Source organism: Giraffa tippelskirchi, chromosome 8 (assembly GCF_054371585.1).
Source record: "Giraffa tippelskirchi isolate mGirTip1 chromosome 8, T2T-mGirTip1v1.2.pri, whole genome shotgun sequence".
NCBI classification, from domain to species: domain Eukaryota; kingdom Metazoa; phylum Chordata; class Mammalia; order Artiodactyla; family Giraffidae; genus Giraffa; species Giraffa tippelskirchi.
In genome coordinates, this window is record NC_137282.1 from 117,455,090 (window position 1) to 117,598,644 (window position 143,555).

Here is a 143,555-nt window from a genome sequence, read left to right on the forward strand (position 1 = left end):
TGCCCTTTTTCTAGATTCAAATAAGTTCATCTTCACCCTTTTTCTAGATTCCATATATACACATTAATATAGAATATTTGTTTTTTTCCTTCTACGTCACTCTTTATGACAGACTCTAGGTCCATTCACATATCTCCAAATGACCCAATTTCATTCCTTTTTATGGCTGAGTAACATTTCATTGTATGTATGTACCACATCTTCTTTATCTATCCCACTTCTTGCATCAGCCTGAATCTCTGGGGGAAAAAATGAATAAACAATAGAGAAGAATCAAAGGAAGTGCCAATAGCATCATTTCTTCACCATCCTTATCAGCTCCTTCTGCATGTCACACTGCGTATTCAGTGTGGATCCAGTGCCCTGCACAGAGTGGATCGCTGACTCTCTTAAACCACCATAAGAGGTGAAGGTGTTGATCGTCAGCCACACTGAAGGATGGAGAAGCTGAACCACAGAGAGGCAATGAGTAGCAGATACGTGGAGAGCAGCATCTGACGCACATAAGCGTAAACGCAATAGCGTTACCCTGTGGGGGCCTCGGGGAAGTCAAGTCCGCTCTCCCAGAGCCCAGGTCTCCTCCTGATACTGGAGGGGGACAGACCCTCCCTCACTGGGTGCTGAGGGACCTCAGCAAGGTGCTCTGTGAAAGGCGCACGAAGGAGGGCTAAGCTGAGTATTAGTTCTGTGTAGACGGTGGTAGATCCGAGCCAAAACCTGTCTGACCACAACGCGAGCCCCTCAGCCAGCTCCTGACAAGGTTTTGACTTGGATCTACCGCTATCTTCATAGAACTAGTTTATAAGGTGCCCCGTGTAAACCAGGCAGACACCGACTTGCGGGGACTAGAGGCTGTGGGCCGGGCTTTGGGGAGCTCGCAGGTGCTGAGGGGCCTTGAGAACAAGGGAGATACAGGAGAGGCTGCCTGGGAGCTGGCCGGGCCCCAGAGCAGCCTCGCCCTGCCGCGTTGCAGGTGCGAATGTCTTCCTGGCTACAGCGGGAAGCTCTGCGAGGTGGACGACGATGACTGCGCCGCCCACCGCTGCCGCCACGGGGCCCAGTGTGTGGATGCGGTCAACGGCTACACGTGCGTCTGCCCCCAGGGCTTCAGGTAGGGCTGAGGGGCTGCCGGGCAGGCGGCAGAGGGTGGGGGGCTGGGGGGCCCAGGCGACCCTAGCCCTGCATCTCCATGGTGTCTTTATTTCCCAAACCTTCCTCATGCCCTCCAAGTCCCAGAGCAGACGTTGTCAACCCCGTGCTGTAGATGGAAAAAGGAGGTACCCAGGGCAACCCCGTGGCAGCTGGCCGTAGGGTCAAACTTGGGCATGATTCCATGTAATGAAAGATGATACCATTTTGGAGCCCAGCTTGCAGGGTGGAGGTAGCCACATGGCCACACTGGCAGGATCTTCTTTCTAGGCTGGAGAATAAAACATTATGGATTCCCTAGTGGCAGGAAAATGGAGGTGGATGGGCGGATTTGGGGGAGTCACTGAAGCCGGGAGAGAAAAGGGAGACAGGAGGCGCTGGCCATGCGGTCAGATGTCTGTGGGGTGTATGGACGGAGTACCTGGGCGTCAGCTGTAGCTCCCACACTGACTGGAAGGGAAGGGCACAGGAGGTCCCGCAGGGTAGGCCAGGGACCACAGTCAAGGGGATCAGACTGGGGGACATGCTCTGTGTACACGTCAGGTCTCACGGAAGCATAGATCCAACTGTGCAGACGAGCCCTGGCCATGGACTGAGAACATGAGCCTGGAAGGAACCAAGAGTTCTCAAGGCAGTTGGTTCTAAAGACTGATTGAGGCCCGTTGCATGCGAGGCTTATGAAAATATAAGTTTCAGGGCCCCACCTCAGGGCTATGAAATTAGAATCAGGGGTGGGGAGAAGGAGCTGGAAACCCACACTTTGAAAAAAATGTTTTTAATTGTGGCAAAATGCACATAACACAAAATTTACCATCTTAAGCATTTTTAAGTGTACAGTAAGTACATTCATATTGTTGTGTGACTATCACCACCATCCGTCTGCAGAAATCTTTTTATTTCACAGACTGAAACTGCACCTCCCAATTCCCCCTTCTCTAGCCCCAGCAGTCACCACTCTACTTTCTGTCTCCATGACTTTAACCAGTCTGAGTGCCTCATATGAGCGGAATCAGACAGCAGTCTTGTAACTGCTTCTTTGGCTCAGTGTCATCTCAAGGTCCACCCGTATTGTCACATATGTCAGAATGCCCTTCCTTTTCAAGGCTGAATAGTGTTCCATAGTGTGTACATCCCATGCTGCTTATCCACTCATTCATGGCTAGAAGAGAATCTGCACCTTTAGCAAATGTATCGCAGGTGATTCTGATGACACTGAAATTGAGGACCTGCACTCTAGTCCAACCGCATTATTTTAAAAGTGGGAAATCTATGGCTTAGAGAAGGAACCGGCCTTCCCCTGGTCACTGGCAGGGCTGGAACCAGTCCCCATTCCCTTTCATGCCACCCTCTCCCCAGGCAGCTCCTTGGCCTCAATGACCTGGTGTCTCCTCTCACCTTCCGCTGTCCTCTCTCCCCACCCTCCTCTCTGCCCTCCCAGCGGGCAACACTGTGAGCACCCCCCGCCCATGGTCCTGCTGCAGACCAGCCCCTGTGACCAGTACGAGTGCCAGAATGGAGCCCAGTGCATTGTGGTGCAGCAGGAGCCCACCTGCCGCTGCCCCCCGGGCTTCGCCGGCCCGAGGTGCGAGAAGCTCATCACCGTCAACTTCGTGGGCAAGGACTCCTACGTGGAGCTGGCCTCAGCCAAGGTCCGGCCCCAGGCCAACATCTCTCTGCAGGTGAGCCCCACCCACTCAGCCCTCGGAAGGACCCCGACATGCCCCCAAGCTCTGACTGTTCTGCAAACAGCTGGGGTGGGCAGGCCTGGGCCAACTCCATGCAGAGGCTTCTACAGACAGCTCCTGACTCCTCTAGGGAACAGTCATTCAACTATTACATGCCAAGCAGGCAGTGGAGATTCAGTGGTGGGCAAGACAGCCAAGCCCCTTGCCCAGGGCAGGAGAACAAGAAAATGGTCAATGACAACCCTTGGTGATGTGGGAGCATGCAGGTGGGACTATGATCCCAGCCTGCCAGGAAGAATCAGGAAGGGCTCCCCAGAGGCAGTGATAACTAAGCTGAGGTCTGAAGGATGAATAGGAGTTGGCCTGGAGAAGGGTGGAAGGGTTGATAATGCAGGGTGAAGAGGGGTTGCATTCGAGCCTGGGAAATCAGCGTGTGCAAAAGCCCAGAGGCAGGAGGGAGCAGGGCATCTTTCAAGGAGCAGAAAACTGTTTAGTGTGAACCAGATTCTTTTCCAACTAACTTCTATCAGGCTCCCTACCTGTGGATCTGAGTAGTTCTTCCAAACCACATTTCTAAATGACCTCAGTGCTGTTGGGGAGAGGGGAAGGCAAGGGATATGATATAGAGAGACCCAGATGGCACTCGTGGTAAAGAACTCACCTGCCAATGCAGGAAATGTAAGAGACATGGGTTTGATCCCTGGGTTGGGAAGATCCCCTGGAGCAGAGAGGGCATGATAACCCACTCCAGTATTCTTGCCTGGGGAATCCAATGGACAGAGGAGCCTGGCGGGCTACAGTCCACGGGGTCACAGAGAGTTGGACACAACTGACTGAGCGTGCACACACGTGACATAGAGCAGGACCCTACCTGTAGAGCAGGCTTGGTGTGCAGTGAGTAACCCAGAGGCACGGCTAGCGGGTGCAAGCCAGTTAGCAGCCCTGTGGCATCCACTGAGGCCCCTTCTTCCTTCTGGTTATGGCTATACTAGCCTGGGTTTAAGCTTATGGAGATAAACATTCATTCAACAAATCCACTGGCTGTCTATACCTGCCATTCTAGAGACTGGGGCAGCAGAGATGCACAGATGTTCCCATGGCCTCAGCTCGTGGAGCCTCCAGTCCCTAAGCAGGCCTCTGAGATGGCGGTGGGCCACTGGCACACACAGGAAAGAAGCTCTGGCTGCCATCGTCCCGTGTCCCGGGGCACTTCATTGCCCTCCTGCCTTCCTCCCTTAGTCCTCCTCACCCAGAGACCCAAGGGTTACAACGCAACTAGCCGGGCCCGGGCCCCAGACACCCCAGTGTTCTATGCAGCCACCTGCTCCACACGCCCCTTTTTCCGCTGCTCCTGTGCCAGGTGGTGGGCACTGACAGGCTGGTCAGAGAGCCCAGCCCTGCGCCCAGTGCCTGGAGAACATACCCTCTGAGCAGCAGCTTCTGAAACCAGTGCTTCTCAGCCTTGGCAGCACATGAGAATCTCCCAGGGCACCTTATCTTTGCCTGGGTCTCACCTCTAGAGATTTGTATGTAATTGGTCTGGGATGAAGCCCAGACACTGGTGTTTTAAAAAATTCCCGAGGTCATAGTCAACACTGAATTAAATAGTAGTGGTTAGTCTTTTGTCTATAATTATTACTATAGACAAAGAGATAAAGGCCCCGAGAGGCTAGATCAGAGCTCATGGTTCCTGGCATTTTTATATATGTGTTCACTTACACACACACACACACACACACACACACACACACACACACAACATAAAAACATAGCCACACATATTGAATACTCCATAAGTATTTGGAATTGCTCGATCACCATTTGCTTGAGTATTAAGCACAGGCCTTCCTTATGGAAATATACAGACTAGACGGAAGAGGAAACAAGGACGTGAAATCAGACCCAGGGCTCGTTCAGGAAATGCCCCCCGGAAGAGGGCTCCAGGAGGTGGGGAGGTGGAGGGGCCTCGGGGCAGCCCTGACTCTCTGGCCTCCGTCCAGGTGGCCACGGACAAGGACAACGGCATCCTCCTCTACAAGGGAGACAACGACCCCCTGGCATTGGAGCTGTACCAGGGCCACGTGAGGCTCGTCTACGACAGCCTGAGCTCCCCGCCGACCACGGTGTACAGGTGAGGAGCTCGGTCCCGCCCATGCAGCACAGCGCCCCCCACCCCAGCACCTTCCCGCCTGCATCCAGCTCTGCGAGATGATGCCGGCAGCTGGCAGCTCGGGTTCTGCTTCGCCCCCTGCCTGCCCCCAACACACGCTTTCCGCTGTCGCAGAGAGGCGGTCTTGGAGGAAGGGAGGAAGGCAGACCCATGGGCAGATGACACCTCATTACCATAAGATAAATGGCCAGCTGGCTCCTGGGCAGGAGCCTCTGCTCCAATGGAGACGAGGCTGCTTAATGAGATGCCCTTTTAAAAATGTCATCCTAATGTTTGATTAGTTCGAGAAAGAAAACAGTGGGAGATGAGCTTGGAACTCAAGGGGAAGAAATTCCAGAGCATGGAGAAAGCAGGACTCTTCCTTAAGTGACTTTCAAACTGTTTTAAAGGACAGTATTTCCTAAACTTCGGTCTTTCCAACCATCCCTGATTTTTACATTATCTGTATGTTAGCTGGGCTGTTACTTAATGCCCTCCCTTACATCAGCTTTAAATCTGCTCACTTTTTAAATTTAGCTTCATCCTGAGTAACATCATCTGTGAAATTACAGCTCTGCTAGTTCGCTATGCTTGTATTTTTGTTCCTCAGTCAAATGAATTCTCAACTAGGAACAGTGAAAAATTATTTTAGTTATAAATATTTTTATAATACGTATAAAAGGAACTACTCAAATGAGACACGTTTGTCTGTGTTACACTTAAAATCACGTAAAACCTCCGTGTGGAAGGAGAGCCGTTCCTTGGGGAAAGCACAGGATGTAGGAGCGAAGCCCCGTCCAGAGGCCGGCCCTGCCCCTCTGGAAGCAAGAGCACGTACAATCGCGATGAGTGAAGGGCAACATTTTTCCCAGTAACTAAATCCTTTCTCCAATCAAAACTTTACATGGAATTCAGTCATGTTAATCGCACAGGAGCAGGGCCACCCTGCAGAGCTGGAGGGGGCAGTGCCCTCCTTCACACACACCCTCACGGAGCCCCCGGCACGCCTCCCATGAGTCCCAGTTGAAAACCATTGCACAAACCCGTGGCTCTTTTTTAAAGCCTCACTTATTTGTTTGGCTGTGCAGGCCTCGGTCGTGGCGTGTGGGTCTCCGCTGTGTCAGGCGGGCCATTGCGTCCCAGCGCCCGCACTCAGCAGTTGCAGAGCTGGGGCTTCGTTGCCCCACGACCTGTGGGATCTTAGCCCCTCACCAGGGATCGAACCTGAGTCCCTCGCATTGCAAGGCGGATTTTTTTTTTTTTAAGATTTGATTATTTGCTTTTATTGTTGGTTGTGCTGCATCTTTGTTGCTGCGCACAGGCTCTCCCTGTGGCGACGAGCGGGGACTTCTCTTGTTGTGGGGCACAGGCTCTCGGCCTGTGGGCCTCAGTAGTCGGGCCCGTGGGCTCTGCAGTGTGGCCTTGATGGTCGTGAAGTGCCGGATTAGTCGTTCTGCGGCATGTGGGATCTTCCTGGACCCATGATTGAACCCGTGTCCCTGCATTGGTAGGCAGATTCTTAACCACTGGACCACCACCAGGGAACTCCCAAAGCAGTCATTCTTGAGGTGAAGTCCCAGAGCAGCTGCAGAGCTGGAAGCTTGTTAGAAATGCATGTTTTCAGACCCCACCCTGGGCCTGCTGACCCAAGCCTGAAGCTCTTTGGGGTCCGACCCAGCCACCAGTTTTAAGGAACCTGTAGGAGATTCTGAGATGTGCTTGCTTACCCACAAAGGCTTCCTGGAGGAGGAGCCATTTGCAGTGGGTCCTGAAGAATGTGTGTGAGCAGGGAAAGCAGCGGGCCAGCAGGCTGGGAGAACAGCAGCCAGCAGCCTGAGGGACCGTGAAGAGGCAGTGGCCATGAAGAGTCACAGCAGAGAGGGTGGCTGGAGAGAAGACCAGCCAGGTTTGGCTAGCAGGTTCAGCCTCAGGTTCTGAGGCTCCAGGCCTCAGAGTTCCCTGGAGCCAGGGACTGCTACCATCTGTGTTCTGGGGCCGCTGGTTGTGGGTGAAGTCCAGGGGGCAGAGACCAGGTCCAGAGCTGCCTGGCCAAAGCCTGAAGCGTCAGACATATCTAGGTTTGGCTGAGTTCTCCCGTGTCTTGCCACGGCATTCTCCCATGGACAGTGCATGACAGCACCGTGTCCCTCCAGGTGTGTTTCTGGGAGCTGCGGGCTGAGAACGCTCTTGGCAAATTGAGCCTGTACATGGACAGGGCAAGGACAGAAGGCAACAGCCAGACTGGAGCGGCTGGGTTCTGTCCTCAGCGTAGGAACATCCCCTGCCCTTCCCACACTGACGTCAGCGGCTGGTTTGGTCAAGGCGTATGCTGTTGATACAAATGTTGGGACACTCTGCTGGTGTCTTAATCAGGGCGGCAGGAATGAGTCAGGAACCCGTAGAATGGCTACTCCTTTCTCAGGGAGTCAGCTGAGAGTTAGCAGGTGGCCCTTGGGAGACCCCAGGCCCCTTTTCTTACCTCTGGGAGGAACCAAGTAAAGGATGTCCCTGCCAGGATCCTCATGCCAAGTCTGGTGATATATTTTGTGCCCTTCAACCCCCAATCCTAAAGGCCCAAGTCTCTAAGAATCTCATATTAAAAATGGTTTTGCTGGAACTTCCCCGTCAGTCCAGTGGTCAAGACTCCATGCTTCCCGTGCAAGAGACATAGGCTTGACCCCTGGTTGGGAATCTAAGATCCCATATGCCATGAGGTGTGGCCAAGACATGAGTGGTTTTGCTTCCAGATACTTTTCTCTAGGTAGCCCTGGTTTTGCCCCAGGAGTGCATGCTTTCATTCACGCAGGACATCTCTCAGGCACTGTTACTGAATCAGGTCTGACTGATTCAACTCAAGAGAAAGGCAAATGTTGATAGAAAGGGAAGTTGCTTTTAATCAGATTGCTGGCAATCTGGGGAGATGGTGGACTCAATGTCCCCCAGAAACCACCTCTGAAGATTCTCTACTGCCATGAAAGCTTTTAAAGAGGAAAGAGAAGTAATCTGAATTAATCATTGAGACAGGCAGCCAGAGTCATCTGGCTCCCACTCTGTGCAGACCTTTCAACTTCTTGTGATTCTTCTTTAGATGCTGTCTTGCTCACAGAGTTTGTCTGTGAGATGACTGAAGGGGAAGCTGGGGAACAGATCTGGGCATCTGTTAATTACTTATTCATTTGTTCTACTTTGATCTTAGAAAGAACTAACAGATCAGGCAAAGTATTGTCCAATCCAAAGATCTGAGTAGAGATGAGTAGAGCGTGGGGGTGCCTGATATAAGGTTAGTGAAAAGACACAAGAGCCTCCTGCAGGGAGCTCTTTCCTGCCAAAAACTGCTTACAGCACCTCGCCTTGGTCCTGTGCTAAGGGTTGGAGCCACAGTGTTCAGAAGAACACAGTCCAGGGAGGAAGGCAAATGTGTAAATAAGCAAGTGTTGCAGGAGCAGGGTAAAAGAGGTCTCACAGGAGACACCAGTGGCTGCTGTAGGGACAATGAAAAAGGAACAGACAGTTGATTCTGCTTAGAGAACCAGGGAAGGCTCCCTGGAGGAGGAGGTGATGTCTGAGCTGAGACATGAGCTACGGCTAATGAGTGTCTCCACAGGCTGAGAAATGAGGAGACTCTGGGGAAGCGGAGACCCCATCTGTATGCATGGAAGCCAGGCTGGGAGGAGCTGAACAGCAGCTGACGGAACCGGGAAGCCATCCCGGCCTCAGAAAGATCTCCTCCCCCGAGTCACAGCAGTAATCTCTGACCTCCTCAGCCTCAGAGCCAGGGCTCACTAAGTTGCTTCAATCGTGTCCCGACTCTTTGCAACCCCATGGACTGCAGCCCACCAGGCTCCTCTGTCCACGGTGATTCTCCAGGCAAGAATGCAGGAGTGGGTTGCCGTGGCTCCTCCGGCCTCCTCCCAGGAAGGCAAACCAAAGCTGATCTGACTGGGGAGAGGGCAGCCTGCAGACCCCATTAGGGAAGTACAGGCCTGGAACAGCTGGGTTCCATGCAGGTTCCCAGCTGAAGTTGCAAGTAGTGAGATTCTGTTCCAGGCCCAGATACACAATACCCAATCCACAAAAACCCACCCAAGTCCTCCCTGCCCCAGAATGGAGACAGACTGCACTATTCCTCTGTTCTAAGACTTGTCTGAGGAGCAAACTCACCTGCATGCAAGGTCCAAGGGACCTAGTAAGGTGACAGACTTGGGGAAAGTGGGTCCCAGCAGGGAGTGTTGGAGGCTGTGGTAGCCTGGAGGGTACAGTGCCAACAGATGCAGCTGTGTGGGGAGGCAGAGTCTCAAAAGAAGCTAGCAATTCAGAGTTTCCCCGGGAATTCAGTTTAAAGGGTGGCCATTTTAAAACTGCCCCTGAGATCCCCCTTTGGTGACCAGTGCATGCTCCCTCTGGTCTTAATTACCACAAACCCATCCACTGCTAAGTCTTTGTCTCATCCAGTCCTCACTGCAGGCCCCAGGTGAGAGTCATCACTCCCGTTTTAGAGATGAGAACCCTGATGCTCAGATGAGGCCTTGGCCCACAGGCCAGTAAGTGGCAGAGCTGGGATTTGAAACCAGACCAGCCTCCTATCAGGACCCCCTCTCCAACATGCTAGGGAGAAAGGTGGGCCAAGAGACAGCGTGTGGTCCTGCTCTGATGGTCTGCTAGCCGAGGGCCGCTACAGCGCAGGCTGGGGCCTCAGGCCGCTGCCTAGCTGGAGTCCCAGGAACTCTTTGTGAGGCTCTGTCGCCACCTAGTGGTCACGCCACAGCATCCCGATGTGTGCTTCCAGCACAGAAGAGGGATGACCGTTCGTTCACCCACTGTGCCTTGGGAACTTGGATTTGAGTCCTGCTTCCACCGCCCACACTTTAACATTTCAGCCTGGGCACCATCAATCTCTGAGCCTTAGGTCTCACTTCTAAAATGGAGAAAAATTGAACAACCCGTGTACAACTGTTGGGGTTAAATGAGACAATGGAAGTGCTTTAGCATAGTTACCGCTCAACACAAGCTTTCTCCTCTTCCACCCCTCTCCCCCGCAACAGCTGTTATTAAAAGGAGAGAGCTCTATGGGCCATCTTTGCCAACACAAGTTCTCATGCCCGTGCCAGACAGGAACCCCCCTGCCTGGCTCTGACGCGGCCAGTGCTTCCCACCTCCCACTCGGAGCTGTCTCACTGGGCTTCGCAGATAATGAGGAAGACTGTCAGAGCCCCTTTCTGCTCCGAAATTCCTAAATATACCACCAGGAAACTACTTACTGGGCCTTGAAACCATAGTAGGATTATCTCTTTTAGAGTTCACAGCAGGTTGTTTGGGGGTTGGTTTTGTTTTTTCCAATTTTTTTCTCTTCTTTTGTAACAGCAGAGCCATTTTTCCCATCTGTGTTTTACTTCAAAGTCCATGATTTAAAAAAAAGAAGTAGAAATGGACCCATTGTGATTCACGAGGTGGTGCCAAAAAATCCGAACCTGCAGCACTGCCAGTCCCAAACCTTCAGGGACCCACTGTTTGAAAACCCCCAGCTTCAGGCATTATTTCCAGGAGACCATGGTTAGGATGTGCAGGAAGAAGGTTGTTTATTAACCAATGAGCACCTACTGGCATAGACAAGCTTATGGGAGGTTTCGGTTTGGAGTGAATCCTTACTTGTTTTTTAATTGAGATATTAACATCACATATGTGTTATATGTAACATAACATTATATTGTTTCAGGTGTACAACATAATGATTTGATATTTGTATATATTGTAAAATGATCAAGACAATATGTCTAGTTAGGATTCATCACCATCCCTAGTTATATTCTTTTAACTTTATGATGAGAAATTTTAAGACTTACTCTCTCAGCGACTTTCAAAAATAGAATATTATTAACCATCATCGAAATCAGTGAAATCAGATTGATTATATTCTTTGCAGCCAAAGATGGAGAAGCTCTATACAGTCAGCAAAAACAAGACCAGGAGCAGACTGTGGCTCAGATCATGAACTGCTTATTGCCAAATTCAGACTTAAATTGAAGAAAGTAGGGAAAACCACTACACCATTCAGGTATGACCTAGATCAAATCCCTTATGACTATACAGTAGAAGTGACAAATAGATTTAAGGGACTAGACCTGATAGACAGAGTGCCTGACGAACTATGGACAGAGGTTCGTGACATTGTACAGGAGACAGGGATCAAGAAAATCTCCATGGAAAAGAAATGCAAAAAAGCAAAATGGCTGTCTGAGGAGGCCTTACAGATAGCTGGGAAGATAAGAGAAGCAAAAAGCAAAGGAGAAAAGGAAAGATATTCCCATCTGAATGCAGAGTTCCAAAGAATAGCAAGAAGAGATAAGAAAGCCTTCCTCAGCGATCAGTGCAAAGAAATAGAGGAAAACAACAGATTGGGAAAGACTAGAGATCTCTTCAAGAAAATTAGAGATACCAAAGGAACATTTCATGCAAAGATAGGCTCAATACAGGACAGAAATGGTATGGACCTAACAGAAGCAGAAGATATTAAGAAGACATGGCAAGAATACACAGAAGAACTGTACAAAAAAGATCTTCACGACCCAGATAATCACGATGGCGTGATGACTCACCTAGAGCCAAACATCCTGGAATGTGAAGTCAAGTGGGCCTTGGAAAGCATCACTACGAACAAAGCTAGTGGAGGTGATGGAATTCCAGTTGAGCTATTTCAAATCCTCAAAGGTGATGCTGTGAAAGTGCTGCACTCGATATGCCAGCACATTTGGAAAACTCAGCCGTGGCCACAGGATTGGAAAAGGTCAGTTTTCGTTCCAATCTCAAAGAAAGGCAATGCCAAAGAATGCTCAAACTACCGCACAATTGCACTCATCTCACACGCTAGTAAAGTAATGCTCAAAATTCTCCAAGCCAGGCTTCAGCAATACGTGAACCGTGAACTTCCAGATGTTCAAGCTGGTTTTAGAAAAGGCAGAGGAACCAGAGATCAAGTTGCCAACATCCGCTGGATCATCGAAAAAGCAAGAGAGTTCCAGAAAACCATCTATTTTTGCATTATTGACTATGCCAAAGCCTTTGACTATGTGGATCACAATAAACTGTGGAAAATTCTGAAAGAGATGGGAATACCAGACCATCTGACCTGTCTCTTGAGAAACCTGTGTGCAGGTCAGGAAGCAACAGTTAGAACTGGACATGGGACAACAGACTGGTTCCAAATAGGAAAAGGAGTACGTCAAGGCTGTATATTGTCACCCTGCTTATTTAACTTCTATGCAGAGTACATCATGAGAAACGCTGGGTTGGAAGAAACACAAGCTGGAATCAAGATTGCCGGGAGAAATATCAATAACCTCAGATATGCGGATGACACCACCCTTATGGCAGAGAGTGAAGAAGAACTAAAGAGCCTCTTGATGAAGGTGAAGGAGGAGAGTAAAAAAGTTGGCTTAAAGCTCAACATTCAGAAAACTAAGATCATGGCATCTGGTCCCATCACTCCATGGGAAATAGATGGGGAAACAGTGGAAACAGTGTCAGATTTTATTTTTTTGGGCTCCAGAATCACTGCTGATGGTGACTGCAGCCATGAAATTAAAAGACGCTTACTCCTTGGAAGGAAGGTTATGGCCAACCTAGATAGCATATTTAAAAGCAGAGACATTACTTTGCCAACAAAAGTCCGTCTAGTCAAGGCTATGGTTTTTCCAGTGGTCACGTATGGATGTGAGAGTTGGACGGTGAAGAAAGATGAGCACCGCAGAATTGATGCTTTTGAGCTGTGGTGTTGGAGAAGACTCTTGAGAGTCCCTTGGACTGCAAGGAGATCTAATCAATCCATCCTAAAAGAGATCAGTCCTGGGTGTTCATTGGAAGGTCTGATGTTGAAGCTGAAACTCCAATACTTTGGCCACCTCATGCGAAGGGTTGACTCATTGGAAAAGACCCTAATGCTGGGTGGGATTGGGGGCGGGAGGAGAAGGGGACGACAGAGGATGGGATGGTTGGATGGCATCACCAACTCGATGAACATGGGTTTGGGTAGACTCTGGGAGTTGGTGATGGACAGAGAGGCCTGGCGTGCTGCAATTCATGGGGTCGCAAAGAGTCGGACATGACTGAGCAACTGAACTGAACTGAACCATCATCACCATGCTGTACAGAGCACCCCCAGGACTTACTTAGCTTGTAACTGGAAGTTTCTACCTCCTGACCCACTTCTGTAGGTCACCCACCCATCCCCTACCCCTGGTAACAACCAGACTTCTCTCTGTATCTGCAAGCTCAGATTTTTTTCATTTTGCTTTGTTTTAGATTCCACGTATAAGTTAGGTCATATTGTATGACCTTCTTTTTTTTAACTTTTTATTTTGTATTGGGAAGTGAAAGTGAAAGTTGGTCAGGCATGTCCGACTCTTTGCGACCCCATAGACTATACAGTCCATGGAATTCTCCAAGCCAGAATACTGGAGTGGATAGCCTTTCCCTTCTCCAGGGTATCTTCCCAACCCAGGGATCGAACCCAGGTCTCCCACATTGCAGGCAGATTCTTTACCATCTGAGCCACAAGGGAGGCCCTTTGTATTGGGGGTATAGACAATTAACAATGCTGTGATAATTTCAGGTGAATAGCGAAGGAGCTCAGCCATACATATACATGTAGCCACTTTCCCCCAAACTCCCCTCCCATCCAGGCTGCCACATAGCATTGGGCAGAGTTCCCTGTGCTGTGCAGTAGGTGTGTGACCTTCTCTCTCATGGCTGAGTAATATTACACTGTACATATACACCACACTCATCCATTCATCCATCCATAGACATCTAGGTTGCTCCCATGTCTTGGCTACTGTAAGTAAGGTTGCAGTGGACATGAGAGCATAAATATTTCACAAGAATTTTTGTTTCTTTCAGATAAATATCTCAAAGTAAACCTGCTGGATCATATGGTAGTTGTAATTATTTGAGGAACCTTTATGCTGTTTTCCATAGTGGCTGCACCAATTTATATTCTAATAATGTGCAAGAGTTCCCTTTACTCCACATGAACACTTGTTATCTGTTTTTTATACTAGCCATTCTAACAAGTGTGAGGCAACATATTGTTTACATTTCCCCAACAATTAGTGATGCAGAACACCTTTTCATGTACCTGTTGGACATCTGTATGAATTCTTTGGGAAACTGTTTATTCAAATTTCCTGCCGCTTTTAAATCAGATTGTTTGGGTTTTTGCTATTGAGATGTATGCGTTCTTTATATATTTTAGATATTAACCCCTTATCAGATATATGATTTACAAATATTTTCTCCCATTTCAGTAGGTTCCTTTGCTGCCCAGAAGTTTTTCAGCTTGATGTAGTCTCATTTACTTTTTGTTTCTTGTGCTCTTGGTGTCAAATCCAAAGAATCATCACCAAGATGATGTCAAGGAGATCACCGCCTTTGTGCTCTTCTAGGAGTTTTACGTTTCAGGTTTTATGGTCAAGTCTTTAATCCATTTTGAGTTAATTTTTGTGTATGGTGTAAGATAGTAGTGCAGTTTCGTACCTTTGTATGTGACTGCCCACTTTTCTTAGCACCATTTGTCAAAGAGACTGTCCTTTCCCCATTTTATATTCTTGGTTCCTCTTTTGGAAATTCATTGACCACATGTGCATGAGTTTATTTATGGACTTTCCATTTAGTTCTGAAAGGTTGTTGCTGAACCACGAAAAGAAGCCAGGATTCTTGGCCTCCGGAGGAAAAGAATTCAATCCAGGACCAGAGACGAGGCTTGATCGCTCAGAGCTTTTGTGTAATAAAGTTTTATTAAAGTATAAAGGAGATAGAGAAAGCTTCTGACATAGACATCAGAAGGGCGCAGAAAGAATACCCGCCTGCTGTTTTTTAGCTGGATGTTATATAGTTACTAGCAGTCTGTTAATGAAAGGAAGGAATGTCTTAAAACTCAGAGAATGGCACCAGGCCCCTCATCCATAAGATGTATTTTGGGATAATCTTGGCACCAGACGAGTCATCCGGGGCCATAAAACGATTGACTTGAATCTTGTAGAAAGGCAGATTACCATACAAATAGTTTCGTTTACATAGATTAGGGGAACAGTGTTTGAGTATAACATACTGGTTTGTCCAGACGGTTCTGAGCCATTAGGCAAACCGACTTGAAGACAGAGACTGGGGTAAATGCGTAGTACATTAACACAGCTTAAGACAAACATTTCCATATGAAAAATGCATTGGTTAACTCCAGATTTGAGAAAAGTTAAGTTCAGGTGGAACCAGGTGTCATTATGGCAACACAGTATTTTAAGAGAAACCTCTTCTTAAATTTGTATAGAGAAGGGGGAAAAAAATATCCGTAGTTTGTTCCCTCCTGCCGCTTAAGAGAGAGAAAAACCGTCTGACACCTGCAGCCTATTTCCTGGCCTTCCTGCCTGCTACCCTCTTGGTCTCATTTATTGACGTGTCTGTTTATGCCAATATCTTCCTATTTGATTACTATGGTTTTGTAACACAGTTTCAAATCAGGAAGAGTGACGGCTCCAGCTTTCTCTTTCTCAAGATTGCTTTGGCTATTCACAGGCCTTTATGGTAGCACATAAACTCGATGACTATTCTATTTCTGTGAAAAATGCCGTTGGAATTTTGGTAGAGATTGCATTGTATCTGTAGATCACTTTGGGTAGTATGGACATTTTAACAATGTTAATTCTTCCGGCCCCTGAGCACTGAATATCTTTCTATTCATGTTTGTCCTCTTCTGTCTCTTTCATCAGTGTCTTACAGCGTTGAGTGTACAGGTGTTTTACCTCCTGAATTATTTTTTTCCTAGCAGTGTAAATGGGATTGTTTTCTTATTTCTCTTTCTTTTTTAAATTAATTTTTATTGGCATATAGTTGACTTACAATGTTATGTTAGTTTCTGCTATACAACAGCATGAGTCAGTTATAGGTATGTCCACTCTTTTTTGGGTTCTATTCCCATACAGGTCATTACAGAGTATTGTGTAGAATCCCCCATGGTGTACAGCAGATTCTTATTAGTTATCTATTTCAGGTATAGTAGTGTTTATATGTCAGTCCCAACCTCTCATCTTATTCCTCCCCTTCTTAATTTCTCTGATAGAAATTATTAGTGTATAGAAATGAAACTTTTTTTTTTGCTTTTTTATTGAAGTATAGTTGAATATAGTTTACAGTGTTATGGAACTACCATACTGTTCTCCATAACAGCTATACCAAGTTACATTCCCACTGGCCGTGTGCGAGGGCTCCCTTTTCTCCAAATCCTCTCCAGCATTTATTATTTGTAGACTCTTTGATGGTGGCCATTCTGACCAGTGTGACATGATACCTCATTGTAGTTTTGATTTGCACTTCTCTAATAGTTAGTAATGTTGGGCATCTTTTCATGTGCCTGTTGGCCATTTGTATATCTTTTATGAAGAAATATCTGTTTAGATCTTATTTTTGGCGTGTAATTGCTTTACAATGTTGTGTTGGTTTCTGCTGTACGATGAAGTGAATCATCTAGACACACACATATATCCCCTCCCTCTTGAGCCTCTCTCCCGCCCACCCCCAGCCACCCGCTGAGTCAGCCCAGATCTCCGCGCTGAGCTGCTCCTGCTGCATGGTACCTTCCCACCAGCTCTATTTCACACGTGGTGTGTACATATGTCAGCACTGCTCTCCCGTTCATCCTACCCTCCTCAAATCCCCATGTCCACCCATCTCTTTCCACATCTGCATCTCTATTCCTGCCCTGCATATAGGTTCATCTGTACCATTTTGCTAGATTCTATATATATGCGTTAATATATGATATTTTTCTCTTTCTGACTTATTCTCTCTGTATGACAGACTCTGGGTCCATCTACATCACTACAAATGACCCGATTTTGTTCCTTTATATGGCTGAGTTCATTGTATATATGTACAACATATTCTTTACCCATTCATCTGTCAATGGACATCTAGGTTGCTCCATGTCCTGGCTACTGTAAATAGTGCTGCAATGAATATTGGGGTACATGCATTAATCTCAAACTCTTAATTTATCCCCACCCCCCTTTCCCCTTTGGTAACCATAAGTTTGTTTCCTGTGTCTGCAGATCTGTTTCTATTATATATATATATTTGTTTCATATATATGTTTTGTAATCATAATTCAAAAAGACACATTCAGTTTCTTGTTCTTCTCTGATTGCTGTGACTAGGACTTCCAGAAGTATGTTAAATGAAAGTGGTGAGAGTGGACTTCCCTTATCTTGTTCCTGATCTTAGAGGAAATGCTTTCAGCTTTTCACTGTTGAATATGATATTAGCTGTGGGTTTGTGACACATGCCTTTGTAACATTGAGGTTGGTCCCCTCTATGCCCACTTTCTAGAAAGCTTTTATCATAAATGGGTACTGAATTTTGTCAGAAGCTTTGACTCTATTGGGATGACCATATGGTTTTTTTCCTCAATTTGTTAATATAGTCTATCAACTGAGTTGCAGGTATTAAAAAATCCTTGCTTCCCTAGAATAAATCCCACTTGATCATAGTATATGATCCTTTTAAGGTATTGTTGGATTTGGTTTGCTAATATTTTCTTAAAAATTTTTTGTGTCTATCCTCATCAGTGATGTGGTCTGCAATTTTCTTTTTTGATCTCTCTGTCTGGTTTTGGCGTTGCGGTGATAGTGGCTTCACAAAACGAGTCTGCAAGTGCTCCTTCCTCCGCAAGTTTTTAGAATCGTTTCAGAAGGATAGGTGTTAGCTCTTCTCCAAATGTTTGATGGAATTCTCCTGTGAAGCCATCTGCTCCTGGACTTTTGTTTTGTTGGGAGTTTTAAAACAAAAACTTGTTTCTAGCTGCACGGGTTTTCTCTGGTTGTAGAGAGTGGGGGCTACTCTTCACTGCAATGTGCAAGCTTCTCATTGCAGTGGCTTCCCTTGCTGCAGAGCACAGGTTCTAGGCATGTGGACTTCAGTAGTTGCGGTACATGGGTTTAGTCAACAGAATGTGGGATCTTAGTTCCCTGATCAGGGATCGAACCCATGTCACCTGCATTGGGAGGCAGATTCTTAACCACTGGATCACCAGGCAGGTCCCTATTGGGAGTCTTTTAATCACAGATACAATTTAAGTATTTATAATTGGTATGCTCACATCTTCTATTCCTTCCTTATTCAGTCTTGGAAGATTGTCCTTTCTAAGCTTTCGTCCATTTCTTCTAGGTTGTCCATTTATTGGCATATAGTTGCCTGTAGTAGTCTCTATGGTGTTTTGCATTTCTGCAGTGTTGGTTTTAAGTTCTTCTTTTACATTTCTGATTTTATTGATTTAGGCCCTCTCCCTTTTTTTCTTGATGAGTTTTCCTCAAGGTTTATCAATTTTGTTTATCTTGTCAAAGACCAGCTTTTAGCTTCATTGATCTTTTGTATTTTATTTTCTTTCTTTTTTATTTTGTTCTGCTCTTTGATTTTTTCCCTTCTATTAAGCTTGGATTTTGTTTGTTCTTCTTTCTCTAGTTGCTTTAGGTATAAGGTTAGGTTGTTTGAGGTTTTTCTCATTTCCTGAGGTAGGCTTGTATTGCTGTAAACATCCCTATAAAAGCAAAATTGCTTTTGCTGCATCTCAGCGGTTTTGGGTAGTCATGCTTCCATTTTCATTTGTCTTTAAGCATTTTTTATTTCCTCTTTGATTTCTTCAGTGATCCATTGGTTGTTTAGTAGCATATTTTTAGCCTTCGTGTATTTGTGGGGTTTTTGCTGTTTCTCCTTACAGCTGATTTCTAATCTCACTGTGTTGTGGTCAGAAAAGATTCCTGATATGACTTCAGTTTTCTTAAATTTACCAATGCTTGCTTTGTGGCCCAGCACATGATCTGTCCTGGAGAAGGTTCCACGTGCGCTTGGGAAGAATGTATGTCGTTCTGCTTTTGGATGGAACTCCCTACAGGCATGAATTAAGTCTATCCAGTCTAATGTGTCATTTAAGGCCTGAGTTTCCCTATTTGCTGTCTGGATGATCTGTCCATTGATGTAAGTGGAGTAATGCGACTGCTGTTTATAATTTTATGTCTAGCAACTTCACTGAATTTGTTAGTTCTGACAGTTTTTCAGTGGAAAGTTTAGATTTTTCTGTATATATCATGTCCTCTGCAAGTAGTGACAGTTCTACTTCTTACTTTGTGATATGTATACCTTTTGGGGCTTCCCTAGTGCTTCAGTTGGTAAAGAATCTCCTGCAATGCAGGAGACCTGGGTTTGATCCCTGGGTCAGGAAGATCCCCTGAAGAAGGAAATGGCAACCCACTCCAGGACTCTTGCCTGGAGAATTCCATGGACAGAGGCGCTGGGCAGGCTACAGTCCATGGGATTGCCAAGAGTTGTACAGACTATGTGACTTTCACTTTCACTTTTTTTTTTATAACTTTTTTATTTCTTTCTTAGTTGTTCAGGCTGGGACTTCCAATACTATGTTGAATATAAGTGGCGAGAGTGGACATCCTTGTTTTGTTTCCAATTTTAAAGGAAAAGCTTTCCACTTTTCACCACTGAGTATAATGTTAGTTGTGGGTTTGCCGTATGTGGCCTTTGTTATGTTGAGGAATGTTCCCTCTACACCCACTTTGTTGAGGGTTTTTATCATAAATAGATGGTTGAGTTTTGTCAAATTCTTTTTCTGCATTTATTGAGATGATTATATGATTTTGATCCTTTGTTAATGTGGTATATCACACTGATTGATCCACTTGACCGTGATGTCTGATCCTTTTAATGTACTGTTGAATTAGGTTTGCTAATATTCTATTAAGAATGTTTGCATCTGTTTCCATCAGAGATATTGGCCTGTAATTTTCATTTTTTATGGTATTCCTATTTTTGAGTATCAGGGTGGTGCAGGCCTGGTAAAAAGAGTTTGGCAGTGTTCGTTCCTATTCTATTTTTGGAAGAGTTTGAGAAGGATTGTTATTATGTCTTCTTTAAATGTTTGGTAGAAAAAAAGTAAAAATAATTGGTCGAATTCATTTATGAAGCCATCTAGTCCTAGACTTCTGTTTGTTGGGAAGTTTTTGATAACTAATTCAATACCCTTAAAGGCATCCCTTGTTTTGTTGCACTTTGCTTGGTTGTGCTTCACAGATACTATATGGTTTGCAAACTGAAGGTTTGTGGCAGCCCTGTGTTGAGCGAGTCTATCGATGCCGTTTTTCCAGCAGTTGCTCACTTCATGCCTGTGTGTCATATTTTGGTGATTCTAACAATATGCAAACTTTTTCACTTTTGTATTTGTTATGGAGATCAGTGATGTTTGATGTTATTACTGCAAAAGTTGACTCCCTGAAGGCTCTAGTGACAGCATTTTCTTGGCAATAAAGTATTTTTAGGGTAAGCACATTGCTTTTTAGACAAAATGCTATTGACACTTAATAGAGTATTTAATAAACATAACTTTTATATGCACTGGGAAACTAGAAAAGTGACTCACTTTACTGAGGTGATTTGGAACTGAACCTGCATTATCCCTGAGGTATATCTATGTAGCTAGATAAGACAGATGAAATGAATAACTGGAGAAGCTATAGGTGTAACAGGTAATAAGAATTCTATGAACTGTTTTTATTTTTGTGATTTATGTTGTTTGGAATTACTCCCAGATAAAACGCAAGGAATACCAGTCAAGTTCACACATGATACAGGCTGTGGAAGGCATTCAGCAAACCTTCTGTCTCTCCCCCTTCTCTCCTGCCCAGCGTGGAGACTGTGAATGATGGGCAGTTTCACAGCGTGGAGCTCGTGATGCTAAACCAGACCCTGAACCTGGTGGTGGACAAAGGAGCCCCCAAAAGCCTGGGAAAGCTCCAGAAGCAGCCAGCAGTGAGCATCAACAGCCCCCTCTACCTTGGAGGTAAACCCCATCTCCTCTCACCTGTCCCTTGTACTCTGGTACCCACACCCAGGCCCACTGGTGGGGCTCACAGCTCTCATCTCAGCACCCACTCCCAAAGCTAATCAAGGGAGGCTTCCTGGAGGAAGTGATGGCCAAGCTGCTTCTTAAAGGGTGAACAGTTAGCCAGGTCATGGGGAAAAGAAGAGAAAAGGAGAGAGGGCAGGGCTCCTTCTGAGAAACTACAAGTTGTTCAGGGGGCTGGGAGAAGGTAAAGATGAAATGGGGAGGGAGGAGATGCAGACAGGGTACAGGCCCTCCAATATGCAGGCTCGCCTCAGCTCTGCCACCTCCTCTGATGCTTTGAGGCTCAGCTGATGTGTATGGAGGAGCATGTTTAAGATTAAGGACATTCAAAGGCCAAAGAGAGAAGGAGCGACCAGCCTGGCAGAGCCTGGGACTGAAGCACAGCCTTGGGCTCGTAGTTCTCAAAGGGTTTGTACCAAAAAAGAAAAGGACCAGAGTAGGCTGTTGAACACTGAGATTCCCAAGACTTCTCCCCAGGAGTCCACCTCTGAGGGCTGGGATGTGGGCAAGCAGGGTGGGCAGGGGCGGGTCTTCAGGTTGCGGTCTGGTCCCCCTCCCACAGGCATCCCCACCTCCACCGGCCTCTCAGCCTTGCGCCAGGGCACGGACCGGCCACTGGGCGGTTTCCACGGCTGCATCCACGAGGTGCGCATCAACAATGAGCTCCAGGACTTCAAGGCCCTCCCCCCACAGGCCCTGGGTGTCTCGCCGGGCTGCAAGTCCTGCAGCGTGTGCAGGCACGGCCTGTGCCGCGCTGTGGAGAAGGACAGCGTGGTATGTGAGTGCCATCCGGGCTGGACCGGCCCGCTGTGCGACCAGGAGGCCCGCGACCCCTGCCTTGGCCACAGGTCTGTGTTCTGCGCCCTCCCCGCGCCCCCATCACCCCCGCTCCAGCAGGAAGTGAGCACAGATGGAAGCTGGAAGGACGGCAGTCAGACTGTAGGCAGGACCTGTGGGGGGGCTGCTTAGAAGGTCAGGCATTTAAACAAACAGCAGGTGTTGCTCAGAAGGGACGTCAGTGTGCAAGGGCCTGGCTGAAAAGTACTTGTCAAATGACCATCAGAGCCTGCCTAGAGTTGCAGCAGCCCCCGCGTGCCTCCGAGCCAAGTGGAATGGGGCGCCAGCGCACACGTGCCATGGCAGGTGGGTGCATTTCAGCCCCAACTCTGCTCCTCACTCAGCAGTGCCCCCCGTGCAGGCACCAGGGGTGTGTAGCCACACACAGATGAGTCTTGAATGCCATGAATCATGGCATCGCTCTGGCATTCATTAGGCATTCAGATACATACCGAGGGCCTACAACATGTCGGACCTTGTACTAAAAATAAGACACCCAGCGTCCTCAGTGTTCAGAGATCTGAATCAACTGAAAACAACACTGGAGCCGTGCCTGGGAACTGGCTTGGCTGAGCAAGCTGGGACATGATATTGTGAATCGGAAATGAAGGACAGCTGGAAAGGGGCAGAGTCTCCTGGGTCACTCTGAAGTGTGTGTGCATGTCTGACTCTACGATGAATATGTCCACAATGAACCTTGGCTCTGAATGTCATCCCAGTGGGGAGAATGCTGCAGCAGGATGAAGAATCCAGGCTGTGGCATCACTTTGTCCCTGTGAGATGTAGAGAAGACTGTCTACTGCGCAGGACTGCAGAGGAGAGGGGGTGGTAGAAAATAAGACTGATGTGGGGCATAATGCACTTACTCTAATGCCTGACGCAGAGCAGGTGGTAGCTGGCGGTAGTGATAGTAATAGTCATGTTAACAATTAAGATGGTAGAACAGTTAAACTGGTTGGAGACTCCTTAGGTTTCTCTGAGCAGTGAATTGCCACTAAGATTGGTGGGCTCTGATGTCTGGGTATAAAACAGCCAATAAGCCAGCCTTGTTGCACTCACAGCTGACAGTGGTCTTTGGGCCACTGGGCTGGCAGAGGGCGGACCATATGCTGGAGCAGGCCTAGGATCCCACAGCCCCAAGTCCCCTGGTCCGAGCCTGGGAGTGGCTGGGGTGGACAGGAAGCCTGCAGCCGCTGTGCCTGCCTGGTTCCCCTCTCACCCTCACCTCTGCCCCCAGCTGCATCCAGGGGAAGTGTGTGGCATCTGGAACGTCCTACGAGTGCAGGTGTACCGAGGGCTATGCAGGGGCCTTGTGCGACCAAAAGAATGACTCCAACAGCGCCTGCTCAACCTTCAAATGTCACCAGGGACAGTGCCGCATCTCAGATCGAGGGGAGCCCTACTGCCTGTGCCAGCCTGGCTTTAGTGGGGAGCACTGTGAACAAGGTGGGTCCACTGTGTGCATGGGAGGGGGGCCCTCAAAAGGACGCGGGGGTCAGAGTCAGACTCCACATTCATCCCATGGTCTGAGTTCCAGGTCCAGCTGTGCCACTTAGAGGCTGTGCAACCTTCATTGAGTCACCTACTGAGCCTCAAATTCCTTCACCTTGAATATGGGAGCAACACTCTACCTTCCTGTATGAGCTATCCATTGCTGCATAACAAATTAGCACCAAAACATAGCCGTTCAGAACTGCACAAACATACTCTGTCCCACATGGGTCCTGTAGGTCAAAGATTCAGAAATAGCTTTGCAACCTTGAGGGACCCAAACTGAAACCATCTAGCAAACAGCCAGGACTAGGTGAGCTGTCTGGTTATTCTTTCTCCCCTCTCCCCTCCCTTTATCCTGTTCTAGTTGCCAGTCCTTGAGCTGCCAGTGTGGCCCTCTAAGCAGCACCACTGGCTCACCGGGGAACTTATTAGAAATGCAGACGCCCAGGTCCTGCCCAGACCCTTCCAGTCAGAACCTGCATTTTAGCAAGAGCCCCCAGTGATTCTTATGCACACTAACGTTTCAGCTGTTGCTCTGCAGTCACCTGCCATTAATCCTCCTGCCATTATTGGGTCAACAGAAGACAGCTCCTTGGTCTGATCCCATTGTGAAAACATCAAATTACTTACCTCCCTTAGTGGCCCCTTTAGTGCATTAACCAAAAAAGGAAAGTTGAAGTTATGTTACAGTTGAAATGGTTCTGTCTCATCTTGGAGGTTTTTCTCTGGCACAGAACCTGAGTCTTTGTTTCCCTCCCTGTCACCAGAATCCCAGGCAGGTCACCCCCCATCACTAAAGGACTCTTTCACATTTTATACCTTGGTAAAATACCATTCTTAACCAACTTCGTTAAATAATGTATTTTGAAATAATTTCAGATCTACCAGAAAAGTTGCCAGAACAATACAAACAGTACTTCTGTTCCCTTCAACTCGACAGCCGGCAACACTGGGGCCCCGTGCGGAGTTTGCATTCCACCCCTTCCCACATCACATACACCTGTGATCATGAGTCTCTTTTCTATCCTTTTAACAATCTCATAATTTTGAAAAACTACATCAAGCTTAACAAAATTCACATTACATCACATTAACCACCTAAAGCTTTAAAATGCATTCACAATCCCTCTGATGCTCATAAGAGCCCATGAAGAAGTGGGAAGGACCAGGAAATGTGTCACCATTTTCCAGACAAGGAGACTGAGGCTCAGGGATGACAGGGGCTGGTCCAAGGCTGAGAGGCCGAAGATCCCATGTGGCCAAGGTCCATTACTCTCTTTTTCACTGCCTTGCTCCCAGTGGACTGAGGACAGTAGCAGGGTTAAGGTGAGAAGCTGGGTCAGGAACCAGAGGATGAAGCAGATCCAGGGGGTTCCCTCCTCTCATTGGTACAGCTTGTACAAAAGCTCACACACATGCCCTTTGGCTCGTTGACCCCTACTCCTCTTTCACACCTCAACTCCAGCATCACTTCCCAGAGAGACAATATCTGGCCCCTAGGCTTGTCAGGCTCCTTTACTGTGTATTTTGTGTAAACCTGTCCTTTTTCTTCACCTCAGTTTATCATTACAAATATATGATTTAAATGACTATATAATTAGTGTCTAGACTCACACCAATGGAGACAGGCTACTGTGAATAGTGAGGACTGGGGCAAACTGGATATCTCCTATCCGGTCTAAAGCTCTCAGCTTCAGCCCATGCCTGCCATGCAGGGATTCAGGCTTGGCTTCCCAGACCCCCTGGTTTTCAAAGAAACCAGATATCCCCAACGTTTAGATGAAATATTCAGGGCTTTTTTTATGTTGGCATTTAATTTGGTTGTTAAGCACCTGTGGCACAATCAACATATGTGTGGCATGGGGTTTAGCCCTCGGTCCACCAACTTACCACATCTACTTTGGTCTTTAAGTTCCCTGAAGGAAGGGACCAAGCCTAATGTTGTCACTTTTATATCCTCAGGGCTTAGTTTTACGTTGGGCTCTAGTGGTAAAGAATCTGCCTGCCACTGCAGGAAGCATTTGATCCCTGGATCAGAAAGATCCCTTGAAGGAGGGTAGGGCAACCCACTCCATATTCCTGCCTGGAGAATCCTATGGACAGAGGAGCCTGGAAGGCTACAGTCCATGGGGTCGCAAAGAGTTGGACAGGACTGAAGCAACTGAGCCCGCACGCACACATAGATCCTGGCACAGAAAAGGCACTAAGCTTTCGTGAAATAAATGGGTTAATGGAGAGGTTCCTAACCCCTGGGCCATGGACAGGATGGTTTGTGGCGTGTTAGGAACCAGGCACAGCAGGAGGTGCACAGCGGGCAAAACCAAAAGCATCTCCCCACCTACCCCCAGCCATAGAAAAATTGTCCTCCATGAAACTGGTCCCTAGTGCCAAAAAGGGTGGGGTGGACAAATGGGTGGATGGGTGGGCAGGGAGATGGAAGGATGAGAGAATGTATAAGTACATATGGTCCTCAGACCACAGGTGTTTTGGAGCAGCCTACCCTGGACCACCAATGCCCTGTCCTTACCTCTTCCGCCCTCTGCAGAAACTCCTTGCCTGGGAGAGGTGGTCCGAGAGGTGGTCCGCCGCCAGAAGGGTTATGCATCATGTGCCACGGCCTCCAAGATACCGGTCATGGAGTGTCGTGGGGGCTGTGGGCCCCAGTGCTGCCGGCCCACCCGCAGCAAGCGGCGGAAGTACGTCTTCCAGTGCACGGATGGCTCCTCGTTCGCGGAGGAGCTGGAGAGACACTTGGAGTGCGGCTGCCGCCCGTGCTCCTAAGGCCCCGCGCCCGCGCCGCCGCCTGGGCTCCAGCCGGGTCGGGTGGGGATGGCCTCCGGGGGACCCGCCCGCAGGACCTGGAGTGAAGAAGTGGGAGCTGGAGAGGAAGCAAAAGAAGAAAAGAATATTAAGTATATTGTAAAATAAACAAAAAATAGAACTTATTTTTATTATGGAAAGTGACTATTTTCATCTTTTATTATATAAATATATCACACCGTCTGAGTATATGTACCATATAGTGAGTTATTTTTACCAGATTTTTTGTTCCATGTTGTGTAATTGCCATGTTTTTATAAACAGCTGTTAAAAGTTTTAAGGGAAAAAAAGAACTAATAAAAATGTTTTAAAACAAAAGGATGAACATAAAGAAGTCAAGCCTGACTGAGGCAGAGGAGGAGGCTTAGATGTTTAGGTGACACTATGGTGTTGGCAGAAAGGAAGACCTGCTTACTGAGCTCAGGAAACACAGTGAGAAGGGGAAGAGAGGGAAGGAAAAGATTTTTCTCTATTTCTTCTGATCTTTACTGACTTTTCTTCCTTCCCTGAAAGCACCCAGCTTTTCAGCCCCGGTGGCTGAGGCTCAGGGCATCAACTTCTTCCAGGAAAAGCCACTGAGCCCTGGGGTCTGGCCCTCCCTGGGGCCCAAAGCGCTGGCCGCCCCTGAGTGCTCAGGGTCCTGCAGGGCCAGAGCCTACAGCCCCCGCCCCTTCCTGGCTGCCCTTGACTCCATTCGGGGACTGTCTGAATCTGCACAGGCTTAGTCTGAGCCTGTTTGGCCAAATCTGAAAATAGTGCCCCTTATCCTGCCTGTCCCCAGGAAGGCAGTCCCCCTGCGGCTCCTCCAGGAGCACGGTGCTCACCCGCCTCCCCAGGCCCTAGCCCCGGCCCTTCCTCTGGAAGTCCTGAGTCACTCTCCTCCCTCGGTCCACCTCATGTTGGAAGGTGAAATCAGGAGAACAGGCAGCCAGGGCTCCTGGGAGAGGAGGGTCAGAGGCCAAGCCTGCTCACAGCTCTGGGAAGTTCTGGAAGGCTCCTGCCATGGGACAGATAGGCCCCTGAGACCTCATCCTCCAGACCGCCATCTTTATGACAAAGACACCATGCCCATCTGCAACACTTTTCCACGCAGAGCCATAATGCACCCTACTCTGTCCACATGTCCCCTGCCCCTGAGAACGTAATCCTGTTTCATAGATGAGGAAACCGAGGCCTCTTTTAACCCAGGAACTCACCTTATGCCTCATCTCTGATAAGTGGAAGACCAAAGCCTTGGCCCAAACTCTAAACTCTAGGTTCCGTCTGCAGAGTAGCATAAATGCAAGAGGTTCAGACAGCTAAAGTCCATCAGAGAGGCCCTGCCAGGAAAGGAAAGTCAGTTTCTTCTGGTATTTTTCCTGTTCTCGTTTTGCTTCCTTAATATCCAGAAAGACTCTAGACTGAGAGACTTAGGTATCAGGGAACATGAGCAAGGCCAGCCCACTCAGCCCAGACTCCTGAAGGAGACTTGCCCCTGCCCCTTCCCCATCCCTGTCTGCCCCCTTCCACCCCCATCGGGCCAGGTTCGAAGGCCCAGGGGCCAGCCGCTCACACCAACCTCTGGGCCCACAGTCATCGCTCCCTCCCCCAGGAGCCTCCCCTGCAGAAGCATCAGGGAAGAGAGAGCGGGGTGCAGTGGACCATCCAGCACTGAGCATCCCCAGAAGAGCCTCGAGGTTCTTGCGAGCCAAAGGCTCAAAGAGTCAAGATGGGAGAAAGAAAAGAAAGGAAGATGGAAGAAAAAAATAAGGAGGGAGGAGGAGTAGGAAGGAAGGAAAAAAGAGAAGGAAGGGGAATGAGGGAGAAAGAACAAAGAGATGATGAAGAGGAGAGAGGGATAAGATGGGAGCATTTTCTTTAAAGTATGTATATATAATATACATCATGTTCCAGGTACTTACTGTACCTTATGATGACTGTTTTACATATCAATGGCTAGGTTGGCTTAGTGCTTACATTATACATCAGGTACAACTCTAATTTATATATACTAATATATAATAGACAGTCATTTAATTCTCTGAACAACTCTGTAGTAAAAACACTGCTAACCCATTTTACAGTTCAGCAAATTGAAGCATGGAAAAGTTAAAGAACTTACGCAAGAACAGATGCCTAATAAATTACAGAGCCAGGATTTAGGCCCAGCCTGACTCCAGGACTTTCTCTTCATGGGAAGGAGACAGGCCCTGCTTCTAAGGATTCTACAGTTTGAGGCAGAAACAATCATGGAAATAGATAATTGCTTTATTATATGTAAGTAGCTGTCCAGAGTAAGGAATTTCCAAATCTTGAGTCTTCAAAAATGAGTAGGAGTTTGCCAGGACATAGGGAAGGGAGTTGAAATTTCCATGATTCTGTATTAAAAAGCAGGGAAATGTGAAAAGATCTGGCATGTTTGGGGAGCAGTCAGAGGTCTGGAGTGGCAGGAGTGTGGCTGCAGGGATAAATGGGGAAGACATGAAGGCAGGGGTGTGACCACAAAAAGCCATGTGTAGCAGGCTAGACCACAGGGCTCCAGCAGGTTTTTGAGCAGGGGAAGTAGAAAAAGCTCTGTTTTAGGAAAAGAGCTGGTGGCACAGTAGAGAAAGGTCTAGGAGAAGAAGACAGGGCTTTGCCACCCAAAATGGCCCTGGGGTTCCCCCTAGTTGTTGACTTTGGCTTATTGAGGCTAAACAACACTCATTTCCCAATGGGTCGCAAAGTCCCTGTGGTGGTTCCGCAGCTCTGCCCTGGAAGGGGTCTCCCTGGTACCCCTCCCACTCCCCACACACTCCCTGCCTTCCTCATGCAACAGGCAGTCCTGAGCCTTATTCTCCACCAACGTTCCTACCTAGCTCTCCCCACGCAGCACAAAGCCCACTCAGCCTGCCATCTTGAGAGCCCCACTCAGGGTCCCTGACTTTCTCAGAGGACTCGCCAAGCTCACAGCTTTCCCTCTATCTGCCCCAAGCATTCTGAGGCCTTTCTCTGCCAGCCACCCCCTGGGACCAACCCCTAATCCAGTCACAGTCCGCCAAGACAGCCGGAAGGACAAGATTCTTTCAGTGTGGCTGGTGGGGTGGGGGGTGATTTTGAGCCTTCCCCCTCAATTTTGGAAGCCCTGACTTTATGAAATGCCACACACAGTACCATTAAGAAAATTCTCCCCAAGTGAGGTTTCTCTAACAAATGGAGATTAAAACTCCCTTGCTGGAGCAGGCAAATTCTAGAAAGTCCCATGGGGCAGAAACAGTTCAGCCGGTTAATCTGCACACTCAGTGGTTCAGTGCTTGTGTGTGAGGATGTACACATGTGCAGAAGCAGCAGCTCAGGCTGTTTCCCCCCTGAGCAGGGCTCAGGGGGAGTGGAAGGGAAGGTCCCTTTTTAATTCAACCGAGGGACCCTAAAATGGTAATGAGAGAATGTACTTAAAAGTTCTTTGTAAAGTGTAAACTAAAAACCTTAAATGTAAGATGCTACTGTTCTTATTACTGTTGTTGTTGCTATTAATGACATGCCAAAAGGCCCTTTATACAAGATGGCGTTGCCTTTTCAATTTCATTGATAAGAAACTGAGTCTGAAGCTTCAGAAAGATGACAGAGAGAAGGAGAAGCGGGAGAGAGGCAAGGCGAGGGAGGGAGTCCCGGAGGGCCAGAGAGAGAGGCGAAAACCCCCAGGACAACCCTCAGGAACACAGAGGCGGCCAGGCTGGGAACTGGGCCAGTCTTGCCCTTCACCAGATACAAAGCTATCAACAGACTGAGCCCCTCGGCTGAGCAGCCAGCCACCGCCTGGGCTAGGAGCAGAAGCCCCTGGCGTAAATGGACCCGCCCCCAAAGACAGCAGAGTGGGCCCTTGGTGGCTAGAACACTGATAACCAGAGAAATGGCACTTCTAGACCAGAGACCAAGGTCAGGGCAGGTACAGACTACCCAGGCTCAAGTTCTTCCTGCGACTCCCCAGGGGCATCCAGGCAGCGCAAAGCCTGAAACAGACTCTCCAATACCATCTTAGTGGCCAGGGAAGTATCTGCACTTTCCCTCACAGCCATCTCCAGGTGTCCTCAGGTGGTCCGGTTTGGTAACGCTTAACCACACCTCCCAGTCTGGGTTAGACAGTGCCGTAGGAAACACTTGGGGAAAGCTGACAAGAGATGCCAGCTAGCAGGGCCAGCAAAGACAGAATGGGGCATTTGGCAAAGCTTATCTCTCTAACTCAATAAGTTTCTAAAAAGAAAAATTTTTAAATTTTTTTTAAAAAACAATGTAATAGTGCCACTTCACCAGTACGGGATAAATGATGTGTTGTTTTTTTTTTCAACAGATTGTCATATGCTGACTGTCATATGCTGACATATCATTAAAATAAATGGATGAGAGCCATCAGATGCTCTTGTGAATACCAGAAGCTTAGCCCTCCTCTGTGATGTGTGTTTTATTTTTACTCCTGACCTTCACACTCCCTGGGGCAAAGATTACTGCATTCATGGTTGGGGCAAGTCTGGTGTGGAATAAGTGAAAAAAATTGGCTTCTTGCACCATGACTTGGGAAAAATGGATCCAGAGATCCCCAGAGATATGGAAGAGAAGACTGAACGCAGGGCATGTGGTTTATACGCTCACATACTGGGTGCCAAGGGTCACAGAAGAGGAAGCCACTCCAGCACAGAGAACATGATATGAAGGAAGATTTCCTCCTGGGCACTCCAGTGCTTAATTAAATCCCTCCTTTCATCATTTCTTCCATAAGCATTTACTGAAGATCTGCTTTGTGCCAGATTCTGATCTAGGCAGTAAGGACTACAAAGATGACCAAGACAAATTCCTTGCTCTCCTGGAGCTTAACTTTTAACTGAGTGTCAATCAACAGTCAAAAAGGGACTTCCCTGGTGGTCCAGTGGCTAAGATGCTGAGCTCACGATGCATGGGGCCCAGGTCCAATCCCTGGTTAGGGAACTAGATCCCACATGCCGCAACTAAAAGTTTGCATGCCGCAACTAAAGATCAAAGATCCCACATGCCACAACTAAGACTCAGTGCAAGCAAACAAGTAAATAAATAAATATATAAAACAAACAATCAACCAAAGAAAACATCAGATAATATTTAAAAAGTAGAGATGACCTGGCACATTAGCTGGTGAGTACTGTACACAGTGAATTTGAGGAAGATCTCTCTGAAGAATGTGAACCCAGGGTGGGGTAAAGAAGAAATGGAAGAAGCCTGGCCCTGCAGCCCTCGCTACCTCTCTGCCCTCACACAGGTCGCATTTGAGGGAGGTGGGTAGCTCAAGATTCTTAGGAGGCCAGAGTGATGCCTTGAGCAAGAGAGCACCAGGAGAGGAGCACCGAGTGAGGGGAGGGGGCAGACCCCACCCTCGGCTTCCAGCCAGGAGGCATCCTTGGGGGCCCAGGGCCTCTCTGAATGGGAAATGCCAAGGGTCTGGAGGCCACCACTGGCTGGATGCCGGTCACCTTCACTTCCCTGGAGGATGGCTTTTATCTCCCCTGTGAAGAACCCCACCGGGAAAAAGAGTCTGGTGGGCAGCAGATTCACCAAGCATCAGCAAAGAACCCAGGCGCTCCTTTGCCCGCAATTTCCTGAGCAAGAGAGAGCTGCACAGGCCAGGTGCCCTGAGCCCCCATCAACACGCCTTTGACATGAGCGTCCCACCTTTCAGCACAAAAGGATGAAATTGGGCGTGGGGGTGGAGGGGTGGGGGTGGAGGTAGGTTTTGTGTGGCACACACTGTCACACAGCCCGAAACACACAAGTCATGTCACACAGCCAGACACACACATACACACTGTGTCACACAGCTTGGCACACACATACTGTGTCACACAGCCTCACACACACACACACATACACACACACACACACAGACTGTGTCACACAGCCACACACACACACAGACTGTGTCACACAGCCTCACACACACACACACACACAGACAGACTGTGTCACACACACACACACACAGACTGTCACACAGCCTCACATACACACTCACACATACACACACACACAGACTGTGTCACACAGCCTCACACACACACACACACACACACACACAGACTGTGTCACATAGCCTCACACATACACACACACACACACAGAGACAGACTGTGTCACACACACACACACACACACAGACTGTCACACAGCCTCACATACACACTCACACATACACACACACACACAGACTGTGTCACACAGCCTCACACATACACACACACATGCAGAGACAGACTGTCACACAGCCTCACACACACACACACACACACACACACACACACTGACAGACTGTGTCACACACAGACTGTGTCACACAGCCTCACACACACACACAGACAGACTGTGTCACACAGCCTCACACACACACACACACACAGACTGTGTCATACAGCCTGACACAGCCTCACACACACACACACTGTGTCACACAGCTTGGCACACATACACTGTGTCACACAGCCTCACACATACACAAACACACACAGACTGTGTCACACAGCCTCACACACATACACACACACAGAGACTGTGTCACACAGCTTCACACACACAGACTGTGTCACACAGCCTCACACACACACACACACTGTGTCACATATCCTGGGCATCCTCGCCAGGAGGAGCTGCTGGCCAGGAGCCCACAGCCTCCATTTTCCATGCTTAAAACAAAGAGCCCCTCCTTCCAGGTTTGGAACTGATAGATCATTCCCTCTCAAGTTCCCTTTTGTATCTGTTCATTGCAGATCTTCTCGGCTGGGAGAGACTGTGCCCCACCCTCCCCCAGGAGACACTGGTGATGTCTAGACACACTTAGATCATGTGACCAGGGCAGGGGTGCCGCTGGTGCATAGTGGGTGGAGGTCGGAAATGCTGTTCAACATCCTAGAATGCCCAGCACAGCCTCTGCAACCGAGAATATCCTGCCCACATATCAGTAGTCCTAAGACTGAGAAACCCTCGCTGGGACTCATTGGATCCTTCACTGAACAGTTGGCTGGAATCATAGAGAAAGGAAGAAGGATGTAGGAGCTAAATAGATACAAATAGTGGCCTCTTCAGGGGAGGATGGTCCCTCCATCGGAACACATAGCAGGTTGATGGTCATACTTGCATTTAGAACACCATTATTGATGGAGAATGGGGAATTCCAGCTGAGCTATTTCAAATCCTAAAAGATGATATTGTCAAAGTGCTGCACTCAATATGCCAGTAAATTTGGAAAACTCAGCAGTGGCCAAAGGACTGGAAATGTTCAGTTTCTTTCCAATCCCAAAGAAGGGCATGCCAAAGAATGCTCAATCCACCACACAACTGCACTCATCTCACATGCTAGCAAAGTAATGCTCAAAATTTTCCAAGCCAGGGTTCAATGGTACGTGAACCAAGAACTTCCAGATGTTCAAGCTGGATTCAGAAAAGGTGGATTCTTTACCAACTGAGCTATGAGGGAAGCCCTTTGACTGTGTGGATCACAACAAACTGTGGAAAATGAAAATTCTTAAAGAGATGGGAATACCAGACCACCTTACCTGCCTCCTGTGAAACCTGTATGCAGGTCAAGAAGCAACAGTTAAAACTGGACATGGAACAAGAAACTGGTTAAAAATTGGGAAAGGAGTACATCAAGGCTGTATATTGTCACCCTGCTTATTTAACTTATATGTAGAATACACCATGCAAAACGCTGAGCTGGATGAAGTACAAGCTGGAATTAAGATTGCAGGAAGAAATATCAACAAACTCAGACATGCAGATGACACCACCTTAATGGCAAAAAGCAAAGAGGAACTAGAGAGCTTCTAGATGAAAAAGGAGGGGTGAAAAATCTGGCTTAAAACGCAACATTTGAAGGTGGAAGAAGATGGTGGATGAGTAAGACAGGGAGATGGTCAGCCTTCCCACAAAAACTCATCAAGATATGGAACAACTCCTTCAAAGCAACCTCTAGAAGACAGCAGAAGACCCTAGGCCTCCAGGAGGGCAGGCTAAGCTCCATGGAATGAGGTTGGAGGGAGGATGGAGACACAAAAAGGGAAGAGATGGAGAACTTCAGCTCGGAGTCTGTGCCCCCAGGGGGTGGGGGAGCTGTGCAGAAGGAAGAGGCCCGGGAAGCTCCCTCACAGGTGGGACTAAGGGGGAGCTGCGGAATCCTAGCTGTTGTGGCAGAGCGGGGACCCAGAGGGCAGAAAGCAGAGAAAGATACACTTCTCAGCCCATAAGCAGCTCACAGACCATGGCCCCAACAAGACAGCCGGCTTGGAGAACCCAGAAAAGCACACAGAAGCCCCACGGCGCAGAGGGTGGGCATGGGGTGCCGAGAGGAGAGCGCACGAGCCCCACGACACAGAGGACGAGCTCAGGGTGCTGAGGGAGACCCACACAAGTCTCCGCGACATGGGGGCAGGGCTGGGGAGCTGAGGAAAGTTCCACACAAAGCCCCTGCCTAGCAAGCTTCGGCCTGCAGCACAGGGCGGGACCAGGGAGCAGAAGCAGCAGCAAAGACCCCAGGGACAAGGGGGCTGGCAGCAGGGAGGGTGTGCGAGAGGGCCGCCCGGGATGGCTACAGAAATAGACATGTCTGACACCGCCAACGCCAGAAGGACTGCCCACAGAATGCTGAACCCATAGACCAGCCCAAAACCTACTACTGGACACTGTGCTGCCCCTCAGAGATGAGATCCAGCTCCACCAACCAGAACACAGGCACAAGCTCCACCAACAGGAAAACCTCACAGGACATTAATCCAACCCCATCCCGGGACAGACTCCACAGCCAAGAAGAACTACAATCTTGAGAACTTTCTTTTTTTTTCTCTTTTAAATCACACTGTTTATACCCACTACATATTTCTACCTTTGCATTAGCCTTTTGTAGTGCTGTGGCATTTTCCTTTTTATAAGAATTTTTTTTTTCCTTTGTGATTTCTTTTATTTTGTTTTTGTTGTATTTTACTGCTTTTATAGTTCTTTACCGGCTGTAGCTATTTCTGAATATATATAAATCTTTTTTACATACATCTATTTATTTTTGCTTTTCTATTTTTTCTTTTCTCTTTTTTTTACCTTCTCTTCCACCCCTTCCTTTTCTCCCCCTTCCTTTTCTCTCCCTTCTCTTTTTTTCTTTTTTCCTTCCTTCTTTCTTCGCCATGTAAGTTAAATTGTGGTGCTCTCTTTGCTATATTCTCCAGTTGGCACTGTGCTCAGTCTCTCTTTTCCATATCGAGCATTAGTTAGCTCTGCTTTTAATTGATTGACATCACTTTTGGTTTCCTTTGCTCACCAAGTCAATCTCCTGCACTCTGTTCTTTAGAATACTTTGGTTATATCTGTGTGTGTGGAAGTGTGTGCATATGTCCCATTATTTCTATAATTACCTGTCTGATCTTGTATTTATCATCTATCTGGTTTCATCTTTTATTTCATGTCATGTTTTGCTTTTTGTCTTGGTGTGTTTGCTTTAACCCTCTTTAATGCCAAAACAAGTGACTTATGGAGCCCCGATCTCCTGACCAAGGGTCACACCTGAACCATTGAGGTGGGAACATTAAGTCCAAGATCCCAGACTGCCAAATAACTCCTAACCCCAGGGGATATTGATTACTGAGAACTTTGACACTTGTACACAAAGCCTAGTATCACCCAGCTGTTGACAGCATCCATTCCAGGACACTTTACGCAAACAACAAGCTAGACAAAAACACAAAAAAAATCATCAACAGATGGGAGTTCCACAGACTCCAAAATATACAGCCTCACACAGCCCTGCCCATCAGATGAAAAAGAGAAAAAAATACCTCATCTCCTTCCTACTACAATGCAGGCACAGCTTACCCCTAACAAGAAGTCAATACAAACCAATGAACCAACCTTACCCTCCAAGGGCAAAAAACCAAAAGGAAGAAGGAATACAACCCTAAAGCCTGGGAAAAGGAGACCTCAAACGGAGTAAGTTTGGGGTGGGGGGGGAATGAAAAGACAGAGAAATACAGCACACATGAAAGAACAAGGTGGAAACCAAGACCAAATAAATGAAGAGGAAATAAGCAATCTCCCTGAAAAACAATTCAGAATAATGATAGTGAAGATGTTCAGAAGCCTTGAAAATAGAATGCAGAAAATGCAAGAAACACAGTTAACACACTTACCAAGGACATAGAAGAAATAAAGACAAAGCAAACAGAGATGAGAGATGAATAGCACAAATACTGAAATTAAAAATACCCTGTGCTGTGCTAAGTCGCTCAGTCATGTCTGACTCTTTGCGACCCCATGGACGGTAGCCTGCGAGGCTCCTCTGTCTACGGGGATTCTCCAGGCAAGAATATTGGAGTGGGTTGTCATGCCCTCCTCCAGAGGATCTTCCTAACCCAGGGATCGAACCCAAGTCTCCCACATTGCAGGCAGATTCTTTACCATCTGAGCCACCAGTGAAGCTTTTTCTAAGCAGGCCTTCTTAACAAGTTAGATGTTTTTAATTGCTTATGCAAAAAGAGCTGGTTTTACAGTTTCAAAGGAAAAAAAAAATTCATTTAACCAGTTTTCTGTGGAGTCTAAAGAATATCATGGCCATCCTATGTCAAAAAAGTCATTTTATGTCAAATCTCACCATAAACCCCACACCCCATGTGGTGATCCACAATCAGGAGGGAACTTACAACCCTGAGCTTCTCCGTCAAAAGCAAAGGGCTTGAAGCCTACATCTGGCACTCCAGCTTTTAAGATCTGCACCTGACATACAAGACCCCAAAATATCTAGCTTTGAAAAGCCAATGAGGTTTGTGTCCTCAAGACCAATGAGGCTGTGGCAAAATGAGAAAATCAGTGGTACAAAGGCAGCAGGGTTCAAAGTGCTATCTTTCTGTGAAAGAGGTCTGTTTGTTTATTTTTAAAAGTTGGGGATTTCCCTGGTGCTGTAATGAATAACAGTCCATCTGCCAGAGCAGGGGACATGTGTTTGATCCCTGGTCTGGGAAGACTCCACATGCCATGGGCAATGAAAGTCCAAGTGCCACAAGTACTGAGCCCGCATGCTGTAACTGCTGAAGCCCATGCACCTAGAGCCTGTGCTCTGAAACAAAAGAAGCCACCACCCTAACCAGAGAAATCTCTCACACAGCAATGAAGACCCAGCACAACCAAAAATAAAAATTTAATTTAAAGAAGAATTTTAATTAAAAATAAAAAAGCTGCAGCCTGAGGGGCAGGCATTGAATTTAACACACATCTAGGGACCTACTAGAATACTCTTCAAAAACAAAGCCATATTTGGGTTCTCCTTCTGCCTCACTCCAGGTTGCTGGTATCTCCTGGAAAGGAGCTTGTGCACTCAGCTGGCAGCCCGATTTTTGCTGCTGCCACCCAGGGAACACCCCTTGATGAGCTGGCTCTGGAGGCCAGCAGGGCTTGTGTTTGTGAGTCCCACAGGACTGAAACAAACAGAGAGAGTCCTTAACCAGCTACACCCAAGACCAAAGCACAAGGCAAGAGACTGAGGTGCCCAGTCATTCTGGGAAGATTTCCTATGAGTTTATGTCTATAGCTGCAGACTGTGGAGCAGGCTTCTGACTGAACACACTTCTAAGGACCAACCGTAATCCTATATAGAAGCCTCAGAGGAACAGGTGCTATTTTTATGCTCTTCCTCTGTCATCCTCCCAGCATCTCCCAGAAAGGAGTTTGTGCATATATCTGGTGCCCCAGTTTTAGGAGCTGCTGCCCAGGGGACATTCCTTAGTTTCTAGATTAGATAAGTCCCCTACATATGAACGAGTTTCATTCCAAGACTGTATTCGTAAGTTCAATTTGTACATAAGTCCAACAAAGTTAGTCTAGGTACCCAACTAACACAATCAGCTATTCAGCACTGTACTTTAACAAGTTTATAGTACTTTTCACACAGATAATACATGACAAACAAACACAAAAATAAACATTTTTAATCTTATAGTACAGTACTTTGAAAAGTACAGTAGTACAGTATAACAGCTGGCACACAGGGGCTGGCACTGAATGAACAGGCAAGAAGAGTTACTGACTGGAAGAGGGAGAGGAGGTGGGAGATGGTAGAGCTGAAGGACCATCAGAAATAGGAGATGGAGGGCAAAATGAAATTTCACTCACGCCTGACAAAAGAATGCATGTTTGCATCTTTGAAAGTTGACAACTTGAAGGTTTGTATACAGGGGACTTACTCTACCTAGGTCTGGTGACCAGCGGGGCTCACATTCTTGGGTCCTATGGGATCATCACAAAAGTAAAACCAGTTCTTTTCTGGCTACCCTGACCCCAGGACACTATGCAGAGATAGCAGACTGAAACATAACTCCAGCATTTCTTTGAAAGAGGCCTATTAGCTTACACTCAGAGTCATAAACTGAGGGGCAGGCTTGTCTTTAAACAAGCATCAAGGACCTGACTGCAACCCTCTCCAAAGACCCAGGAGACCTGGCAGGTACCATCTTCATATTCTTCTTATGCTCCATCCCAGATCATTGGTGACTCCAAGAAAGAAATTAGCATATGCCCAGTATCCTGGCTTTTGTGGCTGCCACCAAGAGAAAATGCCCTTTAACAGCCCAACTCTGCTGGTAAGTGGTGCTCGTGTGCATGGGTTAAACATAACAGTAGCAAAGGAAGAAGCAGTTCTCAACTGGCCATCACTGCAGGGCTCAATGCACAGGGACTGGACAGGAATGTCAATCTTCCAGTCTTCCCTGAAAAAGGTATATGAGCATACGTTAAAAGCTATTGCCTGAAGATGCAGCTTCCAATCAGCCTGAACCCAGGTGCTAACTACAATCCTCCCCTTTGTGACACTGATACTCTGAACTACTGGAAGCCACAAAAATATATCGTCCTGTCTTGCACAGTTGTTGTAGGGAATAGATGAGATAATGTAAGCAAAGCACCTTTCATAAACTAGCATTAAATGATGATAGTCTATTAGTATGTTAGGTGTATAGCTAACACCACCTTCAGCTTTATTTATGGTTTAACTGATCCTCAATGTGAAAAAGAATCACCACATAGCTTATCAGTGGTTTACACACTGTGAATCAACTGGGTCAATCAGATCTTCACAGCAATGAATCTTAGAACTGGAAAATCAGGAATCCACAGACTGAGAATGGTTTATAGACATGCTTTGTTTGGTTTTTCTAATTTTTTTTTTAATTGAAACAACATTTAAAATTTGGAGAAACCAGACTTCCCTGGTGATGCAGTAGATAAGAATCTGCCTGCCAATGCAAGGGACACAGGTTCAATTCCACATGCTGCGGAGCAACTAAGCCCATGGGCCACAACTATTGAAGCTGTTCACCTAGAACTTGTGCTCTGCAAGAGAGTTCACTGCGATGAGAAGCCCATGGACCACAACAAAGAGTAGCCCTCACTCACTGAAACTAGAGAAAGCCCACCCACAGCAAAGAAGACCCAGGACAACCAAAAATAAATAAGATAAATTACTTTTAAAAAAAGAATACCTAAAGGGTGCCCTCTCTTGACACTATAATTGAACATAGTTTTGGAAGGCCTAGCTATAGCAATCAGAGAAGAAAAAGAAATAAAAGAAATGCAGATTGGAAAAGAAGTAAAACTCTCACTGTTTGCAGATGACAGGATACTATATATAGAAAACCCTAAAGATACTATCAGAAAACAACTAGACTCATCAGTAAATTTAGTAAAGTCGCACAATACAAAATCCATACACAGAAATCACTTGCATTCTTACTAACAACAAAAAATTAGAAAGAGACATTGAGGAATCAACCCCATTTACCACTGCAACAAAAAGAATAAAATACTTAGGAATGAACCTACCTAAGGAGACAATAGAGGTATATGCAGAAAGCTATAAGACACTGATGAAAGAAATCAAAGACAACAAAACAGATAGAGAGATGTTTCATGTTCTTGGGTTAGACAAATCAATACTGTGAAAATGACTACACTGCCAAATGCAATCTACAGATTCAGTGCTATCCCTATCAAATTACCAACGGCATTTTTCAGAACTAGAACAAAAAAAATTCACAATTAGTATGAAAATACAAAAGACCCCAAAGAGCCAAAGCAATCTTGAGAAAGAAGAATGGAGCTGAAGGAATCAACTTCCCTGACTTCAGACTATACTACAAAGCTACAGTCATCAAGACAGTATAGTACTGGCACAAAAACAGAAATATAAGCCAATGGAGCAAGATAGAAGGCCCAGAGACCAACCCATGAACCTATGGGTACCTTATCTTTGACAAAGGAGGCAAGTATATACATGGGACAAAGATAGTCTCTTCAGTAAGTGATGCTGGGAAAACTTGGCAGCTACACATAAAAGAATGAAATTAGAACACTTCCTAAAACCATACACAAAGATAAACTCAAAATGGATTAAAGACCTAAATGTAAGATCAGAAACCATAAATTCTTAGAGGAAAACATAGGCAGAACACTCTCTGACATAAATCACAGCAAGATCTATGATCCACCTCCAACAGTAATGGAAATAAAAACAAAAATAAACAAGTTGGACCTAATTAAACTTAAAGGCATTTGCACAGCAAAGGAAACTGTAAACAAGGTAAAAAGACAACTCTCAGAATGGAAGACAATAATAGCAAATCAAACAACTGACAAAGGATTAATTTCCAAAATATACAAGCAGCTTTTGCAACTCAAAGCCAGAAAAACGAACCACCTAATCAAAAAGTGGGCAAAGGACTTAAACAAACATTTCTCCAAAGAAGAATATATACAGATGGCTAATAAACACATGAAAAGATGCTCAACATCACTCATTATTAGAGAAATGAAAATCAAAACTACAATGAGATTATCACCTCACCCTGGTCAAAATGGCCATCATCAAAAAAATCTGTAAAAAATAAATGCTGGAGAGGGTGTGGAGAAAAGGGAATCCTTTTGCACTGTTGGTGGGAATGTAAGTTGATACAGCCACTAGAGAAGACAGTATGGAGAGTCCTTAAAAAACTAGGAATAAAACTACCATATGGCCCAACAGGAGAAGGCAATGGCAACCCACTCCAGTACGCTTACCTGGAAAATCCCATGGATGGAGGAGCCTGGTAGGCTGCAGTCCATGGGGTCGCTAAGAGTTGGACACGACTGAGAGACTTCACTTTCACTTTTCACTTTCATGCATTGGAGAAGGAAATGGCAACCCACTCCAGTGTTCTTGACGGGAGAATCCCAGGGACGGTGGAGCCTGGAGGGCTGCCGTCTATGGGGTCACACAGAGTCGGACACGACTGAAGTGACTTAGCAGCAGCAATATGGCCCAACAATCCCACCACTGGGCGTATATCCTGAGAAAACCAAAACTGAAAACGTCACATGTACTCCAGTGTTCATTGCAGCACTATTTACCATAGCTAGGACATGGAAGCAACCTAGATGTCCATTGAGAGATGAATGGATAAAGAAGCTGTAGTAAATATATATATAAATGAAATATTACTCAGCCATAGAAAGGAACACATTTGAGTCAGTGCTAATGAGACAGATGAACCGAGAGCCTATTATACGGAGTGAAGTAAGTCAGGAAGACAAACATTATACATTAACACATATATATGGAAGCTAGAAAGATGGTACTGATGAACAAATTTGCAGGGCAGCAATGCAGATGCAGACATAGAGAACAGACTTACGGACACAGGGAGGGAGGGAGGAAGGAGAAGGTGGGACTAATGGAAAGAGCAGCATGGAAACAGATACACTAATATAAATAAAATAGACAGCCAGTGGGACTGAATGACCTGGGGCTCTGTGACAATCTGGAGGGATGCGACGGGGTGGGAGGTGGGAGGGAGGCACTAGAGGGAGGGTACATGTGTATACCTATGACTGATCCATGCTAATGTGTGGCAGAAACCAACACAGTATTCTAATTATCCTTCAATTAAAAATAAAGAAAAAATTTAAAAGAATGTCTAATTATGAGGTTATTAAAATAACATGGTTATAAAAAATTACCAAAAAATGGAATGTCTGTTTAAAAAGAAAATTGGAGAAACCACTCTTTAAAAAAGTAGTTGGAGATAAGCTAAGATGGCAGAGTACGAAGACCCTGACTGAGCTTGCTTCCTCTCCTGAGCGCACCACAATCACGAGTATTTGCAGAACCTACCAAAAAAGAACTTCTACATCTAAAGACATAAAGAAGGAACCACAACGAGACAGGTAGGAGGGAGGGGCTCACAATATAATCAAGTCCCATACCCCCTGGTGGGTGACCCAAAAACTGGAGAATAATTATATTAGACAGGTTCCCCCAGAGCAGTGAATTCTGAGAGCCATGTCAGGCTCCCTAGCCTGGGGCTCCTGCACCAGGAAGAAAAGATAATAGAGCAATTGACTGATGGAGAGCAGAGCTTTGGGAGTCCCAAAAGGACAGCGGGGAATAGGCATCACTCTTAAAGGATGCACAAAAAATCTCACATACACAGGCTGCACAAAAAATCTCACATACACAGGCTGCTGCTGCTGCTGCTGCTAAGTTGTTTCAGTCGTGTCTGACTCTGTGTGACCCCATAGACGGCAGCCCACCAGGCTCTGCCGTCCCTGGGATTCTCCAGGCAAGAACACTGGAGTGGATTGCCATTTCCTTCTCCAATGCATAAAAGTGAAAAGTGAAAGTGAAGTTGCTCAGTCACGTCCCACTCTTCGCAACCCCATGGACTGCAGCCTACCAGGCTCCTCTGTCCATGGGATTTTCCAGGCAAGAGTACTGGAGTGGGGTGCCATTGCCTTCTCCCACATACACAGGACCTAGGGCAAAAGCAATAACTTGATAGGAGATAGCCAGACCTATCTGCTGGTCTTGGAGAGGCCCCAGAGAGGCAGCGAGTGGCTGTGGCTCGCCTGGGGACAGACCTGGGTGGCAGCCATGCTTGGTGCTCCCTCTGTCTCATGGGCACTGGTGTGCGTGGGCAACATTGTCAATCCTCCCTCCAGCTCTTTAGTGCCAAGACCTAGCCCCACACAACAGTGTGCAGGGGCCAGTGCTGGGATATCTCAGGCGAATAACTAATTATTTATAATCCCACCCATCAGCAACAGAATGCCTAAAGACTTCCTGAACCCACAGCCCTATTCACTAGAGGGCCAAGACCCGACTCAACTCACCAATGGGCAGGCTTCAGCCTGCATTAGCCTCTAGACCAGCCTCACCCACCAGGGGAGACACCAGGTGCAAGAAGAGCACAACCCTGCAGCCTGGAGACCAGGTCACCATCGCAGGCCAGACCCTTCCCTGGGCCCAGCTGGGCCTCATCCCTGCCCACTGGCAGATCAACATATGCTTCAGAGCATCCTAGACACCCCAAAACCACTTATATCAGAACACCCACACCAGCAATCTGACACCAGTTCTGGGATCCCTGGGCCCTGAAGTCAGACTCCAGGACAGAGCTCTGCCTATCAACAGTCTAGCACTAACCCTAGGACTGGGTGGGCAACAGCCTCCAGTTTTCTGGACATTGACTCCACCCACCAGGGAGCCAGCACTAGCCCCTGGCCCCTGGGTTTCTGCAGTCAACTGCTGGGTGATCAGGTACCACTAACCAGCAGCCTCTGCAGAAGGCAGGGCCTGGCATCCAAGCAGGCTAGGGGCCACCCAAGCCCATCACATCACCCACATAGTCAGCCTGATACTAGAGAAGGACCCATGCAGACCTTATGGGGGAACATCTATAGCACACAGCTCTGGTGATAAGGGGGCAGTGCAATGCTGGGATGCAGAGAATGTCTCCAACAGAAGGCCATTTTTACAAGGTTGGAAAAAGTAATTAATCTACTAGATACATAAAAATACAGATAGCAACTTAGACAAAATGAGGTGGCAGAGGTTCCAGATGAAGGAACAACATAAAACCTCAGAAGAGGAACAAAGTGAAGTAATCTAAAATAATCTTATCTTAGATTAAGTAACAAAGATAAGTAATCTACCCTAGAAAGAATTCCACTAATGATTGTAATATGTGAACCATGAACTTCCAGATGTTCAAACTGGTTTTAGAAAAGGCAGAAGAACCAGAGATCAAATTGCCAACATCCGCTGGATCATCAAAAAAGCAAGAGAGTTCCAGAAAAACATCTATTTTTGCATTATTGACTATGCCAAACCCTTTGACTGTGTGGATCACAATAGACTGTGGAAAATTCTGAAAGAGATGGGAATACCAGACCACCTGACCTGCCTCTTGAGAAACCTGTATGCAGGTCAGGAAGCAACAGTTAGAACTGGACATGGAACAACAGACTGGTTCCAAATAGGAAAAGGAGTACGTCAAGGCTGTATACTGCCACCCTGCTTATTTAACTTATATGCAGAGTACATCATGAGAAATGCTGGACTGGAGGAAGCACAAGCTGGAATCAAGATTGCCGGGAGAAATATAAATAACCTCAGATATGCAGATGACAATACCCTTATGACAGAAAGTGAAGAACTAAAGAGCCTCTTGATGAAAGTGAAAGAGGAGAATGAAAAAGTTGGCTTAAAGCTCAGCATTCAGAAAACTAAGATCATGGCATCCGGTCCCATCACTTCATGGCCAATAGATGGGGAAACAGTGGAAACAGTGTCAGACTTTATTTTGGGGGGGCTCCAAAATCACTGCGGATGGTGATTGCAGCCATGAAATTAAAAGATGCTTACTCCTTGGAAGGAAAGTTATGACCAACCTAGACAGCATATTAAAAAACAGCGACATTACTTTGTCAACAAGGGTCCGTCTAGTCAAGGCTATGGTTTTTCCAGCAGTCATGTATGGATGTGAGACTTGGACTATAAAGAAAGCTGAGTGCCGCAGAATTGATGCTTTTGAACTGTGGTGTTGGAGAAGACTCTTGAGAGTCCCCTGGACTGCAAGGAGATCCAAGCAGTCCATCCTAAAGGAGATCAGTCCTGGGTGTTCATTGGAAGGACTGATGTTGAAGCTGAAACTCCAATATTTTGGCCACCTGATTCAAAGAACTGACTCTTTTGAAAAGACTCTGATGCTGGGAAAGATTGAGGGCCGGAGGAGAAGGGGACAACAGAGGATGAGATGGTTGGATGGCATCACCGATTCAATGAACATGAGTTTAGGTAAACTCCGGAAGTTGGTGATGGACAGGAAGGCCTGGTGTGCTGCAGTTCATGAGGTTGCAAAGAGTTGGACATGACTGAGTGACTGAACTGATAATGATTGTAAAATGATCAAAGAACTTAGGAGAAGAATGGGTGCACATAGCAAGAAACTAGAAGTTTTTTTAACAAAGAGTTAGAAAATATAAAGAACAACCAAACACAGATGAAGACTACAATAACTGAAATGGAAGATTAACAGAAGGAATCAACAGTAGACTAAACAATACAGAGGAACAGATCTGTGAGATGGAAGACAAAATAGTTGAAATCATTGACAGTGAACAGAAAAAGAAGAAAAAGGATGAAAAGAAACGAGGACAGTTCAAGAGACCTCTGGGACAACAGCAAGCACACTAATATGTGCATTAGAGGGGTCCCAGAAGGAGAAAAGAAACAGGCAGAAAACATACTTGATGACATAATGGTTGAAAAATTCCCTAACCTGGGAAAAGAAATAGTCACCTAGACCAAGAAGCTGAGTTCCATACAGAATTAACACCAAGAGGAACATAAAGACACATTATAATTAAAATGACAAAAAGTAAAACTAAAGAGAGAATATTAAAGCAGTAAGGGGAAAAAAATACACAAGAGAACTCCCACAAGGTCATCAGCTGATTTTCTTCTCTGCAGGACAAAAGGGAATGGCACAATATATTTAAAGCGGTGAAAGGAAAAACCTACGATCTAGAATCCTCTACCCAGCAAGACTCTCATTCCGATTTGATAGAGAGCTCAACAGCCTTATAGACAAGCAAAACCTGAAAGTGTTCAGCGCCATGAATCCAGTTTTACAGCAAATGATTTGTCTGTTTTGGGCTGTACCTCTCGGTTTGTGGGACCTTATTTTCTTGACCAGGAATTGAACCGAAGCCCTTGGCAGTGAGAGTGAAGAGGCCTAACCATTAGAATGCCAGGGAATTCCTTACAAAAACTGTTAAAGGAACTTCCCTAGATGAAAAAGAAGAGGGCACAATGAGAAAACAAGAAAATTATGAAATGAAAAAACTCACCAGTAAAGGCAAACATATGGTAAAGTTTGGAAATCATTCACATAGAAAATTAGCAGAAAATTAAAAGACAAAAGTAGCAAAATCATCTATATCTACAAGAAACAGTTAAGGGATACACAGAAATGCAAAATATGAGACCAAAAACAAATATCAAAATCACAAAGAGAGGAGTAGAAATACAGAATTTTTAAAATGCATTTGAAATTAAGAGATCAGCAACTTAAAATAATTACATATATGTACAGACTGCTATATAAAAACTTCATGGTAACCACAAACCAAAAATCTGTAATAGATATACATACACAAAGGCATCCAAACACTAAAGATAGTCATCAGATCACAAGACAGCAAAAAGAAGGGAAAAAAATACCTATAAAAACCACCCTTGGCTTCCCAGGTGGCTGAGTGGTAAAGAATCTGCCTGCCAATGCAGGAGATGCAAAAGATGCAGGTTCAATCCTTGGGTCGAGCAGATCCCCTGGAGGAAGAAATGACAACCTATTCCAGTATTCTTGCCTGGGAAATCCCATTGACAGAGAAGCCTGATGGGATACAACCCATGGGGTCCCAAAGAGTTGGACATGACTGAACACACACACACACACAGTGGCAGTCATAGCTTCCTAAATCCTTGGTGCCAGAACACCCTCCTTGGTGTTCTTTCAGTTTAAAAAAAGAAAAAAAAAAAAAAAACCACCCTCAAACAATTCACAAAATGAAAGTAAGAACATACATATCAATAATTACCTTAAATATAAATGGATTAAATGCTCCAATCAAAAGACACACTGGCCTAATGGATACAAAAACAAGATCCATATATATGCTACCTGTAAGAGACTCACCTAAGATTCAAAGACACACCAGACTGAAAGAGAAGGGGGTAGAAAAAGGCATCCCACCCAAATGGAAATCAAAAGAAAGTCAGAGCAGCCACACTCATATCAGACAAAATAGGCTTTACAATAAAGACGGTTACAAGAGACAAAGACACTTCATAATGATCAAGGGTTTAGTCCAAGATATAATTGTAAATATATATGCACCTAACACAGCAGCATCTAAATACAGAAGGCAAATACTAACAGACACAAAACGAGAAGCTGACAGTACTAAAATAACATTAGGGGACTTCAACACCACATTTACATCAGCCCAATGAGAAAACACTGAACTTAAAAGATACATTAGACCCAGGCACAATTAGCTGATATATAGACAGCATCTCATCTGGAAGCAGAATACAGTCTTTCCAAGTGTAAGTAGAGCACTCTTCAGGATACACAACACGTGAGGCCACAAAAGAAGCCTCAGTAAATTTAAGAAAACTGAAATCATATCAAGCATCTTTTCTGACCATAATACTATGGAGTAGAAATCAACTATAAGAAGAAAAGTGAAAAACATAAACACACGGAGGTTAGACACTATGCTACTACATAACCGAGAAATCACTGAAGAAATCAAAGAGGAAAATTTTAAAACCTAGAAAAAAATGAAAATAAAAAATAGGATGGTCCAAAACCTAGGTAATGCAACAAAAGCAGTTCTAAACAGGAAGTTTATAGCGATAGAAGCTTACCCCAGGAAACAAGAAAAATTTCAAATAAAAACCCTAAACTTACACTTAAAGTAACTAGAAAAAGAAAACACTAAAAGCGAAAGAAGAAATCATAAATATCAGAAAAGAAACAAATGAAGAGAGACTAAAAAGCAATAGAAAAGATCAATGAAACTAAAAGCTGATTCTTTGAAAAGATAAAGTTGTTAAATCTTTAGCCAGGCGCATCAAGAAAAAATGGGAGAGGGCCCAAATCAATAAAATCAGAAATGAAAAAAGAGAAGCTACAACCAACACCACAGGAATACAGAGGATCATTTGACTACTATGAACAATTACATGCCAATAAAATGGCCAACCCTGAAGAAATAGAGAAATTGTAAGAGAAGCTCTTAGAAAAGTACAATCTCCCAAAACTGAACCAGGAAGAAATAGAAAATATGATCAGGCCAATTATCAGCAATAAAACTGAATCAGTAATTTTAAAACTTCAAACAAACAGAAGTCCTAGGCCAGATGGCTTCACATGAGATTTCTACCAAATACTTACAAAAGAATTAACACCTATAGTTTTCAAACTAGTTCAAAAACTGCAGAGGAAGAAATATATGCAAACTTATTCCATGAGGCCTGCATCATTCTGATACCAAAACCAGACTAAGATATCACAAAAAAAGGAAATTACAGACCAGTATCACTTATAAACATAGATGCAAAAATCCTCAACAAAATACCAACAAATGAAATCACAATACAGTAAAAGGATCATACAGCATGATCAAGTGGGATTCATCTCAGGGAAGCAAAAATTTTTCAGTATCTACAAAATCAATCAATGTGATACACCACATTACCAAATTGAAAGATTAAAAAATGACTGGGACTTCCCTGGTGGTACAATGGATAGGAATAAGCCTGCCAATGCAGGAGACATGAGTTAAATCCCTGGCTCAGGAAGATTCCGCATGTTGCAGAGCAACTATGTGCCAAAACTTATTGAGCCAGTGAGCCCTAACTACTGAGCCTGCATGTTGCCACTACTGTAGCCCTTTCACCGTAGAGTCCGTGCGTCACAACTAGAGAAAGTCCATGCACAGCAACAAAGACCCAGTGCTAACAAAAATAATAAAAAATAGATTTTTAAAAATATATATGATCATTCCAGTAGATGCAGAAAAACCTTTTGACAAAATTCAACATCCATTTATGGTGAAAAAAAAAAAAAAAACTCCATAAAGTGGGTAGAGAGGGAACCTAAGTCAGCATAATAATGGTCATATGTGAGAAAACCACAACTAACATAAGACTCAATGGTGAAAACCTCAGCACTTTCTTGGTGGTCCAGTGGTTAAGAATCTACCTTCCAAGCAAGGAAAGTGAGTTCAACCCCTGGTCAGGAAAGTAAGATCCCACATGCCATAGGGCAATTAAGCCCACATGCCACAACTGAGACCCAACACAGCCAAATACATTTTTAAAAAATAATAAATAAAATAGTAGCATTGTTTGTAGATCAGTGAGAGTTAACTTAAGCAGGTTGATAGAGTCCAAGCCTAAGGCCCCTTTAAGGAGGAGGTGAACATTCTTTCTTTTGCCTTAGACAGGTAGGCCTCATGGCAGCAGTATCTCTTGTTCAAGGACATGCTTTTTTGAGCTCAGAATGTATGTTATGGGAGAAGGTCTGGGTAAAACTTCCACAGCCTTGAGTTCTGGGTTAGCTCGTTCCTTCTGGCTAATCTCATGCTGATGTCATCCCAGGATGTATGTTACAAGAAAGGGTCTGGGCAAAATTTTCTCAGCCTTGAAGCATTCTATTCTCAGCAGCTAGCAGAAAAGTATAGAATGCCCTACTTAAACTAGCAAGACGGGTAATCTTTCTACCCCATTCTGATGTCTATGTCAGAAGCTTTTTCTCAGTTATTATCACTTTAATAAAGTTTCCATTACACAAAGCTCTGAATGACTGAGACTGTCTTTGGTCCTAGAGTTAAATCTTCTCCTTCGGAAACCACAAACCTGGCAAAACACCGACAGCTTTCATTTATCCTCTCGGGGGCTCGTCTGGGATCCCAAGACAAGGTATGAAGCTTTCATCTTGGGGGCTGGTCTGGGATCCCAAAATAAGATAGCACTTTCATCAATGAAAAATTAAATGTTTTTTTAAAAACGGTGAAATGCTCAAATCATTTTCTTTAAGATGAGGAACAAGCCAAGGATGCCCATTCTCATCACTTTTATTTGACACAGTATTCAAAGTCCTAGCCACAGCAGTCAGACAAATAGAAATAAAAAGGAATCCAAATTGGAAAGAAGTAAAATGGCCACTGTCTGCAAATGACATACTATACATCAAAAATCCTAAAGACACCATCAGAAAAATACTAGAGCTCATCAATGAAGTCAGTAAGCTGCAGAATACAAAATTAATAAATAAATCAATTGCATATCTATATACTAACAATGAACTATCAGAAGGAGAATTTAAGGATATGATCCCATTTACCATTGCATCAAAAAAGGAAAAAAATTACCTGGGAATAAACCTACCTACGGAGGTAAAACATCTGTACTCAGAAAACTATAAAGACATTGATGAAAGTAATTGAAGACAACACAAACAGATAGAAAGATACACCACATTCTTGGATTGGAAGAATACTGTTAAAATGAGCATACTACCCAAGGGAATCTACAGAGTCAGTGTAAGCCCTATCAAAATACTATGACATTTTCACAGAACTAGAACCAAAAATCTTAAAATTTGTATGAAAGCACAAATGGCCTCAAATAGCCACCACAATCTCGAGAAAAAAAGAACAGAGCTGGATAACCAGAGTCCTGACTGCAGACTGTACCACAAAGCTGCAGTCAACAATACGGTAATGGCAGGGGTACAAAACAAACACACAGATCAACGCAACAGAATAGGGCACCCAAAATAAATCCATGCACTTATGGTCAGTTAATCTCTGACAAAGGAGGTAAGAATAAACAATGGAGAAAAGACAGTCTCTTTAGTATATAGTGCTGGGGAAACTGGACAGCAACTGTAAAAGAAAAAATTAAAACATTCTTTAACGCCATATACAAAAGTAAACTCAAAATGAATTAAAGACCTAATGTAAGACTAGATACTGTAAAAATCCTGGAGGAAAACACAGGCAGAACACTAGCTGACATAAATCATAGCAATATATTTTTGGATTTGTCTCCTAAAGCAAAGGAAATAAAAGCAAAAACAAATGGGATCTAATTAAACTTAAAAACTTTGCATAGCAAAGGAAACCATCATCAAAATGAAAAGAAAACCTACTGAATGGGAGAAAATATTTCCAAATAAATATGAACAATAAACATATGACATATGTAAACAGCTCATATAATTCAACAATAAAAAAACAAACACTGATTAAAAAATGGGCAGAAGAACTAAATAGACACAGAAATGCAGATGGCCAATAGGCACAAGAAAAGATGCTCAATATCACTAATCATCAGGAAAATGCGAATCAAAAACACAATGAGATATCACCTCACACCTGTCAGAATGGCTATCAACAACAGTCTAGTCCCACACACACTGCTGGTGGGACTGCAGATTGGTACAGGCACTATGGAGGTTTCTGAAGAAAACTAAAAATAGAACTACCGTATGAGCCAGCAATTCCACTCCTGGGTATATATCTAAAACAAAACCATCAGTTCAGTTCAGTTGCTCAGTCGTGTCTGACTTTGCGACCCCATGAATTGCAGCACGCCAGGCCTCCCTGTCCATCACCAACTCCCGGAGTTTACCCAAACCCACATCCATCGAGTCAGTGATACCATCCAACCATCTCATCCTCTGTCGTCCCCTTCTCCTCCTGCCCCCAATCCTACCCAGCATCAGGGTCTTTTCCAATGAGTCAACTCTTCGCATGAGGTGGCCAAAGTATTGGAGTTTCAGCTTCAACATCAGTCCCTCCAATGAACACCCAGGATTGATCTCCTTTAGGATGGATTGATTGGATCTCCTTGCAGTCCAAGGGACTGTCAAGAGTCTTCTCCAACACCACAGTTCAAAAGCATCAATTCTGCGGCACTCAGCTTTCTTCACCGTCCAACTCTCACATCCATACATGACCACTGGAAAAACCATAGCCTTGACTAGATGGACTTTTGTTGGCAAAGTAATGTCTCTGCTTTTAAATATGCTATCTAGGTTGGCCATAACCTTCCTTCCAAGGAGTAAGCATCTTTTAATTTCATGGCTGCAATCACCACCTGCAGTGATTTTGGAGCCCCAAGAAATAAAGTCTGACACTGTTTCCACTGTTTCCCCATCTATTTCCCAGGAGGTGATGGGACCAGATGCCATGATCTTAGTTTTCTGAATGTTGAGCTTTAAGCCAACTTTTTCACTCTCCTCTTCCACCTTCATCAAGAGGCTCTTTAGTTCTTCTTCACTTTCTGCCATAAGGGTGGTGTCATCTGCATATCTGAGGTTATTGATATTTCTCCCGGCAATCTTGATTCCAGCTTGTGTTTCTTCCAGCCCAGCATTTCTCATGATGTACTCTGCATAGAAGTTAAATAAGCAGGGTGACAATATACAGCCTTGACGTACTCCTTTTCCTATTTGGAACCAGTCTGTTGTTCCATGTCCAGTTCTAACTGTTGCTTCCTGACCTGCATACAGGTTTCTGAAGAGACAAGTCTGATGGTCTGGTATTCCCATCTCTTTCAGAATTTTCCACAGTTTATTGTGATCCACACAGTCAAAGGCTTTGGCATAGTCAATAATGCAAAAATAGATGGTTTTCTGGAACTCTCTTGCTTTTGCAATGATCCAGCGGATGTTGGCAATTTGATCTCTGGTTCCTCTGCCTTTTCTAAAACCAGCTTGAACATCTGGAAGTTCATGGTTCACATGTTGCTGAAGCCTGGCTTGGAGAATTTTGAGCATTACTTTACTAGCATGTGAGATGAGTGCAATTGTGCAGTAGTTTGAGCATTCTTTGACATTGCCTTTCTTTGGGATTGGAATGAAAACTGACCTTTTCCAGTCCTGTGGCCACTGCTGAGTTTTCCAAATGTGCTGGCATATCGAGTGCAGCACTTCCACAGCATCATCTTTCAGGATTTGAAATAGCTCAACTGGAATTCCATCACCTCCACTAGCTTTGTTCGTAGTGATGCTTTCTAAGGCCCACTTGACATCACATTCCAGGATGTCTGGCTCTAGGTGAGTGATCACACCATCGTGATTATCTGGATTGTGAAGATCTTTTTTGTACAGTTCTTCTGAGTATTCTTGCCACCTCTTTTAATAGCTTCTGCTTCTGTTAGGTCCATATCATTTCTGTCCTTTATCAAGCTTATCTTTGCATGAAATGTTCCTTTGGTATCTCTAGTTTTCTTGAAGAGATCTCTAGTCTTTCCAAATCTGTTGTTTTCCTCTATTTCTTTGCATTGATCACTGAGGAAGGCTTTCTTATCTCTTCTTGCTATTCTTTGGAACTCTGCATTCAGATGGGAATATCTTTCCTTTTCTCCTTTGCTTTTCACTTCTCTTCTCTTCCCAGCTATCTGTAAGGCCTCCTCAGACAGCCATTTTGCTTTTTTGCATTTCTTTTCCATGGGTATGGTCTTGATCCCTGTCTCCTGTACAATGTTATGAACCTCTGTCCATAGTTCATCAGGCACTCTGTCTATCAGATCTAGTCCCTTAAATCTATTTGTCACTTCTACTGTATAGTCATAAGGGATTTGATCTAGGTCATACCTGAATGGACTAGTGGTTTTCCCTACTTTCTTCAATTTAAGTCTGAATTTGGCAATAAGCAGTTCATGATCTGAGCCACAGTCAGCTCCCAGTCTTGTTTTTGCTGACTGTATAGAGCTTCTCCACCTTTGGCTGCAAAGAATTAATCTGATTTCGGTTTTGACCATCTGTGATGTCCACGTGTAGAGTCTTCTCTTGTGTTGCTGGAAGAGGGTGTTTGCTATTACCAGTGCGTTCTCTTGGCAAAACTCTATTAGTCTTTGCCCTGCTTCATTCTGTACTCCAAGGCCAAATTTGCCTGTTATGCCAGGTGTTTCCTGACTTCCTACTTTTGCATTCCAGTCCCCTATAATGCAAAGGGCATCTTTTTTGGCTGTTAGTTCTAAAAGGTCTTGTAGGTCTTCATAGAACCGTTCAACTTCAGCTTCTTTGGCATTACTGGTCGGGGCATAGACTTGGATTACTGTGATATTGGATGGTTTGCCTTGGAAACGAACAGAGATCATTCTATCGTTTTTGAGATTGCATCCAAGTACTGCATTTCATACTCTTTTGTTGACCATGATGGCTACTCCATTTCTTCTAAGGGATTCTTGCCCACAGTAGTAGATATAATGGTCATCTGAGTTAAATTCACCCATTCCAGTCCATCTTAGTTCGCTGATTCCTAGAAAGCCGACGTTCACTCTTGCCATCTCCTGTTTGACCACTTCCAATTTGCCTTGATTCATGGACCTAACATTCCAGGTTCCTATGCAATATTGCTCTTTACAGCATCGGACCTTGCTTCTATCGCCAGTCACATCCACAACTGGGTATCGTTTTTGCTTTGGCTCCATCCTTTCATTCTTTCTGGAGTTATTTCTCCACTGATCTCCAGTAGCATATTGGGCACTTACTGACCTGGGGAGTTCATCTTTCAATGTCCTGTCTTTTTGCCTTTTCATACTGTTCATGGGGTTCTCAAGGCAAGAATACTGAAGTGGTTTGCCATGCCCTTCTCCAGTGGACCACATTCTGTCAGACCTCTCCACCATGACCCATCCATCTTGGGTGGCCCCACACGGCATGGCTTAGTTTCACTGAGATAGACAAGGCTGTGGTCCGTGTGATCAGATTAGCTAGTTTTCTGTAATTTTAGTTTCAGTGTGTCTGCTCTCTGATGCCCTCTCGCGACACCTACCGTCTTACTTGGGTTTCTCTTACCTTGGACACGGGGTATTTCTTCATGGCTGCTCCAGCAAAGTGTAGCCGTTGCTCCTTACCCTGGACAAGGGGTATCTACTCACGACGGCTCCTCCTGACCTTGAATGTGGAGTAACTCCTCTTGGTCTTCCTGTGCCCACACAGCCACTGCTCCTTGGGCCTGGGCTAGCTTTTCTCACTGCCACCCCCGGCCCCCGGCCCAGCCTAGCTCCTCTCGGCCACGCTTCTGTGTGTACCCATTGCAGTCGCCTCAGTTCTGCGTGGACCATACATGCACATTAATTCAAAAAGTTATACATACCCATCAGTGTTCAGAACAGCATTATGTACAGTTGCCAAGATACAGAAACAACCTAAGTGTCCATCAACAGGTGAATGGATAAAGATGTGGTATATACACAACTATACATACATATACACACACAGGCACACACCCCACACACACACACAGAATAGAATGCTATTCAGCCATAAAAATAAGGAAATGTTGCCATTTGCAATAACACAGATGAATTTAGAAGGTATTACGCTAAGTGAAATACATCAGAGAAAGACAAATACTGTATGATATTACTTATGTGGACTCTAAAAAAATATAACAAACTAATTAATATTACAAAAAAAAAAAAAAACAGACTCACAGATACAGAAAACAAAGCAGTGGTTACCAGTGGTGAGAGGGAAGTGGGGAGAGGCAATTCAAGAGTAGGGAATTAAGCAGTACAAACTTAAGTATAAAATAGACTGCCAGGATATATTGTACAGCATGGGGAACATCAGTGAACTCAAACACAAAGCAGTGAAACTAAAAAATCAGAGCAGCAAAAAGAAACTAGAAGAAAAAAAGAGTGAAGAGAGCTAAAAGGAATCATGGGACAATATCAAGTGGATCAACATCCACTTTATAGGGGTTCCAGAAAGAGAAAGGGGCAGAAAACTTACCTGAAGAAATGGCTGAAAACTTCTCTAACCTGGGGATGGAAAGAGAAATTCAGATCCAGGAATCCCACAGAATTCCAAGAAAAGAACACAAAGACACCTACACCAAGACACAGTATAATTAAAGTTCAAAAAGCTAAAGACAAGGAGAAAGTCTTCAAAGAAGCAACAGAAAAACAACTTGTTACTTCGAAGACTATCAGATTTTTCATTCGATATCTTGCATGCCAGAAGAAAGTGGCACAATATATTCAAAGTGCTGAAAGAAGTAAACTGCCAACAAAGAATATTCCACCTAGCAAAGTTGTCCTTTAGAACTGAAGGAGATGTAAAGTCTTCCAGACAAGCAAAAGTTAGAGTCCACCACTAGATCAGCTTCACAAGAAATGTTAAAGGAACTTCTCTAAGTGGAAACTTATAGATGCTAATTAGTAACAGGAAAACATGTGAAGGTCTAAACCTCACTGGTAAATATATAGTAAAATTCAGAATAACCAAGTGGTGTAAAGGTTTTGAGTTAGTCACTTATAAAGCTAATGTGAAGGTTAAGAACAAAATAATAAAAATGCTGTGGAAAGTGAATGTATTAGTTGCTCAGTCATGTCCAACTCTTTGCAACCCCATACAACCTCCCAGGCTTCTCTATCCATGGAATTCTCCAGGCCAGAACACTGGGTAGCCATTCTCTTCTCCGGGGGATCTTCCAGACCCAAGGATCAAACCAGTGTCTCTCGCATTGCAGACAGATTCTTGACTGTCTGAGTCACCAGAAAAGTCCAAGATAACTACAGTGACTTGTTAATGAATATGCCAAGATAAAAAGATACAAACTGTGACATCAAAAATAAAATGTTAGGGGAGAGTCAAAATACACAGCTTTAGAATATATTTGAACTTATACAAGTGCAAAGAGTCGGACACAACTGAGCGACTGAACTGAACAAGTGCATGCTCAGTCGTGTCTGACTCTGTGACCTCTTGGACTGCAGCCCACCAGGCTCCTCTGTTCATCGAATGTTCCAGGCAAGAATATTGGAGTAGGTTGCCATTTCTTTCGCAGGGGATCTTCCCAACCCAGGGGTTGAACCCATATCTCTTGTGTCTCCTGCATTGGCAGATGGATTCTTTACCACTGTGCCACTTGGACTTAAGTTGTTACCAACTTTAAGAGGTTATAAGTTGTTTTATTTAAGCCTCCTCAAGGTAATTACAAAACCAAGAACCTATGAAAGACACATGAAACATAAAAATTAGGCATAACACTACAGAAAATCTTCAGTTTACAAAGGAAGAAAGTGAGAAGAATGGAACAAATGAATTACAAAAGAACCAGGAAACAATTAGCAAAATAGGAATGCCAACATATATATCAATAATTACTTCAAATGTAAATGGATTCAATTTTCTGATCAAATAGAGTGGGTGAATGGATTTTTTTTTTTAAATAAAGACAAACCTATATGCGGCCTACAGGAAACTCACTTCAAATGTAAGGACACAGAAAACCTAAGAATGCAAGAGTGAAACAATATATTCCAAGCAAATGAAAACCAAAAGCAACCTAGGGATGCTGAGCTTACGTCATACAAACTAGACTTTTAGACAAAGACAGTATTAAGATACAAAGAAGGTCATTATATAATGATAAGGGGATAAATCCAACCAAAAGATAACATTTGTAAATATTTTTGCACCCAACGTAGGAGAATCTAAATATATAAAGTCAGTATTAACAGACCTAAAGGGAGAAGCATTATAGATAGCAATACAATAACAGTAGGAAACCTGATTACCTGCCTTTTTTTCACTGGATAGATCATCCAAAGAGAAAATCAATTAAGAAAATACTGGCCTTAAATGTCATGCTAACCAGATAAACTTAAGACATACATGGGACGTTTCATCCAAAAGCAACAAAATGACATTCTACTGAAGTGCATGTGAAAGATTCTCCAGGATAGATGATGGATTAGGCCACAAAACAAGTTTTAATAAATTTAAGAAGACTAAAATCCTATCGAGCAATATTTCCAACAACAATGGTATGAAACTAGAAATCAACTGCAAGAAGAAAACTGGAAAATTCACAAATATGTGGAGCTTAACCAACACGCTACTGAGCAACCAAGGAGTGAAATAAGAAGTCAAAAGAGAAAGCAAAAAAATCTTGAGGACTTCCCTGGTGGTACAGTAGTTAATAACCTACCTGCCAATTCTGGGGACATGGGTTCAATTCCTGGCCCAGAAAGATCCCACATGCCATGGTACAACAAAGCCCAAACCCACAACCACCAAAGCCTGCCTTCCCTAGAGTCCGTGCTCCATCACAGGAGAAGCCTCTGGGGTGAGGTGAAGCCTCTGAGGTGAGGTGCCTGTGCACAGCGATCACAGAGCTTGCTGCAAGTAGAGGAAGCCCGTGTGCAACAACGGAGACCTAGTGCAGCCAAGAAATAAATAAATGAATAGAACTTTAAAGAATAAATTAAAAAATTCAAAAATACCTTGAAACAAATGAAATTGAAAATACAACATACGAAAACTTAGGGAATGCAGCAAAAGCAGTTCTAAGAGAGCCATTCAGAGCAATAAACACTTACATTAAAAAACAAGAAACATCTCAAATAACCTAACTTTACACCTCAAGTATCTAGAAAAATAATAAATTAAGCCCAAAGTTATCAGAAGGAAGGAAATAAAGATTAGAGTGGAAATAAATTAAATAGAGACTGAAAAGACAATAGAAAAGATGAAACTAAGAGCTGGTTTAAAAAAAAAAAAACTAAAGACAGACAAACCTTAGTTAGATTAACCAAGAAAAGAAAACTCAAAATCAGAGATGAACGAGGACATGTTACAACTGATATCACAGAAATACAAAGGATAATAAGAAATGTCTATGAACAATAACTGGAGTAGGAAATGGCAACCCACTCTAGTGTTCTTGCCTGGGAAATTCCATGGACAGAGGAGCCTGGCAGGCTGCAGCCCGTGGGGTCACAGAGAGTCAGACACGACTGAGCGCACACACAACACACACACGAACAACTGTGCACATGGACAACCTAGAAGAAACGGGACACATTCCTAGACATACACAACCTATGAAGACTACACCGTGCAGAGATAGAAGATCTGAGCAGACCAACTGATAGGAAGGAGATTGAATCAGTGATCAATAACCTTCCAACCTCCCCCAGGTGGTCTCACTGGTGAATTCCACTAAACAGTTAAAGAATTAATACCAATCCTTCTCATACTCTTTCAAAAAACAGGAGAGAACGGGATACTTCCAAACTCATTTTATGAGGCCAGTATTACCCTGATGCCAAAAATAGTCAAGAACACTACGATAAAAGGCCAATACATCTGATGAACATGGATGCAAAAAGCCTCAACAAAATATTAGCAAAACAAACTCAACGGTACATTAAAAGGATCATATAGAAGAATATGAAGCATTCCCTGACACCATAGACACCAAGACAGACTTCTTCAGCAGAGTAACACAAGCAGGACTTCCCTGGTGGTCCAGTGGTTAAGAATCCGCTACCAACACAGGAGACATGAGTTAGATCCCTGCTCCCGGAAGATCCCACACACTGCAGAACAACTAACCCTGTGGGTCACAATTACTGAGCCCAGGCTCTAAAGCCCACGCACCACAAGAGAAGCTACCAGAACGAGAAGCCCGCACATCACAACTAGAGAAAGCCCAAATACAGCAACACACACCCAGTACACCCAAAAATAAATAAATCTTAAAAACAAAAAGTAAAGTAACAGAAGCAATACTCACCACATTGCCTGCCCTCCCCAACCCCCACCCCGAGAGTACCAATGATCCACACTGAGAGATCTCCCCTGGGCCTACAGTTCCCAGTGGGAAAAGGGAACCCAAGGTGGAAATTCAGCTTCCCTAGCATGGCAGGCCACTTCTTGGGAGCCTCACTTGGGTCTCACACCATGGAAACTGCAGGGAAGTTTGTAGAGCTTGACAACTGGGAACCTGCATGTGATGGAGAGGAGGGAGTTTCAACAACTAATACTCAGACCTTGCCAGACCCAGTTCCTACCTACAACACCCAAACAGTCCTAACCAGCACCTTTGCTATCTGCAGAACCAAGACAGCGGTACAGAGGGACAGGGGAATTGATCAGGGCATACAGTTTTGCCTGATTTGGGACCTCAAATGAAGAACCTTGCCTGCACTGAAACTTTGTACACCAATGCCCCAGCCCTCACAGGCAGAGGAGCTGAGTCATAGTCCCATCCACTACTGAGTATAGCTCCCAACATTTCCAACCAAAAAGCTTTGCCAGAACACCTGGAAGCTGTGTAGCCCAGCAAGGCTCAAGGCAGAAGTGACTGTCCTCAAAGCAAAGCCAATAGCATTGTTAAGCTAGGGAACTCACGGTGTATGTCAGCCTGAATCAAGAAAACAAAGTCTTGCTGGGCTTGAAACCAACTGCCCTGCCGGGACCAGGTAAGCAGGTAATTCATAGCCTCATCCACTGCTAGGTACAGCTCCCAGCCCCTCCCAAGCACAAAGCCTGATAATAGACCCATAAGCTGAATTGTTGTTTACTTGATAAGTCATTGTTGTTTAGTCACTAAGTCGTGTTTGACTCTTTGCAACCCTATGGACTGTAGCATGCCAGGCTTCTCTGTCCTTCACTATCTCCCAGAGTTTGCTCAAACTCATGTCCATTAGCCCTATTAGAGTACAGCAATCAGAGCTGATCTCTGGCCGAGCCAATGACAAAGTGAAGGGTTCTCTGCTCCACCCAGGTAGGAGAGCTAATTCACAGCCCTACCCATTGATCAGTGTAGTTCTGAGCCGTCCTGTCCACAAAGCCAAATCTGGAAACCCTGGAAGGCTGCTTGGAGATGGCTCTCCAGGCCTGCCCATGTGGGAGAACCAACCAATAGCTGTGTCCACAGCTGAGGAAGCTTCCAGTCCAACCTGACCCAGAACGCCAGGTCAGAACACCGGGAAAGCTGTGCAGTCCATCAGCATTCAAGAATACAGTCCAAGAGGCAGAGCTAACAGTCTTCAGAGAAAAGGCGAGGTCCTGTTAGTCCAGACAATGGTGGGAGGCACCGATCAACATGAGTCAGGATCACACACAGCCTTCACGCCTTGGAGCTAGTTCTCCCACAGCACCTGGGCAGGAAAACTAAGTTTAACCCCTTGTTTGCTTACTCAGGCTTCAGCCCACCCCAACAGGGAAACTAACGAAAGCATATTGGAAGCTGCATAGAACATCCTTTGAACAGAGAACCTGTGCTTTTCCCCATCTAAAGAGGAAAAGGAGTAACATTGTCTGTCCAAAGAACTCCGTGCACAGTCTTGCCTGGTTCCGGTCCCCAAACAATAAGCTCTGCGGGTCTCCAGGCCCCATCCTACTTTCCTGTAAGGAAAAAGAAGCTAATTCATAGCATTACCTTGTTGTTGTTGTTCAGTCGCCCAGTCATGTCTGACTCTTTGCAACCCCATGGACTGTAGCCCACCAGGCTCCTCTGTCCACGGGTTTTCTCAGGCAAGAATACTGGCATGGGCTGCCATTTCCTTCTCCAGGGGATCTTCCCTACCCAGGATCGAACCTACATCTGCATTGACAGGCGAAGAAATCGACAGGCACAGAGAGTGAAAGATCTATACACTGAAAACTATAAGACATTGATGAAAGAAACTGAAGACACAAATGAATGGAAAGATATTCGGTCCTTATAGATTGGAAAAGTTAATAATGTTAAAATATCCATAATATCCAAAGCAATGTACTGATTCAAAGCAATCTCCATCAAAATTCTAATGGCATTTTTCATAGAAATAGAAGAGAAAGCAATCCTAAAATTTGTATGGAATCACAAAAATAAATCCGAATAGCTAAGGCAATCTTGTGTGTGTCTGTGCGTGCATGTATGTGTGCCCATGCATACTCAGTCGTGTCCAACTATTTGCAACCCTGTGGACTGTAGCCAGTCAGGCTCTTCAGTCCATGGGATTCTCCAGGCAAGAATTCTGGAGTGTGTTGCCGTTTCTTCCTCCAGGGGATCTTCCAAACCCAGGTATCAAACCCTGAATCTTCTGCATTGGCAGGCGAATTCTTTATCAGTGAGCCACCAGGGAAGCCCAAAGAAATCTTAAAAAAAGAACAAAGCTGGATTGCCGGGAGCCAGCACACGAGATCCCACCCATGACAAGGTCATGAGGAGAAGACCTGACAAGCAAGGCAACTCAGGCCTCAGGGATTTCGATAAGCTGCCTCAGCGCTCACCTTAAAGATGATATCTTTCTGATGCTTGCTATAATAGACCGCTCCCTAATTTCTGTGACTTAGGCAGAAGGCCTTCCCTGATCCTTTCCTAACCAGGTCAATTTAAAACTCTAATCGACATGCCCCCTGAACAGCAGCACTCTATAGGATTATCCATAAAAGAGAGTATTTTAATCTAAACTCCTCTTGTTAACATCTTAGTTTGCTTGATTAATGTGCCTGTGCCTTTAGAGCTAATGCGCATGACTGCTCCTCAACAATAAACAGCATTGAGAGCCTGTATGCACAAAAGGTCCCAATGGGCACAGAACCCTTCGAGGGGGAGAAAGCCTATTGGAAAACATAAGAAATATTACTCTATAAAACTGTTATTCGGTATATATTTACTTGCTATGTTCTTGCTATCAACGTCCTGAGCCTGTATAATAAAGGTATAATAGTTAGAGACTTATATAAATAAAGGTTTAGCCTTAATATAAAAATAATAAGACAGTTGTTAATTTAGCTGGTGATTTTTGTTATAGAAATGACTTTTGTGCTACATTGTTTCAGCTTGCTGTACCATGACCTTATGGGACCACATTCTTTTCTGTTAAACTCAAGGCAAAAGACAGATTACAAAAAACAGGTTTTACTTTAAACCTTTGAGTTAATGAATACTTTCTTTGTCATAATCCACTGTGCCGGTATTCTTTAAAAAACAAGTGTTTTGACTAATCAACCCTTATCATTAAAGAGTCATAAAGATGTTAGCAGGCCTCCAGGTCAGAAGATAATGTAAACAACTTAAGGCGTTTGTAAATAAGATATATACAAAAATATTCTGGTCCAAAACTGCCAACCCGTTAACCTGATTTGGCATGACTCTACAGCTCAAGATATAAAAGCTCCCTTTGAAAACTAAAGCTCAGACGCAGATGCTGCTTCACACCTGCCTAGTCTCCTCTCTCCGCCGACGCCGTCCATCCTGAGGGAACCCCTGGACCAGCTGGAGCAGGACTCCGGCGCTGGATGCATCATGTTTTCTGATTTGAAACTGCATTACAAACCTATAGAAATCAAAACTACGGTATTGGCATAAAAACAGATACATACATCAATGAACAGAAATGAGAACCCAGAGATATCAGATATGTCAAGTAATTGACAAAGGAGTCAAGGATATACAATAGGGAAAAGATAGTTTCTTCAATAAGTGGTTTGGAAAAAACTAGACAGCCACATGCAGAATAAAACTGGATCACTGTCTTATATCACACACAAAAATTAACTCAAAGTGAATTAAAGACTTGAGCATTAAGACCTGAAACCAGGGGCTTCCGTGGTTCAGCGGTGAAGAATCTACCTGCAGAGGCAGGAGACACAGGTTCAACCCCTGGTCCAGGAAGATTCCACATGCCACGGAGTGATTAAGCCTGTTGGCCACACCACCGGGCTTGTGCTCCAGGGCCCGGGAACCACAACTACTGAACCCAGGCGGCGAAACAACTGAAGTCCGAGTGCCCCTAAAGCCCACGTTCCGCAACAGGAGGAGCCACCGCAGTGAGGGGCCCACACGCTACAGTGAAGAGTAGGCCTCGCTCACCGCAACCAGTGAAAACCCCTGCAACAACAAAGACTCAGCAGAGTCAAAAAATAAATATAAACAAGATTATATTTTAAAAAAGACCTGAAACTGTAAAACTTCTAGAAGATAACACAGGGGTAAGCTCCTTGACGTCAATCTTGGTGACGATGTTTTTTGGATACGACACCAAAAGCAAAAATAAACAAATGAGACCACATCAAATTAAAAAGCTTCTTCACAGTAAAGGAGACCATCAGTAAAATGAAAAGGCAGTCTACCAAATGTGAAAACGTATTTCCAAATGATTTATCTAATATGGGATTAACATCCAAAATATATAAAGAACTCATAAAATTCAACAGCAAAAAAATAAAACACTGATTAAAAAAACAGGCAGAACTCTACAGAGAAGGGTATGAAAGTGTTAGTCACTGAGTCATGTCCAATTCTTTGTGACCCCGTGGTCTATGGCCCGCCAGGCTCCTCTCTCCATGGGATTCTCCCGACAGGAATACTGGAGTGGGTAGCCATTCCCTTCTCAGGGGATCTTCCAAACCCAGGGATTGAACCCAGGGCTCCCGCATTCCAGGGAGATTCTTTACCATCTGAGCCACTGGGGGAGCCCAGAGAATGGTATAGAGGTTCCTTAAAACCCTAAAGATAGAGTTACTGTATGATCCAGCAATCCCACTTCTGCGTATATATCCAGAAAAGACAAAAACTTCAGTTCGACAAAGATACATGTACCGCCAATGTTCACTGCACCACTGTTTACAACAGCCAAGACATGGAAGCAACCTAAGTGTCTATCAATAGATGAATGAATAAAGGTGTGGGGTATACACAACGGAGTACTACTCATCCATAAAAAAGAATGAAATAATGCCATTTGTAGCAACATGGGTGGGTCTAGAGATCATACTAAGTGAAGAAAATCAGATAAAGACAAATATTATATGACATCACTTACATGTAGAATCTAACAAAATGATAAAAATGAACTTATTTACAAAAAAGAAATAGACTCTTGGACATAGAAAACAATCTTATGGTTACCAAAGGGGAAAGGGGTAGAGGGATAAATTGAGAGTTTGGGATTAACATAAACACACTACTGTATATGAAACAGATCAACAAGGACCTACTGTATAGCAAGGGGCTTCCCTGATGGCTCAGCAGTGAAGAATCAGCCTGTCAATGCAAGAGACGCAGGTTCGATCCCTGGGTCGAAAAGATCCCCTGGAGAAGGAAACAGCAATCCGCTCCAGTATTCTTGCCTGGGAAATCCCATGGACAGAGGAGCCTGGTGGGCTACAGTCCAGGGGGTTGCAAAAGAGTCAGACCCGACTTAGGGACTAAACAGCAGCGATGAGGAGGGACTGCAACAGGTGCTGTAAAGATAGGAGGAGGGTGACTCACGGAAGCTGATGTCTGAGTTTCATGGCAGACCTTAGGAAGGATAACACAGGCATAGCTGAAGAGGCTGGCCCTTCCCCAAGTGGCCTTCAACCCATGCCTATGAGGGTCATCTTCCATCATACATATCTTTGTGGATTTAGAACTTTTTAGTTGATGGGGGCCATTGCAGTGTTATCACCAACATCCTCTATCCACTCCTGCACTAGAGAGAAAAGCACATGAACTAGGGTCCTAGGGTTGCTCCCGATTTGCTAGGTCACATGGGTAAATATGCATCTCTCTGAGCATCTGCACACACACACAAGCAAAGGAATGGGGTACTTGCCTGGTGGTCCACATGTTAGGACTTGGGCTTTCACTGATGTGGGCCCGGGTTCAGCCCCTGGTGAAATTAGGGGAAACACAAGGACCGAAACTGCCCACACTGGCCAAGCACCACAGTAACAATTTGCATGAGTTATTTTACAACAGGAGGTCCTAGTAAGGAACACGTAACTAAAAAGCCACCACCAGCTGCAAGAATTTGGGAAAGGTCAAAAGGAGACCTACGTGTTCTACCACCTCCCAGAATCCTCCTCGCTGGCATTCATCTTGACTGAGCAATGCGTGCGCCACCAGCAAGGACCCTGAGTCAGAATGACTGGCCAGAGACAACCTGGAAACTAATCCCATCACTATAAAACCTGAGACTACGAGCCATGTGGCAGAGCAGTCCACCTGGGTTCCCTTACCCTCCTGCTGTCTGCCCAGGTGCCTCTTCCCAATTAAGTCTCTTGCTCTTTTAGCAGATGTGTCTCCTTGACAATTCATTTCTGAGTGTCAGACAAGAGCCCCCTTCCTGCAACATGAAGGAACTAATTTTCCAGAAGCCACACAGTGCTACCAAGAGAAAAAAAAACTTCAAGGGACTTCCTTGGTAGTTAAGAATCTGCCTGCCAACACAGTGGTCATGGGTTCGATCTCTGGTTTGCAACTAAGGCCGTGAGCCACAACTACTGACGCCCATGTACCCTATATCTTGTGCCCCACAACAAGAAAATTCACGGCAATGAGAAGCCCATGCACCGCAACAAAGCCTGTATGTAGCAACAAAGACTCAGCACAGACAAAAATAAATAAAATTTTTTTAAAAAATGAAATAGACTGATAAAATTCACTTGCAGCCCAGAAAAGTTAGCTGGTTAAAAGATCCTGCATTAACCTAATTTCCAGTGCAGGGGATGGGGGGAGGGGTGTGCTTCTCCATGTAATATGAAGCAATTCTCAGACACCAGCTGGGTGACCTAGAATCTAACTCAGTTCTGACACTATCCAGAGATAGCATCAAATTCCACAGGATAAAGGCTCGGGCCTTCAGGACGGCTCCCCCACCAACTTAAGAAGCCCACTGCAAGCCCAAGTTGTTGTGCGCACTTCTGATTGACAAGCTGTAGATTGTAGGTTCTGATGACCCCCCTCCTTGGATTCAAATGATTTGCTAGAGTGGCTCACAAAACTCAGAGATACATTTTACTTGCTAGAGTATCAGTTTATTACAAAAAGATAAAACTCAGAAATAGCCAGAAGGAAACTATGGGTTGGGCAAGTTATGGGAACAGGAGGTGGAGCTTCCAAGCTCTTGGAGCTCAACAACCAGGAAGCTCTCTGAATCCAGTCTTACTGGTAAGTGAACTCAATCTCCAGCCCCTCGCCCCTCCCCACGCCAGCGGGTAGGACTGAAAGCTCCCACCTTCTAATCACGAGTTTGGCTCCAGGAGCACCCAGCCCTCATCCTTAGGTGCTTTCCAGAAGTCACCTCGCTGACACAATAAACTACATCTTCATGGCACTTATCACAGGAAACTTCAAGGTTTTTAGGCGCTCTGTGCCAGGAAAAGGGAGGAAGACTGAATATCTATTTTATTGCAAGTCACAGTATCACATTTGGCAAGAATTTACCATGACAAATAAACCATGTGAGTACACTTTTTTAAAACTATAAACATTATGAAGATATGAATGAATCCCAGAAACAGTATCTAATCTGTATTAGGTTCCTGGGGTCACTGTAACAAAGTGCCATAAACTGGCTTAAAATGAGAGAAATCTATTCTCTCACAGTTCAGGAGGCCAGAAGTACAAAATCAGTATGTCAGCGAAGCTGATTCTTACTGGAGGCTGTGAGAGAGAAGCTTCCTCCCCTCTGGCTTCAGGTATTTGCCGTCAATCCTTGGTATTCCCCGGGCTCATAGATCCATCCCTTCAATCTCTGCCTATCTCATCCTCACATGACCTTCCCTGTGTGTCTATTTGTCCTGAATTTCTATTTAGCCCCCCTCCTACTGTGGGGCAGAAACTTCATTTCGCTCAGTTCGGCCGCTGCCACTTCCTTTCTCCAGACTGTAACATAAATTCTATGTGAGTGTGCGCTGTGTGGAGATGTCTGCCCCTTGCTGTCCTCATGTATCCTGCAAGCTGCCAAATGTCCTGGCGCTTGCCTGGACCTCTGGACATCTGTCTTGGCTACTTGTGCCCCATCTACCCAGCAGGTCTTCTCAAGGTCTGCAGGTTCTCTGTTACACTTCTCTGTTTCCCCAGACGGCTGGGAGCCCTTAGTGGCCCCTAGGCCATGCTGGGACCATCGGAAATGGGGGAGGCGGGGCGCATAGAAAAGCTTTTGTATACATATATATATATGTATATTATATAAATTTGAGAAAACTTCTGAATTTTTGCCCAACTAAAAAAATTGACATTTTGATTCCACTTGTTTGACCTGGTTTGAATAGAATGCTAGATTTGTTTTCTTCTGTTTTTTATTTTTTGTTTTTGGAATGTTAGATTTTTAATTAAAAAACAGATATGCAACAAAGGTATACTGTATAGCAGAGGGAGCTATGGGCTTCCCTGTGGCTCAGCTGGTAAAGAATCTGCCTGTGATGCGGGAGACCTGGGTTCAATCCCTGGGTTGGCAAGATCCCCTAGAGAAGGGAAAGTCTACCCACTCCGGTATTCTGGCCTGGAGAATTCCATGGACTATATAGTCCATGGGGTGGCGAAGAGTCAGACACAACTGAGTGACTTTCACTTTCACAGGGAACTATAGTCAATATCTTGTAATAACCTGTAATGGAAAATAATTTCAGAAATAATATATGTGTATATGTATCACTGAATCACCTTGCTGTGCACCTGAAACATTGCAAGGCAACTATACCTAAATAAAATACATACATTAAGAGAAAAAATTTTTTAAAAAATGAGGGAGAGGACTACCCTGGCAGTCCAGTGGTTAAGACACCACGCTTCTAGTGCAGGGGGCGCAGGTTCAATCCCTAGTAGGGGGCTAAAACCCCACATTCCCGTCAGCAAAAGCAGAAATGAGGGGAGCTAAGGCTGTCCCCCCACTTACTTCCCACCCTTAGACCACAGAAAAGTCATTGTATGCTATCACCACACAGAACTGACATAGACCTGGTGCGCAGCAGCTGTTTCTGCTGTTGTCCTTTCATGCCACGTTATGGCTCAGGTCATCTCTGGGCATGTGCCCTTTCCCCGGTTCTGCTGACAAAATGGACACAGGTCTCCTCTACACTGGTATTCCCCGAGTCTATATGCAGTCTTTAAAGTGGGATTCAAAGCCACATCTGATGTTAAAACACAAGAACTTTTTCCTAAACAGCATTGCTTCATTGCGTTTAAATGGGCACCTTAAAAAGATGTCGGCCTTTTGACTGTGGGTCCGGATGAGGGGATTTTCAGCTAGAAAAACAGAGATGGTCCTACAGGAAAGCATTGTTAACGGGGTGCAGAAACAGAGAACTACAGACAGAAGGGTGTAGCATGCCCCACATACTCTGCACCCCACCCCTCATTCCTTACTTCTTCATGATTCCCTGTTCCCCATAGGAAACCCCTGAGATGAAATTAACTCGGAAAAGTCCAAAAGACACAGAAATTTACACAAAAATGAATATCTAAAAATTCCAGGCAATGGACAAACTGCAAGAACATATGCTAAGTGAAAAGAATCCCAACACCAAAAGCCACCTATTGTATGATTCCGTTGATATAAATTGTACAGAATAGGTGAATCTAAAAAGTAGATGGTGGTTGGCATGGGCTAGGAGGAAGGGGGAATGGGGCACAACTATTTAATGGGTATGGTGTTTCCATTGGGGGTGATGAAAATGTTCTAGAATTAGATACTGATGATGGTTGTACAACATCATGAATGTACTAGAATTCACTTAATTATACACTTTAAAATGCCTAAAATGGGAATTTTCTATTATATGAACTTCATCTCCAAAAAAAAAAATTTCCAGAGATGCTTGAGTTTGTTAAGAAAGACCACTTTATGTCTAGTCGGAGAGCTCAGGGAAGGGGTCTGCATTGGAGCAGGGATCGGGAGAAGATGTCATCTCCTAGCCTTTGCCCTTGATATCCACTTCCAGACAGCTTCTTGCTGAACTCCATCACCTTTGTCCCTTTATTCTAAAATTCCTGATGGATCTGGTTCCGATGATCCAGCTCTTAATAAACATTTCCTGGAACAATAAGAAAACTCTGAAGTTTGGGATTTTGCTTATTTCCAGACAACTGTGAATGTCACTGTTGTAGACAGAGACTTCTAGTCCCAATAGTCCCACCAGAAGGCACCCACCTACTGCCTGGAAAAGAATGTTTTCTTGCTCTGTCTTCTCCTGTAAGCCCACAGTGAAAGAATACATCATTCTCAAATTAACGGTAGTAAATGCCTTTGCTTATAGTGTTATTGTGTGGCATTTCTGGTACTAAGCACTTCATTTAACCCTCACCTTTCCCCCCCCAAAAAAAGTATGAAAATGTATTACCAGGGACTTCCCTGGTGGTCCAATGGTTAAGAATTCAACTTTCAGGGACTTCCCTCGGTGGTCCAGTGGCTAAGACTGCATACTTCCAATGCAGGGGCCCAGGTTCAACCCCTGGTCAGAGAACTAGATCCCACATGCCACAACTAAGACCCAGCGCAGCTAAAATATTAAAAAAAAAAAAAAAAAGAAGAAGAAGAAGAATCTGAGTTCCAATGCAGGGGACACAGGTTCAACCCCTGATCAGGGAACTAAGAGCCCACGCGGCATGGGGTAACTAAGCCCACACACCACAACCACTGAGCCTTCGAGCTCTAGAGCCCGTGCACCTCATGAAGAGAAGCCTGCAGGCCCCAACCAGAGAAAGGCCAAGCATCACAACGAGGACCCAGAGCAGTCAAAAAAAAAAAGTATTTCCAAACCCATTTTGTGATGGGAATACAGGATCCCAACTGGTTGAGCATCTTGCATAAGCTCATAAGCTGCATAAGCTCATGCACTTCCTCATCTGGTAAGTGGCAGAGCTGAGATCCAAACCCAACCCAAGACTGCCTCCCTGGTCTATAGAGTTAACCATTCCATTATACTGTCTCTTTCTTATTAGCCCTTGTAACTCTCTCTTGGAGCATTTTGTCATTGCTTCCTTGACGTCTTAGTTCTCTCACAGTCATGGTGTTGAGATGACAGGGGGAAAAAGTGAGGAAGGTGTTCTGGTTCTGGTAATAGCAGAATGCACGCATGCTATGCTAAATCGTTTGTCGTGTCCAACTCTTTGCAACGCTATGGACTGTAGCCTGACAGGCTCCTCTGTCCATGGGATTCTCCAGACAAGAATACTGGAGTGGGTTGCCATGCCCTCCTCCAGGGGATCTTCCTGACCCAGGGATCAAACCTGCGTCTCTTACATCTCCTGCATTGGCAGGCAGGTTCTTTACCACCAGTGCCACTTGGGATGCCCAATAGCAGAATGCTGCTGCTGCTGCTGCTAAGTCGTTTCAGTCGTGTCCGACCCTGTGCAACCCCATAGACGGCAGCCCACCAGACTCCCCCGTCCCTGGGATTCTCCAGGCAAGAATCCTGGAGTGGGTTGCCATTTCCTCCTCCAATGCAGGAAAGTGAAAAGTGAAAGGGAAGTTGCTCAGTCATGTCCAACTCGTAGCGACCCCATGGACTGCAGCCTACCAGGCTCCTCCGTCCAAGGGATTTTCCAGGCAAGAGTACTAGAGTGGGGTGCCACTGCCTTCTCCGCAATAGCAGAACAGTTCATATCAAACTAATCCTCCCACATGTGACAATTCTATACTCTGGAAAAACAACTGCCTTAAGGCATAGGACAGCAACAAAAGCAGGGAAGGATGGAGGGGCTCTGACTCTTGAGAGAAAGGAAGCACGTTGGGTGAGAGATCTTCCACTAAAGGCACATCCCTCTTTACACTATGCACAAGGCATGGAGTGACTGGAAACTTGCCGGAGTCCTGCTCCAGCTGGTCCAGGGGTTCCCTCAGGATTGGGGGCGGCGGCGAAGGGAAGAGAAGACAGAGCGAGTCTAGGCAGGTGTGAAGCAGCGTCTGAGCTTTATTTTTCAAAGGGAGCTTTTATATCTTGAGTTGTACGTAGAGAAAAATGTAAAATGTAGAGTCATGCCAAATCAGCTCAACGGGTCAGCAGTTTTTGACCCCTATCGAAAGCAGGATACTTTTTGTATATCTTAATTACAAAAGTCTCACGTTGTTTACATCATCTTCTGGCCTGGAGGCCTGCTAACATCTTATGACTCTTTATTGATAAGGGTTGATCAGCCAGAACACCTTTTCTAAAAGTATTTTTGTGTCAGGCACAGAACGTACCAGCTAGATTAACAATTGTCTTATTATTTTCATATTAGTGCTAAACCTTTATTTATATAAGTCTCTATTATACTTTTATTATACAGGTTCAACATGTTAGGAGCAAAAACATAGCAAGTAAATATAGATTGAATAACAGTTTTACAGAATAATATTTCTTATGTTTTTCTGATAGACTTTCTCCCCCTCGAAGGGTTCTGTGCCCATTGGGACTTTTTATGCGTTCAGGCTGTCAATGCTGTTTATTGTTAAGGTGCAGTCATGCACATTAGCTCTAAAGGCACAGGCACATTTATCAAACAAACTAAGATGCTAACAAGAGGCGTTTAGATTAAAATACTCTCTTTTATGAATAATCTTATAGAGTGCCACCGTTCGGGGGGCATGTTGATTAGAGTTTTAAATTGACCTGGTTAGAAAAGGATCAGGGAAGGCCTTCTGCCTAAGTCACAGAAATTAGGGAGCAGTCTATTATAGCAAGCATCAGAAAGATAGATACATCTTTAAGGTGAGCGCCGAGGCAGCTTATCGAGATCCCCGAGGCCTGAGTTGCCTTGCTCATCAGATCTTCTCCTCACCCATATTTACTGTCTCCATAAATCATTGTTGTCCTTCAGAGTTCCCTCTTAAGTGTCCTAGTGATGACATTGTAACTCAAGTTTGTCTCTGGGCTGTATATCACATTCCTCAGTTTATTTCTTATCTCTTTAAATCCTGTTATTCCCTAGTAACTTAAGCTCATCATCTCCTAAAAAGGCTTTTTAGCTATTAGTATCTCTAAAATTCCTAGTTTCTATAAGCTATAGTCGGAGAAGGCAATGGCACCCCACTCCAGTACTCTTGCCTGGAAAAGTCCATGGACGGAGGAGCCTGGTAGGCTACAGTCCATGGGGTCGCACAGAGTCGGACACGACTGAAGCGACTTAGCAGCAGCATAAGCTATAGTAAAATATGCCAACACTACAACATACCTTAAACTTTTAGCTTCTAACTATTCTTAATTATTCCTAACCCCTAAACTCAGCAAACTTCTTTTGCCATAAACATTCCCCTTACAGGCAGGTTTCAGATAACAATGTTTTCCCATGATCTCAAGCTGCAGCCTGTGTGCTCATCCTGGAACATTCTTTGTAAAGATCCTTGAACAAATGTCAATAGTTAACTTTATGGATTATAACATTCTTTCCAGCCAACTCAACCAGAGGAAGGAAAGGACAAGTCAGAATCACAAGACCGAACTCCTTCGTCGTGGCACCGTGCCTGCGGGATGAGAGGGGGTTGGGGCCGTGCCTCCATTTTGTCAGTAATGCCTGTTGCAGCTCCCGACAGAAACTGAAGGGCGAAGTCCTGTAAATGAAGGAAGCACAGGAAGGCGCCTTGAAATCCGTGTACAACACTCCTCAAACCCTAGGCTGACTGCTGAACACTTCACACACAGGGTGCCACTCTATGTTTCTTGGGAAGCAGCTGCAGGGTGACCAAAGAGCTGAGCAGAGTTTGAAGCTCAAGTTCTGCCGTGTCAGAGAGGCTTAGTAAACACTGTGGTCTTTCCACTGACACTCTTCCAGGACTACACACTAGGAGTAAAAATCACATTCCGGATCTATCCCTTAGGAATAAGACAGAACTAAAAGAAACCAACTCCGCAAAAAGCTAAAATTAAGCTTCTACAGATTACAGTGATCTGTCAGCAACTGAACCATCTGCTAAGACAAAGTACTTTCTAAAGAAAGATAACAGAATCAAGACACTCTAGAGTAAATCACATATAACAAACATACAATAATAAATTAGTTGGCATACAAAGAACCCCCAAAATGTGACAATCAGGAGAACAAATAGTCAATAGTAACAGATCTAAAGATGAAACCCATATTGGAATTAGCACATAAGAATCTTGAAATAATAAACACATTTAAAATATTTTATATAAAAAGGTTAGTGTAACATTGAGGACCTGGTGAAATTCAAGATAAATAAGAAATGTCTAAAAATTAAGCTAAATATAAACCCTAAAACTGAAAAATACAATATTTGAAATTAAGAATTCACTAGACAAGACAACAGCATACTTGATATTCTGAAAGTGAGGGCAGGTCAAACTGAACCACAGAGGAAAGATTTTTTTTTTTTATATGAACAGAATATTGATAGAAAACATTGACTAGTCTGACATTTGTGTTATTGGGGTCTAAGAAGAAGGTAGAGAAAAGTGGACAGAAAGCAAATACCTGAAGAAATAATGGCTGAAATTTTTGCGAATTCAATAAGAAAAAAATTTCAATCTGTTAGGTAGTTAGAATAGGAAAAAGGAGTGCAGAATGGCGGTGGCTAAAAGACAAGGAAGGGAAAAGCCCTCGAAAATGGAACAAAGGAAGGTTTGAGGACCAGAGTGAGGACCTCAGGTAGAACAAACAGCCCTCCTGGCTCGCCCAGCTTACCTAGTGCAGGCCAGGGGGAGGAAAAAGCATACAAAAAGAGGCACCAAAGGGCCGGGGGTCTCTCTCTCTCTCTCACTCTTTCTCGCTCTCTCTATCTTTCCTCGTCGCGTCTTGTGGGTCGGCATGCCCTCGCGCCTCCAGGATGTAGTTTCCTTTATTTTCTAAATAAAGCTGAGCTGTAACACGGAGCTGTAACACTGTCCGAGAGCTGTGACGCACCGAGGGCTTTAACGTCTGTCGCTTCAAATTTTTGTTGTGACGAGACAGAACCGAGGAAATTACACACTCCCTGACAAATCCACAATTCAAGAAGTTCAGAAAACTCCAAACATGAAAATACAAAGAAAACCATGCCTAGGCACATCATAATCAAATTACTGATGAGTAAGGATAAAGAGAAAATCTGTAAAATACCCAGAAAATAAAAGACAAAACACATACTGTTGTTGTTGAGTCAGTCACTAAATCACATCTGACTCTTTGTGACCCCATGGACTGTAGCCCGCCAGGCACCTCTGTCCCTAGGATTATCTAGGCAAGAATACTAGAGCAGATTGCCATTTCTTCCTCCAGGGGATCTTCCTGACCTAGGGACCGAACCCATGTCTCCTGCATTGGCAGGTGGATTCTTTACCACTGAGCCACCAGGGAAGCCCAACACATACTGTAAAGAAGAACAAATATAATCACAGCTCACTATGCATCAGAAACAATGGAGACCAAACAACAACAGAATGACATCTTTAAAATGCTTCAAGAAAAGTAAAGGAGCCACTCATGCAACACCTGTGAAAAGTCTACTCATACATTTCTTTAAGCATCTAATCTCAACAGAGGAAAAGTTCAATGTTTTATCTTTGATACAAAGGCAGCCCTGAGCTTTGAGTCTAAGTTTCAGCTATCGAAGTACATTTGCTGTATGCTGTTTAATTTCTTTGAACCCAAGTTCTCATCTCTAAAACAGAGATGATAATAGTACCATCACCTCATAGTGCAACAGGGAAGAGCCAATTCTGACTCCATGATGGATCTGTGTCTATGACTTTAGCCTTTGCTTGTTGTTGCTTTTGTTATTATAATCATATATATTGGCCTGCCTCAGGGAATCCTGCCCCTCTGCCTGAATGTTAAACTAAAGTGGCTTTGTTCAGCTCACAGGGAGACAGTCTGATCCTGTCTACCTGTGAATGACTGCAGAAAAGAAGAAATTAACACACCCCCTCCTATTTTGCAAGATAAACAGCCTTTACTTTACTTCTTCACCTCCTCTCCCTTTCTGCTCTATTAAAACAAAACAAAACAGCATCTAGACCCCACAAGAAGGTTATTTTGAGACATTAGTCTTGCCATTTTCTTGGTCTGCTGACTTTCTGAAAAAATAAAGCAGATCATAACTTGCTTTACTCCTTGCCTCAACCACTTGTCTGTAGATGTACTGGTTTGTTATGAAGTGAGTAGAGTGAGTTTGGACTCTGTAACAATAGGGCTGCTAGGAAAACCAAATGAAGCTGTAAATGTAAAGCACTTGGCCCATTGCCCAGTAAATAATGGGCTAATGACTACAGGCTGTGCAGGAAATGGAGAAGACATAGACAGCATGGTCCATGCTCCCCTAGAGCTCTTTCCAACCAGCTAGGCAACCAAGTTCTATGGCAAAGACACCAGATGTGCAGAGGAACCAAGACCAGGATTCCAAGCATATCTTTGATACCAGGGGAATGGGACCACATCTGACCTACCTGAACAGAGAGTGCAGAAAAGTATCTCCCTGGATTAAAACTAGAGGCTGTTAGTAAAAGAAGGGGAAGTGGAAGAAGAGGGGCAAAGAACAAATGTTCACCATGGATTCTAAGGGTGGATCACAGTTTCTCCCTCAACGATCTCATGTGTAATGAAATAGTTTGGTAGGAGATAGATAAAATACAAGGCAGTAAGCACTATGATAGGAGAATGGACAGGTTCTAAAGGGGCACAAAGGGAGAGAAGAAAGGGGTGAACAGAGGAGATTTCCTGGAAAAAAATTAATTTGAAGTGAATATTCAGGGGCAAGTAGGACTCTACAAACAAAAAAAAGAGGGAAAAGATCTTTCGGGCAAGTGAAGAGCTGGAGGAGTGGGTGGGAGACGAGGCAGAAGAAATTTTTAAAGGAGATATAAGCATGTGAAGGAATATGACTTTTTCCTCTAATAAGTACCTTTCAATGTGTTTTTCTTACTAAGAACAATGATAATAAAATCATTTCACATGGCAACCTGGACTATATGTACATACATATATATGCCATATACATAGATGTAGACATGTAGATATGAATCTCAAATGTAATTACTTTAGAGAACCATTTGGCCATTTAAGGAGCCATCATACATCTACCCTGTGATCTAAAAATTTTACTTCTGGTAATATGGCCGCAAAAAGACATGCACAAAAATATTCCAGGAGCTTTGTTCCTAATAGCCAGAAACTGGAAACAGCCTAAAACAGCCATCAATAGGAGAAGTGGATAATTAAACTGCAGTATATTCATACAATGGAATACAATAGTGGATACAGTACAGCTACATGGGACTTCATGAATGTATCTCAGACATAATATTGAGCTAATGAAGCCAAACCCCAAAACAGTACATATTCTTTGATTACATTTAGTTCAAGAACAGGCAGAAATAAATTGAAGATTATAGCAGTAAGAATGGCCATTACCTTGCAGGAAACAGGGGCATAGGAAGGAGAGTAGTTTTGACAGAGAATGGGCATGGGGGAGCTTTCTGAGGTGCTACATATGCTCTATCTCTTGACGTGAGTGGTGACTACATGAGAGCATGCATATATAAAAATCCATCAAGCTGCACTTAAGACCCTGCATTTTACTCAAATAAATGTTACACCTCAGTGCAAAGTTGTTAAAAATTATTCCAGACTATCCGAAATACATGTAAAATATGTGGGAGTCAAATCCCCATTAAAATGCATGCTCACATTTATAACAGTCTGAAATAATACTGAAATAGGAGGGTGGACATGAACTGGGAAATTGGAACTGACATATTTACACTATTATGTGCAAAACAGATAACTCATGAGAACATACTGTTATCGCACAGGGAACTCTGCTCAGTGCTCTGTGACACCCTAAATGGGAAGGAAATCCAAAAAAGGGGATATATTTATATATATGGCTGATACACTTTGCTGTGCAGCAGAACCTGACACAGCAGTGTAAAGCAATGTACTCCAATTTTCTTAAAAGTGAAAAAAACAGACTGTGAAAAAAGAGTACTTCCTTCTGAAGAATAACTATCCAAAGAATGTTAGTTCGTTTTGTAATATACAGAAAGTACTGTTTCAAGCTAATTAAATCCAATGCATTTTTATAGCAATTAACAATATGTGGTTAATTATTATGGAGCATTTGCTATACAGTATCAATTTTGGTGGACTCAGTTGGCTTTTTAAAAAATAGGAAATGTGCTGTTTTGGGAAATAAAATGCTTTCAATATTTTATTAACTTAAACTTTAATAAACTTTAGAATTGTAAAGATATGCTAAAATAAACAATCGTTTCAGGAAACAATACATGCAATTAAGGCTGACATTTAGTCTATTTAATTTTTTTTTAATGCTGATTATAACTCACTACCTTGATTTTTTGACCCATTGAAGGTAATAATCCATTATTTAAAAATCACAGTTCTAAACAGTAGGGATCCACTGAGGGTTTGAAGAGGAGGAGTGACGTGAACAGACTAGGGTTTCAGAAAGCTCCCTCTGGGGCATCATGGAAGATGGATTCAAGGTGTAAGACTGAAACAGAAGATCAGCTGGGGAGGCCACTACGGCTGGGGACAGGCCCTGGAGGAGGGCCATGAGCCAGGTGTTTCCTTCCTATTGTGTGTTTCTGTCTGCACTCTGCATGGACCCCACCCTGCATCACGACTGGCCGCTGGTGCCCCATGGCGATCCATCGCATGCATGCTACAGGTGGATGGCATTCCCCATCGGGAGCGGCTGGCTGAGAGAAAGCATGCCCATCCTTCCCACCAGCACAGCAGCGTTACAAGGACGGGGTAGAAACCTTCTCTCCCTCTGTCTTCCCAATAAGCAGTGGCTGCCCCTGATGGGGCATGATTAGAGACAGGGGTCAAGGTCAAAGCTGACAAGGAAAGAAAGCAACTTGTGGGTCCCTGCTCTTTCACATGTGTTATCTCAGTTCATTCATACAACAACCCTTTAGAATAGGCATGATCATCTCCAAGCATGAAGAAAAGTGAGGAGGCTCGGCATAGGGAAGAGACACAGCCATCCAAAGTCCTGAAGCTGGTAAAGTGATAAAACCAGGCTTAGAATCCAAATCTGCTGATAGAAGGTCCAAGCTCTTTCTAAACAAAAGGCCTAATAATGTGAGCACATCCCACTTTGACTTGAGATGCTGGCTAGAGAAGAGGGGCCTGGGAACTTTCTTGGTGGTCCAGTAGTTAAGAATCTGCCTTCTAATGCAGGGGACACGGGTTTGATTCTGGGACGGGGAAACTAAGATCCCACCGGCTGCATCGCAACTAGAGAATCCTCACACTCTAGAGTCTGGGCTCCACAGCAAGAGAAGCCTGTGCACCACAGCAGAGATGCAGCGCAACGAGAAGAGGGAGAGAAGAGGGGCCGTGATGTGAGCGGGCACCCGTGGGCTCCGTGAGGGTGGAGAAATCTTCAGCGAGCGGCCTGCTCTCGGGTGGCACTGGGATTTCATGCTCTCTTTTTCAACTATGGTAACTTATGACTTTTCTCGCCTCTTTAACTCTGGCTACAGCTCAGCCAGGGGTTCTGACTGTAGCAGACTTCACAGCTCCTGGACCCAGCACTGGGCAACTTTGGCAATTGCTCCATCTCTCTGGCCAGGGGTAACAGGCTATGATACTGGTGGTAGACTGCAAGAATTCTGGAGGTTCTAAGACAGTGCAGGTCAGGAAGGCCCAGGTCCCTGGATACTAGGCTCAGGCTGACCCAACAACCACCCCCATGAGTGTTGCAACATGAGGAAAAGCTGCTGAAACATCCTGGCTCTGAGACAGCATATTCCCTTTAAGTCACTGGGGCCTCCCTGCTGTCTCAGTCAGTAAAGAATCTGCCTACAATGCAGGAGATCTGGGTTTGATTCCTGTGTCGGAAAGATGCCTTGGAGAAGGGAATGGCTATCCACCAATATTCCTGCCTGGAGAATTCCATGAACAGAGGAGCCTGGCAGGCTACAGTCCATGGGTCAAAAAGAGTCAGACATGACTGAGCAACTACCACTTACTTACTTAGAGGCTTCTAGGAGCAGAAGAGGATTCTAGTGGGAAGTCTGAAGGTGATTCCAAGCTGGAGCTCTTCAAAGGAGAAACTGAGACGGATGAGTATCTCCCAACGGATCTCACTGTGGTGCCTGCTCAGGATGAATTTCCAGATCACACATAAGAAAGCGAGTGCATCGGCATACTCACACACACATGTGTCAGCCAACCCAATCCCTGCTGTCTCCATTCTGTGCCCAGCGAGGCCAGTTTGGTGTGGCCAGCTAGTGTGGGTTCCCTGGCCAGCTGGTGTGGCGGGCTCCCATGGTAGCCTTGCCTCCTCAGGTGGGTTCTAGCTGATCTCTTGCCTCTATTTTTAGGAAGGAAGAGGCATCTGCTCCAGACTGACCCCTGAACTCGGGAAGACACTTGTGACGCTCACCGTGGTTCTCAGGGAGCCCCTTCACTTCGCTCAACGTGAGGGTGGGCAGGGAGAGAAAACACACAGCACCTCTCAAAGAAAGTCCACGTCCTGATCACTCTTGCTTCACCATTTACTGCCCCTTTGGTTCATTTTATTTTTGCTTTTGCTTTCTTGTTTATCTTTTGGCCACACCCTGCGGCACGTAGGATCTTAGTTCCCCAACCAGGGATTGAACCCACACACCACCCCCCACTGCATTCACAGCAGGGGTCTTAACCACTGGACCACCAGGGAGGTCTCCACTTGCCTCTTTCATGCTCTCAAGGAAGCGAAGGGGCCGTGTTTTCTGATCCCCATTTATACATTCTGCATAATTGGTCTAGCACCTCCCTCAGATGTTGAGGGCTCTGCTGGGCTGCACCCCACAGGCCTCCAAGCCCTACACTTGCTCAGCTTCAAGACCAAAGAAAAAGCCTGCAGTCAACAACAGAGGCATCAGTGATTTCATGGATGGGGGAGCTTACACATCTGAAGCAAGGTCCATGGGCAGCAGATGGCGGGCGAGATGTGGCAGCATCTTCACTCCTAGGAAGAAGAAGGGGAGATTACTAGTTATTGCGGATCTGATCTCAGGTGGGCTCTTAGTTTCCAGGGAAACCAGCAGAGGAGAACTCAGCTCACCACTCCTTAGAAGAGAACAATCCCCAGCTATGACCTGGGGCGTGCACACAGAAAGGTCAGTCAGGTGCATATGGTATAGGTGAAGCAAACACTGGCCAGGGAGGGGATGGACAGAGAACAAGAGAACAACCAGCTTGAGTGGCCTGAACATACAGGCTCTTAACCTTTTGTTGTCAGCTCTATGGGCATTTTTGAGCAAGATAACCAGAATATTAGAAAATCAAGGGTGCCTGAGGGTGGGGCAGGGGCAAGATAGAGGTAAGAGATTAAGAGATACAAACTACTATGATGAAAAGAGATAAGCAACAAGAATATATTGTATAGCAGAGTGAATACAACCAACATTTTATGACAACTTTAAAAAGAGTATAATCTATAACAATTTTGATTCACTATGTTGTACACCTGAAATTAATATTAATATTGTCAATAACTATACCTCAGTAAAAACAAAGAATACATATAAAAACAAATTAATTTTTTAAAATGCTAAACACTGTCTTCCTTCCTTCTTTCCTTCCTTCCTCTTTTTTGCACACCTGCATATAGTGAGTAAATTCTAACCCTACTTGTACACGTACATGCATGCACATACACACACACACCCCTCCCATACACACACAAATACAAGTAGCTGAAAACAGAGTCTCAACAGTCAAAAAACCAAGATCATGGCATCCAGTCCCATCACTTCTTGGCAAATAGAGGGAGAAACAATGGAAACAGTGACAGACTTTATTTTCTTGGGCTCCAAAGTCACTGCAGATAGTGACTGCAGCCATGAAATTGGAAGAAAAGCTATGAGAAACCTAGACAGCATATTAAAAAGCAGAGGCGCTACTTTGCTGACAAAGGTCTATATAGTCAAAGCTATGGTTTCCCTGATAGTTCAGTTGGTAAAGAATCTGCTTGCAATGCAGGAGACCCCGGTTTGATTCCTGGGTTGGGAAGATCCACTGGAGAAGGGATCGGCTACCCACTCCAGTATTCTTGGGCTTCCCTGTAGCTCAGCTGGTAAAGAATCCGCCTGCAATGAGGTAGACCTGGATTTGATCCCTGGGTTGGGAAGATCCCCTGGAGAACGGAAAAGCTACTCACTTCAGTATTCTGGCCTGGAAAATTCCATGGACTGTATAGTCCATGAGATCACAAAGAATCGGACACAATTCAGCGACCTTCACATTGTTTTTCCAGTAGTCATGTATGGATGTGAGAGCTGGACCATAATATAGAAAGCTGAGTGCCAAAGAATTGATACTTTTGAAATGTAGTGTTGAAGACTCTTGAGAGTCCCTTGGCTGCAAGGAGATCCAACCAGTCAATCCTAAAGGAAATCAGTCCTAAATATTCATTGGAAAGACTGATGCTGAAGCTGAAGCTCCAATACTTTGGCTACCTGATGTGAAGAACTGACTCATTGGAAAAGACCTTGATGCTGGGAAAGACCGAAGGCAGGAGGAGAAGGGGATGACAGAGGATGAGATGGCTGGATGGCATCACCGACTCGATGGACATGAGTTTGAGCAAGCTCTGGGATTTGGTGATGGACAGGGAAGCCTGGCGTGCTGCAGTCCATGGGGTCGCAAAGAGTTGGACACAACTGAGTGACTGAACTGAAAACAGGGTCTGAGACCTAGGTGACAGAGGTATTATCCCCACAAGCATCGTCTAGGCCCCAAACACCTAGTCACACATCACTCTGTTAAGTCATTTGGTTCACCTATGGAGAAGTTTTGCAGGCCTAGGGTCCATTCAGTGCCCTCCAGCTGCATTTCTATGTGTTCATTTTGAAATAGAAGGGAAGGAGACAGGGCACAAACTTTAAGAGAACAACACAGCCCCAAGGACATGACAGAAACTGATTAGAGTCCCTTAAGTAAAAGATGGTAGACCAGTCAACTTCCACTAGACCTCGAGCCTCAGTATACGCTGACTGTAACACATCAGCAGGACTTCCCAGGTGTCTCAGACCTTAAAGAATCTGCCTCCAGTGCAGGAGACCCAGGTTCAATCCCTGGGTTGGGTAGATCCCCTAGAGAACAGAATGGCAACCTACTCTAGTAGCCCAGTGGGCTATAGTTCAGGGATTGCAAAGAGTCAGACACGACTGAGAGACTAACAGTTTCACTTTCAACACATCAGCAAGCTAAATGACACACCCAGGCTCCATGACAGTTCTGAGACCAACCTAAAATGTGGGCAGTGGCCCAGTCTCTGCTCCTTCCCCAAACAGTTGGAATAATCCTCCCCCTCACTAACCTATGAAATTACCCAGCCCATAAAAACTAACCATGCCATATTTCGAGGCCACTCTCACCTTCTGAGGGAGCCCACGCTCTGTCAGTAGAGTGCATTTCTCTCTAAATAAATCCACTTCTCTATTACTTTGCTGTGCTGAGACATAAAGAACCTGAGCTTCTTTATGTCCTGAGACCAGGTGTGGGTGCAAGGTCCAGTCTGAGTTGTAAGGTTTCAGCTCTAAATAAACCAAAGTAAATTCCATAGAAGAAATCCTGATTACTTTCCTTCTCCCTCCCCACCTTCTGCCATTGCAAACTTAACTACATTGATACCTCTCCTCCCCACCTGGGCTCTGGATCCCATCCTACTGCCTTCTCAGGAGAAATCCCATGGACTTTACTCCATCCCTCCTCAAGTAACTGCAACCTCTCCCTCTCTCTCTCTTTTGGACCTTCCAGTCTAAGATTCATTTCTAGCATGATAGAAATTTAAGCTTGTAGAAGAAAATTGAAAGAGGGAAGAAGGAAAGGATCAAGGAGAAGAGAAGAGGAAGGAAGGGGAGAAAGCCATGAGCAAGGGAACTGGCTATTTGCCATCGAGAAACAAACACACTTGCAAGCCTTCTGATTTGACACTTCCACCCACTGTTGCCTTATCGCACTCCTCTCCACAGCCAAGCATTTCAGGGGGAAAGGTCTATATTTGGCTCTACTTCACCACCTCCTGTTTATTTCTCAACTGGCTGCAATGAGGCTCCCCTATGCTCCACTAAAACTGATTTAAATTCACCAGGGAGAATCTAAGTGCAAAATCCAACAGACTAAAAAGAAAAGTTTCTCCTGAACATGTGGTCTTGAGGATGACACTTCCCCCTGAAACCATGCGCCTCAGGTGGGACTTGAACCCACAAGCCAAGACTCAATCCCAACCAGAAACCACAGGCTTTTAACTGAGATCATATACCTAGTCACAGGATTTAATGAAGCTCAGTTTCTTTATGTCTCATCACAGAAAGAATTCAACGAGAACAAAGTGATATGTAAGAAGTGGATTTATTTAGAGAGATACAGATTCCAGAGACAGAATGAGGTGCGAGAATGGCCTTGGAAGAAACACACTCCACCGACAGAGTGTGGGCCATCTCAGAAGGTGAGAGGCACTGAAATATTAGGTGGTTAGATTTTGTGGGCTGGGTAATTTCTAGGCTAACGAGTGGGAGGGTTATTCCAATGGTTTTGAGAAAGGAGCAGGGATTTCCAGGAATTGGGTCACTGCCCACTTTTTGGGCTGCCCTGGGGCTCAGACAGTAAAGAATCCACCTGCAATGTGGGAGACCCAGGTTTGATCCCTGGGTTGGGAAGATCCCTTGGAGGGGGGCATGGCAACCTGCAGGGAATATGCTATGCACAGGCCTGTACTATAATTAACAGGGCTTCTTTGAAAAATAATGACTTTCTCATCACCTCCAGGCAAAGGGCTGGGAGCAGTAAAAAGTACATCATGGAAAGACATCTTGAAAACAAGATGTTGAAGTACTGATGTGACTGATGAAAAACCTTTAGTGACTGTTCCCATAATCAGAGCCTTGAGGAATTTGCTGAGAAAGTAAGTCACTAATGGAAGGGCTAAACAAAGTCATGAAAGTCCTGATGGTTTGACACTGAGGACTGTGCATTGTATATCTTTATCCCCAATCTGAGATTGTAAAGAACAGATATCCCTAGAGCAAGAACAAAGAAGTAGATGTTAACAATAAAAGGCAAGCAAGGATTAGGATCTGGGCTTTTGCTTTCAAATGGCATCAGCCCCCTGACCGCCACCTTATCTCTGAGTCTTATTTTTCTTTATTCTTCTGCAGCACTGCTCCCTCTGTTCGTTTCCAAGGCAAACCATTCAGTACCACGGTAATCCAAGTCTATGCCCCGACCAGTAATGCTGAAGAAGCTGAAGTTGAACAGTTCTATGAAGACCTACAAGACCTTCTAGAACTAACACCCAAAAAAGATGTTGTTTTCATTATAGGGGACTGGAATGCAAAAGTAGGAAGTCAAGAAACACCTGGAGTAACAAATAAATTTGGCCTTGGAGTACAGAATGAAGCAGGGCAAAGGCTAATAGCGTTCTGCTGAGAGAACACACTGGTTATGGCAAACACCCTCTTAAAACAACACAAGAGAAGACTACACATGGATATCACCAGATGGTCGACACTGAAATCAGATTGATTATATTCTTTGCAGCCAAAGATGGAGAAGCTTTAAACAGTCAGCAAAAACAAGACCAGGAGCAGACTGTGGCTCAGATCATGAACTCCTTATTGCCAAATTCATACTGAAATTGAAGAAAGTGGAGAAAACCACTACACGATTCAGGTATGACCTAAATCAAATCCCTTATGACTATACAGTGGAAGTGAGAAATAGATTTAAGGGACTAGATCTGATAGACAGAGTGCCTGATGAACTATGGACGGAGGTTAGTGACATTGTACAGGAGACAGGAATCAAGATCATCCCCAAGAAAGAGAAATTCAAAAAAGCAAAATGGCTGTCTGAGGAGGCCTTACAAATAGCTATAAAAAGAAGGGAAGCAAAAAGCAAAGGAGAAAAGGAAAGATATATTCATTTGGATGCAGAGTTCCAAAGAATAGCAAGGAGAGATAAGAAAACCTTCCTCAGCGATCAATGCAAAGAAATAGAGGAAAACAATAGAATGGGAAAGACTAGAGATCTCTTCATGAAAATTAGAGATAGCAAGGGAATGTTTCATGCAAAGATGGGCTCAATAAAGGACAGAAGTGGTAGGGACCTAACAGAACTAGAAGCTATTAAGGAGAGGTGGCAAGAATACACAGAAGAACTGTACAAAAAAGATCTTCACAACCAACATAATCACAATGATGTGATCACTCACCTAGAGCCAGACATTCTGGAATGTGAAATCAAATGGGCCTTAGGAAGCATCACTATGAACAAAGCTAGTGGAAGTGATCAAATTCCAGTTGAGTTATTTCACATCCTAAAAGATGATGCTGTGAAAGTGCTGCACTCAATATGCCAGCAAATTTGGAAAACTCAGCAGTGGCCACAGGACTGGAAAAGATCAGTTTTCATTCCAATCCCAAAGAAAGGCAATGTCAAAGAATGCTCAAACTACTGCACAATTGCACTCATCTCACATGCTAGTAAAATAATGCTTAAAATTCTCCAAGCCAGGCTTCAGCAATACGTGAACCATGAACTTCCAGATGTTCAAGCTGGTTTCAGAAAAGGCAGAGGAACCAGAGATCAAATTGCTAACATCTGCTGGATCATTGCAAAAGCAAGAGAGTTCCAGAAAAACATCTATTTCTGCTTTATTGACTATTCCAAATCCTTTGACTATGTGGGTCACAATAAACTGTGGAAAATTCTGAAAGAGATGGGAATACCAGACCACCTGACCTGTCTCTTGAGAAACCTGTATGCAGGTCAGGAAGCAACAGCTAGAACTGGACATGGAACAACAGACTGGTTCCAAATAGGAACAGGAGTAGGTCAAGGCTGTATATTATCACTTTGCTTATTTAACTTATATGCAGAATACATCATGAGAAACACTGCGCTGGAGGAAGCACAAGCTGGAATCAAGATTGCCAGGAGAAATATCAATCACCTCAGATATGCAGATGACACCACCCTTATGGCAGAAAGGGAAGAACAACTAAAGAGCCTCTTGATGAAAGAGGAGAGTGAAAAAGTTGGCTTAAAGCTCAACATTCAGAAAACTAAGATCATGGCATCCTGTCCCATCACTTCATGGCAATAGATGGGGAAACAGTGGAAACAGTGGCTGACTTTATTTTTCTGGGGTCCAAAATTACTGCAGATGGTGACTGCAACCATGAATTTAAAAGACGCTTGCTCCCTGGAAGAAAAGCTATGACCAACCTAGACAGCATATTGAAAAGCAGAGACATTACTTTGTCAACAAAGGTCCGTCTAGTCAAGGCTATGGTTTTTCCAGTAGTCATGTATGGATGTGAGAGTTGGACTACAAAGAAGGCTGAGCGCCGCAGAATTGATGCTTTTGAACTGTGGTGTTGGAGAAGACTCTTGAGAGTCCATTGGACTGCAAGGAGATCCAAGCAGTCCATCCTAAAGGAGATCAGTCCTGGATGTTCATTGGAAGGACTGATGTTGAAGCTGAAACTCCAATACTTTGGCCACCTCATGCGAAGAGTTGACTCATTGGAAAAGACCCTGATGCTGGGTAGGATTGGGGGCGGGAGGAGAAGGGGACAACAGAGGATGAGATGGCTGGATGTCATCACCGACTCGATGGACATGTGTTTGGGTAGACTCCGGGAGTTGGTGATGGACAGGAAGTCCTGGCGTGCTGCAGTTCATGGGGTCGCAAAGAGTCAGACATGACTGAGCGACTCAGCTGAACTGAACTGAACCGCTCCCTCAGGTTGGTTTGTTGTTGGGCTGGTCCCGACAGCAACCCACTTTGGTATTCTTGCTTGGAGAATCCCATGGACAGTGAAGTCCAGAGGGGCTGCAGTCCATTGGGTTTCAAGAGGTCAGACACAACTGACTGACTAAGCATACAAGCATTCCCACTTTTGGGCTTTAATCATCAGCCTCAGAACTATCATGGCGCCTCTGGTGTGTCATTTAGCTTATGGTAACGTATTACAATGAGCATATAATAAGGCTCAAGGTCTACTAAAAAGTTAATCTTCCACCATCTTGGAACTAGTTGGTTCTAACCAGTTTATTTTGTGTCCTCAAGCGCTATGTCACTAGGTCATTCTTTTCAATGCTGTGCCTTGCCCTCTTCCTTCCTGTCTTAACCCCATGTTTCTTGAGGCTCTGCTCTCTCCTGGCCTCTGAGACCCTACTTTTTCCTGACATGCACCCTCCATCTCCATCTCCTTTTCTTTTTTTCCCCATTCACCCTTAAACTCCAGGGCAATTCCGAAGCCTCCCTCATCCCTTTCTTTCTCTATTCACTCCCACAGGAACATGCCATTCAAATCCTCAAGTCCAACCGCCAGTATCAGCTCCCACGGATGACTACCTGAACCATGTGATAACAACAATAATAAATATTTACTGACAGATAACATGTGCCAGTGCTGAGCCAACCCACAGACAATTACCTGCTGTAGCAGGTTTCCTTATCAGTCAGAGTTCATGGGTCAGCAAACTGAAATAACTAGGCTGAGGTCACATGGTTATTAAGAGGCTGCTTTTCAAGTCCATTTACTACTATTTCTGGTTTCCGGCAAGATGAGAAACCAGCAGAGGCTGCTGGCTCCCTCTCCCCAGTTTGACCCTGGAGAAAGCATGAAGGTGAAAGGGAGGTTGGTTGATGAATCTGACAGTAGCCTAGGAAATAAGAGGACAGCCGAGCGACAACCGGGTAATAGGTTCTGAAGGGGATCTTAGAGCCACTTTATTCTTTTCCTTATGTTTCCCTGGGGACTGGAGCGGACCTGCCTGCCAGCCGGTGCTTTGGGGCAGAACAGCAGCAGCAGGTTTCTGGCTGGGCTGGGAGCAGAGAACAGCAGGTGCCCACAGAGGCCTGGCTCCAGGCACTCCTCCTGGCCCCACAGCCTGAGGACAAGGGAAGTACAGCCAAAGAAAATAACTCTTGGAAAGAACAGTGCCCAAGGGTGAGGAACAGCCAGGTTCCTCCAGGACAGGGCAAGAAAAGCAGTGGTTATGTAACCAAGCAGGACCCGGGGGGCCCTAATGGGGCAGATCCTTCCCCCATATCCCTTGCTTTAGCTCCCATCTCAGAATCTAGATAATAGTATCTGATGCATACTCCTTGAATTGGTTTACAGATGTGAAAACCCCACCAAGGTTGCCAAGGGAAAGGAAGAGTGGGAGAGAGTTGGACTGGGAATTTGGGATTAGCAGATGCAAACTGGTATATACAGAATGGATACACAAGGTCCAACTGTACAGCCCAGAGAACTATATTTAATATATCGTGGTAAGCCATAATCGGAAAAGAATATGAAAAAGAATGTGTGTGTGTGTGTGTGTATATATATATATAAAATTGAGTCACTTTACTGTACAGCAGTAATTAACACAACATTGTAACTCAACAATACTCCAATAAAAAAATAAATTAAGGGACTTCCCTGGTGGTCTAGTGGCTAAGACTCTGCATTCCCAAGGCAGGGGCCTGGGTTCAATCCCTAATCAAGGCACCAGATCCCACAGACTGTGACTAAAGTTCACAGGCCACAACTAAAGATCTTGCATGCTACAACTAAAGCCTGGTGCAGTCATATACATAAATAAATAATTTTTAAAATAATAAATTTTTTTTAAAACCAATTGACGACCATGAACACATAGCTCCCAGGCCTCCTGGAGCCTAAGGATTGATAATTAAACCCGTGACACTGCCCTTTTACCTTGATATCAACCCATCAGTGAATTGTACACCAGTTGATCACATCTGAAACCCCCTTCCCTCATCCAGACTTTAAAAATGCTTTGCTGAAACCCTTCATGGAGTTCAGGGCCTTTTGGGCATGAGCCTCTGTCTCCTTGACTGGCCTTGCAATAAACTTTTCTCTGCTCCAAAGTCCAATGTTTTCGTACTGTTTGGCCTCACTGTGTGTTAGCACGTGAACTTGTATTTGATAACAACTTGTTCCAGGTTGTCATTCCAGAGTACTCATCCTGAAGTGTACACCTCCACACACATACGTACATTCCTAACACTTGGCAGAACACAAGCCATCACGAGGCCTTTCAGCCCTCCCTCTGGACATACGTTACCTGCCAAGTCAAAGAGCCCCCCCAGGGCGTTAATGAGCGTGAACTCACATGGTAAAATAACTAGTGGGCAACACCATAAAAGAAAGTCAACAGAGTATTCAATGAATATCAGACAAAGAACAACAAATAATACAGACAGTTCAAATATGTACAACAATATCTTCAAAAGCACAGAAGAGGATCAGAGTTCATAAAACCATTCAAAAACAAACACTTGTATTGAAACACCATAAAAACAAAGACTCCTGGCAGTTCACTGGCTGAGACTCCGTGTTCTCAATGCAGGGGGCTCAGGTTAGATCCCTGGTCAGGGAGCTAGACCCCATGTGTTGCAACTAACAGTTCTCATGCCACAGCTAAAAGTGCCACAACAAAGACTTGACACAGGCAAATAGATAAATAAAAATTTCTAAAAAGGAATAAAAACCATAAAACAATAAGCAACACTGAGTTTTTAAATATTATAAAAGACATTATGGTACAAAAATGAACTTTAATAGACTGGTTGAAGAGCAGAATAGGTATGAATAGACCCACTTATGGGGCATTAAAATGATAGCTCAGAGCATCAAAAGCAAAGAGAAAATGTACATGCTCCCAAGGAGGAAGAACAGATCATATCTTAAAATGAGAAAATGAAACTTTGAAAAACATTTATTCAAGTAATATATATTAATAAAATATATGTAAAATTATTATTAAAAGCATATATATATAGCATACCAATTATAACACACAGTTTGCTTTTCACAATGTGAACATATCTGTGTGACTGACCCATGTATCAAAAAAGAGAATGTTACCCACCACCCAGTAAGTCTTCTTGACCCTTACCAATCATCATTTGTCCCCTAAAGACAACCCTATCCTGACAGGTAGCATCCTATCATATTTTTGAATTTTATATAAACAGATGCACACTGTATATACTCATTTATAACTAGCTTCTTTTGTTCAACACTGTTTGTAGGAGTTACCATGTAGTTGCACCCATGTAGCAGTCATTCATTTATTCTCACTGATGAAAGCAGAGTTTCTTAACCTCAGCACTATTGACCTGCATGGGCCAGATAACTCTTTGTTACGGGGAGGCTGTCCTATGCATTATAGGATGTTTAGCAACGTCCACAGTCTCTACCCACTAAATACCAGTAACAATCTTCTCTTCCTGCCCCAACAAGTTGTGATAACAAAAAAATATTTCCAGACATTGCCAAATGTCTCCAGGGAGGCAACCTCATCTTCTCCTAGCTCTGCTGTATAGTACTCCATTGTACGAGCATGTCAAAGCTTATTTATCTACTCTACTGTTAATGGACATTTAGCTTCTTTCCAATTTGAGACCTCAAGGAATAATACTATCATAAAGAGAAACAACATTTTCAAACGCTTAAAGGAAAAGAACATAAAACTCAGAATTTTTATCTATATAAAAAGTCACAGTTTATCACTCAAAGATCATCTTTGAAAATACTTTTGCAAGTAATATTCCAGCAAAAAGAGAAATAAATCCACAGGAAAGCTTCATGTCATATGTGAAATAAAGGTGAGTAAACAGCACAGCAAAGATCTGTCATCTAAAATGGACAGGACTGTCTTGGTGGCACAGAGGATAGGAATCCACCTGCCAATGCAGGGAACATGGGTTCGATCCCTGGTCTGGGGAGATTCCACATGCTGTGGAGCAGCTAAGCCCATGCACCACAACTACTGAGCCTGTACTCTAGAGCCCATTAGCCACAACTACTGAGCCTGTGCACCACAACTACTGAAGCCCATGCTTCACAGCTCGTGCTTGACAAAAAGAAAGCTACCGCAATGTGAAGCCTATGCACCTGAATGAAGAATAGCCCCTGCTTGCTGCAACTAGAGAAGGCCCATGCAAAACAAAGAAGACCTAGCGCAACCAAAAATAAACAAATTTTTAAAATTCAAAGCTTTAAGAAAAAAAAATAAGATAGGACAAACAACTTCTACTTCTGGGTAGGATGGAGGTTGAAACAGGCCAACATTGTCACTAACAGCAACCATTAAAATCTAGACAAGACTTCCCTGGTGGTCCACTGGTTAAGAATTTGCCTGCCAATGCAGGGGACAATAGTTCCATCCCATGTCTGGGAGGATTCCACATGCTTCAGGGCAACTAAGCCCATGTGCCACAACTACTAAGCTCATGTACCACAACTACTGAGCCCAAGCACCCTAAAGCCCATGAGCTGCAACTACTGAGTCCAACTGCTGCAACTATTGAAGGCCAAGCCTCAATGAGACGCTCACACACCACAACTAGAGAAAGCCAGCACACAACAAAGAGCCCAGCCAAAAACAAATTAAAACTAAAAAAAAACTAGACAAATTACCAATATACAAAATCACATTTTAAAGATGTCAAAGGGCTGTGGCAGTAATGAAGACTGGATGGACCAAACAAATCTCAGAGAGGACAGACTAGTTTAGAAGAGACCTGTCAGATTGGCAGCTGATATATTGCCCCAGGGACATTTGCCAAATCCAGCCATGGGTTGAGGATCAGGACTTGGCCCAGGCAGATAAACACTAGGCAGGGAAAGGGCAACCATCAAAGCTTTCTACTGCTCCTTAGAGCCGGAATGACAAAATCAGAATAAGGAGCCTCAAACACATCTGATTTTCTTGACTACGCTGCACTGACTCCAAAGGTTAGGAGTACAGGAAGATAAATGAGCTAGTCTAAAAGCTTTTGCAAGTCAAATAAAATCTGATGCATATGCTAGGTCAAAAAACAAGTCTTAATAAAGGTAACAGGGCTGAAATGCTATTAAGTGTGTTTTCCAGCCACAATGGAATTAAATTAGAAATCAGAAATATGGGACTTCCCTGGTGGTCCAGTGGCTAAGATGCCATGCTCCCAAAGCAGGGGGCTAACTTAGGTTCAATCCCTGGTCAAGAAACTAGACCCCCACAAGCCATAACTAAAGAACCCACATGTTGCAACTAAGACTAAAAATAAATTTTTTAAAAAGTCAGTAACAGAAAGAAATCTGAAAATTCCTCAAATATCTTGAAATTAAACAACATATCTCCAAATAACTCATGGGTCAAAGAAGAAATCACAAGAGAATTAGAAAACATCTTAAACTGACATAACAGGTCAAAATTCCTGGGATGTAGCTAAAAAAGAAAGCTTAGAGAGAAATATACACCTTTAAATACTTATATCAGAAAAGAAGAAAGACCTCAATCACTAGCCTAACCTTCTACCTTAATAAACTAGAAAGAGACCAACAATAGAAAGAAGTATCAAAGATCTCTTTGAAAAAGAGCATAACCAAATGTCTGATAAAGATATGGAGGACCCTCAGCTTTCCCAGTCATGGAAAATGCAAATGAAATCCACAACGTGACACAAACCCAGAATGGCTAAAATAAAAAAGACGGAAAACTATCACATACAGGTGATAATGCAGAACAACTAGAATGCTCACACATTGGTGATGGGGTGTAAATAGGAATGCCTACTTTGGAGATCTGTTTAGTCTTATCGACTAAAGCTGAAATACATATACCTGATGAACCAGCAATTCCACCTCTAGTGACATACTAAACAGGAATGCCTACTATGCTATGCCTACTATGCTCACCAAAAGCCATGTACCAGAACACTTCGAAATAGGGAGCAGAACAAGAAACAAAATTTAGCCAAATGCTCATCAAAATTAAAATCAATAAATAAAATGCAGTATGTCATATCACGAAATACTATTCAAGATACTACATGGCAGTGAACAAACTACAACAACATACAACCACACAAATGAATGTTGCCTCCAAAAGGTTGAGCATAAGAAGATAGAGACAACGACAAAAATACATACTCTATGACTGTTTGCATATAAAATACAAAAACTGACAAGATATATTCTTTTAGCAATCAGAATTGTGGTTTCTGTTAGTGAGGGTATAGGTAGTGACTGGAAACAGGAATCAGGGAATTTTCTTTTTTTAATTATGTATTTATTTTTGGCTATACTGGGTCTTCGTTGCTGCGAAGGGAGGGTGCTCTCTTCAATAGTTGGGGCTCACAGGCTAACTGCCCCGAGGCAGGTGGAATCTTCCTGGACCAGGGATCGAACCCATGTCCCCTGCACTAACAGGCTAATTCTTTTTGTTTTTCTTTCTCACTCTCTTATTTTTAAATATTTATTTATTTATTTATTTGGCTGCATTGGGTGTTAGTTGCGGGTTGGGTCTTAGTTGCAGTATGTGTGCATGCCCTGTGGCACGTGGGATCTTAGTTCACTGATCAGAGATCGAACACACTTCCCCTGCATTGCAAGATGGATTCTTAACCACTGGACCACCAGGGAAGTCTGGGAAGTTTCTTGAGTGTTAATAATGTTCTGGTTTTATTGTGCTAGTTGCACTAGTATATCTATTTTCTGAAAATCCATTGAGCTATATCCTTATTATACGTTTGTATTTCTATATGCATATAATACAATCAATTAAAGTTTTCAAAAGATTGTGCAGCAAGTGAATGATAGGATTCATATCCAGCAGGTCAGACTGAAGAGACTGAATCCTAAGTCTTAAATTTAGAGTTGGGTTACACCATTCTGTAGAATAGTTGAGGGGAAATAAATTAAGTATATCCCTACACTAGTCAGGGTTCTCCAGAGAGACAGAACATTAGGATGTACAGGTATATATACATATACACAGAGAGAGAGAAAGGTTTTTTATTTTTGTTTTTAAGAAATCATCTCATGCAGTTCTGGGGGCTAGCTAGCTGGAACTCTGTAAGGCAGGCCAGCAGGTTGCACACTCAGGGAGGAGCTGAGTTGAGTCTGAAATCTGAAGTCCATCTGGAGGCAGAATTCCATCCTCCTCAAGGGACCTCTGTCTTTTTTCTCTGAAGGCTTTCAACTCACTGGATGGTGTCCATCCACATTACATGGTGCAATCTGCTTCAATTAAAGCCAACTGATTTAAATGATAATTTCATCTTTTTAAAAAAGTCTTCACAGAAACTTTTATATTGGCTTTTGACCAAATATCTGAGTACTGTGGTCTGGCCAAGTTGATGCATAAAATTAACCATAACAATCCCTGACAATTCAAAACTATTTAGACAATAGCACTATAAGAGGGGTTGGGGAGGGAAGACTGTGGACAAGAGAAAAAAATAAGGGAAGGAGAGCATGCTAACACATTTATCTTGTTCAGGAGGAAGATGGAGATAATAACAAGTTTAAGAAATTATTACGGAAGATACCTACCAATATTTGTCTTAGTTAAAACAGAACGCATGTATTTCAAGCCGACAGAACAAAATTCAATTCAATGGAAGACGGGAAAGGAAAAAAATAAAATTTATTAAACATTAAATAAGATAGAAATAAATCCATATTTAATAGTAATTTTAGTTTCAATGACGGTAAACTCACTGTTCAAAAGACAGACTATAAGATATGATTTTTAAAATATCAAGCAAATATATTTTCTATAAGTGACTGACAGAACTTATGTCTATAAATAGCTGTAAAATTTTCGAAAAAGAAGAGCGAAGAAGAGGTATTCAAGAAGCAATCATTAAGCCATATTTTTAAAGACAATACTAAATCCAGTGTGTTGGTATTAAGGAACAAATAAACCAATGAAATAGAATTGAGAGCTTAGAAACAGACCCATATACACACAGGAATTTGTTAGTTAATAGTAAATGGAAATGGATGGATTTTCTTAGAGATTATGTTGGGAAAATCCAGTTTACTGTATAATGAAAATTAAGATTGGCTCTGTATATTAGACCATATGCAATGGTGAATTATGGAAAAATTAAAGCATAAATATGAAAGGCAAAACCACAAAGTTAATAGAAAATAATACCTGTGTGATCTGTAAGGAGGGTCCAGTTAAAATTCTAAAAGCAGATATCACGTGGGGAAAAGTATTTCATTTGACTCTACAAAAATCATAGATTTTATAGACAAGATATACAGATGACAAATTGAAAAAAGACACTCAACAATAATTAAAGTTGATAAGAAATTAATATCTAAGACACTCAAAAACTGCTTCAAAGTCAAGAAGAACAGGAAACCCAAAAGAGAACTGAACAAATGATATACTCAGAAATTTACAGAAGAGGAAACTTGAGTGGATAATATACAAAAAAAAAAGGGGGGAGGATAAAAACTACATTTACTAGTAATGAATGAAATGCAAACTATAACTAGTTATCTCTTCAGATTAGCAAAATTTAGAAAGTCCCAAAATACAAAGTGTTGACAAGGCTATAAGAAAACAATCACCAAACAGTCTTGCACCGCTGCTGGGAGAGACAGCCAGAAGAGCAAGAGGGGAGAGCGATCTGGCGGAACTTCCATCCTTCATCAGTTCTAAAATATACATTTTTGTGTGTGCAATCCTGCAGATGAGTCCGTGTCCATTCATCTGATTCCCAATGGACCTTAAAGTCATCATCTTATTGAAGCCATCATCTTGCCCTACCCACTCATTCCACCCCTCCTCTTTCCTTCCAGTGAAGTCCCTACTAGTTTAGGCATCACCATCTACTCAGTCACCCCCTAAGAAGGAAACTTGACAGTCAAACTGTACTGTTCCCACTCCCTCACTGTCACTCCTCAGCCAGTTACCAGTGTGTGTGTGTGTGTTAGTTGCTCAGTCGTGTTCAACTCTCTGCGCCCCCATGGACTGTAGCCCGCCTGGCTCCTCTGTCCATGGGATTCTCCAGGCAAGACTACTGGAATGGGTTGCCATGCCTCCTCCAGGGGCTCTTCCCGACCCAGGGATCCAACCTGCGTATCCTGCATTGCAGGCGGATTCTTTGCTGTCTGAGCCTCGGCAACTTGAGAGTCAACTTGTATTGTTTCCACTCCCTCACCCTTCAGTCCGTTACCAGAATAACATTAATACTAATATTTTTTTTATGTGACTATTTTTCTCAACGTTGAGATCTTACTATTATTGATACAATTTTGTGTCTATTTTATTAATCATAGGAAATAAGCGTTTGTCTAATCATTAAAAACGTCTTACAAGCAATATGAAATATAGTTTCAAAATTACCCCCTTTAGAGGGGAATTTTAGCTGCTAGGTGAACACCTTTATATTAAAGTGTGAGGGATTCAGAGGACAAGAGAATAGTACAGATGAGATGAGACTGGCCACGTGTTTGATAATTCTTGAAGCTAAATGATGGATTTATGAGGATTATTATACTATTTCTTCCACTTCTGTGTATGTTTGAAATTTTCCAGAATAAAAAAGTTTTTAAAAAGTGTAATGGATTTGATATTTCTCAGAGAAGCCCTCATAAGGGCATTTCCTCAGAGTACTGACTCTTGGGAAGGTCATATGGTGTAAGGGGTGTTGTTTACCATCTAGGGCTGTGTTTTCAGATGCTAATACCAGTGTGTCTTTACCAGCTCATAACCTGGGAAGTTTCCTTCTCTGAGATTCAACTTTCCTTATCTGTAAGGTGAGGATGATAATATCTCCCTTACAGGAATATTAAGAAGATTAAAAAGAGCCAGACCCCTTCCCCCCCCCCCAAAAAACGAATGCATCCCATTGGTACAAAACACTAAATGCAAACTACTCTAAAGTGACAGAAAGCCAGTCGCTGGTTACAGAGGCTGGGAGGGTAAAACGGTGGGATTGCTGCGGGGCTGATAGACAGGCTGTCTATGCTGTGATGATGGCTTCATGCACAAACGCATACATTAAAATTTTTCTAATTGTACACTTAAAAAAAGAGAAGATTAAAAGTAATATGATGTGTCAAGGGGAAGTCCCTGCCTTTTCAGTGCCTGGGACTCTGAGCTTTCACTGCCAGGGCCCAGGTTTGATCCCTTGTGGCTACCTACTCCAGTAGTCTTGCCTGGAGAATTTCATGGACAGAGGAGCCTGGCAGGCTATAGTCCATGAGGTCACAAAGAGTAGGACACGACTGAGCAACTAAGACTTTCACTACTTTTTTCACACTTGGGGAACTAAAGTCTTGTAGGCCATGAGGTAGGGCCCCCCCAAAAAAAAGCTATTGTGAACTTAATAGAAATAGTCTACCACTTAGCTCTATACTCTAGGAAACTGTAAGGGCTCCATGACTACCAATCACCATCCCCCTTTTCATCATCATGGTAATTAAAGGTTAAGAGAAGCAGACACTTCTAAAGACTGGTTACATCTCCTGCTGTTAAAATGGCATCTCAGAGCTTGCTGTCTTGGCTTATTTGATCCTGCATATTTCTGTTTCAATTAATCCTTAACTGTTTTTTGAAATGCAGGACTATTTTGCTTTCCAAAGTGAGTATTTTTTAAATATATTTATTTTTATTTATTTATCTGGCTGCGCCAAGTCTTAGTTGCAATGTGTGGGATCTTCAATCTTCATTGCAGCACATGGGATCTTCACTTGCAGCATGCAAATGCTTAATTGTGGCATGTGGGATCTAGTTCCCTGACCAGGGATCAAACCTGGGCCCCTGTACTGGGAGTAGAGTCTCAGCTACTGGACCACCAGGGAAGTCACCAAAGGGAGCATTTAATTAATGTTTTCATACATTCTGCTTCCTACCCATCTAATCCTTGAGAAACTTTAAAAATCTAATCACCAACTGTGGTCTCAAGTCACATGTGAGAAAATAATGGTGTGGGCTAAATACTATACTATAAAATGGTTACCAGAAGCTTGGCTTCTATGTACACCAGTGCCAAATCAAATCTCCGAGACAGAGTCTTGGGTGAAGTAGAAAAGGATAGTATTGCTTTGCCAAGCAAAGGGGACACAGCGGGCTTCTGTCTTGAAAAGCTTTGTGTCCCAATCCAGGATGATTTGATGAAGGGTTTTATGACAATGATTCAAAGGTGGGTCTCTCGAAAAATTAGGGTGTAAGTAGGGCTTGCACTCCCTTAGTCTCAGGTAGCCTCAGGCCTCCTAGTCTTGATGAACTTCTCATCCCTTTACTCTTGCCTCAGATGGTTTCTTGGCTGCTCCTCCCTTAAATAGCAACTGTTGGAATCTTCTGTCTAGAAATCAGGGAAGGTCCTGGAGGCTGGAGTCTTGCCTACAAGAAATGGGGAGAGAAAGACTTCAGAACCAGGGAGCCCCACAGGACCCTGCTCTATTTCAAGATAAGAAGAAACAGAACTGGATTAGCTGAGTACCAACTGTGAGCCAAAATTTGGGCTAGATGTTTTTTTTCACCAAAATCCTGCAATGTAGGTACATTTCTCCTTCCTGGCAGATGAGGCAAACTTGGCTCAAAGAGGGGAAGAAAGTTGTCCACAGTCACACAGCCAGGAAGTGACAAAGTGAGAAATGGAAGTGAATTCTCTCAGATTTCAAAGCCCTGGCTTCTTCTATTCTATCATGCTGCTTCCAGAACACCCATTGCCCAGAAAAGCTCAGATAATGGTATTTACTGAGCACTCACTGGATGCCCAGTGCTAATTCTGTTCCTGCATTATCTCATTTAATGCTCACACCAACCCTGTGAAGTGGGTAAGGGTGCCATTCCTATTTAACAGAAGAGGAAACTGAGGCTCAGCGAAGTCAAGCCCCCTGCTCAAGGTTGCACTGCTGTGAAGTGTCATGATTGTGAAACAAGAAGAAAAGGGGCAGTGTACACCCTTTAAAAGAAAGATATAGTCATAGGACATGACAAAAACTTGTTAGAACTAAATAGATCCAAGATGGCAGAAGATTTGACTTCCAATGGACCTTGGGCCTCATTATACACTCATAATGCATTAACCTAAACTAAGTGACACACCCACTGGTGCCATGACAGTTCTAAGGCTGATCATCAAAGGTCAAAAAGTAGGTGGTGGCCCAGTTCCTGGAAATCCCCATCCCATTTCCTAAATAGTTAAAATAAACCTCCTCCTCATTAGCCTATGAGATTACCCAGCCCATAAAAATGAACCACCCATATTTCAGTGCCTCTCACCTTCTGAGATGGCCCACACTCTGTCTGTGGAGTGTGTTTCTCTCTAAATAAATCCACTTCTTACTTATCACTTTGTCTCTCACTGAATTCTTTCGACAATGAGACATCAAGAACCTGAGCTTCATTAAGTCATGAGACCAGATGTCTGAGCTCAGTTGAAAGACTGTATGTCCAAGCCCCAATCTGAGCTACACGTTTTCATTTGGGATTCTAACCCATGTCTACTGGATACCAAAGAGCAAGCCCGGAACCACCTCATGCCATCCTCTTGTCATCCCTGCCTCTCACATTTCACTGGAAACATCTGGTTGAAAAAAGAAAATAGATTCTTATATCCCAAGTTCTTCAGATATCATACTGATTCCTTTGCTCAGTCCATAGTTGGTGAACTTGTAGTGAACACTCTAGGAATCAAGTGGAGACAAAGATGAAGGCCTCTGCAATACAAACACTGTGGTGACCATCATTATCCAACTACAGAATCTCAGAAGCCAAGCCTGGCTGCACAGCCACATTTTCTAGGCTTCCGCATTGCCCCATGCTGACAGCCATCCAAGCAGAGATGGTATCAGTGACTTGCATTACAATGAATCAAAATGTCTTCAAGCCTGAAGTCCTTTTCCAGAAATATTGGGCAAAAGGCTAAATCTTTTCTCCAAGCTTCTCTCCCTTAAGCTTAGGATCTGCTTTCAACTCCGAGATGGGTTTCTAAGAAGCAGGACAGACTAGCACCATCTGTGCCCCCAGCTAGGAGAGGAGGTCGATGACACTGGTCAGGGACATAACAGGCAGGTTGCCTTGCCCTAAGGTGGGGACAGCTCTGTGATCCCAGGTGTCCTGCAGAGTGCCCAGGAAGATAAGGCTAAAGGAGGCATCCACTGAGACCACGTTCTGACTAGGCTTTTTGCCAGCTTCGTCTGGCTTTCTCATTCACGTTTTTTTTGTTGTTGTTGTTCCCTCAAAAAATGGCTTAATCAATGAATACCATCTCAGGTTCAGCTTCTAGTGAAACCAACCTGAACAGTTGGTACCAGAAGTGGTCCTAGGAAACAAACTGTATGTTGCTTTCCTGTGACTGCTGATTTTCACCTTCAGTGAACACAATGCAGTAAAAGTTGGAGGGGGTGCATGCACTGAAATAGTATCTGTAGCATCTGAGGTCTGGGGGAAATGGTCACCAAATAGACCTCAGAATCAGGAGGCTCTTGCTCAGCACTGCTGATTTGTTAAAGAGAGAAAATGCGAGATTCACTGATCAACAAATTCAGAGGGTCTGCTGGTGTGTGTGTGTGTGTTTAGTCACTCAGTTGTGTCTGACTCTTTGTGACCTTGTGGGCTATAGCCCAGCAGGCTCCTCTGTCTAAGGAATTTTGCAGATTAGAATAGTGGAGTGGGTTGCCATTTCCTACTCCAGGGGATCTTTCTGGCCCAGGGATCGAACCCGAGTCTCCTGCACTGGCAGGAGGAGGCTTCACCTCCAGGGGCTGCTCGGCAGGGAGAGCACACAGCAGGCAAGGGGCTGAGTCCCAAGAGCTTCAGAGAAGACCGGTGCTGGGCGGTGCATCCTCTTACACTGAGACAGAGCACAGAAGGGAAGGGGAAGGACCTGTTTCTTGGGAGGGGCTACCTGAAGAGATCAGTGCAAACAGAGAAAAACAACACAATGGGAAAGACTAGAGATCACTTCAAGAAAACTAGAGATGCCAAGCAAACATTTCATGCAAAGATGGGCACAATAAAGGACAGAAATGGCACAGACCTAACAGAAGGAGAAGATATTAAGAAGAGGTGGCAACAATACACAGAAGAACTATATAAAAAAGATCTTAATTACCCATATAACCATGATGGTGTGATCACTCACCTAGAGCCAGACATCCTGGAATGTGAAGTCAAGCAGGAAGCATCACTATGAACAAACCTAGGGGAGGTGATGCAATTCCAGCTGAGCTATTTCAAATCTAAAAGATGATGCTGTGAAAGTGCTGCACTCAATATGCCAGCAAATCTGAAAAACTCAGCACTGGCCAAAAGACTGGAAAAGGTCAGTTTTCATTCCAATCCCAAAGAAAGGCAATGCCAAAGAATGCTCAAACTACCACACAAGTGCACTCATCTCACACGCTAGTAAAGTAATGCTCAAAATTCTCCAAGCCAGGCTTCAGCAATACGTGAACTATGAACTTCCAGGTGTTCAAGCAGGTTTTAGAAAAGGCAGAGGAACCAGAGATTCAATTGCCAACATCCTCTGGATCATCAGAAAAGCAAGAAAGTTCCAGAAAAACATCTACTTCTCCTTTATTAACTATGCCAAAGCCTTTGACCGTGTAGATCACAACAAACTGTGGAAAATTCTGAAAGAGATGGGAATACCAGACCATCTGACCTGCCTCTTGAGGAATCTGTATGCAGGCCAAAAAGCAACAGTTAGAGCTGGACATGGAACAACAGACTGGTTCCGAATAGGAAAAGTAGTACATCAAAGCTGTATGTTGTCACCCTGCTTATTTAACTTATATGCAGAGTACATCATGAGAAATGCTGGGCTGGATGAAGCACAAGCTGGAATCAAGGTTGCCCAGAGAAATATCAGTAACCTCAGATATGCAGATGACACCACCCTTGTGGCAGAAAGCAAAGAGGAGCTAAAGAGCTTCCTGATGAAAGTGAAATAGGAGAAGGAAAAAGCTGGCTTAAAACTCAACATTCAAAAAACGAAGATCATGGCAAATAGATCAGAGGCAAATAGAGGACAAAACAATGGAAACAGTGACAGACTTTATTTTCTTGGGCTCCAAAATCACTGCAGGGGTTTCCTCATAGCTCAGTTGGTTAAAAAATTCACCTGCAATGCAGGAAACCCTGGTTCAATTCCTGGGTCAGGAAGATCCACTGGAGAAGGGATTGGCTACTCACTCCAGTATTCTTGGGCTTGTCTTGTGGCTCAGCTGGTAAAGAATCCTCCTGCAATGTGGAAGACCCGGGTTCAATCCCTAGGTTGGAAAGATCCCCTGGAGAAGGGAAAGGCTACCGACTCCAGTATTCTGACCTGGAGAATTCCATGGACTGTACAGTCCATGGGGTTGCAAAGAGTCAGACATGACTGAGGAACTTTCACTTCACTTCAAAATCACTGCCAACGGTGACTGCAGCCATGAAATTAAAAGACGCTTGCTTCTTGGAAAAAAAGCTATGACAAACCTAGACAGCATATTGAAAAGCAAAGACATTACTTTGCCAACAAAGGTCCATCTAGTTACAGCTATGGTTTTTCTAGTAGTCATGTATGGATGTGAGAGTTGGACAATAAAGAAGGCTGAGCACTGAGGAAGTAATGCTTTTGCACTGTGGTGCTGGAGAAGACTCTTGAGAGTCCCTTGGACTGCAAGGAGATCAAACCAGTCAATTCTAAAGGAAGTCAGTCCTGAATATTCATTGGAAGGTCTGATACTGAAGCTGAAGTTCCAATACTTTGGCCACCTGATGCAAAGAACTGATTCATTGGAAAAGATCCTGGTGCGAGGAAAGATTGAAGGCAAGAGGGGATGGGGACAACAGAGGATGAGATGGTTGGATGGCATCACTGACATGATGGACATGAGTTTGAGCAAGCTCTGGGAGTTGGTGATGGACAGGGAAGTCTGGAATGCTGCAGTGACTGAACTGAACTAAACCTGAAGAGATATACCCAGATACTCCTGAACCCTCCAGGCCTGCAGACAACTCCCTGTTCCCTTGGTGGAAGACAGAGCCCCTCCCTACCCTATTTTGCTTGAAAATTGAATTTGGGAAAAAAATTCAGGAAAGATCAAAAGGAGAATCCAGTCCATATGTCCTACCAACCTCCCAGAATCCACCTCGATGGATTCCATCTTGGCTGAGCAAAGCAAGCCCCACCAGGAAGGACCTTCAGTCAGAGTGACTGGCCAGAGACAATCTGGAAAGCCACCATAAACCCTGAGGCTGTCAGCCACATGGCAGAGCAGTCCTCCTGGCTTCCCCTACCCTGCTGCTCTCTGCCCAGGCACCCCTTCCCAATAAAGTCTCTTGCTTTGTCAGCATGTGTGTCTCCTTGGACAATTCATTTCCAGAGTGTTAGACAAGAGCCCATTCTCAGACCCTGGAATCAGTCCCCCTTCCTGTAACAAAATGAGGCAGGTGCTTGACAAAGCAATATTGCCCTCCTAGGGCTTTGCCCCACCTCCTTTCCTAGCCACCAGCCTGATAACCAGAATAAAACCTTAGCAAGGACCAACTCAGGAAATGCTAGGCCTGCTGAGAAAAGAAAGGGATTATATATCAGACCTGGCCAATATACATAAGGCCAAACTATCAGACCTGGCCAATATACATAAGGCCAAACTGTCTGTGGAAGATTCCAAGAGTGATGGATCAAGGTGGGGACTGAGATATAAACTGGATAAGCAGTTTGCTGATGTGGAAGAGTTCTCCCCAGTGATATAGGATTTAACACCCTACCAAGGGCCCCTGCTTTCCTAGTGGTAAATATCTTCCTGCAATGCAGAGACCCCTGTTTGATCCCTGGGTTGGGAAGATCCCCTAGAGAAGGGAATGGCAACCCACTCCATTATTCTTGTCTGGAGAATCCTACAGAGAGAGAAGCTTGGCAGGCTACAGTCCAGGGGGTTGCAGAGAGTCAGACACTACTGAGTAACTAACATAACATTTAAAGAGCCCCCAGAGGATGGTTCCAATATGTTGATGGGACAGCACTTGAAAGATTGGGAAAAGCAATGATACAAACTGAACAATGTAGAGAGACCAGGCCACTGCAAACTGGAGGAGAGAACAGAAAGGCTCAGAGGAGTGAGCATGCTAGAACATGCCTACTATATAAGACAGGAAAACCCACCAGCTGTCCATGCTCCTTAGGAAGGCCTGGAGGACTCTCCATTCATCAGAGAGGTAAGAACTGGGTTGGTGAGGAGGCAAGAGTATCATGAGAAGCTTAATAGTGGCTGTTACAGAAATGAAGAACTTGGAGAATAAAATTCTAGAGTAGCAAAGACCAATGGAAGCACTCAACTCTAAGAAACAAGATGGTGCAATTACCATAGCGGGCAGCAAGGTCGGAAGAGCAGCCAGGAGGCTCGCCCTGCCAGGTCCCCCAGTAGGGACCAGGCAAGTGACACCCCAAACATGGTGATCTTGGGGACAAATTAGGACTCCAACTAGTTCTGCTTAATATATCCAATCAAAAGACATTAAGAATAGAACTTTCCTCATGGTCCAGTAAAGAATCTGCCTGTTGATGCAGGAGACACAGGTTCAATCCCTGGTCTGGGAAGATTCCACATAATGTGAGGCAACTAAGTCTGTACGCCCCAACTACTAAGCCAGTGAGCTCTAGAGCCCACACACCACAACTACTGAGCCCAAGTGTTGCAACTACTGAAGTCCATGTGCCTAAAGCCTGTGCTCCACAGCAAGAGAAGCCACTGCAGTAAGAAGCCCAGGCACTACCATGAAGGGTGACCCCCACTCACCACAACAAGAGAAAGGCCGCACGAAACAACAGAGACCCCGTGCAACCAAAAATTAATAAATCTTTTTTTTTAAAGAAAAAAAGAGGAAGTAGGTTTATTGGTTTAAGTACTTAAAAATCCAAATCTGACACGTTCAGTTCAGTCGCTCAGTCATGTCCGACTCTGCGACCCCATGAATCACACCACGCCAGGCCTCTCTGTCCATCACCAACTCCCGGAGTTTACCCAAACCCATGTCCATCGAGTCGGTGATGCCATCCAGCCATCTCATCCTCTGTTGTTCCCTTTTCCTCCTGCCCCCAGTCTTTCCCAGCATTAGGGCCTTTTCCAATGAGTCAACTCTTCGCATGAGGTGGCCAAAGTATTGGAGTTTCAGCTTCAACATCAGTCCTTCCAATGAACTCTCAGGACTGATCTCCTTTAGAAACTCAAATGACATAATGAGCGTGGGGGTCTCCAGTTACACTGGCAGCACTCCGTAGTAAATTCTCTCTAGACGGTTGAGGCAGAAGCAGGTTTATATCCCCAGAGCTTACCATCCCTGGGGAGAAAAACGCAGATGAAAGCACCAACATAGAGACTTGCGGCCCAGCACTGAATCGTGTTGTCATTCTGACCAGAGGAACGGAACATGCTGATTGCCAGGCCTGACTACACACCTGGCTGGACCTGAAGCAGAGACTGAGAGCAGGAGAAGATTTGTTTCTTAACGGAAAACAAGTCTTATTGGGCAGGCAGAACCCATAGATGTCTTCCAAATGCAGCCAAAAGCATGGTACCATGTGGTACCGTGGTACCATGATAAGCCCAATGATCAGATTCCTTTTGTCCTGCCCAAGGCAGGAAGATGGTTTCTGCAGCTCCAATGAGAACTAGGTATGACTTGGGTTCAAGTTCAACATTTTCCTTTTTCCTTCTTCTTACTTCTTCCTTCCCCAACCCATTAACACTGACCCAGACTCCATCCTGTTGAAATAAGAGGCAAACAGAAAGGAAACACAAGGTATCCTATGGGACCTGATTCCTTCAACCTCCCAGGACTTGAAGAACTGCCAGTCCCCAAAATCCTCTTTTCAGGGGAAAGGGAATTGGGGATTATCGAGGTACTTAGGGAAACTGATGGAGAAGATGCCATTTCCAAGCAATGTTTTATACCACTCACTTTATATAATATGGGTGCTCCTTACTAAAAGATTAGGTTAGTAATCTTTGAAAAAATCAACTTAGGGACTTCCCCAGTGGCCCAGTGGCTAACACTTCATGGTCCCAATGCAGGAGTCCTGGGTTCGATCCCTGGCCAGGGAACTAGATCTAACTAAGAGTTTGCATGCTGCAACTAAAGATCTGTCATGCCACAGTGAAGATCAAAGATCCTGGGTGCTGCAAATAAGATCCAGCACAACCAAATAAATATTCTTTAAATCAAGTTAGAATTTAAATCCACTGTGAAAAAGATACTATAATAAAAACTAGCTACCATTTGGGGTTTCCCAGGTGGCTCATATGGTAAAAGAATCCACCTCTGATGCAGGAAACTCAGGTTCGATCCCTGGGTCAGGGAGATGCCCTGGAGAAGGGAATGGTAACCCACTCCAGTATTCTTGCCTGGAGAATCCCATGAACAGAAGAGCCTGGCGGGCTACAGTCTATGGGGTAACAAAGAGTTGGATACAAATATGTGAACCGTGAACTTCCAGATGTTCAAGTTGGTTTTAGAAAAGGCAGAGGAACCAGAGATCAAATTGCCAACATCTGCTGGATCATCACAAAAGCAAGAGAGTTCCAGAAAAACATCTATTTCTGCTTTATTGACTATGCCAAAGCCTTTGACTGTGTGGATCACAATAAACTGTGGAAAATTCTGAAAGAGATGGGAATACCAGACCACCTGACCTGTCTCTTGAGAAATCTGTATGCAGGTCAGGAAGCAACAGTTAGAACTGGACATGGAACAACAGACTGGTTCCAAATAGGAAAAGGAATATGTCAAGGCTGTATATTCTCACCCTGCTTATTTAACTTATATGCAGAGTACATCATGAGAAACGCTGGGCTGGAAGAAGCACAAGCTGGAATCAAGATGGCCGGGAGAAATATCAATAACCTCAGATATGCAGATGACACCACCCTTATGGCAGAAAGGGAAGAGGAACTAAAAAGCCTCTTGATGAAAGTTAAAGAGGAGAGTGAAGAAGTTGGCTTAAAACTCAACATTAGGAAAACTAAGATCATGGCATCTGGTCCCATCACTTCATGGCAAATAGATGGGGAAACAGTGGAAACAGTGTCAGACTTTATTTTTTTGGGCTCCAAAATCACTGCAGATGGTGATTGCAGCCATGAAATTAAAAGATGCTTAGTCAGCTTTTTCACAACGGGTTTGCCGCCAGGACACAGGTGTCGTGAAAACCACCGTTAAACCTAAGCCAAAATGGGAAAGAAGAAGACCCACATCAACATCGTTGTCATCAGGCACGTAGATTTGGGGAAGTCCATCACAACCGGCCATCTGATCTACAAATGTGGCGGGATCGACAAGAGAACAATTGAAAAGTTCGAGCAGGAGGCTGCTGAGATGGGAAAGGGCTCCTTCAAATATGCCTGGGTCTTGGACAAACTGAAAGCTGAACGTGAGCGTGGTATCACCACTGATATCTCCCTGTGGAAATTTGAGACAAGCAAGTACTATGTTACCATCATTGATGCCCCAGGACACAGAGACTTCATCAGAAACATGATTACAGGGACATCCCAGGCTGACTGTGCTATCCTGATTGTTGCTGCTGGAGTTGGTGAATTTGAAGCCAGTATCTCCAAGAACGGGCAGAACCATGAGCATGCCCTTCTAGCTTACACTCTGGGTGTGAAACAATTAATTGTTGGAGTTAGCAAAATGGATTCCACTGAGCCAGAATGGATTCCACCCTACAGCCAGAAGAGATACGAGGAAATTGTTAAGGAAGTCAGCACCTACATTAAGAAAATTGGCTACAACCCCAACACAGGAGCATTTGTGCCAATTTCTGGCTGGAATGGTGACAACATGCTGGAGCCAAGTGCTAACATGCCATGGTTCAAGGGATGGAAAGTCACCCGTAAGGATGGCAATGCCAGCGGAACCACCCTGCTTGAAGCTCTGGATTGCATCCTGCCACCAACTCGCCCAACTGACAAACCCTTGCATTTGCCTCTCCAGGATGTCTATAAAATTGGTGGTATTGGTACTGTTCCTGTGGATTGTGTGGAGACTGGTGTTCTCAAACCTGGCATGGTGGTCACCTTTGCTCCATTCAATGTAACAACTGAAGTAAAGTCTGTAGAAATGCACCATGAAGCATTGAGTGAAGCCCTTCCTGGGACAATGTGGGCTTCAATGTCAAGAACGTGTCTGTCAAAGATGTTCGTCATGGCAATGTGGCTGGTGACAGCAAAAATGATCCACCCATGGAAGCTGCTGGCTTCACAGCTCAGGTGATTATTTTGAACCATCCAGGCCAAATCAATGCTGGTTATGCACCTGTGCTGGATTGTCACACAGCTCACATTGCTTGCAAGTTTGCTGAGCTGAAGGAGAAGATTGATCATCGTTCTGGGAAAAAGCTGGAAGATGGCCCTTAATTCTTGAAATCTGGTGACGCTGCCATCATTGATATGGTTCCTTGCAAGCCCATGTGTGTTGAGAGCTTCTCTGACTATCCTCCCCTGGGCCGTTTTGCTGTGAGTGACATGAGACAGACAGTCGCTGTGGGTGTCATCAAAGCAGTGGACAAGAAGGCAGCTGGAGCTGGCAAGGTCACCAAGTCTGCCCAGAAAGCTCAGAAGGCTAAATGAATATTATCCCCAATACCTGCCACCCCAGTCTTAATCAGTGGTGGGAGAACAGTCTCAGAACTGTTTGTCTCAATTTGCCAAAGTTTAATAGTAAAAGACTGGTTAATGATAACAACGCATCGTAAAACCTTCAGAAGGAAAGGAGAATGTTTTTGTGGACCATATGTTTTGTGTGTGGCAGTTTAAGTTATTAGTTTTTAAAATCAGTACTTTTAAATGAAAACAACTTGACCAAAAATCTGTCACAGAATTTGAGACCCATTAGAAAAAGTTTAATGAGAAAAAAAAAAAAAGATGCTTAATCCTTGGAAGGAAAGTTATGACCAACCTAGGTAGCATATTAAAAAGCAGAGACATTACTTTGCCAACAAAGGTTCGTCTAGTCAAGGCTATGGTTTTTCCAGTAGTCATGTATGGATGTGAGAGTTGGACAGTGAAGAAAGCTGAGCGCAGAAGAATTGATGCTTTTGAACTGCGGTGTTGGAGAAGACTCTTGAGAGCCCCTTGGACTGCAAGGAGATCCAACCACTCCATCCTAAAGGAGATCAGTCCTGTCATTGGAAGGACTGATGTTGAGGTTGAAACTCCAATACTTTGGCCACCTCGTGCGAAGAGTTGACTCATTGGAAAAGACCCTGATGCTGGGAAGGATTGGGGGCAGGAGGAGAAGGGGACGATGGAGAATGAGATGGCTGGATGGCATCACCAACTCGATGGACATGGGTTTGGGTAGACTCCGGGTGTTGGTGATGGACAGGGAGGCCTGGCGTGCTGCGATTCATGGGGTCGCAAAGAGTCGGACACGACTGAGTGATTGAACTGAACTGAGCATACACACATCATTTATTAAATATCCTCTATTCCCAGGAATATTTAAAAATTCTATGAAGTACATATTATTATCCTCATTTTACAGATAAGAAAACTGAGTCTCAGAACCTACCCTAGGTTCCAATGTCAGTAAGGAACAGATAAGAATTTGAACTCAGGTCTGTTTCCAAAGCCACCATAGTGTTTTCTATCACACACTCTAAAGGAAAGGAATCCCATGGCAATGATTTTTATACTATTATTGATAATGCCTCAGAATATTAATCTTATACATGCAAGTTTTTATATCCAGATTTGGTTACTATGAAGTGTGCCTGTGGGTTATTCTGAAAGTTATTTTGAAAGTATTAAAGTCTTTCAACACTGAGCTTACAGCCAAACATGACTTCGTTCATCCCCTTGAATGTATTCTGTGTTACACTGAGCCTTCCATGTACAGTTTAACATAGTGGTCAAGAGCACTGGCTATGGTGTCAGACTGCAAGATCCAGCTCCAATGAGCTGAATGACCCTAAAATGTAGCTCATTCAGTTAGGGCCTTAGTTTTCCCTTCCATAAAATCAGTGCAATAAGAGGACCCATGTCATGAGATTTTTCTGATAATCAAACAGAGTCATCTAAGTCGAACTCTCACCACCATGCCGGGTACATAATAAGTATTCCATAATCATTCCTACCAGACTGTAAGCAACTTGAAGGCAGGGAGCGTGTGTAATTTTTTTGACCGTTGCAACCCTAGAACTTAGTTCAGGACTTTGTGCCGTTATAGGCACTCAATAAACATTTGTTGAGTAAATGTTTCATTTAAATCAGTTCACTTAACCCTGAACAAATCTATGAAGTAGGGACAGACAATTGACACAATTCTTTTAAATGTAAAATCCATTTAGGTAGTGCTAAGTTCTAGGAAGAAAAACAAAGAGATGCACAGAAAGTAACAGGAAAAGAGGGTAAGATATGTTGTAGAGAGCCAAGAGCTAAATCAAGGGAGGGACAAAGCCAACGGGGGAGTTGTGGGGACAAACTGTTTGTATTGCCCCCAAAATCCACAGATTGAAGCCCTACCCCTTCATGTGCTGTATTTGGAGATAAGGCCACTAGGGAAGCAATTAAAGTGAAATGAGGTCATAAGGACAGGGCTCTGATGCAATAGGGTTAGAGTCCTTGTAAGAAGCAGCACACGAGAGCTTGCCTTTCTGCCCCTCTGTGCACCCACTTGGAGGAGAGGCCACATGAGCACGCGGTGAGATGGAGGCCACCTACAAGCCCAGAGAAGAGGCCTCAGAATGAAACTTACCTCGTCAGCAGCTTAAACTTGCACTTCTCAGCCTCCAGACTGTGAGACATAAGTTTCTAAGTCACCCAGACTGTGGTGTTTTACTATGACTGCTCAAGCTAAAATAGAGCACGTTCTAGGAAAAGGGAACATCAAGTGCAAAGGCCCTGAAGAAAACAGTAAGCTCCTACTGTATAGTACAGGGAAATACACTCAATATCTTGAGATGGACCATAATGGAAAAGAATATTAAAACAGAGATGTCCCTGGTGATCCAGGAGTTAAGAATTCCCCTTGCAATGCAAAGGACAAGGGCTTGATCCCTGGTCAGGGAAACCACATGCCCCAGGGTAATGAAAATCCTGCTTGCTGCAAGTAAGACCTGATGCAGCCAAATCAATACATTTTTAAAGAATATAAAAAAGAATGTATATATAACTGAGGCACTCTGCTATACAGCAGAAATTAACACATTATAAATCAACTATGCTTCAATTAAAAATAAATTTCAAAAAATAAAAAAATAGATAATTAACAAGAACTACTGTATAGCACAAGGAACAATGCTCAATATTTTGTAGTAACCTATATGGGGAAAAAGTCATATATGTGTATATGAATATATATATATATGAATCACTTTGCTCTACACCTGAAACTAACACAATACGGTAAATCAACTATATTCTATATGATAGCTTACAGGTGAATGGTGTCAGATTTGTGATCTCCGAAGAAGAAGATTTAGCTTTGGGACCAGGGACCAGGCTTGATCACTCAAGAGCTTTTGTATGGTAGAGTTTTGTTAAAGTATAAAAAAGGGACAGAGAAAGCTTCTGACATAGACATCAGAAGGGGGACGGGGAGCGCCCCCCCTCAATAGTCTTAGCAGGGGAGCTACATACTTTTTCCAGACCCACTCCCACAACATACATCTTAAATTAACAAGGTTAAAACTAACAATAGCAAGATCTTAACAGACCCACTCCCACAACATAAATCTTAACAAAATTAGTCACAAGGTTCTTGTTAAGGAAAAACATGTCCTCGAGCAAGATACACTGTTATATTTCTACATTGATAAAGCAATGTACAAAAAAAAAGAAAGTTTGCCCTTTTCTCCTCCTTGAGAGCCCCTTTCTCCTTCTCAAGGGCTCCAGACCCTTTTCTCCTCCTCAAGGGCCCCAGACTTCTTATCAACCTACCTAAGAATTAACTCTCTCGTATATTTCAATTAAAAACAAAAAGGCCCTATAGGAGAATGGAGATCAAGGAACAGCAGAAGTCAAGTAAATAAGCAAGAGAGAAAGTAGTAAGGTCAGGGAGCCAGGCCAGTCCTGCCGCATAGGTTCTGACAGCAGAGGCCAGAAGAAAGCCACTACCCCAGATGAAATGATTATCATCACCATAATATTCAACAAGATTAACTGACTTTTTCCTCAAGCTTACATAAAGTATAAACAAAGGGCTTTTTGGAAAACTAAGATATTTTTATAGTTCTCCGGATAAATCATAGTCTCACCATGTAAATTTAGTTTCTATACAAAGCAGACTGCTATGCGCATGACCCCTCTATTGTGAAATTCTGGTATAACAGCTGGAAATAGAATCCCTTCCTGTCCCTCAGGCAATGGCAGTGCCAAATGTGTTCCAGCTCTGAGCTGTCAGAACCCTGACCCTCCTTCCCCAGCTGGGGCCCACGTGAAGGGTGCTAGGGAAAGGATCTGATTTCCCTGCACTATCAGATCTGGCCAAGACTGCTGTTTTTCATGCCAGGATGGATCTGCAGGACCTGGTGAATGCTACAATCACTGGAGATAATTAAACTGGCAGGACTGCACTTGGCCTCAAAGAAGGAAGGAAGGGGCTATGCAGGATTTCCTTTCTTCAATGCCAGTATTATAAAATTGGAATGAGGGACTTTGTGGTGTTCCAGTGGCTAAGACTCCATGCTCCCAGTGCAGGGGGCCTGGGTCCCATTCCTGGTCAGGAAACTAAAATCCCACATGCGATGGATCAACTAAGCCCAAGCGCCACAAGGAAGAACCAGCGAGGCCAAATTTTTGTTTAATTAAATGAATAAATAAATAAATGAAGTTGGCATTGGTATCTACTTCCTCCTGATGCCATTTGGTTTTGCAGGCAAAAATGCAGCAGGGGAAGGGAGTCAAGTGGATTGGAAAGTCAGATGCAGAGGTCAAAGTTGGCGAATAGAGTTTTATGAATAAATGTCTGCCTTTTGTCTAAAGTGGTGATTTGCAGGGTGTCAACTACAAATTCTTAAAGAGATAGGAATACCAGACCACCTGACCTGCCTCCTCAGAAATCTGGTGCAGGTCAAGAAGCAACAGTTAGAACTGGGCATGGAACAACAGACTGGTTCCAAATAGGGAAAGGAGTATGTCAAGGCTGTATATTGTCACCCTGCTTATTTAAATTATATGCAGAGCACATCATGAGAAATGCTGGACTGGAGGAAGCACAAGCTGAAATCAAGATCGCCAGGAGAAATATCAATAACCTCAGACATGCAGATGACACCACCCTTATGGCAGAAAGCGAAGAGGAACTAAAGAGCCTCTCGATGAAAGTGAAAGAGGAGAGTGAAAAAGTTGGCTTAAAGCTCAACATTCAGAAAACTAAGATCATGGCATCTGGTCCCATTACTTCATGGCAAATAGATGGGGAAACAGTAGAAACACTGACAGACTTTATTTTGTGGGGCTCCAAAATCACTGCAGATGGTGACTGCAGCCATGAATTTAAGAGACACTTGCTCCTTGGAAGAAAAGTTATGACCAACCTAGACAGCATATTAAAAAGCAGAGACATTACTTTGCCAACAAAGGTCCATCTAGTCAAAGGTATGGCTTTTCCAGCAGTCATGTATAGATGTGAGAGTTGGACTGTAAAGAAAGCTGAGCGCTGAAGAATTGATGCTTTTGAACTGTGGTGTTGGAGAATACTCTTGAGAGTCCCTTGGACTGCAAGGAGATCCAACCAGTCTATCCTAAAGGAGATCAGCCCTGAATATTCATAGAAAGGACTGATGTTGAAGCTGAAACTCCAATACTTTGGCCACCTGATGTGAAGAACTGACTCACTGGAAAAGACCCTGATGCTGGCAAAGATTGAAGGTGGGAGGAGAAGGGGACGACAGAGGATGAGATGGTTGGATGGCATCATCGACCCAATGGACATGGGTTTGGGTGGACTCTGGGAGTTGGTGATGGACAGGGAGGACTGGCATGCTGCAGTCCACAAAGAGTCGCAAAGAGTTGGACACGACTGAGCAACTGAACTGAACTACAAATTGGCACTTTTCAAGAGCATTACCAATGACTAAACAACAAGGGCATTTGCCATCTCCCTCTGAGGAGACTGAACCCCTGCTGCTGCAGCTGTTGACCTTCAACACCTGCTAAGGGAGTGCAGGGTGGAGTGAGGCACTCTGTGCTCCAAGGAATCTGGTGGGACAAATCCTTAGATAGTTAGATATTTTCAGGAACAGATTTTATGATCCCAATCCTTGCATCTCCTCATATCCAGAAAAGCACTTAGTCCCTTAATTATGACACCAGATACTGGTAACTAGCAGAAAACCTCTTGTAATGTAAGCACTTGATTGCATTGAACTTGCACTTTACTATATCTTATATATTGACCTTCCCCGACTGTCTCGTTGGAGCAGTCTCTCAGAGCTATCTGAGGTGCTGCCTCCCCAGCTGCAGTCTTCATTTTGTCCCAAATAAAACTTAACTCGCAACTCTTTAAGTTATGCATCTTTTTAGGCAACAAGGGCTTCCCTGGTAATTCACTGATTAAAAATCCACTTTGCAATGCAGGAGACATGAGTTCTATCCCTGGTCTGGGAAGATCCCACACCCCATGGGGCAACAGAGCCCACGCACAACTACTGAAGCACATGAGCCCTAGGGCCTGTGCTCCACACCAAGAAAAGCCACTGATGTCCACCAGGGCCCTGTGGCACTCCAGGACATGGAGGTTTTTCTGTCCTCCATTCCTTGTAGGCAGGACTTCTGCCTCCATGACTTTCTCTCAGTTCCAAATGGCAGTATCATTTCAGTGCAGTAGCTCAGCCATGTCCGACTCTTTGCGACCCCATGGACTGTAGCACACCAGGCCTCCCTGTCCATCACCAACTCCTGGAGATTACTCAAACTCATGTCCATCACGTCAGTGATGCCATCCAACCATCTCTCCCTCTGTCGTCCCCTCCTCCCCCCGCCTTCAATCTTTGCCAGCATCAGGGTCTTTTCCAGTGAGTCAGTGGCCAAAGTATTGGAGTTTCACATCAGTATCAGTCCTTCCAATGAATATTCAGGACTGATTTCCTTTAGGATAGACTGGTTGGATCCCTCACAGTCCAAGGGACGCTCAAGAGTCTTCTGCAACACCACAGTTCAAAAGGATCAATTCTTCAGTGCTCAGCTTTCTTTATAGTCCAACTCTCACATCCATACATGACTACTGGAAAAGCCATAGCTTTGACTAGATGGACCTTTGTTGGCAAAGTAATGTCTCTGCTTTTTAACATGCTATCTAGTTTGGTCATAGCTTCTCTTCCAATGAGCAAGCACCTTTTAATTTCATGGCTGCAGTCACCATCTGCTGTAATTTTGGAGCACCCAAAAGTAAAATCTGTCACTGTTTCCATTGTTTCCCCATCTATCTGCCATGAAGTGATGGGACCAGATGCCATGATTTTAGTTTTCTGAATGCTGAGTTTTAAGCCAACTTTTTCACTCTCCTCTTTCACTTTAATCAAGAGGCTCTTTAGTTCCTCTTCGCTTTCTGCCATAAGGGTGGTGTCATCTGCATATCTGAGGTTATTGATATTTCTCCCAGCAATCTTGATTCCAGCTTGGGCTTCTTCCAGCCCCACATTTCACGTGCATATAATTTAAATAAGCAGGGTGACAATATACGGCCTTGACGTACTCTTCTCCCTATTTGGAACCAGTCTGTTGTTCCTTGTCCAGTTCTAACCGTTGCTTCTTGACCTGCACACAGATTTCTCAGGAGGCAGGTCAGGAGGTTTGGTATTCCCATCTCTTGAAGAATTTTCCACAGTTTATTGTGATCCACACACTCAAAGGCTTTGGTGTAGTCAACAAAGGAGAAGTTGATGTTTTTCTGGAACTCTCTTGCTTTTTTGATGAATCAGTGGATGTTGGCAATTTGATCTCTGGTTCCTCTGCCTTTTCTAAATCCAGCTTGAACATCTGGAAATTCATGGTTCACGTACTATTGAAACATGGCTTGGAGAATTTTGAGCATTACTTTCCTAGTGTGTGAGATGAATGCAATTGTGTGGTAGTTTGATCATTCTGTGGCATTGCCTTTCTTTGGGATTGGAATGAAAACTGACCTCTTCCAGTCTTTTGGCCACTGCTGAGTTTTCCAGATTTGCTGGCATATTGAGTGCAGCACTTTCACAGCATCATCTTTTAGATTTGAAATAGCTCAGCTGGAATTACATCACCTCCACTAGTTTTTATTGTAGTAATGTTTTCTAAGGCCCACATGACTTTACATTCCAGGATGTCTGGCTCTAGGGAGTGATCACACCACCATGGTTATCTGGTTATCATAGTTATCTTTTTTGTACAGTTCTTCTGTGTATTCTTGCCACTCTTCTTTATATTTTCTGCGTCTGTTAGGCCCATACTATTTCTTTCTTTTATTGAGCCCATCTTTGCTTGACATGTTTCCTTGGTATCTCTGATTTTCTTGAAGATATCTCTAGGCTTTCCTATTCTATTGTTTTCCTCTATTTATTCGCACTGATCACTGAGGAAGGCTTTCTTATCTCTCCTTGCTATTCTTTGGAACCCTGCATTCAAATGGGTATATTTTTCCTTTTCTCCTCTGCCTTTAGCTTCTCTTCTTATCTCAGCTATTTGCAAGGCCTCTTCAGACAATCATTTTGCCGTTCGGCTTTTCTATTTTGGGGGGATGGTCTTCATCACTGCCTCCTGTACAATGTCACAAACCTCAGTACATATTTCTCCAGGCACACTGTCTATCAGATCTAATCCCTTGAATCTATTTGTCACTTCCATTGTATAATCCTAAGGGATTTGATTTAGGTCATACCTGAATGGTCTAGTGGTTTTCTCCACTTTCTTCAATTTAAGTCTGAATTTGGCAATAAGGAGTTCATGATCTGAGCCACAGTCAGCTCCTGGTCTTGTTTTTGCTGACTATATAGAGCTATTCCATCTTTGGCTGCAAAGAATATAATCAGTCTCATTTTGGTATTGACCGTCTGGTGATGTCTATGTGTAGAGTCTGCTCTTGTGCTGTTAGAAGAGGGTTTTTACTATGACTAGTGTGTTCTCTTGGCAAAACCCTGTTAGCCGTTGCCCTGCTTCATTCTGTACTCCAAGGCCATATTTGCCTGTTAATCCAGGTATCTCTCGACTGCTACTTTTGCATTCCAGTCCCCTACAAAGAAAAGGACATCTTTTTTGGGCGCTGGTTCTAAAAGGTCTTGTAGGTCTTCATAGGACCGTTCAACTTCAGCTTCTTCAGTGTTGCTGGTCGGGGCATAGACTTGGATTACTGTGATATTGAATGGTTTGCCTTGGAAACGAACAGACATCATTCTGTTATTTTTGAGATTGCATCCAAATACTGCATTTTGGACTCTTTTGTTGACTTTGATGGCTACTCCATTTCTTCTAGTAGATATAATGGGTATCTGAGTTAAATTCACCCATTCCAGTCCATTTTAGTTCACTGATTCCTAAAATGTCAATGCTCACTCTTGCCATCTCCTGTGTGACCAATTCCAATTTGCCTTGATTCATGGACCTAACAGTTCAGGTTCCTATGCAATACTGCTCTTTAAGCACTGGACTTTACTTCCATCACCAGTCACATCCACAATTGGGTGTTGTTTTTGCTTTGGCTCCATCCCTTCATTCTTTCTGGAGTTATTTCTCCACCGATCTGAAGTAGCATATTGGATACCTGCCGATCTGGGGAGTTCATCTTTCAGTGTCCTGTCTTTTTGCCTTTTCATACTGTTCATGGGGTTCTCAAGGCAAGAATAGTGAAGTGGTTGGCCATCCCCTTCTCCAGTGGACCACGTTTTGTCAGAACTCTCTACCATAACCTGTCCATCTTGGGTGGCCCTACATGGTATGGCTCATAGTTTCATTGAGTTAGACAAGGCTGTGGCCCATGTGATCAGTTTGGTTGGTTTTCTGTGATTGTAGTTTTTATTCTGTCTGCCCTCTGATGGATAAGGATAAGAGGCTTATGGAAGCTTCCTGAAGGGAGAGACTGACTGAGGCAGAACTGGGTCTTGTTCTGATGGGCAGGGCCATGCTCAGTAAATCTTTAATCCAATCTTCTGTTGATGGGTGGGGCTGTGTTTCCTCCTTGTTGTTTGACCTGAGGCTAAACTATGGTGGAGGTAATGAAGATAATGGCGACCTCCTTCAAAAAGCCCCATGCAGGCACTGCTGCACTCAGTGCCCCTGACCCTGCAGCTGGCCACTGCCAACCCTCTCCTCTGCCAGAGACTCCTGGACGCTCACTCCTGTGCAAGTCTGGGTCAGTCTCTTGTGGGGTCATTACTCCTTTCTTCTGGGTCCTGGTGCACACAAGGTTTTGTTTGTACCCTCCAAGAATCTGTTTCCCCAGTCCTGTGTAAGTTCTGACGGCTCTGTGGTGGGGTTAATGGCAACCTCCTCTAAGAAAGCTTGTGCCATACCCAGGTTTGCACCCAGAGGCCCTGCCCCTGTGGCAGGCTAGTGCTGACCTGTACCTCCACAGGAGACAAACACAGTTCTGGCCTGGTCTCCACGAGGTTTCTGGGTCCTGGTGTGCACAAGGTTTGTTTGAGCCCTCCAAGCATCTCTGGCGGGTATGGGGTTTGATTCTAAACATGATTTTGCCCCTCCTACCATCTTGCTGAGGCTTCTCCTTTGCCCTTGGACATGGGGTATCTTTTTATTGTGGGATCTAACATTCTCCTGTCTATCGTGGTCTGTGCATGGGTTGGAAAAGAATTTCCAGACATGAGACAGAATGAGAGGGAAATAAATTTTATTAGAGTGGGAGACGCTGTTAGAACAGCAGGCCAGCTCAAGGGAGAACCAACACTGAACAGGGGTCCTTAGTCCACTTTTATAGCCGGGGTACAAGGAGTGGGATGGTGTCTTGCAGGTCATTTTCTGATTGGATGAGGCATGTACACTGGGAGCGGGGAAGAGTAAGGCAAATACCTTTTCCCTATGGGGTAAGACGGGAGACAGGTTATACTGGTCAGGAGGACCTGAAATTCATTAATAGTTACAACATTGGGGATGGTAGGGAAGGTTGATAAGGGTCTGGTTTTTCTGTTCATTTGTCCTTGGGTCACCACACTGTCGATGGTTGTTCAACAGCGAGTTGTAATTTTGGAGTTCTCACAGGAGAAGATGAGCCCAAGTCCTTCTACTTTGCCATCTTATAGTCAACACAATCAAAGTAGAGGCAGCAAGAAAACCACCTGAGACAGAGGCTCATCAAAGTTAGGAGACAGACCACCTAGAATCCTCACACACCCTAATCTGTCAGCAACCCCACCCTTTTAAAACTGCAGAAGACTTACTGCTTTTATCCTTATCACATACTCCTGCCTGACCATATAAGTTTCCCTGCTCACAGTGGGGGGTGGGGGGGCACTCGTTGATGCTTACTGTGTTTCCCCTTTGCTGGTAAAATAATAAAGCCACACTTTTTTTCTCCTCCATTATTCTGTCTGCTTATTTCTGTTTGGCATTGGTGCACAGAGAGCCAAGATTCTGGTAATACCACCAATGAGAAGGAGCAGCGGCTGTGCGGCGCAGGAGCAGCCAAGAGGAGATACCCCACAACCAAGGTAAGGAGCGGTGGCCACGAGGAGATACCCCACGTTCAAGGTAAGGAGCAGCCGTGAAGAGATGTCCCACGTCCAAGGTCAGGAGCAGCGGCTGAGAGGAGAGACCCCACATCCAAGGTCAGGAGCAGCCAAGAGGAGATACCCCACATCCAAGGTCAGGAGGGGCAACCGTGAGGAGATACCCCAAGTTCAAGGCAAGGAGCAGCGGCTGTGCTTTGCTGGAGCAGCCGTGAAGAGATACCCCATGTCCAAGGTAAGAGAAACCCAAGTAAGATGGCAGGTGCTGAGAGAGGGCATCAGAGGGCAGACAGACTGAAACCACAATCACAGAAAACTAGCCAATCTGATCACATGGACCACTGCCTGGTCTAAGTCAATGAAACTAAGCCATGCCATGTGGGGCCACTCAAGACCGACGGGTCATGGTGGAGACGTCTGACAGAATGCGGTCCACTGGAGAAGGGAATGGCAATGGCAAACCACTTCAGAATTCTTGCCTTGAGAACTGCATGAACAGCATAAAAGGCAAAAAGACAGGACACTGAAAGATGAACTCCCCAGGTCGGTAGGTGCCCAATATGCTACTGGACATCAGCAGGAAAATAACTCCAGAAAGAATGAAGGGATGGAACCAAAGCAAAAACAACACCCAACTGTGGATGTGACTGGTGATAGAAGCAAGGTCCAATGCTGTAAAGAGCAATATTGCATAGGAACCTGGAATGTTAGGTCCATGAATCAAGGCAAATTGGAAGTGGTCAAACAGGAGATAGCAAGAGTGAACATTGACATTCTAGGAATCAGCGAACTAAAATGGACTGGAATGTGTGAATTTAACTCAGATGACCATTATATCTACTACTGTGGGAAAGAATACCTTAGAAGAAATGCAGTATCCATCATAGTCAACAAAAGAGTCCGAAATGCAGTACTTGGATGCAATCTCAACAACAACAGAATGATCTCTGTTGTTTCCAAGGCAAACAATTCAATATCACAGTAATCCAAGTCTATGCCCCGACCAGTAATGCTGAAGAAGGTGAAGTTGAATGGTTCTATGAAGACCTACAAGACCTTTTAGAACTAACACCCAAAAAAGATGTCCTTTGCATTACAGGGGACTGGAATGCAGAAGTAGGAAGTCAAGAAATACCTGGAGTAATGGGCAAATTTGGCCTTGGAGTACAGAATGAAGCAGGGCAAAGGCGAAGAGAGTTTTGCCAAGAGAACGCACTAGTAATAGCAAACACCCTCTTCCAACAACACAAGAGGAGATTCTACACATGGACATCACCAGATGGTCGACACTGAAATCATATTGATTATATTCTTTGCAGCCAAAGATGGAGAAGCTCTATACAGTCAGCAAAAACAAGACCGGGAGCTGACTGTGGCTCAGATCATGAACTCCTTATTGCCAAATTCAGACTTAAATTGAAGAAAGTGGAGAAAACCACTAGACCATTCAGGTATGACATAAATCAAACCCCTTATGATTATACAGTGGAAGTGAGAAATAGATTTAAGGGACTAGATCTGATAGACAGAGTGCCTGATGAACTATGGACAGAGGTTCGTGACACTGTATAGGAGAAAGGGATCAAGACCATCCCCATGGAAAAGAAATGCAAAACAGCAAAATGGCTGTCTGAGGAGGCCTTACAAATAGCTGTGAAAAGAAAAGAAGGGAAAAGCAAAGGAGAAAGGGAAAGATATAGCCATTTGAATGCAGAGTTCCCAGGAATAACAAGGAGAGATAAGAAAGCCTTAATCAGCGATCAATGAAAAGAAATAGAGAAAAACAATAGAATGGGAAAGGCTAGAGATCTGTTTAAGAAAATTAAAGATACCAAGGGAACATTTCATGCAATGATGGGCTCAGTAAAAGACAGAAATGGTAGGGACCTAACAGAAGCAGAAGATATTAAGAAGAGGTGGTAAGAATACACAGAACTGTACAAAAAAGATCTTCACAACCCAGATAATCACGATGGTGTGGTCACTCACCTAGAGCCAGACATCCTGGAATGTGAAGTCAAGTGGGCTTTAGGAAGCATCACTACAAACAGAGCTAGTGGAGGTGATGGAATTCCAGTTGAGCTATTTCAAATCCTAAAAGATGATGCTTTGAAAGTGCATATGCCAGCAAATTTGGAAAGCTCAGCAGTGGCCACAGGACTGGAAAAGATCAGTTTTCATTCCAATCCCAAAGAAAGGCAATGCCAAAGAATGTTCAAACTACTGCACAATTGCACCCATCTCACACGTTAGTAAAGTAAGGCTCAAAATTCTCCAAGCCAAGCTTCAACAATATGTGAACTGTGAACTTCCAGATGTTCAAGCTGGTTTTAGAAAAGGCAGAGGAACCAGAGATCAAATTGTCAACATCCGATGGACCATCGAAAAAGCAAGAGAGTTCCAGAAAAACATCTATTTCTGCTTTATTGACTATGCCAAAGCCTTTGACTGTGTGGATCACAATAAAATGTGGAAAATTCTTAAAGAGATGAGAATACTAGACTACCTGACCTGCCTCTTGAGAAATCTGTATGCAGGTCAGGAAGCAACAGTTAGAACTGGGCATGGAACAACAAACTGGTTCCAAAGAGGGAAAGGAGTACGTCAAGGCTGTATATTGTCACCCTGCTTATTTAACTTATACGTAGAGTATATCATGAGAAACGCTGGGCTGGAAGAAGCACACGCTGGAATCAAGATTGCCAGGAGAAATATCAGTAACCTCAGATATGCAGCCGGAGAGGGCAATGGCACCCCACTCCAGTACTCTTGCCTGGAGAATCCCATGGACAGAGGAGCCTGGTGGGCTGCAGTCCATGGGGTCGCAAGGGTCGGACATGACTGAGTGACCTCACTTTCACTTTTCACTTTCATGCATTGGAGAAGGAAATGGCAACCCACTCTGTTGTTCTTGCCTGGAGAATTTCAGGGACGGGGGAGCCTGGTGGGCTGCCATCTATGGGGTCGCACAGAGTCGGACATGACTGAAGCGACTTAGCAGCAACAGCAGCAGATATGCAGATGACACCACCCTTATGGCAGAAAGTGAAGAAGAACTAAAGAGCTTCTTGATGAAAGTGAAAGAGGAGAGAGAAAAAGTTGGCTTAAAGCTCAACATTCAGAAAACTAAGATCATGGCATCCAGTCCCATCACTTCATGGCATATAGATGGGGACACAGTGGAAACAGTGGCTGACTTTATTTTCCTGGGCTCCAAAATCACTGCAGATGATGATTGCAGCCATGAAATTAAAAGACACTTACTCCTTGGAAGGAAAGTGATGGCCAACCTAGACAGCATATTAAAAAGCAGAGACATCACTTTACGTACAAAGGTCTATCTAGTCAAAGCTATGGTGTTTCCAGTAGTCATGTATGGATGTGAGAGTTGGACTATAAAGAAAGCTGAGCACCAAAGAATTGATGCTTTTGAACTGTGGTGCTGGAGAAGACTCTTGAGAGTCCCTTGGACAGCAAGGAGATCCAACCAGTCCATCCTAAAGGAGATCAGTCCTGGATGTTCACTGGAAGGACTGATGTTGAAGCTGAAACTCCAATACTTTGGCCACCCAATGCAAGGAGCTGACTCATTTGAAAAGCCCCTGATGCTGGGAAAGATTGAGGGCAGGAGGAGAAGGGGACGACAGAGGATGAGATGGTTGGATGGCACCACCGACTCAATGGACATGAGTTTGAGTAAGCTCTGGAAGTTGGTGATGGACAGGGAGGCCTGGTGTGCTGCGGTTCATGGGGTCGCAAAGAGTCGGACACGACTGAGTGACTGAACTGAACTGAACCAATGAGAAGCCTGAGCACAGCAGCTAGAGAGTAGGCCCCAGTCGCTGCAACTAGAGAAAGTCCATGTTCAGCAGTGAAGACCCAGCACAGATAAAAACAGATATATATTATTTTAAAAAATTAAGTGATGATTTGCATGTGGGAGCAATTTTTACCACCCCAATCTGCCTGGGCGCAGGGCACAACTTTTGAAAGAATGACATAGCCCAAGGTCACAATATAAACCGATTAGAATCAAATGGGACCAAGATGGCAGACAAGCCTAGACATTGATCCTCAGTCAGCAAGTGTAATGACACACTCAGAGGTGCCATGACAGTTCCAAGGCATTGTTACAAGACCAAGAAGTGGGCAGTGGCCCAAATCCTGAAAATCTCCACCCCTTCCCCAAAATAGTTGGAATAATCTTCCCACTCATTAGCATATGAAATTACCCAGCCTATAAAAACTATCCATGCCAAATTTCGGGGCCTCAAACACCCTCTGTGATGGCCCACACTCTGTCCGTGGAGTGTGCTTCTCTCTGAATCTGAATAAATCTACTTCTTACCTATCACTTTGTCTCTCACTGAATTCTTTCTGCAATGAGACATCAAGAACCTGAGCTTCATTAGGTCCTGAAACCAAGTACCACGGATTTTGGCAGAGTTTGAGTCCCAGCTACATGGGTTCAAGTTCCAAGCAGGGTTTTCACTGGGTTTGAGTCCCAGCCATGTGGGTTCAAGTTCCAATCTGTGGTAAACAGTTTCACTACTACCATATTTTAAGTAGAAATCAGGGATACTGCTAGGTAGAAATCAGGAAGGCATCCTACAATGCCTCCCACAAAGAATCATCTAGTCCAAAATGTCAACTCTGATTTAACAAATAGTAGAAGGATTTCTTTACCATCTGCGCCACCAGGGAAATCCCATGGACAGAAGAGCCAAGTCCAGGGGGTTGCAAAGGGTTGTACGTGACTGAGCACAAATGAACCTTGGAGTTAAGGGCCCTGAAGCACACTGGATTCTTCCCACTGCTCCGAGAGTGATAATAAAGAACCTCACCATATCCCTCCAGGCTACCTGTCAGAGCAGTAAGTCACCTGTTGGAAACAGAAATCTCCCCAAGCCAAATCAAGTCAAAAATGGAAGTTTATGGTGAGAATGCAAAGGTATTATGGAAAGTGTAATGGGGAAGAGCAAAACCTGACTCCATGCTGGATCTACCTCTTACACTTGAACCTTTGTCTTTCCTTGCTTTTGTTATTATAATCACTAAACAGATGCTATCTGTAGCTGGAAGCATACATAATGGCCTGCCTCAGGGAACCTGCCTTTCTGCCTGAATGTTAAAGTGCCTTTATTCAACTCACAGGGAGACTTTATGACCCTGCCCACCAGTGAAAGGGTGCAGAAAAGAAGAAATTAACACACCCCGTCCTCAATGCTAGCCAAACCAAGAGATATTTTGCAAGACTTATGGCCACCTGATACAAAGAGCCAACTTACTGAAAAAGACCCTGAGGCTGGGAAAGACTGAGGGCAGGAGGAGAAGGAGTGACAGAGGATGAGATAGTTGGATGGCATCATCAACTCAATGGAGATGAGTTTTAGTGAAGGACAGGGAAGCCTGGCATAGTGCAGTCCACGGGAGAGCAAAGAGTCAGACACAGCTGACCAACGGAACAACAACAATGGCCTTTTTACTTTACTTCCTCACCTCTTCCCCCACTCCATAAATGAAACTAGCATCCAGACCCTGATAGGATGGTACTTGGTACTCTAGGGTACTACCCCTCCATCTTCTCCAAGCCCCAGCTTTTCAGGTGAAGTTGCTATTCTTTGCTTCAACACCTCTTCTCCTGATTATCGGCCTGTTGTGAGGCAAGTAGGAGAAGGGAATGGCAACCCACTCCAGTATTCTTACCTGGAGAATTCCGTGGACAGAGGAGCCTGGTGGGCTGCTGTCTATGGGGTTGCCCAGAGTTGGACACAACTGAAGCGACTTAGCAGCAGCAGCAGCAGTGAGGTAGGCAGACTAAGCTTGGATTCTCTAACAGAAACACAGAATATATATGTTTAGAAAGTCACCAGGGGGACTTCCCCGGTGGTTCAGTGGTTAAGACTCTGCACTCCCAATGTGGGGTTTCCCTGGTGGCTTAGTGGTAAAGACTCTGCCTGCAAGCAGGGGCCCTGGGTTTGATCCCTGGGTCATGAAGATCCCCTGGAGAAGGAAATGACTACCCACTCCAGTATTCTTGCCCGGAGAATCCAAGGGACAGAGAAGCCTGGTGGGCTATAGTCCATGGGGTTGCAAAAGAGTTGGACACAACTGAGCAACTAAGCACACACTTCCAATGCAGGGGGCCCAGGTGTGACCCCTGGTCAGGGAACTAGATCCCACATGCCACAACTAAGAGTTCGCATGTTGTAACTAAAACCTGGTGCAGCCAAATTAAAAAAAATAAAAAAGCGAAAAAACGACCTTTAATTAAAAAAACAAAGAAAGCCACCAGGAATCAGTGTGCCCAGTGCTCTCTGCCATCTCTACCCCTCAGTTTCCTCTCCCAACAAATGCCTTCCTTTATGACTACCTTGCGCATGGTCCAACATACTGGTCTCAGCTCCACTTTGACTCTAAAACTCCCCCATGGTCTCTCAGCTCGACTGCCCTTAGTTAATTGGCTTCATCTGACAACAACCCAGTGATTCCCAGAGGGATTAGATGCGTGTAGCCTGGGCCAGTCTTCAAGCTGACTTTGGCTACAGCCAGACAACTGCAATTGACTGAGAAGTCCTGATTGAGAACTGGCTAAATGAACCTTGTCAAGCCTGAGATCCATGAGCAATAAAAAATAATTGTTGCTGTTTTAAGCTACTATGTTTGGGTGACTTATTACACAGCAATAATTGGAAGATATTTTGGTATTGGAAGTGAGTTGCCACTATAACAAAAACCTAAACATCATTACAATTCTGCTCCCAACATCTAAAGACCAAACACAGATTTCTTATTATAAATCACAGTATTGAAGAGGGAATTCATAGGACCTGGACTCCATCTTAGGCCTGTTTATGCTGATCATGCTTGGCTACCTCTCTAATGGACTCTAAACTCTGTGCTTAGTGCCTATGGAAATGACAATAAAAGGGTAAGACCCCCGCCGGACAAGGGAACCTTGAAGATCATATCCAGGTTACTCATTGCCTAAGAGAAAACATACACTAATCACCCCTGTCTCTGGACAGGCCATAAATTTTTCTGTACCTATGGGAGTGTAACCTCGGGCTTATTGATTATTGGCCAATTGTTTAACTGTTTGAACACATAACACATAAATGATGAGATTATTGTGATTGTATTTACCCTTCCTTTGTTTATGTAAGTCTCAAGGAATTTGGGGTGGTGAGTTCAGACATGTACACATGGGGTATAAAAGATTTTCACAAATGCTGGTCGGGGTCCTTGGCTAAGAGAAGACTCTGTCTGGGGCCCGCCGGTGTAATAAACTGCACTCCACTACCTGCATTGTCCTTCTGAGTGAGTTTGTTTCCCAAAATGCGTGGCTACAACAGTATGACAATCATCTTTGGGTTTGATCAGCAGGCAGAAGCTGGAGGGCCCACAAAGAGCATGTCAGTGATCATCTAAAGTGGCTTTAGAGAGGAAAATGCTAGTGAGAGCTGGAGAAAAGGGGACCCTTACAGGTGGTAGAAAGTTTGGAGACACTACTGTCTGTTGTAATGTAGAAAAGAAGGAAACATATTTCATAAACACAGTTGTTACCAAGTCCAAGCTTGCTCTGTTTGCCACAAGATAGGCCAATAAGCTGAGAGGCAAGGTGGTGAGGCAAGGAACATGACTATTTGGAAAGCCCAGCAGACTGAGAAAATGGCAGACATGTGTCTCCAAAAAAAAAACAAAAAAACATCTTATTGGGTCCGGAAGCTGGTTTATTTTATACAATCTGAGGGGGAGAGGTGGTGAGAAAATAAGGTAAAAAGGTCATTGATCTTGCAAAGTATCTCCTTGATTGGCCAGCATCAGGGAAGGGATGTGTTCATTTCTGTTCTGCAGCCATTCACAGGGGTGAAGGCTCCCTGTGGCAGGCCATTATGTATGCTCACAGCTATAGACACAGATTATAATAATAAACGCAAAGAAGAGCAAAGGTTAAAGTAAAAGAAACAGATCCAGCATGGAGTCAGAATTTGCTACCCCCGTTACATGATGACCTGACCAACCTGCCTATTGTTATTGTGCAGCTGCAAACTTGTGTCTGACTCTTTGCGACCCCAATGCAAAGAAGAGAGAGCAGCTAAAAAAGGAACTTTTTAGGCTTTCAGTTAAAATGTAGAGGGTATGTAAAAGAGCCAGAGTTTTCTGGGTTTGAAAATAAAAGTACTTCTCACTCCTAGCTTCTCCATAGGCCAAAATATTCTCAAATTAAAATGGCTTTTCAGCAAAGGATGAGCATAGTATCTTTCATTAAGAGCTCAGAAATGTCTAAGAAGGCACCTAGTTAACCGTTCCAAACAGATTAAACGCTTCTAAAGAGCATTATGCTGTATCTCCATCTCTCTTCATAAACAGTAAGAAAAAATGATTGCTTTTTTTGTTATTATTTAGAAAATCTCTTAGAAACAAGATGTCTAAGATTCTTAAGGGCAGCCTGAAAAGGCATTCATGGTAGAAAAGGACTTACAGGGGCCAAAGAGTTCTGTGGTCATGGCTTTTTCCCCACATAAGGAACTCTAGGAAATCATTTAAAAATCCTGCTTTTTAGAATCAGTTTGAAGGGGAAAAAAGGAGATACATGACAGTATACATAACAATCTAATATATATATCTTTGAGTTCTGTAGGAATTAAGGCAGCCACTCAGGTGGAGGATGGTAACTAGATGCTAAGACCCCAGACTGGTCAGAACCTAAGGAATATTGACTTTCCTTGACTCTTGTGACTTCAATCAACCAAAACTTGAGCTCTGTCAACCTCTGCCCCAATTCTCTGCTTAAGCCCCTTCATGAATATGCATGTACCCTAAGCTTAAAACTTCCCCAGTTTTGCTTTGGGGAAGATCCCTGGTGTTCTCCTAGCTGCTGCAAGTAATAAATCCTTCCTTCTTCCACTCTTTGATTTGGGTATGTCGTTTGGCTTCCACACTCACTATGAAGTAAACCCAGATTTCAGATAACAGGCGGAGCTGCAACATTGAATGGAACTAGACCCTGATCAAGGAACCCACAATACATTTACTGCACTGTTCAGATGCCTAGCCCACAGTTGGATATTGGATGTGGAAGACAGGTGGATTGTCTTTTTAATCCACAGATACTCAGATCAAGAAGACTCATACTTGAACAGCTGTAACTAAGAAAGCACAGTCAATGCGTCTCAGTCATACCTGGAACTAAGGCCAACAACAAAATCCTGGACTTCAAGCCTGAACGTGATCGCATAAGATGTTTGTGAGAATCTCGGGATGGAATGACTACATTTTGCAGAATGAGAAATAGAGATAATTTGTGGTCAGAAGCAGATTGTGGCAATTTTAAATATGACTTTCACAATCTTTGACATTCCTGGAATGCCCTCCTGGAATGGCTCAGTTTTGGCTTGGTCAATGAAAATAGAGAAGTGGCCCTGGGTCAGCTTTCAGCTCCGATCTTAAGAAATGAACAACTTCTACTCGTTTCTGTTTCCTGTTAGATCCCACACGTCAGATTTTGAGGAAGCCCCAGGCCACAGGGGGAAGTCAAGTGTATCTTCCAGCAGATAACCCAAGTAAGATCTCAGTCGCATTAGGGCCAGACATGAGGGTAAGAAGGCTTTAAGATGATTCCAGCCCAGTTGATATTCAACCATAACCAGATGACAGAAAACGAGAGAGACACAATTAGCTAAGCCCAGTTAGGACCCAAAAACATGTGAGGTACAAACTAAACGAATGGTTTTAAGCCACTAAGCTTGGGGTGATTTGTTACACAGCAAGGAGATCAAACCAGTCAATCCTAAAGGAAATCAACCCTAAATACCCACTGGAAGGACTGATGCTGAAGCTGGAACTCTAATACTTTGGTCACCTGATGCAAAGAGGTGATTTATTGGAAAAGACCCTGATGCTAGGAAAGATTGAGGGCAGGAGGAGAAGGGGGCAACAGAGGATGAGATGGTTGGATGGCATCACTGCCTCAATGGACATGAGTTTGAGCAAATTCCAGAAGATAGTGAAGGACAGGGGAGTCTGGCATGCTGCAGTTCATGGAGTGAAAAAGAGTCAGACACAACTTAGCAAGTGAACAACAATAACAATCCATAACCAGAACAAATAATTTCAGTAGTTTATATAATATCAAATTATTTGAATGTGTGACAATGAGCATAAATAACTTTAAAAATTATAAGAAGTCACTAAAAACTAAATTAAAATTTACTAAAATGATACAACGCTTTGGAATCAGAAAGAAGTAGGTTCAAATCTTGGTTGGTAGGCTTCCCTGGTGGCTCAGTGGTAAAAAATTTGCCAGCCAATGCACAAGACACAGGCTTGATCCCCGATCCAAGATCCCACATGCCATGGAGCAACTAAGCCCATGTGCCTCAACTCCTGAGCCTGTGCTCCAGAGCCCAGGAGCTGCAACTGATGAGCCCACATGCTTCAACTACTGCAGCCTGTGTGCCCTACAGCCCATGCACCACAGAGCCCGTGCTCCAAACAAGAGAAGCTAAGGCAGGAGGTAGATGGACCCCCAGGGTAAAGTGACTAGAGATTCACTCCCTATAGACCGAAACTCCAAGGGGAGAACAGCAGGACAATTAAGGAGAGGAGGCTGGGCCCTGCCAGGACCACGTATTTTTCATTCTTGAAGTCAGGAAGACCTCACTGACCACACATGCGCAGAAAAGCATCTTGGATGCCAAAGGGGAGTTATGACAAGGGATGTTCTATCCAGAATCCTTTTCAGTAAAACCCATCTTGGCTAAGAGATGCATGCACACACATGGGAGTATCCTGAGATACACCAAATACGGACTGTGAACTAGGCAAACCAAAGTGATTGGCCAAAGGAAAACCAGAAGAAACACACCATAAAAGTAATTGAAACTGTCATGAGGGTGTGACTCAGTGACTCTCTCTTTCTCTCCCTGAGTCTGCCCATGTGCCTATCTACACTTACTGTACTTTTTTTCTCTTAATAAATACTTTACTTGTTTCACTACTTTTCATCTTTGTGGAAATTCTTTTCTGCAAAGCCGAGGGCCAGGGCCCTTCTCACTGACCACTGGTCTAGGGGCTAGGATCTGGTGCTTTCACCACTGTGACCCAGCCCAATCTCTGGCTGGGAACCCAAGCCCCCCTCCAAGCAGTTGCAGGCTGGAGCCACCTGAGATTAAAACCACCACAACGAGAAGCACCCACAACACAGCAACTAGAGAAAAGTCCACACAGCAACAAAGACCCAGCACAGCCAAAAATAAATAATAAATAAAATTACTTAAAAAAAATCTTAGTTGGCATCCTGTTAGATGTATAACATTAGATAAGTTACTTAGCCTCTGTGATTTCCAGTTTCTTTCTCATTAAAATAATTTAAAACAAGAACACCTATTGTCTAAGGTTGATGTGAGGTTTAAAATCAGAGAATAGAGGTAAATCCCTTAGCCCAGTGTCTGGTATATAGTTGCTCAATACACAGCTATTTACAGTAGGCAGGTAGCTAGGTATGAACAGAGAAATGCGGGCAGAGGCCAGGCTGCAGGAAAGCACACATCTTGTAAGTGGGAGGGGGAGGTCCTTAGGTAAACAAAGGAAAGCAGAAACTTTTAAACTGACAGGAAACCATACATTCTGTGTGATAAGGCAAGAGGAGAAGGGGATGACAGAGGATGAGATGGTTGGATGGCGTCACTGACTCAGTGGACGAGTTTGAGCAAACGCTGGGAGGTAGCGAAGGACAGGGACGCCTGGAGTGCTGCGGTCCGTGTGCTCGCAAAGAGATGATGGACAGGACTGAGGGACTGAACAACAACAACAACAAAGGGTGATAAGAGTAGCAGACAAAGAAAGGCAGGGAAGGTGGGAATTCCCTGTATCCAAACACAACCTTTTGCTTACTGTGCTCTTATTACCATAAGATTAGCCTTACAGGCTGACAATGAAAACAGTGACAGACTTTATTTTCTTGGGCTCCAAAATCACTGCAGATGGTGACTGCAGCCATGAAATTAAAAGACACTTGCTCCTTGGAAGAAAAGCTATGACAAACCTAGACAGCATATTAATAAGCAGAGGCATTACTTTGCCAACAAAGGTCCATCTAGTCAAAGCTATGGTTTTTCCAGTAGTCATGTATGGATGTGAGAGCTGGACTATAAAGAAAGCTGAGCACTGAAGAATTGGTGCTTTTGAACTGTGGTGTTGGAGAAGACTCTTGAGAGTCCCTTGGAATGCAAAGGAGATCCAACCAGTCCATCCTAAAAGAAATTAGTCCTGAATATTCATTGGAAGGACTGATGCTGAAGCTGAAGCTTCAATACTTTGGCCACCGGATGCAAAGAACTGACTCATTAGAAAAGACCCAGATGCTGGCAAAGATTGAAGGCGGGAGGAGAAGGGGACAACAGAGGATGAGATAGTTGGATGGCATCACTGACTCGATTGACAGGAGTTTGTGCAAGCTCTGGGAGATGGTGAAGGACAGGGAAGCCTGGCGTGCTGTAGTCCATGGGGTCACAGAGAGTCGAACACAACTGGGTGACCGAACAATGACAACAAGCCTTACAGGTAAGAAGTACCCATCATGCACCAAGGCCATGACACTTCTGATTTAAGCTAAATAAGGACAAAAATCCCTCTTCCCCTTGGAAAAATGGAGCTGGGATGAAAATCAAGGAGGATGACCCCCAGACTCCTCCTTCCCCAGAAATATTTTGTCCCTTCATTTGTATGCCCCTCATAACCAGCTTGCAAAAGAAACAGGATGGCACATGTCCTCACATGTCTGCCCACTCTACCTCTGAGAGTGCTATCTTTGCTTAAATAAACTCTCACTTTATTTTCTCTTTTGTTTCCACTTTACTTTCTTAACCTCTCTGCACTGTCTCTGAATTCCTTTCCATAAAGAAAGAAACTTAAATTCACTGGGAATATCACCATTGTTACCAACATGATGGCTAGAAAGGCCTCTGGTAATTGTCAAATACAAACTGGCACTTGCCACGAGCATTGCCAATGAGTGAACAACAAGGGATTTTCCATTTGCCTCTACGAAGACCGGACCCTGTGCTTCTGCAGCTGTTGACCTTCCGCACCCCTGTGGGGGTCTAGGGTGGAGTGAGGCACTCTGTGACCCAGGGAATCTGGTGGGACAGGTCTTAAATAGTTGGATTTTTTTAGGAAAAGATTTTATGATCCTAATCCCTGCATCTCCTCATATCTAGAAAAGCACTAAACCCCTTCATGGTGACATCAGATCCTCGTGACTAGGAGAAAACCTCTTGTAACATAAATGCTTGATTGCATTGGAATTCCCCTTCACCAAAACCTTATCTATTGACTTCCCCCCACTATCTTTTCAGAGCAGTCTCTCAGAACTCCGTCAGGCGCTGCCTCCTGGGCTGCAGTCCTCATTTTGCCCCCAATAAAACTTAATTTACAATTCTCAAGTTGTGCATCTTTTTTAGTTGACATAATGAACAGGCCTTCTCTCATATAAGAGCTCTAAGAATTCTCTTAAGTGGGCTGGCCACGTGCCAGTTTGCCTTGTGCAACACTGGTTGGAAGACTCTGGAAATACACATTCCAAACAGGGCTTAGGCATTTGTTTGGGTCCAGATGTAAGTCACTCCTGAACAGTTACTACTGGAAATAGACACACTTTCTGTACTTGAGCATTGGTGGGTATGAGAGTAAACAGGTGAGAAGCGAGCAAGGCAAAGGAAACAGATTTCTATCCCACGGGCAAGATCAACACTGTACAAACGGAGTCAGCTTCTGAAGAGCAGGTGGAGCATCTAGTGTGATTTTACATTAGCTACTCAATCCTGCTGTTGCCGAGTCTAAGCTCACTCTGCTTGCTGCACGACAGGCCAGTAAATCAGAAACGAGGTGCTGAGGAGATGAATCCAGCTGACCAAGAAGATGGCAGACCAATGTCTCAAAATAACCGTCTTATGGGGTCTGGATGCCAGGTTCTTTTATTGATCAGAGGTGCAGGGAGGTAAGGAAATAAAGTAAAAAGCCATTAATCTTGCAAATATCTCAGAATGGCAGGCCTCAGGCAGTGTATAGTGTTAGTCACTCAGTTGTACTAGACTCTTTGAGACCCCATGGACTGCAGCATGCCAGGCTCCTCTGTCCATGCAATTTTCCAGGCAAGAATACTGGAGTGGGTTGCCATTTCCTTCTCCAGGAGTTCTTCCTGACCCACGGATCAAACCCAGGTCTTCCACATTGCAGGCAGATTCTTTACCATCTGAGCCACCAGGGGAGCTTCAGGCAGGGGATGTGTTAATTTATCCTTTCCTGCTGTCTACAGTGGACGGATTCTAAACAAAGGCACTTTAGCTTAATAGTCAGGCAAAGGGGCAGGATTCTCTGAGGTGTACCATTATGTACGATTAAATTAGAAAAGCAAGTCAAAGAAACAAGTTCCAACAGGGAGTCATAATTGGCTCTTCCTTGAAACAAGCTAGTAAAATGTCAATTAAATATTGAATTTTCATGAAGTCCTAAAGTTTATGTCACAGAACATCCAAAGCAAGAGGCAGTGGGGCTCATGACATAAGGAAGCTTATGATCCAGTTAAGGATGTTAATTTAGTCATTCTTAACATTTCTTCACTCATTCCACTTCCAGAATGTGTTCCCTTGCTGGTTTCCTTGTCTCAAGTCCCACTTAAGCTGTTACCTTTACCTCTGCCCAAGTAGAGTTTATGTGATTCTAATCCTGACACTCCCAAGCTTTTAAATCTCTGGTGGGTCCCTGTTTTTTGAACAAAGTCCAAACTCTTTAACATGGTTCAGAAAAAAACTTTACAGTCTGGGCTTCAGACCCTCCAACGGTATCACATTGCTTTGAATATGTGTTTGTGTGTTCAGTTGCTAAGTGGAGTCAGACTCTTTTTGGCCCCATGGACTGTAGCCTGCCAGGCTCCTCTGTCCATGGGATTTCCAAGGCAAGAATACTGGAGTGAGTTGCCATGCCCCTCTTCAGGTGACCTTCCCAACCCAGAGATCAAACCCACATCTCCTGTGTCTCCCGTATTGCGGGTGGATTCTTTTCTGCTGAGCCACTGGGGAAGCCCTTGCTTCTAGAATGGAATCCAAATTCTTCCCTGCATCCTACCAGGTCCCAAATGAATTGGATCCTCTCTGACCTCACCTCTCCCCACATTCTTTCTCCTCTCCCTCATTTAATTCCAGACACACTGGCCATCTTCTTTCCCTAACATGCCTCAGAGCCTTTGCACTGGCTCTCATCTCTGCTTAGAGAAATTTTTCTTGAGTTCTTTGCATAGCTGATTCCTTCTTAAACCTTCCTAACCACGCAATCTGTTACACACACATCAAAGAGTCAGCTGACTTTCTTAACTGTGTTGCACAGGAGCCAGTTCTGACACTGCTCCAGAGAAGACAGTTCTGACTCCATATTGGAAACTGTTTCCTGAACTTGCTTTTCATTGCTTTTGTTACTATAATCCTACATAATGGCTTGCCTCAAAGGACCCTGCCCCTTTGCCTGACTGTAAACTGAAGTGCTTTGTTCACCTCATAGAGAGATAATCTGACCCTACCCACCTGTGTATAGCTACAACAAAAAGAAGAGATTAACACACCCCTTCCAATGGCTAACCCTTCTTGGAGATGTTTTGCAAGACTAAAGACCCTTTTTACTTTACTTCTTCACTGCCTCTCCCTCTCTATTCTGCCTTTTCACTTTGGTTCCTCATTGCTTTTCTCTCTCAGACTCTATAACAGAAACTAGCATCCAGACCCCAACAAGATGGTTACTCTGAGACATTAGTCTGCCATCTTCTGGGTCAGCAGGCTTTCTGAATAAAGTCATATTCTTTGCCTCAACAGCTCTCCTCTCGGATTCAATGGCTTGTGGTGCAGCGAGCAGAGTGAAATTGGACTCAGTAACAACAGCACTTATTATAAGCTATGATTATCTCACTTCTTTATCTGCACGCCCCATGAATGAAGGAATCCTATCAGCCAAGGTCACTGCATTATCCTCAACTCAGGGAACAGTGCTTAGCATAGAGTATGTGCTCAAAATTTTTGTTGGCATGAATGAATTTCCATTTTCCAGACTTGGAATTCAGACAGCTTAGGAGACTCACTTAAGCAGCAGTGAGCCAATTCTGATTTTGAAAGCCAGGATCTAGACCAGTGCTGCTCAAAGCAGCAGGTCAACAAACAACTTGTTACTGGTATAAGCCTAAGGCAGTGACAGACTGTGCCCAAATGGGGACAGATACAACGCTACCTTCATCAAGCATGTGCGAGACTGTTCAGTCACTCAGTCATGTCTGACTCTTTGCAACTCTATGCACTGTAGCCTGCCAGGCTCCTCTGTCCATGGGATTCTCCGGGCAAGAATACCGGAGTGGTTTGCCATTTCGTCCTCCAGAGGACCTTCTCAACCTAGGGATGGAACCCACATCTCCTGAGTCTCCTGCATTGCAGGCAGATTCTTTACCATGGAGCCATCATGGAAGCATGTCGAGCATGTTTTGCTATGAAAAAAATATCCACTGAACCAGAAACAGTGTGCCTAGCAGCATAGTTGATGTACATTCTGCAGCAAGCTCCTATCACATTGGGAGTTCATCACAGACAGGTGGGACTGGCACCCACCGGCGCCCCACACTTAGATTAGCATTAGTCTGGCGACCACACTGAACTCCTTACCCTTCATGTCTTAGCCAATAACTTCCTATGAAGCACCTGGTTTATTCCTGGCTCCTGCTTCCTCTCATCTGTGGGCTTGTGCACAGGAAGTGCCTGATCATTTGTATTGCAGATGAAGAGAATATTGAAAAGGTTTTTTCTTTCTTTTTTTAATCCTGCTTTTCAAAGCTAGCACATAAACCTATTTTTTTTTTTTTTTAATAATTCCCCAGTTTCGGAATTTTCACAAGGCTCCAATCTTCAGAAAGCTATTCTTGCTGGCTAGCTGGCTAAGCTCTCAGTCAGAGCTCTGATTGTCAAAGCAGAACTGTGCAAACTATTCTTATTATACACACTGGCCTCACAGCCTAAGGCAGTGACAGCTTTAAAAATCTGGTGATGCTGGGGCCTGTCCTCATGTGCTCCTAATCTCTCATTATACTGGTGCAGAGCTCCCTAACCAGAGCCTGCCCCTCCTCTCGATTACCGTGGGCTTTCTGCCCATGCTTTCTCTTCTAAAACACACACACACACACACACACACACACTCCACACCAAGGTAGCATGCCAGTAAGAAAGATTTGCTCACTCAAATATTCAGTGAGAGCTTTCTCTGTGTGAGGAACCGTCTTGAGTTAAGGATTAAAAGACATAGTCCTTGTCCTCTGAGATCTTTCTGAGCTGAGTGAGGAAGTCAGACGAAATATGACGCAAATAGTGTCATGATGAATGCTATGAACAAAAGTCCTAAAGTTTTCTAAGACAGCCAAGCAGGCACCCTAGTCTAGTCTGCTTGTGTTCACTAGTAAGAGCAATGTGACTGCTAAGTCACTTCAGTTGTTTCCGACTCTTGGCAATCCTACAGACTATAGCTCACCAGGCTCCCCTGTCCATGGGATTCTCCAGGCAAGAATACCACAGTGGGGAGGGCATCTTCCTGACCCAGGGATCCAACCCGTGTCTCTTATGTCTTCTGCTTTAGCCGGCAGAGTCTTTACCACTAGGCCACCTGGGAAGCCAGAAGAGACATTTAAACAAAGGCTTAACTATCACCATGAACACTCTGTCCTTCTAACAGTCACCAACAAAGCTCTCATGTGTCAAGCACTTTAGATGTAGGGATTCACTTCATTTTCACAAAGGCTGAAGAACCATTTATTTTTGGGCTCGCCTCCCAGCTTGCGGGATCTTAGTTCCCTGACCAGGGATTGAACCTGTGCCTTGGACAGTAAAAGGGCAGCGGAGTCCTAACCCAGAGATGTGAGAGTCATTGTTATCCTCATTTTACAGATGAGGAAACCAACACATAGAGAGGAAAAATTACCAGTCCAAAGTTTCACAACCAATTAGGGATCAGGACCGAGCCCTGCTGGATTGTGATATCTAGGTTTTAGCCATCGCACTCTGCTCTAATCTTGAAAAAGCTGTGATGAATACCCCTGCGTAGGTGTCCCAGGCCTGGAAGAGATCCGTCTGTAATTAGAGTTGGCCCTGATTAAACATGGTGTTAGGAAATACACGATGGCTCCAAAGCCATATGCTCTTCTCCCTCATAAAGTACAATGATTCACTCCTAAATTGCCTTTGTTGCCAACAATTCTTGGCTGCTGGAAGTTTCTAGAAGAATGAGAGTTTCTCGGCTGCATCTGAAGGACTAACCCAAACTCATCCAGTCTAATGATTTGTGAGCCAACTTTCTGGATCAGACTCCATGCTAGCCTTGTGGATACTAAGCAGAACAAGCCACAACCCAAGCCCTTGAAGAGTTCATCAGGTATTAAATAGACAGGAGAGTAAATGGATCACTATATTATTATGCAATGAGTGGTGAAGACTGAAGCCTGTACAGGGACCGGAAGTAGTAGAGAGGGAGTCTTTCCAAAGGAGGGGATTTCTAGGTTGGGTTTTAAAGTATAAACAGGTGGTCAATAGGAACTCAAGAAGACAGGCTATACATGTAGAGCATCGGGCAGCAGCATGTACTCAGTTTGCTACGAGCACTTTTGTCTTATCAGAGTATATAATGAGGGTTGCACAGATGCAAGAGAGACAGCTAAAGAGGTTCCCAGCATCATGATGTGTCTTATGTCCTAGGATGGGATTTTATTCAGAGGAATGCACCATGGGACAGGCATGGTTCTAAGCCCTGAAAATAAAGCTGTCTGGTGTGCTTTGGAGAAAATTCATTCTGGCATCTCTAAGGAGGGCAGATAGGATAAAGCCAGCCAAGAGGCAGGCAGGACCTTTAAGAGTATAAATGTGAGATGCAGAGGCTGGTGCTCAGGCGAGAGCAGTGAGGTTAGACAGGAAGGAATAGAGATGAGGATAACAGCAAAAAGATGGGGTGACTGGCTGATGTGGACTGTGAGGGGGAGAGAGGAGTCCAGGATGACTCCCACCTTTCTGTGTTGGGAGAGAGGGTGGAAGCTGGTACCACCAACTGAGGCAGGGCCTTTAGGAAAGTGAGCAGGCAAGACAAGAGGTGGTGGGAAGATGACGAGTTCTTATCTGAACTTGTTGAGGTTAACGAGCCAGGGGGTGGGGATCAGCAGGCAGAGCAGAGCTCCAGAGAAAGGCACTTCCCTGTTCCCACAAGGAAATGCCCAGGATGACCTGTCCCTGGGCAGGGCAGGAGTATGTGACACCCTAGCTGGGGAAGCCTCTAGAATGCAAACCATCAACTACTGAAACAAGTTGACACCTATGACAAAGCCTGCATTACATCTCCCATCTGAGGAGATGATGATCCTGGAAGATCAATAAGGCCAAGGCAGAACTCCTAATTTTTCATCCATTTATTCCTCATGACCCCTTTCTTTGCAACTGATACTACCATACACCCCAGAGCTCAAGCCCAAACCCTAAAACTTACCCTTCAAGCCTCCCTTTTCCTTCCGTCCATCCACTTCATCTAATTTATCCTCAACTACCACTCTGTCTCAAAGAGCCCATCATTCTCGATCCCTCATACTGCGTTAGTATCGTCACAGCATTTATACTATCTAAAGTGAAAGTCACTCAGTCATGTCCAACTCTATACAGTCCATGGATTTCTCCAGGCCAGAATACTGGAGTGGGTAGCCGTCTCCTTCTCCAAGGTATCTTCCCAACCCAGGGGTCGAATCCAGGTCTCCCGCATTGCAGGCGGATTCTTTACCATCTGAGCCACCAGAGAAGCCCAAGAATACTGGAGTGGGTTGGCCTATCCCTTCTTCAGTGGATTTTCCTGACCCAGGGATCGAACCGGAGTCTCCTGCATTGCAGGTGGATTCTTTACAAGCTGAATTATCAGGGAAGATCCATACTATTTAAATATACTTTCAAATTTATATGCTCAAACATTATATTATACAGCAGTCTCCTTGTTTACTGTCTATGTCCCCCAGTGGAATATAAGCTCCAGGACAGTGGGGGCTTTGTCCTGATCGTCACTGTATCCCTCACCCCTAGAACGGTGCCTGGCACACTGCAGGAGCTCCATAAGCATTGGGTAAATGAAGTTCTTGATCGGAGCACTTCTCTCCCTCTTTGCTGCCACCACACTGATTCAAGCTCATCCTCCCCCACAGCTCCCAGAGTGCTCTGGGAGCTCCCCACTCCACTACAGGCTTGGTAACTGATTCCACGTAGGGCCGGGGGGATGCAGCGGAGAAGCTTGAGGTGACCAGTCTTTACAAGTCATGGCACGTCTCCACTCCACCCATTTTTCACAAAGCAGCCAGAGTAGCCTTCTATAATCATAAGTCATGTCACTCCCCTGCTTAAAGTCCTCCAGTGGTCCTCAAGGCCCAGCAGGCCCACGTCTCCAGCTCCACTTCGGGTCACTTTACTTCTTGCTGTCTACCCCCCACACTCTGCTTCTGTCTCTCCAACCAAAACTACCTTCAACAGCATCCACAAGTCTGTCCTCCCGAGCAGTTTGCAGGAATCTCAGCTCATACGCCGTCTCCTCAGAGAAGCCTTCTCTGACTATCCAAACTAAAATGCAGCCCTCCTCTTCTCCTGCAACCCCAGGCACCCTCCAGCACATCATCCTGGTTATTTCCTTCACATCACTTACCACAGCATATTCCTGTCTACTGATTTAACTTATTGTTTCTCTCTTAGCTCCCCCTCAGCCAGCATGTACTGCAGTATTCAGAACATAGTCAAAACTCAATTAATATTTGTTGGACAGCATTGTGTTTCCACCATCATGATGGTGATTATGGTGATGCTGATGACGCTCATACAAATGATGCTCTGCATGGTGAGATGCTGGTTTGATTCTGTAGATTCAAGGACTGAGTGGAGCTTGTTCTTAACCATCTAATTAGAGACAGAATCCATTGTTACAAGCTTGGTCTGGGCTTTGAAGCTAGAATGTGTGTGTATTTGTGTGTGTGTGTTTTCCTCATACCAGGAGACTCCATAATCATCACTAGGTACCATCTACCACCTGTCTCCATGGAGACACATTCATTAAAGCAGGATGAGGGTGTCAGGTCTCCCCTATCACGCTGCATGATGGGGTGGATTGTTTTCCGGAGGCAATACATATTGAGACAGGAAGTGCTCAGGTCAAGAACTTCTCTTGTGGGCTTCCCTGGTGGTCCAGTGGTTAAGAATCCACCTTGTAATGTAAAGGACACCAGTTCAATCCCTGGTCTGGGAATATCCCACATGCTGCCAAGTCAACTGAGCCCTTGTCCCACAACTACTGAGCCCAGGCTCTGGAGCCCGGGAGCCGCAACTACTGAAACCCATGAGTACTACAGCCTGTGCTCCGCAACAAGAGAAGCCACCACGATGAGAAGTCTGTGCAACATTAAGTAGAGAGCAGCCTCTGCTCGCCACAACTACAGAAAGCCCGCGCACAGCAACAAAGACCCAGAACAGCCAAATTAAATAAACACATATTAAAAAAAAAAAAAAAGAACTTCTCTTGGACCCTTTGGATTTTCTTTGCAGCTCCTGCACTTACTCTGCCAGGATGGGTTCTGAGGACACGCTAGGGAAAAGAGAAAATGCAGTTAACCCGACAGTGCTGGAGGGAGGGACTGGGGCTGACAGCTGAAGGGGCTGCAGAAGATTCTGGCCAGAAACTGAGGCAACATGACCTGTCAGTTTCAGTAACACTGAAGAAAACTTAAAAGAAAAACATAGTGGAACTCATCTCCTATTACTCCTAAAAAAGGGACATACGTTAATGAACTTTAATTCAGAGATGGAAGAAATCTCAAACAATTGTTTCATTTTACAGATGAGTAACTTGAACCCAGAGAGGAGAAAGGACTTTCCCAGGGTCATACAGAAATTCCAAGGCTGATCTAAGACTAGAATTCTCACTACTGTATTTGAAAGTCAGTGTTTTTCTCACACGTGACATCACAAATGTAAGCTTAATGTTAAAGCTAAATTAAACTAAGTCATCCATGGGCCACAGAAACTAGCAAAAGCCTGCATCCAAATTCCTATGACTCTCACTTTCAGCTCGCTTTGCTTTTGGTCCATGGGCAGCCTATCACAAGGCAAAGGTATCACTTCCCCTTTGACTTCCAAGTTGATGCTACCAAATTAGGCATGAACCAACCGAAAGATATCTGTTGATAGACAACAGAGTATGCACACTAGACTCAAGAAGAGAGTGAATCATACTAGATAGTGAACACTCCTTGGAACCACGTCAAACCAGAAGTCACGGCTCTCAGAAAAAAAAAGTGGGAAAACACGACTATTCAAGCATAGGAGGATTCTGTATAGAATGGGGTAGGTAACCTCAGGGGTGTGTACGTGTGATGGCGGGTGGGGGAGGTTAAGTCTACTACTCAAGGTTCTAAGTTACCAGGTCACATATCTGGGAGCTCAGAAAAATGCATCTACTAAAAATACACATAAAAATATATTTATAAATAATAAATGTGGAAACGGGGATCAAAATAACAAAAGATAAGGAACTGCAAAGCACCAGTCAGACCTGGAATCCAATTCTAAGTAATTACCTTTGAACAAAGAGTCTAGATATTTAACATTTCTCCCTTTTCTTTACAATAAGCATAATGATGGCAATAAAAAGTCATCCTTTGCTGATCACTTCCTATTCGACAGATAATGAGGTAAGCATTTTACATGCGTTCTTTCATCTCTGTCCTCATCCCTATCCTATTTTGTAGGCATCATCATCCCCAAGGAGAATCAAAGAGATGAAGTAATTTGCCCAAATTTATAATCAATTTGTAGAACCAAGAAGTGAACAAGTTTGAGTTTTTAATCATTATATTTCAAAGGGGGATTGTGAGGATTAAACTTAAGTTAAAATTTAAGTAAGAAAAGTAACTTGTAAAGTGCTAGCGCTTCGTATGTGCTCCCTAAATGATGGTTTGTGTCCCTTCCAGGTCTTATTCACAATCCTTGTCATAATCTCCACAGAGAAGGTGCCGTAAGGCTCAGTCCTCCATTGCCACCTCTGAAACCATTTACTGTCACAGTCACTAAATTCCTGATCAGCTAATTGGGGGAGGGGAGGCCAGGAGAAGACACTCCCCTCAAAGCTGTCCCTTCCCATTCCAGCTAGAGGACTCAGAACCTAGGAGGCTCAGAGGGAGGAGTGCAAACAAGGGCACTTTTTTCTCTGGGAGTTAGTCTTCCCTTTGGAAGAAGGGAGCTGAGGGGACACTCTGCAAGTGACAACTTCTCAGATCCTATCTCTTCTTCAAAATGAGTGATAAATAATTGCACACACTTCACAAAGATACTGAATTAAATAATTCCCCCAAAGTGCTTAGCAGAGTGCGCATGACTGTTGGTAGAATGGATGGTAACCATTCAGTAAATGGTACCTATTATTGTTATTGCCATTACTATGACTATCATCATCATTCCAACTCCAGCATTCGAAGTGTCTATTAAGCCAGCGAATTTCTTCGTGAATGACTTTAATTTACAAATGTATTCACCGGCCTTTTTAAAGAGCGACTCTAGAGCCCTGTACTTATAGCGCTTTCTCTGGCACACTGACCACATTTTCTGCCTCCAGCTGAAGTCTGTAACTTGCCGG

At 44.3% G+C, this 143,555-nt stretch overlaps 1 protein-coding gene, 1 long non-coding RNA gene and 1 pseudogene across 7 annotated transcripts in view; all 3 read left to right on the forward strand.

The window, feature by feature from the left end:
* Nucleotides 1–26,226, forward strand: part of SLIT3 (slit guidance ligand 3) — a 703,024-nt gene extending 676,798 nt beyond the window's left edge. For 4 of the 5 annotated variants that reach the window (XM_081520700.1, XM_081520701.1, XM_081520699.1 and 1 more), the window contains 7 exons: nt 974–1,111; nt 2,588–2,828; nt 4,835–4,965; nt 20,715–20,869; nt 21,498–21,783; nt 23,010–23,218; nt 25,812–26,226. In XM_081520700.1, the coding sequence (XP_081376826.1) occupies nt 974–1,111; nt 2,588–2,828; nt 4,835–4,965; nt 20,715–20,869; nt 21,498–21,783; nt 23,010–23,218; nt 25,812–26,047 (1,396 nt within the window). In that variant the 3' untranslated portion in view covers nt 26,048–26,226. Of the gene's footprint in view, nt 1–973; nt 1,112–2,587; nt 2,829–4,834; nt 4,966–10,903; nt 11,036–20,714; nt 20,870–21,497; nt 21,784–23,009; nt 23,219–25,811 lie in introns of all 5 variants that reach the window. The other variant, XM_081520703.1, reaches the window with a different exon arrangement.
* Nucleotides 26,227–66,730: 40,504 nt separating this feature from the next.
* Nucleotides 66,731–88,867, forward strand: LOC145518040 (uncharacterized). The gene is made up of 4 exons (XR_014062535.1): nt 66,731–66,951; nt 79,765–80,441; nt 83,742–83,879; nt 84,589–88,867. It is a non-coding gene; the product is annotated as an uncharacterized LOC145518040 (long non-coding RNA).
* Nucleotides 88,868–107,375: 18,508 nt separating this feature from the next.
* On the forward strand, nt 107,376–109,103 carry LOC145517795 (elongation factor 1-alpha 1 pseudogene; annotated as a pseudogene). Its single transcript, XR_014062335.1, has one exon. The product of XR_014062335.1 is annotated as an elongation factor 1-alpha 1 pseudogene (transcript).
* The last annotated feature ends 34,452 nt before the right edge of the window (nt 109,104–143,555 follow it).